The following is a 144,179-nucleotide window of genomic DNA, read 5'->3' as shown; positions in this document are numbered from 1 at the left end:
TTTGCCATTGTGTGCTTCTTATACATCTCTGAGATCACTGTATTTTTTTTTTAAGTCCGGTTTACCATTTTCCTCATTCTGAGATTGTCCCTTTGAACTGTGACTTCAGGTATGGTCACTGCCATGTCAAAGCAGGCAGAGAAACGTTTGCTTCAAAGAAACCATTTGATGTGAGCTTTGCTTCTGCAAGGTGTACTCACATCTCTGATGAAATTCCTCCCACTGGACTTTCCGGCTGTTTGTGTCTTGCCTCTGTCCCTTTGTACTCGTCTCACACCAGCTTTTAAACGGTTCTCCTCTTCCATCAGAGTGATTGGATGGCTAATTTCTGGCCTGTAATAAGACAGGTCAACAGCACACTCTCTATTAATACATAGAGCGCTTGCTATGCTTGGTTCGACTTCCTTCTAGCCTATTCTCTCTATACTAATCTTCCTTTCCAAAGCCTCCCATTTTGAACAGTAAATTCTACTGATCAAATTAGTTTTTAACAATCAGAAACTAGGTGACCTGGGAAGCAGCTAATAGATCAACTCCATCCACCTTACATACCCACTTTTCTTCTTTTAAAAGAAAAAGACATTATAAAGCGGTTTGCATGTTAATCACCCCAACAAAAAGCACACGTAACACACACCAAACTGTAATCAGGCTTGAATTTTTAGTAAAATTTATATGACAAAGGAAATGCTTCTCTCTAGAAATGAATAGGAAAATAAAGGGAGAAAACTGACAATGTACTATTAAAAAAAGATGTTTCTGAGTCCTCTCTAAAAATTGCAAATGAGCTACTTGTGTGTCTGTGGGTTAGATCTTTCTTTGAAACTATTTCAGAAGCTAACCTGGGTGGCATTTAGAAAATCACAGCATGATTAAAGATTGCTGGCATGCTTTACAAAAAGAAAAGAAGAAAAAGAGGAAGGTCGGGCCTCACTAACTTCTTGGAATTTCTGGAAGACACAACTGACCATGAAGACTGAGAGAATAGAATGAACACCCTATTCTTTGCATTTTTTTTAAAGAAATCTTTTGATACTGGTCTGTGTTAAATACTATGAAAAGTTTTAAAACAGGTAAACTCATTAGGACATGGGGAAGACGTTAAGATATGTCTAGCTATTCCCTGAAAAATGGGACCATTCGCCCATTCAAAAGGTAACGAATTACCAAAATGTATGTGAAAACCTCTAAAACAGAAACAGAAAATAGGCATTTATTGGACACCTACTGTGTTCCAGGCATGTCACACGCTTGCTCTCATTGAATCTTCACTCAGCCCTGCAAGGTAGATACGGCTGTCCTCATTTACCACATGAGGAGGCTGATTCTCCATGAGATTAAGCAGATAGCCTTAAGTCACTCCGCTGGTAAATGAGTGGGTGAACAGGGATTCAAACTCAGGTCTAGCTGGCACCAGCCTTCATGGTCTTGACACCACGCCACCTGGACTCCCGGGGAAACTAATGTTGGTGTCTCTGGCCCCCACACCCTTCAGCTCTCCTCTCCCACAGGAAAGTCCTCCGCTAGCCTCTCCTTCCAGATACCTGCTGAACAGATTCTGGAGTTCTTCATTCGCAGTAAGGTACAACATTGGAGGTATCTGGATCTCCCCCATATTTTCAGCTTTAAACGGAAGGGATTCTGTTCCAAGAGGAAGTTCCGGCAGGCAGGAGTGACTGCAGAAGAGGCTTTCCTTTTCTTGTGACCTGCTTCTGGCTCTGCAGAAGGCCTCCCCTGCTCATGTATACCTTTAAATATGAGTGTGTGCAATGCACCATGCAGAGTTCAGCAACATCTTTTGGCTAACTAGCTGACATTTTGGTGCTTAATAAAAATGGACAGAGCCTGGGGGAGTCAATTACAATGAGGGTACTGAGCTAGAACCTCGTTGGGAAGGAAGAGGAAAAACAAAAGACTGAAGTGGCTAGAGTTGAAGGAAAAGTTTAACAGGTGAGCTTCAGTAATGGTTATATTAGTTCATATCACAAGCATTGTCGTCATAGCATGGATGCCATTTAATGTTTTAACATCCATATCCCTCAGGTAGTAAATGTTAGACACCAAGTTTAGCACACACACACACACACACACATACATACACACACATACATAGATATACACACATACAACATATCTCTAAAAAGCAATCATAAGTTCAATATTTATAAGGCTTTTAAAAATTAAAGCAAATGAAAATTATTTGATACTGAAGGTTTTTTATAATCATCCCTTGAGATTATTTTTCACATCCTGGGGTATCACAAAATCAAAGTACCTTATGCTCCAGTGCTAGAAGTATTTTGGCCTTCAGAGAATAAATGCCTTGAGGATCTTACCAGAGGGACTTGCTTATAAGGGAGAGTCACTTCCTGTGGTTCTTCTGGAAGTCCATTAACAACTCCCAGCCCCCACAAGAATCCCTGTATGACATTTAACACAGCAATTTTAACTTTGGCCTTTCATGCTCATATGTTGCATTTGACCAAGGTTGTTGAGATCTTCCAAATTGAATATGTTTACGAAATCAAAACCTTACCAAGAGTTATTTTTTTATAATCCACACGGGTGATTCTCATACCCTTTGTGTCAGGAAACTTTTACACTCTTGAAAAATATGTAGTAGTCCAAAGAGATTTTAATTACATGAATCATACCTATTGATATTTACCTTGCTAGAAATGAAAAGGCAGACGTTTCAAATGTATATTTATTCATTCATTTGAAAATGACAAACCTGTTTATAAATCATAATTTTATGAAAAGTAACTATATTGTCCTAAACAAACAAACATTAGTGAACAGCCTGTCATTTAAAAAATATGTTTACATATTAAATCATTTTAATGCCTGGATTAATAGATGATAACTGGATTCTTATGTCTACGTTTGCATTCAATTTGCTATAATATGTTGCTCTGGGAGAGGCATGTGAAGAAAATCCAGACTCACACAGAGAGGTAGAGAGAAAAGGGAGGGCATTTGTGTACCCATTTCAGATAACTTTGATATTCTTTTTGGATATTATATCAATTCAACAAATAGTAGTTACCTTTGAATCAGTTGCAATGTGGAATCAGATTCTGTGTCTCCCTCTCTCTCTGCCCCTCCCCTGTTCATGCTCTGTCTCTCTCTGTCTCAAAAATAAAAAAAATAAAAACGTTAAAAAAAAGACATTCTTAAATGAAACTGGCAATTTTTTTTTTAACCTGAAAGGGAGTAGCATTTAAGAATACAATGACTGCTTGTTTCGTTTGGTGCTGCTGCCTTGATTTTTATTAAGGCATCAGCAATTTTACCACACGGCTTTTCCACTGTAAGTAGACATGTCAACATGCTAAAAAGTTTAAATAACATCTTGGTTTATTCTAAAAATAGTTTTGGCCTCGTGCGCCCTCTAAAAGGATTTCAGGCACCATCAGGGGTCTATGGACCACACTTTAAGAACCGTTGCTCTGTATAAATAATCTTGTGCTTAGGACTGAAAAAAATGGAGCATCCTAGAGCTATGAGAAACTCTGTATCTTCGCCTTCAGGCCTTTTCTCACTGGTTTATCTGTGGTATTATTTGTAAGGTGTGCATAACTATGTATGCGTTATCATGAAAGTTCCTCAAAATGAGTGGGTTTTAGTTAGTGCTTCGTCTGTTGGCTATTTTCACTCATCTGATTTTACCCCCATATTCGACAATTATGAAGGTTCTTTGAGATATCTGTCCTTCACTTACGTTCTGCAGAGCTGGACTGCTGAACTGTTCGAGAGCAGGTATTGTATCTCTTTCATTTTGGAATTCATAACACATGACGCTTTGTAAGTGTTCAGGAGAGGCTGGGTGTTCAGTGAATTAAAAGACAACAGGCTAGTTGTCTTCCTGCATAATATTGTTCACCCTTATTTTATTACTGTTCATTTAGGGTAAGTGATAGATGACGATGTGAAAATTATCTAAGAATGGAAGACGGGATAGGATCATTTCTGGATGCTGTCAGTCACTTTGTCATCTTTATTTTTCTCTTTAAAAATTCAGCGCTAGGGGCGCCTGGGTGGCGCAGTCGGTTAAGCGTCCGACTTCAGCCAGGTCACGATCTCGCGGTCTGTGAGTTCGAGCCCCGCGTCAGGCTCTGGGCTGATGGCTCGGAGCCTGGAGCCTGTTTCCGATTCTGTGTCTCCCTCTCTCTCTGCCCCTCCCCCGTTCATGCTCTGTCTCTCTCTGTCCCAAAAATAAATAAAAAACGTTGAAAAAAAAAATTTAAAAAAAATTCAGCGCTATATTCTCGTTACTAAAAAAGCATGCAGGTTTGGGGAGCCTGGGTGGCTTGGTCGGTTGAGCGTCCGACTTCGGCTCAGGTCATGATCTCACCGTCTGTGAGTTTGAGCCCCGCGTCGGGCTCTGTGCTGACAGCTCGGAGCCTGGAGCCTGTTTCAGATTCTGTGTCTCCCTCTCTCTCTGCCCCTCCCCTGTTCATGCTCTGTCTCTCTCTGTCTCAAAAATAAATAAACGTTAAAAAAAAATTAAAAAAAAAAGCATGCAGGTTATCCGAATGTGCCTATTGAGTTCCCTGCCTTTCAGCATACCAGAATTCCAGATCAGCTTTCTTTTTGAATTACTAGGAAATTGGGCATAGCTTTCCCTCATACACGTTGATAGAAGACTTTGCTATTTCCTCAGATTTTACGTGAGTCCTTAGTGCACTAACTGAACAAAGTCATGAAATCAAACAGGTTTGAATTTTCCAAGTGTGTGTTTAGAAATAGTGATTCCCCAACTATAACTGTTTCGCTTTGTTTCCGCAAAAACTAATATATCAAACCAACATGGATGAATCCTTTTACATTTACAGATTATCTCATGTACATTTGCATTGTTTTTTCACATAATGGGAGCTATTGTATATCGAGGACTTTCTATTTGCCAGTCTGTAGGCTGGAAAATCAACACACGTAATTCTGGTTGATGCTAACAAAAATTCCATGAGAGAGATATTATTATAAGTCCCAATTTATAGATGAGGAAACTGATGTTCAGTGGGATAACTAACTTGGGACTTAGGGCTAGTAAGTCAAAGAGGTGGAAATTGAGCTCAGTTTTTTAACTCCAAAGCTTGAATCTTTTCCACTAAAGCACGCTCCTGGAAATTTAATTTTGTTATTCTTATTGAAAATACTCCAAATTCTTTATCAGAAGTTTGCTTCAAAACACTGTGGTTTGGGATTTGCTGTTTTTGGAAAGCTTACGAAAAGATTAAGGGTTTTAGGATTGATATTACTTTTTAAGAGTCTCAGAGCTAAGAGAGAATATTATCAAACCCTGAAATATTTGGTTGGGATGACAATCCTGGAATATTAGTAAAAGTACTTGGTTAATGCCTTTAAATAAACTCAGCACTTCGCTAGAAACTGGGCTTTTTTTTAAAGTTCTTTGCTTTATTTCTCCCCATTTTCAAAGGCAATTTTTAATTTTTATCTTTAATATAATTTTTAAAAATACTATTTAAGCCATACTTAGCAAACTAATGGAGCATAAAAGCACAATTTATATTATAGGTATAAGGAAAATGGATTTAAGAATCATTTAAAACAAATTCCTAAATATTTTATTTATGTTCTTGAAAAATTATATTCTCCCATCTAACAATATTTCATAATAACACAAAAAGAACATTTGCCCCATGAGTGTGATCCAATGGCCATCTTGAGCTTGTGTTTTCCATTGAAATGAGGACAGTAAGTCAAGCTTTCCAGTGTTATCTGTAGGTCAGTGAGTATTAACCTCTGTCAAAGGTCTTAGTGTCAAATACATGGTTACAAAATTGAAATGTTTTTCATAAATTCTCTCTCCTTCCAAATGGACTTGACCTAAAGCTCCATAGATTTTCCCTCTTATTCATTAGCAAATACCAATCAAATAGTATTATTAAAAATTGTTCATTTAGGTGATCATTCACTAAGTAATATTTATTTTACCAAGTGTAGTTTCTAATGCCAGAAAACTCAGTGATAGGGACAAAGAAAAAAATAAAACATGGCCCTGCAACGGTTTGTTTTTATAATTTTGTCCCACAATTAAATTGCATTAACTCAGATGGTATATCTGAATCTGCTGCACAATCAAATGAAATTTTAAATGTGCCAGCACCTTGAAGACTGAAAAAAATACTATACGTTGTAAGCTGTTATTATTATTTGTGTTATTTTAGCACAAAGTGAATCATCTTATTGCCTGGCCCAGTTATTTGTAGACTGAAGATAGATGAGATGAAAGCAATATAATTAAATGTTCAATTCCCATATATAGGAATCTAAGATTTCACTTTTATGGAAACATTGAGGAATATACCTTTAATTATTCTTGGTGGGTTAGGTTCAAGACATGACTGGACTCACTCTGGAACACTGGTTCTCAAACTTGAACAGGCATCTCAATCATCTAGAAGCCTTGTAAAAACACTGATTTCTGGACCCTACTTCCAGTGGAAGTAGGACTGATTCAGTGGATCTAGGACTGGGTCCAAGAATTTGCATTTCTAGCAGCTTCTCAGGTGATGCTACTGCTGCTGGTCCGGGGACCACACTTTGATTGTCCCTGTTCTAATATAACTAACGTCATATGAGATGTTGGACTATGATATTAAATAATGAATTTGGGCAAGTGAATCTGTAGCCGTTTCATTAATCAATGTATCAATAAAGATAATCATGTTAAAGGTTGTAACTGCATCTGTGGCAGAATGAAGGTGAAAAGAAAAAAAGGGACAAAGCCTCTAATAAATGACTTCAATAACTGCGCCAGCAGCAGTGACGGAAATAGAGAATCTTTGCTTGCTGTATTTGCACATTGTCTTAAGAGTCATGACGGTAAGTGTTGGAAGTGTTATCCCTCCGCAAAGGTAACGACTTGAGAACATCAGATTTGGAAACAGAAGAAGTAAAAATACTAATGGGAGAAAAGAAATACAATCTTTTCTTCCTCAAGGTAAAAGGAACACTTTAAGTAAGCTTCGAATGTCTTTAAGACACTGCATTTCATCCATATGTAACAGGCCTAGCCTTAAGTCTGATAAAGGTTAACTTCATGGAGCATGGAGGGCACCACTAAGTGATCAATTGCTCTAACAGACAATCTAGATTCCTGCATGCTCCTCTGTCCTTGGGGCTGCTGCCCTCCCTAGAACCCCCATGGCCAGCCACCTAGCCACTGCAAACCTATCACCTTTCTGTGGACAACAGATCAGTAGATCCAGGACCGGGTCCAAGACTTTACATTTGTAACAGCTTCTCAGCTTTTTTAACAGCACACAGACCTTTCTGAAATTCTAGGAGTACCTTCCTGACTCCTGAGCCCACAGAAATGTAACAAAATGACGATTAATATTCAGATGCACTCTCACTGTCACCGGCAATAATAAAGCTTTGGAAAAGTTGGGTCATCCAAAGTGGGAGGATTTTGCCTGAAGTTAACCCATAATTGTCAAGGGATCTGTAGCAGTTATTAATCTCATTCAGCTATGAACTATAGTGAATCCCTCCCCCAGTAAAGGGTTAAACACACAGGTTTCATTCTGCCATGTAAAAGAGATCCGGTCATAGGCAGCCCAGGACCAGGGTGGTATTGTCATGAAATCATCGGGGACCCAAGCCCCTTCAAGTTCTCTGACCCACCTATCTCAGGTGTCAGCCTTGTCCTCGTGGCCCAGGATGAGCTGCTGAGGTTCCGGTTAATATGGACACACATTTAGGCAGCACACTGAAGAAAAGGAAGATAAAGGGCATGCCCCAACCCTTTAAAGGAGCCATTTTATGAGGCCTACACAAAAGCCCCTCTTATATCTAGCTGTCAGGAAGGCTGGAAAATAATAACTGTGCAACAAGGAGCTCAGGTGAAAATTAAGGTTGCATTATAAAAAAGAAAGACAAATATGGGTACTGAGTTAGCTAATAGTAATTTCTGCCATCATTTCCAAGAAAATTAAAACTTTTACTTTCCACTATAGAAAGCAGAAAGGGGTGGGGTGCTTGGGTGGCTCAGTCAGTTGGGCGTCCAGCTTGGGCTCAGGTCATGATCTCACGGTTGGTGAGTTCCAGCCCAGCTTAGGGCTCTGTGCTGACATGGAGCCTGGAGCCTTCCTCGGATTCTGTGTTTCCCCTCTCTCTGCCCCTCCCCTGGTTGCCCTCTGTCTCTTTCTCAAAAATAAACATTTAAGAAAAAATTTTTTAATAAAAATAAAGTGGAAAAGGGTGACTCTGTGTCTCACACTTTGTGGGACATAAGAACTCCTTGGAGTGCTTGTTGAAGTTCAGAACACTGGTGCCAGAAGATTCTACGTTGACAATCTCATCCAGTTATTGTGATCAGGAGGTACCCAGGACCACGCTTTGAGAAACACTGCTTTACAGCTTCATTACCATTTGTCAACCTTTCATCTGCTGCTGCCCGGAATGCTATTGATCATCCCTCGATAACAAATCCTGTTTTGTTCCTTTTTAACTCTTTAACTCTCTATAATTAGATCATACAAATGGGTTGGACACACTCCCCAGAATATTAGTTCCATCAATACAGCAAAGTTGGAAGGATAGTGACAGATGGGTTTCAGCGTTGCAGGGAGCCCCTCCTTGCAGGCACGCGGTACAAGTCTTCCCCAGGAGGAGTTAACCCAGGTTCCAGAGTGGAGCCGGGGGGCCTTGCCTTCCCGTGACTCTGATGGCCGGAAGCAGCCGCTTCAGGCACGGCAGTCAATCTAACTGTGAGTGATTAATAGCCACGCAGAATCTCTGGAGCTTTATTCCCCAGTCCCTGCTCTGCTTCCTCTTTAACACTCAGGTAAATGTCAAAAGTGAACCTAGGGATTATAGCTGACAAGGGGTAAATGCCTTCATGTTGTCCTCCAAAGGTTAAGGTTTCCCAGACTCAGTTGGAAGCCCCAATCTCCAATAACCATTAATCCACTCTACACTGGTAGGAGTGAGCATATTTATGGCTGCAGTCACTAAAGGGTGAAATAAAGATTAGTTTTTAGTTAGGAACGCAAAGCTTTTGAGATCAATACAAACTCACTGCTGAAATCAATCTAAAGTTTGGAATTTTTAAGTAAAGATTTACTGGGCTTCCTTGTACAGTTAATTTTCCAAAGGGAAAATTTGCTCAGAAATGTAACATAGTAATCAAATTGAGTAAACACTAGTCAGTTTGTAAACTGACCTTGGTTATGTGCATACCAAGTAAGTGTGTAAAGCAATAAAAATGCCCATAATGTGGATTGTAAATTTGCCAATAAACAGGTAAAACCAAAATGCACATATAGATTTACATGATAAAAATACTAGCAGCACATTTGCCTGTTTGAAAACATAAATAATCAATAGACATTAATAATGAAGTTATTCGTGCATTTCCCCATTACTGTGCATGTTAAGTGTTTCAATTATTTCTACTTAGTTTGATAGATAAATGTATGTCCATATTTTGTAAAAGCCTTCCAAAAGGATGTAGACTTTCTCTTGAAAACAAAAACTACTGTTTGGATACAAGAACAAGCAGATTGGAAATATGTAGCTTGTTAGACTCCTCTGGTGTTCGTGTTTGATGCAGGTATACAATTTATTATGCAATTTCTTGAGATTTGACAAAGTGATTGACAAACCATAGGTTTAATGATTTTATTTTTCTGTTTCATATGAAAAGATTGTAGGTATTTTAGGAAAATGGTTTAATAGATGAGTGTCCAGAAGCACTCTTTTGCCTGTTATATGTCTGTAGGTTGTGGAGACTCAGGGATATTGTGGGAGAAGTGTGATTCCATGTAGTAAATTCATTTTCTTCAGCAGAGTAAGTGCATGAAAGCTTACAGTAAGCTATAACTTCAGAAAATATTTAAGCTACCCCTGGGCCCTCATAGTGGAACCGCATATCTTCTCAGTAGGGTATGGAAGAGAGCAAATAGGAGAGTGTCTCCAATGTGAAGGGGACCCTGGAGGATGGGCACAGCCTCCAGTTAATTGCTGACTAGGATATTGTGATAACAGGTTGGTGTTTTCTGTAGATAGTAGAGGGCAAAATGACCAACTCCATTCTGAATGATCTATAGCTCAGATTCATGTGCCAGTATTTGCTGCTTGGGTGCCAGAAATGGGCTCAGAAAGTCCTTCACTTAAAACATATGCCTTCTAGGGGTGCCTGGGTGGCTCAGTCGGTTGAGCGTCCGACTTCGGCTCAGGTCATGATCTCACAGTCCGTGAGTTCGAGCCCCGCGTCGGGCTCTGTGCTGACGGCTCAGAGCCTGGAGCCTGTTTCAGATTCTGTGTCTCCCTCTCTCTCTGCCCCTCCCCTGTTCATGCTCTATCTCTCTCTGTCTCAAAAATAAATAAACGTTAAAAAAAAAATTAAAAAAAAACAAACATATGCCTTCCATTCAGTCCATGCTGTGGGGCTGAGCTGTACAAAAATTTAGATTCTGGGGACTTTGAAATATTTAGAGAGTAGAGCGAAATTTTTTTAGTTGCTTAATGTTGGCATCTGCCACCTGGTGCCCCACTCTTGGGAAATATACAAGGCCACTGAGCAAACGTGTATATATTCTTACATGGCAGAATCTACATGGGTCATAGGAAACAGGTAATATTTCTTACTACACTAAAGGTATTACATTGGTCTTAAAACAATATTTTAATAGACCATACCCTCCAAGAATGGGTAAAGCAATTCTTAAGCTTTACAAAGTGCACACACGCAGACATTATATACACTATGAGTATCTATGGACGTGTATGTAGATGTGCATCTATGGAAAAGTATAATTCATGTGTGCACACGCATATGTGTGTGTGCACACATGGATACATTCATGAATGCATATAAACATACATGCAAAATCACCCTGGGATAGAGAACTGACTACTTAAATTGTTATTTAGATGTTTTAATCAACAATGCATTATTTTCCCAAATAATTTGCTGTTTTTAAATCATTGCATTTTTATTAAGAAATTTATTTAGCACAAATACTCTATCAGATTCTGACATGTTGGCCATTAGAATAAAGCAACTGAGGATGAAAGCTACTGAATTGCCATCACATATCTGTATGAGTTCAAAAAAATCCAGATTGGGATCCCAGAAGAGTTTTTAGGTTTCTACAGATTTCAGAACCGTATTGGTAAGTGACGGTGTGCTTAGATGATCTCACAGTACCAATTCTTCTGTTGCACGAACCTCAAAGCATTTATTCTACGAAACAACATATGAATGCAAAAGTCATCTCACAAATAGCATCAAATATTTGTTGAATGAATGAATGAATACATAGTGAGACCCATCTGTATACCAGCACAACTGAAACAAACAAGTCTGGTCCTTCTATCCCCAGTGGTGATCAGTTAACTGCCTAAGCGCCTCCAGGTAGCAAGTTGGGCCTTCAGAAGCCATAGGATTCTTCCAGATCGGCAGGGAGAGGCCATAAAAACAGAAGGAAACTCCAGGAACTTCAACTGTTCATTTCACGGGAATTCCTGAAATACAAAAGATCTAAAAGGAAATGTACATTCAGCCTATATCTTTGTGCATCAGAGAAATCCATCTACCACCACGGCTATTTGCACAGACTTGGCAGAATTCTTAAAGAAGGAAACATGAGTAGATACACATTCTCTGGTGCCTAAAATGACAAATTTTTAAAAGGCAGCATTACTACAAACATTGCAAAATCCACAAAAATAACAGAACTTTAATTAACTAATACATACCTTTATAATGCTCTTTTCCATGAAATTTTGACTTCATAGTCTTCAATTGCATGATGGCAAAAATTTTGTAATAGTTGTTTAGAGGACAAAAGAGCTGTCTTTCTAGTCTTTCTTCTACCATGATTGATCACTTTTTTGCTGTTATTGATAGCATAGCACATTTCTTTCAGTTTCCCAACATATACGATATGTTTTGGGGAAAACTCTAAGTTTCCTTCATCTACAAGCTATGAGATTTCACTTTTCTTGCGCAGGGAATCATCTTAAATACCCCCATATTCTTTAAGGACTGTTTCAAGTGTACACATTCCTATCACAATAGAACTTCCAATCCTACACTTTTTTTTCCCTTGATGCTGTATGAGTCATTACAATGGAAAGCCAGAATATTCCTGGTAGTCATTTTTTTCACTGAGGCAGCTAATAATAACCTAATTCTACACGAAGGTAATTGTGAACACATAAATACACCCTACTCAATTCACACTACATTCTCTGTTCAACTTCCCTTCCATCACATCTCAAAAATGTTTATGGCTCCCCCAATACCATCTGACATGAGGGAAATTCAAAGTGAAAATAGAGAGAAATTTTAATTGGTTGCAATTAAAACATCCTTTTTAAAAAAATTTTTTGCACACTGCAAGGGCCACTCCCAGAGGCTTGGAAGGGGCCCTTGCAAGTGAGGAGGCTTCCCAGAGTATAGCCTCCTCTGATCATCGAATGCAGGCATCATTTATCTGAGGTCCCTCAGGCTTGCTTTGGAGGCCCAATCTTCCTACTTACTTCAAGAGAATTTACCTACGCTCTGCATTATGAGCTGGGATCCCATATCCAATGCCTCGATCAGCATTGCAAGGAAATAATTTAGATATTTAGAGCTTAAAAGGATATTATCAACCACATAATGCCCTTCTCTCTTCCATAGATGATTAAACTGAAATCCAAATGAATCCCATTCTACCCATAAGAAAACTGATCCTTTGAGAAATTAGGTTTCTTGGTAAACTGTGTAGCTGGGTCTTAACTCAATCTCTTTCCAAAACCAACGTCCTTGATCACTATGCAGTATCACCAACTACCTACATAGGTACGATTTCCTCCCATAATAATTTTGCATTGTTTTTCTCAGTTCAAAAATTATTTTCACATATATTTGCTTTCTTTACTGTTATACTGCTCTTAGAAATAAATGTTATGCAAATTATTATTATCCCATTTTACAAATGAGAAAATTAAAGGTTAGAGGCATCAGGATATTTATGTTGTCAATGAATGATGCAGGTGATCCTCAAATCCATTTCTTTCGATCCTAAATTCTGTGTTCTTTTCCCTTACTCCCCTTGGACTTTGAACCATTAGACCAACTATATCTACAACCATCCTGTTACGGAACTTCTAGTGCTCATCAGAATCAATAGAAGCAAAATCAGGTCTGTAGAAACAAGACCAAGCTAGAGCCGGAATGTTTTTCTTAACAGGCCTTCTTAACGTTCTTCTCAATATGCCTGTGTTAGAATTCTTCCTCTACAGTTACAGAATTCTGACACCTTTCTTATTGAAAAGTTATTGAAAAAATATTGGCCTTGGAAAAGTTCAGTTAAAAAACTTATTTGACTTCAAATGCAAATATTCATTTTCTGCATGTTACACATTTAAAGTATAACCTCATTAGATGATAAATCTGAAGACTGTTACTCAAGTGTGTAGTTTATTCCTGCACAAGAGCACTTGTTTACATTCTGCAAGAGCCCAGTGTGCTCTATGGCCTCCTCAACCCCAAAGTAGGGACATTGTTTTGCCTGTTCTTCCTTCTCTTCATGTTTTTCCCATGTAAGCCATTTCAGTTAAAATAAAGTGGGTTAATAATGGATTAGAGTGGGAGACTTCAATATGAACTTGTCGTTAGCTTAATGTAGATACAGATGGCTCCATATAGAAACATGTATAGACGTGTGTACATACTGGATACTATACATACGTATATTTCCTTGTCCTGTCAGCTGTCAGCTCTAACGGAAGCACCCCAGCAGCAGCTAGCACACCTAATGTTCGGATCTTCATTTCTAATCCTGCCTCCAAGAAAAGGAAGGAAGATACCATAGAGAAATGGTTGATTCTAGGACTGAGGCATTAAATATACAATGTGAGCATGCACTATCTTGCCGTGCCAGGAGGGAAGGAAGGATGGAAGGGAGGGAGGGAGGGAATAAAATGGAGGAAGGAAAGGAGGACAGTAATGATAGAAGTATGTCAAGGGATATAGGAGCAGTTCAAGCAACAAAATAAAGTAGTCCTGGATTATAACCCAAAGAACAAAAATAAATATCCATGGATCCAAACTGATATAGAGAAATGATTAAATAAATACATAGGGGGGAATAGATAAATCTCCTTTAAAGACATGTCCCAGATACTTTATGTAGATACTTTACCCCCAAGGAGTTGGATCCTAACTCTGCTCTCCTTAAGTGAGGCCTGTGAATAATGAATTCTTTCCGAAGAGTACAATTTAAGGGGGAAAGGCAGGGGGCGGGGAGGGGGTACCCTTACTGTGCAGAAACCTGGCAAATACTACTTCAGCCAGATGATCAAGTTTAACATCAACAATGGTAAGTCATATTGATCACATGTACCCTTGATACAATGAGATTTAAACAACACTTTCTTCACTTTTGTGCTCTCCACCTAAAAACCTATAAACCCAGTCTCATCATGAGAAAAATATCATACAAGTGCCAATTGACAGACATTTTACAAGTTATTTCAATATCCCTAAAACCTCAAGGTCATCCAAAACAAGGAAAGTCCGGGACACCTGGGTAGCTTAGTTGGTTGAGCATCTGACTTTTGATCTCAGTTCAGATCTTGATCTCAGGGTCATGAGTTTAAGACCCATGTTGGGCTCTGTGCTGGGTGTGGAATCTATTCAAACAATGACAACAACAAACAAAACAAAACAAAAACACAAGTATGAGAGACTGTAAAGCCAAAAGGAGCCTAGGGAAATATGACAACCAAATGTAATGTGATATCGTGAACGGGATCCTGGAAAAGAAATTAGGTAAAAATGAAGTAAATTGTAAAAAACTATAGACTTTAGTTAATAATAATAATGCACCAATATTGTTCGTTAAGGAGAGTCTAGGTGGCTTGGTCTGTGCTGACGGCTCAGAGCCTGGAACCTGCTTTGGATTCTGTGTCTACCTCTCTCTCTGCTTCTCCCCTGCTCACACTCTGTCTCTGTCTCTCTCTCTCTCTCTCTCTCAAAAATAAACATTAAAAAATTTTTTTAAAATCATTGTTCGGTAATTTTAACAAATGCACCATACTAATGTAAGATGTTAATAATAAGTGACACTGGGTGCCAGGTATATGAGAACTGTCTGTACTATCTTTTCCATTTTTCTGTAAATCTAAATCTATTTTAAAATAAAAATATTATTTTAAATGCACCTCTGTAGCTTAGAAAGAAACTAAATAAAATATTACATTAATAATAGTTTCAAGAGAAAATACTCTTGGCAAGTACTGACAGCTACCCATGCTGAAGAGTAGTAACTTTGGAGAACAAGAACAAATATACACACACATTTAAAATTTTACCTTCAAAATTAAATACTGCACATGTTACCTAAAATCATTATACTTGAGTTTTTCCCAAGCATCTATAGCACATGTCCATTAAATGGGCAAATAAGCATTTACATTTGAGATTCAACTGACAATTTTTACCCACTTTAGAGATGCTGTAGAATTTTGTGTCAAGAGCATATACATTTTAGGTTTGCAAAAGCAGTTACAATTGAAAGCCCTTCTTTTTTCTTTTATGTTTTAATTTTATTTTTGAAAGAGAGTGTGTGAGCAAGGCAGGGGCAGAGAGAGAGGGAAACACAGAATCTGAAGCGGGCTCCAGGCACCGTGCTGTCAGCACAGAGCCTTACGCAGGACAAGAACCCACAGACTGGAAGATCATGACCTGAGCGAAGTCGGTCGCTCAACTGACTGAGCCACTCAGGCGCCCCCGAAAGCCCTTCTTAAAGATGAGAACTCCTAAGAGCTCCATCTTAAACTTCTACAATAAGAGCATTTCTTGACACTTTTCTCTTGAAGCATTTGGTTTCCTTTGTTGTTAGAAAGCCAGTTGATATACTTTGATTGATATTGATATAAAACAAGATAAAACCGGACAAAATATTCTTGCAGATGAAATTCAAGTCCCCACCGAGAACTTAAATCAGTCCTTATCTTGACCCAAGTTACTTTAATGTTGAGTTCAATAATATATAAAGACAAAGTGAAAGTTTCCAATCTAGATTTATCATGTTGTATTAGCAGTGGCTGCATGTTACCACCAGATTTTGAGAAAACATATCCTTTAGTTGGGCAGTTGTCTTTTAAAAAATAAAATGAAGTGAAATCCCCAACAGAATTCTTTGTCACCTCAGCCAACCAAATCCCAAAACGTATCCAAACTGTCAGATGATACTTTAACAATATAACCATATCAATTAATAGAATTTGAACAATTTGAACAACTTTTCTGAAATACTATGAAACACTGTATTTTAAACAAACATATGTAAAAATAGGATTGAGTGTACTGGTGTGGGATAGCGCAGTAGAAAGCGTATGGTGAAAAAGATAAAAGCAATGGAGAAAGGCTATTCTGAAAATGGACAATTGGAGAAACTTGTACTAATATCAAAGAAGTAGGGAACGGAAATAAACAGATATTTAAACATATAAACAGGTTATCTGTAAAGGAAATTAGACCTCATTCAAGATGGTATGCCCTTGTAATGATACAATAATATTTACTGATTAAACACATAGGTATTTGGGGGGCATGGTTGTCTCAGTCGGTTGAGCACACGACTACTGATTTCAGCTCAGGTCCTGATCCCAGAGTCCTGGGATCGAGCCCCACATCATGGAGTGTCATATCCCTCGCATTGAGCCTCGCCTCTGGCTCCTGCTCCCGGCTCATGCTCACGCGCTCTCTCTCTCAAAAAAACAAAAATAAAATAAAAAATTTTTAATTTAAAAAAAGCATCGAAGTATTTGACTAACAAACTTACATCCTTCTATTTAACTATAAAAAATTTCAGTGAGCTGGTGAATATTCCAACACAGCAATACGTATTTTTATTTTTAAGAATTAGTAAGAGCACAAAAAAAATGCCACAAATAAAGAAAACTTTGAGGGTGGAGAAGGTGGTTAGGATAATTTGCAAATTTGGGTGACAACCCTTCGTGATAAAGACGCATTGTCTTGCTAACAGGGAATGATTTCCAGGCCTTCCTTTACTCATCATTCAGAATATGGCATTTCCATAGTAAAGCAAATACTTTCCCTTAAACCCAACTCCTCAAAAACTTTGATGCATATAAAATAATTTATTTGTGAGTGTCTCTGTTGATACACTCAAAATCCTTCCAATTTTTTATGTGTTTGTATCTGACTATTTGTACAAAGATGACTGAGTAAATACTCTGACTTCAAGCCTCCGACCAGTTTTCAGGGGAAGAAGAATTTTTTTTTCTTCTTGTATTGTTTAAACCTTCATCTTACTCTACAAGTCACGAAGAAAATTCCCAACTGGTCTTTGGGAAATGTTCACTCTAATCTTGTCTCAGTGCAGCTTCATACTAGTTAAATGAATAAAATCCTCTTTTTCCCCAAATATGGGGAAACTGAGACCTGGAGAATAAAAGTGATTTGTCCAGGGTCACAAGTAATGTCAAAGACAAAAGCTGTAGCCCAACAACATCCTCTCTCTGCTCAGTCGTTGGCATGAAGGCCTGTTGCCAAAAAGGCACTTTTCAGAGTCAGGTATATATTTGGCAACCTATCGTTAAACCATTATTAATAATAAATGTCCTTCATTTTTAGAATCTCAGTTACCCAAGACACATACATCAAAGACCAAATGTTTCCCAAGGTAAAAGAATGGTGGTTTTTAAAACTATAGGAAAACAAACTGAAACACAAAATATCTAAAGAACAAAGTAAAAAAAAAAAAAACAAACAAAAACATGGTTCTTTTGTTAAAGTGGCGAGTTATCTCTTCAACAGCATTATGGATTATTGCAAACCTGAGAAATATAGATTTCTTTATTCCTTCTGTCCCATATTTGTTGAGGACTAGATATAATGTGCAGAAAAGAAAAAAATAAAAGGAAAGCTAAGAAGTCGTTAGCTACATATGTGTATTTTTATGCAGCAAACATTGACATGGTGCTCACTAGGTATCTAGTACTGTTCTAAGCACGTTTACAAATATTTCCAAAATTTTAAGCATTATAAAACCCTAGGAGAGAGCACTATAATTATCCCCATTCTCAGATGCAGAGACTGGGCAGAGAAATGTTATTTATCTGAAGCCCAAAGAAGGGAAGTATTGCAAAGCTGGGATTCAAATGTCAGTGGTCTCCTTCCGGAATGCAGGCTGAGAATCATGGCTCTCTGCTACTTTTGTTTACTAGTTTAATCAGTATTTCCAAAAAAGTACCTATTCTCTTCAAATTTTTAGAGCACCCTGTTGGTGATGGTTGCCGTAAGTGAAGGATTTGAAGGAAACATTCATAAGGTTCTATCAGACTCTTATCTATGTGCTATGAACAATAAATGTTTACTTCACAATGTTATGAAGATTTTATTAATTTTTAGGCAGTAGATGAGTAAAATCAAGAAATTGAGCAACGTCACTTTAGTTAAATGCCCAGCACAGTCCCTGATTATAAAATACATCCTTGTTCTTTCTGCTGTTCCCCTGATAAATTTGAAAATTCATCTTTCATAGTCCATCAATATATTTATTGAATAACTATTATGGACAAGGTACGGAGCTATGGACCATGGGAGATTTTGTCAGATACAAGGCTTTTTCTCCTCTAGAAGCTTATAATCTAGTTGACATCCTAAAATATATTTACCTAAACAAGCAGCTAACAATGCAAAGGAGTAAATAATAAATGTCAAAAGAGTATTACAGGTAATAAGTTCTATAAGGAAGGTAGGAGCCTGTTCTTTCTGCTCCAGTAGTTCATTACACATACCCTTATTAGAGCAATTATCACCTTGTAATTATTCACATGCTGTGTCTAATTTACCTGCCTGTCTCCTCCATTGGAATGTTAGCCCCTTGAGGGCAAGGATGCAGTTTTAGTCCTCATTGTATCTTCGATGTTCAGCACATTGTCTGGTATATAATAAATGCTTAGCATATGCTTGGTGAATAAACGAATGACGTTCATAGAAGGCAGGCACTTCTTTTGTGGCTAGTGTAGCAGAATGGTTAATCTCTGGAGTCAGGTTGTACTGGTTTGGATCTTGGCCCTACCTTTAAAAAGCTGTATGGCCCTGAAAATTTTACTTGATTTCTCTGCACTTCCTTTTGCTCATTGGTAAGATTAAAATAATGATACCTTTCTTTATTAGCTAACTTTACTATGGAACAAGTCACCCCAAAAATGAATGGCTTCAAACAACAGCCATTTATTTCCTTAAGAGTTCTGCGTGTCAGTAAATTTGGGCTATATTGGTTCCCCTATCTTGGCTGGCTCATTCATACATTCTGAGTTCAGTCATCAGGTCAGCTGGGACCACATGGGATCTCATCTGCCACCAGGCTAACGTGGACTTTTCACATGGCAGCTGGCAGGACTCAAAGAGGGCAAGTTGAAGCATACAAGGCCTTTTGAGGCTCAGACTTGGAATTGACACACAGTCACTTCTGGCACATTCTATTGATCAAACAAGTCCTAAGGCCAGCTCACATTCAAGGAGTGAGGAAATAGACTTCACTCTTGATGGGGAGAACAGCAAAGCCACCTTATAATCGGGTATTTATACCAGGAAGGATGAAGAGTTGAAATCATTCTTACCATCTACCATACTCTGTCATGGGATTAGCAAAAGGATTAAGAAAATAAAACATCTAAAGGATTTCGGCTAGTGTGCACCAAACAAGTAATGAATTCAGTAAGAATTAGCTATGATCATTCTGTTCAAGGTTGCCAAGAAGAGTTTCAGTGTGGAAAGGAATGAGTTTAATCTTGTGAAATAGGTAGGATTTCTATATGTAGAGAACCAAGGCTTCCCGTAGGGATGCACGTAAACATGTGGTATGAAAGCGGGATGTATTCAGAAAGCAGCTAACGGCAGACTTCCCAGAAGAGCTAGAACAGGAGCCTAGGAACCTGGAACACTGGCCGAGGAGTTGGGCTTGACCCTGGGGCAACAGTAAACCATTGGCTTTTGACTAAATGCTAGCCAACAGCACCATTTCTTATCTTTTACTTCTACTTCAGTTATTTATTATTATTTTTTGTTGTTGTTCTTCAATAAGTTTCTTGATGCTGATGGTTTTGTGATATTTCTGGCCATATCTACTCACGATGTAAAATAGAAACTTATGATTTTTGTCTGGGTCATGCCTCTCCCTGGCTTCGGGGATCTAGGAGGTCCTTCTTTGTTCAGTTTTATGGTAAAAATGGAAAATTTTTCCCCTCATCCATTTTACAAATGGTGGCAATCAGAAAGGTCAGGCCACAGGAAGTAGTATTTACGAAGCCAAAGAAACACGGGAGACGCCAGGCTGTGATGTTTATATAACTTGGTGATAATCATACATCTTAAGCAGAAGAGTCAAGAATGAGGAAAATAAGGTTTCGGTGTGGCTGCCCCTTCATGTGAAGCAGCGAAAGACTTCTGGAACTGTTCTGAAGAGAATCTTAAGTTCATCCAGTCCAGCGAGATGGTCCTAAGCAACCAGACCCACTGATTCGCCCGGGGTCCCTGCTACCCTGAAGGCTGACCAGACTGCTCAGAGCTGGTGGCTGCTCTAGTGGACTGCTCAGTGGCACTAGCTTCAGAATCTCTCCACTGTACGTGGTTTCAATGCAGATTCACCGATGAATAATTTTGATAATTCTGCCGAAGTATGAAGACTGCTTGAATTACATGACTACATGATCATATTTAGTTGTGTTTTTTTTTTTTTTTTTGATAAGACAATTCCGGCTTCTCTTATGCCATGTGAAATCCATCCTGCTGAGTGCTCTTGACTAGTCACGTCCTTCCTGCCATTTTAAAAACAATAGTGGCAGAGAAGCAAACGGCTGATAGTGCTCAGCAGGACAGATCAAACACACAGATGCAATTGCTGTACGTTGAACAGCGAAGTAGGATAAAATTCAAATACTTACAATCGCTTAGTAGCTAGCATCTGATTGCTGCAAATTGAATCTTTCATAACAGGATTTATTGTAAATAGTGTCATATCATTTGTGAGTTCTGCAACAATTGCATTCAGAGCCAGTGCAAGATATTGGAGGTGTGAGCCTTACATGATGGATATGCTAGTTTACACACAGATTATGAAGAGATTTTTTATTATCAACATTATTTTTAATTGCTTACAAAACGGCCACAATTGTAATTTTTTCTCTGAAATTTTAAACATTCTCAAATTGTGTAACTTTAAAACCCAGGAGAAAACAGACTAGCCACTGATTTCAACAGCTGCTTTAGAATTGCAAGAACCCCAATTCTTCTTTTCCCCTTCCACTCTGGTTGTTAAATAGGCATCAAAATTATAGATAGTTAAAAATTTTGAAATGTCCCTTTCATATTGTTTGGGAGCAGCAAAGATCCTTGTAATCATAACTAGTGATCAACATATCTTATCAGTAAAAAATACATATAAATTCAAAATCAAGATATTTAGAGATCTACAAAGCACATCTTACTTCCTTTTTGATAAAATGGAAAGATGGCAATAGCTTAATGATCAATACTCTTATTGACCTTTGAATTTAGTTCCAAATACTTTAATGGAAGCTCATACAAGATAAACATCAAAAGCATACTATACAAATTATACTTTCAATGTATGAGAATTTGGTGATACTCCACATACTTGATAGCTTTAATTGCTAATGACACAGACCCCCCCCCCCCCCATCAACAAAAAGACTGTATATTACATTTACACAATCTTCTTGTTCAGGACCTAAATAGGGGAAATTAAAAAAGGAAAAATTCAAAACAAATAGTAGGGCCAGAATATTTGGATAATCTATTCTCTTTCTTTTCCCTGCTCTAAACAAAAAATCCTTTTCTATTATTTTACCTTGTATTTGAGCTTTTTGTTATGCATACGAATATCAAATGCAGCATCTCAACAAGATCTGAATAAAGTATCTTACTCTCAGACAACCTAGGACCTTGATGGAGAAGGGTCTTTGTGAGGAGTAAAATTCTTCAGTTGGATCTTTCTTCATTTATTGAAGAGCAAATATCCCACATGCACGTTAATGTTTATTATTCTAAATGGGGAATTCCCTATTTCTAAACCAAAGAATTTTCAGTTTCTACCCCCCCCCCACTTAAGCAGGTTTCTTTCCATCTCTCACAAATCAAAAGGGAAGGTGGAAAGACAGACTTTCAGTGGTGCCCTGATGTGTATTTTAATAAGTTTACTAATCAGAGCACATATGAATTAGAATGAATCATATTCATATCTTTAATGGCAAAGAAAACTCAATTTAACTCATATCCAGCTTTCTTTCATGTTCCTTTTATTCAAGGGCATGCCTCCTTCTTCTTCTTCTTCTTCTTCTTCTTCTTCTTCTTCTTCTTCTTCTTCTTCTTCTTCTTCTTCCCCCCACCCCCCTTCTTTCTTTCTTGGACACCTCCAACCCCAACCCCCATTGACAACCAAAATGCAGGGCTATAAATGTAAGGGCGCAATACATCATGAAATGAGTCTAGAGAACGTGTCCTCTACCAAAATACACATGAATCTCCGGTACAGCTGAAATTCCAGAATCATTCCGGGCTTCGTTCTGCATGCTAAGCAGGGTCAAAAATGTGAGCTTTATGTGGTCATCCTTATATACCAGATGAGGTCCAAAGTTTAAAGGTTACATTTGTGAAATTGCAGCTGGGCTTCCTAGCACTTGACTCTCTAGCTCCTGGAAATCAAACACTCCTAATTGAAAGACGTATCTGACAATATGATAATCTTTCAATTAAAAAAAAAATGTGACTTCTGAACCCTTATCTGTTGAAGAGCTGACACAGAAGTTCCGAGATGGTTGCTTAACCAGACAAAATAATAGAGAAAATATGTTTTCCAACAAGATCAGAAAGCTTGAATAGTACAGGGAAACACACGTAAAGAGAAGGGCTGTCCTGTATTCCGTCCTACTCGCTCTAATTTCCCCACCCCACGCCCCCCCCCCCAGTCTGTACACTCAGCCACTCACCTCTTAGGCGAGGGCTAGTGTCTTTCAAATCAGACACAAACCCCAAATATCAAGACACTAGAAAGTGGCATCCTGGCATACTTTGAGATCAGACGGTTTCTGCATTTCATGGGGTGGGGGTGGGGGTGGGGGAGCAGCATACCAATGTAGTGAAATCTGGAAACAACAGCATATATACAGACACAAAAAAAAGTTTGCATATTGCACAGAGCGCTTGAAGATCATAAATCTATGCATGAGAAAGATGTAGTGGAAATTTTGGGGGGGATTAGAGTTTATTTTTGTCATCTCTGTGAGACAGCTACTCATTCATCCAGATCACAGCTAAGAAAAAAGCTGGTCACAGAAATTAGCAGTTTCAGCTCAGCAGCGAAGTCGCCAGCCTGTGAAGGCAGAGAGAAATTGACTAATTAGCAATGCGCACTAAAACTTGACGGTTCTTTATAGAGAGAGAGAAGAGAGAGGGAGAGAGAGGGAGAGGGAGGAAGGGGGGGCTCGCTTTTTCCCCTTCTTTCTTCCAAAGATGTTTGAAATCGCAGTCATTTACGCTCGACAATTTTTACAATAGCCTTGAGCCATAATTTTGCGAGTCTCTCCAGCATCCATCCCCCTGTATGGTCTCTCTCTACTGGCCAAGCACGACCGTTTCTCTCCCCAACCGTGGATTTCCTATTACTCTCGTTACGACTCACTGAGCCCCAGGCCCAAGGATAATGATGTGTTGTTTCTTGGTAGCATAATTTGTCACACGTACATTTTTTCTTCTTCTTCTCTTGCAGAAAGCTCTGCTCCCTCTCTCTCTCTCCCTCTCTCTCCCTCTCTCTCCCTCTCTCTTTCTCTCTTTTCTCCCTCTCCTACATTTTCTTGCTGTTGCTAATTCATGGTGATCAAATGATGTACGACAAAATAAATTGTAAAGAGTGATTGCCTGGAGTTGGGATCCAGAAGGTGTTTTCCCCCTCCCAAGGAGAGAGCAAACCTTTAAAAAGGAAGGACAATTGATTTTTGGGGGGGAGCTTAAGTGAGCCTTGACTTTGCAGCTGGTTGAAAGCAGGTAAGTTTCTGGCCTTGTGTCTGCCTTGTGTGTATTTTGTTCTGTCTTTTGGGTTGTTGGCGGGGGAAGGGACGGGGAGGGAGTGTTTCGGGGTGGGGGTGGGGGGGTTGTGTGGCAAACGCTCATAAAGAATAAAACTCCTATGGCAAGAAATAAGCAGATGAGGGGGAAAGGCAAAGGAGGAGAGCAAGAAGGAAGGGGAAGAGGAAAATGGGGCGGGGGGGGGGAGGGTGGGGAGCGAGACAACGAAGCGGGGAGAGCGAAAGAGAGGTATGACCGGGTCCAGTTAAAGGGAGAGACTCTGGGAGATGTTTCAGGAAAGCCCGAGCTTTGGGGGGCCGTTGGGGGAGGGGGTCCTGCCGGGGGAGGGAGCTCGAGGGAGGTTAGGGTCCACCTGGAACGGGATGGTAAAGTGAGTCGAGAGGAGCCCAGTGTGGTATAAATAGGAAGCCGGCGATCCAGGACTGGCGCCAGGCAGGGCAGAGAGTGAGCCGCAGTGGAAGGGGCAGGTCCGGCGGGATCCCTCGGAGCCGGGCGGCGGCGGCGGCGGCGGCGGCGGCGGCGGCGGCGGCGGCTCTCCCGGGCGGGCGGGCGCGCGGGCGGGATGTGGGCAGAGGGTCCCTTTCTGCTCGGCCCTGGAAGGTGCAATTACAGGTTAAGGACCTGGCGGATCGATTTCGCCTCGCCTCCCCCGGCCTGCCGTCCTCCGCCTGGATGCGGGCGGCTCAGACTTTTTTTTACAGAAGTAGTTCCAGGGCCAGGAGAGTGGGGGTGCCCGAGTGGGGGGCCGCTGGGGCTTGTACGGAGGGGCTCGGAAGGAAGCTGCGGCTTCGCGCGGCGACGCGGGGTGGGATGCGGGGACCCCGCAAGGAACCTCCACCCCCTACCCCACCCCACCCCACCCCCAACGTTGGCCAGCCCCCACCCCCTCCCCCAACACCTGCCAGTTAACTTGAACTTCTCACAGTTACTGGAGTTAAAGCCTGTGTTCCTGCTGCCCTGGGAGACGCAGCCTTTCACGTGAATCCCTCCGGGCCTCCGGGCTCCGGATCTAAAGCCGCCCCAGTGGCCCCACCGGCTCCCTCCTCGCCTTCCCCGGTGCCGCCCCGCGAGGGAAGGGGAGATACACGTCTGAACTTCCGCGCTTTGAGATGCGGGGGGAGTCGGGGGGGGCGGGAGAGAGGAGGCCGGGGGTGGGGGGGCTGAAAGGATTCTCCTGCCAGGTCTGAAGGCGTCTCTGGAAAATGAGCAAAACTGAGCGGTGACGGGGAAGCCAACAGTTTGCGAAGCAGGGAAGCAGGCAGGGCCGGGGTGAGGGAAATGAGCTAGAATTGATAAGGACAGCTCCCGCCTCTGCCGAGTCCACTGAGCTGGTCCTCACCGCGCTCCGCTGCACTTTCCCGGGAGAAGAAAGGGCTTTATCTGCTACCTCACACTGTTAGCCTAGGAGTTTCTCGGGGCAGCACGGATAATCGAAGGGGTTCCCAGCTTTCGGAGGGCTGAGAATCGCCCACCCGCACGCTTATCGGGTCCCCTTCGCTCCCCCCCCCCCCCCAAACTGGACCAACTGCGAAGAGCAAAGCTGCAGGCACAAGTTGACCTGGAACCTCCGCCGACGGTCGCCTCTGCGCTCTCGGGGAACCCCCGGGTCCCCACTCCCCGGCCTCTCCCTTCCTCAGGCCCGGCATGGACACAAGCCCACGAGGTGTCTCGGCCTCCGCCGCCACTTTGCCGTCGCTGCTGCCACCGCTGTCTCTGCCAAGAGCCGAGCCGGGGTGGTTTTAGGAAAGTGAGGGACGAAGTGTGTGGGCGGTGGCGAGAGGAGTAGCAGGGAGCTGAACCCGCGCCCCGACCCCAGACAGGGCCCATTTGGTGGCGCTCACGGATTCCTTGCCTTCCGACCTTACTCCTAGGGTCTGGGTCCTGGGGCGCGCCGGGCAGGAGCCGAGCTGAGCACTGATTGTTGTTCTTCACCCTCCCCTCCCCTCCACACCCTTCCCCACCCTGACCACACCCCACCCCCTCCACTACCCTTCTCCCCTCCCTCCCATCCCCCACCCCTGTGTGCCAGGTTGGAGGAGGGTTTAAAGCCAGGTGCGCCGAGTCAGCTCGCCATGTCCAGATCCGGGGACAGGACCTCCACCTTCGACCCCAGCCACAGCGACAACCTGCTGCACGGCCTCAACCTGCTGTGGAGGAAGCAGCTGTTTTGCGACGTGACCCTGACGGCCCAGGGCCAGCAGTTCCACTGCCACAAGGCCGTGCTGGCCTCCTGCTCGCAGTACTTCCGATCGCTCTTCTCCAGCCACCCCCCTCTCGGGGGAGGGGTCGGCGGCCAGGACGGCCTGGGGGCCCCCAAGGACCAGCAGCAGCAGCAGCCGCAGCAGCAGCCGCCACAGCAGCAGCCGCCGCCGCCGCAGGAGGAGCCCGGGACTCCTTCTTCCTCCCCCGACGACAAGCTGCTGACCAGTCCCCGGGCCATCAACAACCTGGTGCTGCAGGGCTGCTCGTCCATCGGGCTGCGCCTGGTGCTCGAGTACCTCTACACGGCCAACGTGACCCTCTCCCTGGACACGGTGGAGGAGGTGCTGTCGGTCAGCAAGATCTTGCACATCCCCCAGGTCACCAAGCTCTGCGTGCAGTTCCTCAACGACCAGATCTCGGTGCAGAACTACAAGCAGGTGTGCAAGATCGCCGCGCTGCACGGCCTGGAGGAGACCAAGAAGCTGGCCAACAAGTACCTGGTGGAGGATGTGCTGCTGCTCAACTTCGAGGAGATGCGCGCCCTGCTGGACTCGCTGCCGCCCCCCGTGGAGTCGGAGCTGGCGCTCTTCCAGATGTCCGTGCTGTGGCTGGAGCACGACCGCGAGACCCGCATGCAGTACGCGCCCGACCTCATGAAGCGCCTCCGCTTCGCGCTCATCCCGGCCCCGGAGCTGGTGGAGCGGGTCCAGTCAGTGGATTTCATGCGCACCGACCCGGTCTGCCAGAAGCTGCTGCTGGACGCCATGAACTACCACCTGATGCCCTTCAGGCAGCACTGCAGGCAGAGCCTGGCCAGCAGGTAGGAGACAACAAAGAGGAGGACGGGGGGCGGGTGGGGGGTGGGGGGGAGTTGGTGAGCACGAAAGGCCGGAGGGAGGGGAGGGGGCAGAGGGGAGGGGGAGAGGGGTGGGCTGTGTGGGAGGCTCCGGCAAGCTGAAAACAAACGCAAACAAACAATTTAGACTGTGGGGAAAGTTGATTTCTGAGTCCATTAAAGGTCAGCAGGGAACTGGCCTGAGAGCATCCCTGAGCGCTAGAAAGCCTGTGTTCTCTCAACATCCCCAGAGCAAGAAATGCGGGACTTGTGGACTGAAATTGACAGGCAGGTGGGGCCACAGGCCGGGGCAGTTAGAAGTGCAGCTTTGCAACCCTCTCTAACCAATCCTCCCTCCAAATCTCAAAATGAGCTTGCTTAAGGAAAAGGATCCTGCAATGACAAGTCCCCAGCCCACTCTGCCTCTTCCCTGCCTTGGGTGAGCACGAGCGCCCTGGGGATGCTCCATGAGGAGAGCTTTCATTCTTTCTGTCAGACACTCAAGGTTTGCTGTTGTTGTTGTTGTTGTTGTTGTTGTTGTTGTTGTTGTTGTTTAGTGACTGAGGTCTGCTCCCTTTGGAAGTTAGAGCTCCCAAGGGTTTTGTCTATTAGGGTCACTATTGGAAATTCTGGCATCACCTATCCAGGCAAACTTTTCTATCTTGTGGAAAGCCCTTCCTTTTCACTTTTAAAGGAGAGCAAAGCAAGAGGTTGCAGGGTGTCAGAGTGAATCATGCCTTGTAGCTCCCATCTCTAAGGGGAAACAGCTGAAAACTGGGAAACAGCTGAAAACTGGCTGTCATCTGGCTCCAGTTAGGTCCTCGTGCCTGCTCTGAAGTCACAAAGAAGTTGGGGACTTGTTGTTGCTCTTTGCAGTGTGTCTGTGTGCTGTAAACAGGGCTTCACATCAAAGGGGAGAGAGAAATAACGCCTGCTTAAAATGTTGCTGAGTTGTCTGTTGGTTTGTTTTAACTGTAGGCATTGACAGTCGTGGTGTTTCGTTGGCTCCAATTTTAAAACCCCTTTTAGTGAGCCCTAGCAGAGGGTTTCTTTCTCTTTTTAGAAAAGAGAAGCAGTATCGTCTCAGTTTCTCATGATAAAATATCATGATTTCAGATGTCAGGCTACCCCAGCCTAATCCAGCAAAGTGTTACATGGTTTAAAAATCCATCATGGCATTTTCTCATTCCAAAGGATATCTAAAGGGGGGGGGGGGTCACTATGTGCAGTTTTATGGAATTAAATATTTATTTTTAGTCAGGATGTTTCTAAAACGTCTAGAAACGTTTTAAGAGAAGGAAGACAGTTTAGACAGCACTGGGGTTCAGGTGAGGCCCACAGGGGTATGGGAAACCTTGGACTTAGAAACCTTCTAAGTTGATTTTCTAGTATTTGTGAGAGATGAGTTAATGAAATGTGTCAAGAAATGACAGTAGGACAATAACACAAGCAAGAACCCAAACCCTTGGGTACTTGAATAGTGAGCACAGGAGTCTAAGTATGGACAAGAACATGAAATGTATTTTTATTTTGTAAGAGTTCTTCATTCGTCTAAAGATCAAAACTTAATGTGATGGGCAGATGTCACCACACCAATGGGCACTGCTGATTAATATTCTGTAATCTTAACTTTTATCACTTCTAAATGACCTACAAGTATACTTAATTTAGCATATATTATACATATTCAAAGAATTCACAGACAACACAGCTATAGTCCTGAACATGTATTTGTTCATATTTTTAAAGCATGTAAAATCCAGAGGGATAATAAGATCAAGACTTAACTTGTTTTAAGAATGATTGGAGGATAGGAGCATTACAGATCTGATCTCATAAAGAATTTCTCAAGCCCTTGATGCACTTCTAATAAGTATCTTCCAGGGTCCAGTGTTAGGACAGTTGACTGTCAAAATGCAAAATCCATTTTCCACCTTAGCCTGGCTTCAGTAACCAGCTGGGGCCTGCTGGCTCTGCCCTGGCGGGTGGCTAAGATAGCAGGCTTCCCGGCTCCGTGACGACACCTTCCAGCTTCACTGGGCCATATCATTTGAAGGATATGTAGTGGCGTCTGACCACTAAATGCTTACAAGTGTCATGGATGCTGCAAGAATCTGATACTTCTGCGGTAGGAAGAAAAACTGTATTTTTCTTTAAAAGCGGAAGACGCAGAGAAGAAAACAGTTCATGTGAGCCTATTGATGATCTCAAAGTAATACAATTTCGATTTTGTTCCATTATTGATAACTGTGGCATTTTAATTTTTCGGGATTAATTACATTATTCTAATTTTAATGCGCAGAAAGAATGTAAGACTACCCATCAGGATCTTAACTTTAATGTAGGCAAAGATGCTGTAAGTTGCGACCAATAGTATCACATTGGCCCATCTATTATAGCGTCAGCATAATATAAAAATGTTCTCTTAGACTTACATGTAGTTTAACAGAAGGATAAATGTGTTGAACAATTGCTTTTGCAAACGCATCACTCTTATTGAAAACAATTGACTAGAGATGCACAATATTTATTACTTTTTATCCACCTAAATTTGTTAAGGTCTAAATATGAAAGAAATCCTCAAATTTAGGCAAGGAGTTGAAAAATTAAAATTGACTCCTCTGTTAGAAAAAGTACAAAATATAAGGAAATAGAATGACTTCACAAAGAATTTACTTGTTTAAGAATACGTTTTCTCTATAGAAAGTAAGGCTATTAGTGTAATAACAATATTTTTACTACTTTTAAAGATTATTAAGTAATTTTGAATTTTTATTACATCTAGAAAAATAAAGCAACCCAAGCCTACAGACCTTATAAATACCCAAATTAATGTTTAATCTTTGTTTTAGTTGCTTAGTCTTTCCAAATATGCCATTTATGCTCAAATTTGTATTTTATCTTAGCAAATTAAGCATTGAGAATGATAAATTAAAAATAAGAGACTTATTATCTGATATGCAAATATATGCATAACTAATTTAAGAGAAAAGGACTTGGGTAGACAAAACTTAAGACATTTGAAGTCTTATTTCTTGTTTTCTTTTTGTTTTTTTTTTTTTTTTCAAGAAATATAAAACTTAAGAAATAAGTTCTTGAAAAAGTTTCTGGGAAAGTCATTATTGAAAGCTTCTAAAGCATGAAAATTTAATTTAATAAGTGACATAATATGCAATGTTTAAGGCATTAAAAAGTAAATATCAGAAGACATATAGTCTAAGTTTAGCTTAAGTAATCCCCAAAGTTTCTTTTTTCCTTGTATTTTTAAAAATTGAATGCATAATTTAGTAGTCGTTCAAATAAGTCAATTTGGACTGCATTCATTACCTTCCTGTTCACATTTTCATTGCATCTCACACAATGTATAAGTAAATGCTCATTGAAAGTTGAAAGAATTAAGATTATAAAATAAGAAAGCTTCAGTGTCCCACTTCACCAGTGTGTTCCTCAATCTACATTACTAACGCACATAACAAAAGCCTATTGAACCTACAGGAAAACACCTGTCATAGAAAAGCATTAGTGAAAATAACCATATTTTGTAAAACATTTAACCATCAGCTATTACAGTCCCTTTTACAGTCCTGTACTGAAGTGTGCTTTTTCAGAGATTATATTTTATAGAAGACAGAAGCCTACCTTATAAAGATTTCACTCTCTAAAAAAGTCTATTTAAAGATTTCACATAAATTAATTTGAAAATCTATTTAAACATCAGAAGGACAATTATCTATTGGCTAAAATGACTTGTAATGATTAAAAAGCCATTAGCTTTCCTAATACACAGTTTTGATTCCTGGCTTTGGTGCTTAAAAAGTGTCTCTTTAAATGTAGGACAATATTTTCGATTGGGTCTCCTCATAAGGCTTGAAAAACAACCTGAGCAAAGCAAACTAATCTTTTATCCATGTATTCTCTAAATTGTTACTTCCTTTTATATCAATTTGATGCCCTCGAATTAGAAGTTGTTAGGTAGTTAGATTTTTGTATCAGAAGTTACTCAACCATTCAGAACACAATTTGTTTATTATGTGAAACAGGACCATTGATTACAAAATTATACCACAGGTATGGGAGCCAAATAGTTATATCCTACAATCAAAAGGCAATTAGAGTAGATATTAATGTGTTGTATTGGCTTAGAGGATTTACTGACAAAAAGTGGACATGTTTAAATTTTAATTCATACTTGTATTTATTCCATATTTATGAACATGTTGAGGTTCACTCATTACCTTAGCTAATTTCTAAGTATCTCTATTTTCTTAACTTAAAAGTACAGTAAGAAAAAAAAAAAAAAAGTTCCTTTATTTACAACAGCCACTTCATACCCGAGGACGTTCTAAGCCTTTTACAAACATGAACTTATTTAATGCTCAAAACAGCCCTAAGGGATGGGTACCATAATTAACCTCATTCTATAGATGGATAAACTGAGACACAGAGAAGTTAAGCATTTTGCCCAGGCTTGCACAGCTGGTAAGTGATGGAGCCAAAGTCTGAGCCCTGGCACTATGGCACTGTTCTCATCCACAGTGTTCTGCTTCTTGCTATGAGCCTCTCCATGCAAGGATATGATCTAGTGATCATTCTTAGAGTTATACATAGACTCAAGACTTTCCTTGTGGAAAGAAACATGTGAGGGTTAAGTATTAATATATCTGACTTTTTAAAAAATTAAAGAAAGACGCTGTTCTAGTTCTGGGGTCAGAATTTTTTTTTTCTGTAAAAGACCAAACAGTAATTATTTTTGGCTTTGGAAGTCACACGATCTTTGTTGAAGCTACTCCACTCTTCCCTTGTAGCACAAAACAGCCAACGACAATATGTAAATGAATGGGCATTGCTGTGTTACATTAGAATGTCACTTGTGGGCACTGAAATTTCATATCATTTTCACATCTTAAGAAATATTCTTCTTTTTAAAATATTTTCCCCACCATTTAAAAATGTAAAAACCATTTGGCGGGCAGGGGGAGTGGAGGGGAGGCTATTTAGAAACAGGAGGCAGGCTGGATTTGCTCTGTGAGTCATAGTTAGAAACCTCTGTCTTAGGCACCTGGGATACATCAGTGACCAAAATGGACACAAAATTTTGTCCTTCTCCTAGTGGAAAGAATCCAACTGATCTTTCTTTCTCTGCTTGGAAAGAATACAAGTCTCAATAATTCTACCAATGCCAAATTAGTTTCAATTTTCCATAATAAAACTTAAGAATTTAAGTAGCAATCTTAAGAAGGTAAATAGTAATTAATTTAAAAAGTGAATGAGCTGCTCATTTTATCAAGCATATTATATATAGAACCAACTAATATAGTCATTATTCAGAAGAGGTTTAAATATCATTTATATGATAGTTAAATGATTTCCAGTAGGAAATTAGATACATTTAACACATTGTTCAGATTGACGTGCGCATATCCAGCAGGCTAATCAAGGCACATAAATGAGTACATGAACAATTATTTCTCTAAGTGCCATCCCAGATCTCCAGCTGCTTTGATCAAATGGTAAGTGGTGTCAGGACTCTTGACTTTGGAGTGAATTTACTGGATTGAGTATGTCTATAGAACCTCCCTGCCTTCTCGAAAATGACTAACCTCTGAAGAAGCACTGTTGTAGGTTTGTAGGTTTGGTTCATGTGTCTGTCTCCCTCAGTAGATCAAGCGCCTGACCTTGATCTAGAAATGAGTTCAATTGGAATTGATATTGGCCTTAAATATAATTGAAGTGAACACTTAGGATTTGGTTCAGTTAAGTGTGAATTGACAAAGCCGATGCTGAACTAAAAATGAAGGTTGTTTTGAAGATTATTAGACACACACACACACACACACACACACACACTGCTGTTTACCAACAGTGATAGTAGCTATCATTATTGAGTACCTACCATGAGTTTGACATATTACTTACATTCTTTCTAGTCCTTGTAACATTCTTTTCATCTTTTTAGCTATTAGAAAATTGAGGCTCAGAATTGAGGCTAGATAATTTTGTCTAATTATCTAGATAGGGTTGAGTTGGAAGTCGGTCATCATCATCTGAAGAATACTCCCTTGTTATGAGTGTATATTATAAATATGGCTTGGACAGAAAGCAAACTCTAATCCAAGCCTTCCATAGCTTTGTTTTATCACACCACAGAAGAGATTAAAAGTTACAACTTCCTAATGCTTCTTCAACCCACCCAAACAATGAAAAGGAGTGAGAGGAATATATTGGAAAGCCGAAATCCTTTACCGTTGGTCTACCATACCTAATTATCAGTTCTGAGATTAAAAAGCTATGTAATGGGGTTGCTGGGATTTATCACTATGAAACGAACGTACTAAAAATACAATGAGCCAATATATTTTAAATAAATCAATAAATATAAGAACTTTAAATTTAACTATGAAAAATAACTGTGAAAATGGAACAAACTAAAACAAAGCCTAGGTGCTTGAATTAGAACCAAGAGGTTTTTTCCTCTAGGTTTCTGTGCACTGAGTACTAGAGTGGTATCGCTTTGTTTCTGTGAGGACAATAGAGAGCTATTCACACTGGTGATACTTATAGGTGATGAATACAACAGGTAGAAGCCAGAATTATAAAAAAAAAAAAAAAAGCCTGTATATTCTAATAACATAAAATAAGATTACTCTAATTGGAAATTTATTCTGTTTATATTTTGTTTCAAGAAAACCATTTTAACAATTGTTATGCCATAAATGTTTATACCTTCTGTCATTCACTTAGAATTTCAGAAAATATATTCATTGTTATGTCCTTTCCATTAACTTCCAAGATAATTCATGATGCATGAATTACTAATGATGATTTCTTTAAAAAAAGAAACACTATTATGATATAGGCAGGAGAATGAGTTTAACCAGAAGAAGGACTCTCAGTTGTAACACAGATGAACCAGTGAATATGTCTGTTTCACTGTGAATATTAAAACAGTCTATCTAGTCACAAATAATATTAATGAAAATAGGGTTAGGACTATTTGCAACATCAGAATTAAGGCAGAAAGGTAGTATAGAAAGCCTACAATACTGGGGAAATGAAAGTTGTGAATATTTATGATGCAAAGAGAGAAAATAAATCCTAGGGAAGTGAAAAAGAAGAAAAAGAAGCAGCAAGGAAAATATAAGGCAATATGGGAAATCAAAGAAATTATTAAAAGGTAAAGCATCTGAAAAAGAAAGAAAAAGAGGACTAGCAGTATAGAAAGATGGGCAAGGAAATTCTAGAGCTTGGAGAGTAAGTAAGTGTTCAATATTTTTTGGACAAAGAAGTACAAATTTAGAAGCATTTAAGTCACTACATACCCAACTTATATAGTTTACAAGGTTATAGATGGTGTTCCATTGAAAAGAAAAAAGTCAGTCCTTAAAAGAAACAAAAAAAGAATGTTTCCCCAAGAAAAAAAGGTCAATCGTGGTATTTCACTCCTATGATTCAGTTCAGTTCAGTAATCATATATTTGTAATCTGAGTTAATCAAGACATTTTATTAAAAACTCTGTGTTCTTTGGGTGCATGAGTGGTTCAGTTGGTAGAGCATCCAACTCTTGATCTCAGGGTCATGAGTTCAAGCCCCACATTGGGCATGGAGCCTACTTAAAAACAAAAACCTCTGTGTTCTTGTGCTAGTTAATGCAGTAGTTTCAGAAGTGTCAGAGTTCAAAGGGGACAATCTGTTATGCCAAAGGAGGAGATGAAAATATAGCGCATTCTTTGGAAAATCATCTTAATAATTCAGTATGATTGGAACTGGCAGGAGACCTGAGAAGCAAGGGGACCTTCACAACCTTGGGCAGCTTTTCTAAACCCATGCCTATGACCAACCCACCCCGACAGTGGGAACTTGGGATCACGCGTTGCAATAAACCACCAACAAGAAGTTCTGATGTGGACTATCTCCCAAGTAGGTATTGGCATATTGCTGGCTCTGTGTAGTTTACAGTGTAAGGAAAATGAATAAAGAATTACATAAATCAGTCATACCAGTAATACATGCTATAGAGTAGCCAACTGCCATGTAGTGGGACAACATAACCAAGTGCTATAACCTCATCGGGGTGGCCACAGAAGACTTTCTCTACAAAGAAGTTTAAGATGAGCCTTGAAAGATAAGATATCCAGAGTGATGGGTCTGGAGGAAGGCAAGGTGTGCCTCCCAGGGAAAGAACGTGCTGGGAGAAGAGAACACACGTGAGCACCAGGCAGAGAAAAGTTTGGTACCTTCCAGAGACAGAAAGAAAGTGGGTGTGGCTAGGGGTTATGTGGGAAGTATTGTCCAAATCATAGAGGAAGGACCTGTCAAGGATTATCAAGTACATGGCTGAATTCCACAGTGGAAAAAATCAGCATGGTTTTTTTTTTTTTGTTGTTGTTGTTGTTAATTTGAACGGAGACAATAAGCGATAATATGGTGGAAACACTGCCTTTGAAGTCATAAACCTAAATATGTGTCCTAGGTCCACTTTAGCTGAACCCACATCAGTAAAATGGGTTAATAATTATAGTTCTACCTGCCAGGGTTTTGGTGAAGATAGGCTGAAACAATGAAGGAAAACAAACAAACAAACAAACAAACAAACAAAAACATAGATATATAGATATATAGATATATAGATATAGATATATATATGTGTGTATATATACATATGTGTATATGTGCATACATATAACACACATATGTGTGTTATACATAAACAGAAAATGCTCTTTAAAATTAACTTACTAATTTTAAAAGATACATTAAGCAAAATTTACTCGAATACATTTTTGCCTGTCAAGAAACCTCTCGAACATATCTGTGATTTCACTGGAGCACAGAATTAGTCAGAGACTCTTAAGACCAGAAGAATGAAGTAGAGGGAACCCGAAGGTGAACACAAGGGCATCAGAAGGAAGTGGGAAGATTAGACTTTCTGATTACTCTCAGTAATTTATATATAATTCTTCAAAGGGAAAATGATGGCCTTTTTAGGTATAAAAGCCTTTGGTTTCTTCCATTCATAGAGGAGAGTCCGCTTTCTTTTTAATCTCATAAAGTCAAGCTTGGAGGCTTCGTTTTCTGCTGTCCCTGAGCCCCTCACATGCATATGTCAGGTCCTGGGCTCCCAGCGCGCCTGTGAGCGGTTGGTAAATTGCACCTGCGCAGGGACTCTGAACTTCCTCAGAGCTCAGCTGGGCCACCGTATGGAGACTGGCTCACTGGAGGCTGCAGAGAAGTGAACTGAAGAATTACAGTCGGTTTCACTTCCCTGCCTTATGTGCCTTCAGGTGCCTCTGAAGACAGGCGAGGCCGGTGAAATGGAGAGGAGGAGGAAGAGAGACAGCACCAATATTAGAGAAGAAAGAGTCCTTGCAAATGTAAAAGCATTGTGGAAAAATGCGGATAGATGGATGTGTGTACGTGTCTGTGTGCGTATCCACAGCCAGAGTGCGTATTGCTGGCTGGCAGCTTTAAGTTTTTCTGTACAGAGATTTTGGACATGTGTTTTTAGCAGCGGAAGTTCTATTTTGTATGTGGGAGTGGATGCAGCTCAGTCAACAACTCACAGTCTGGCTCTGAGTGAGGAATTACTGGGTTGGGAGAATCAGTTTTTCACCAAAAGAAAATAACCGTGTTTGTAAATCCCGCTTAGAACAAAGCAGCAGACCGCTGTGTGGCCCTGATTTTCAGCACCTCTCAAGACCAACCACACCAGAACGTCCTGGGCAAATGGAAGGGATTAGAAGAGAGAATGTAATACCTGTGAGTCCAAGAGGGAAACTTTGAAGGAAAAACTTTAATGCTTTACTATGCACACTAGAACCTCAGCACTTTCTACTTCGTATGCATTAACAGGGTTCAGTGATACCGTGATGGAACCCAGCCAATATTGGTGTATTATATAGAGGCAGAAGTGTGTGCCTCGTAGCAAAGACCAATTGGGTGGATTGGTAACTATGACAACTACACCGCGACTGTCAGTGGCAATCCCTGTAATCTCCCTATTCGAAGGTTTTCCCGAGTGTTCACTCCAAAATGACATTTGTAGGTAGGGACTAGAAAGTAAAGCTAGGAAATACACATATATGAATAAGGGAGAGAGTATGGCATAAGAGGAGGTGCCAATGAAATGGCTATGTTATAATGCAAATATCTTAAACAGTTCTATGGCATAGCAATTAAGACCCAAAAGTCACACAGACGTGGGTCAGATCCTACCTGGACCACTTATAAGCTGGCTTTCTTTAGGTAATTTACTTGTTTTCAGATTGCTTACCTATAAAGTTTACACACTAATAGCCACTTCATCTGGGCAATTCTGAATGTTGGAAGAATGTAGGTACAACACTAAACATAGTGGCTGGCTATGAACACTTAATAATTGATAGATTTTATTTTCACAAGAGTAGTTCTATTTATATCTAATTTGCTCTTCTGTTTACTTGTTAGGACTCCTAATTCCATACGATATGTTCTTTCTAGAGCTGGATTCTCATGGCATGAATCCCAAGTGTTGCTCTGATAGTGATAAGGTTTCTGCTAAAATGTCCGTTTTATCCACCTTCGAGTGAACTACAGAGCTTAGGCCAGGCTTGGAGTCTGTTCTGTCCTCGTCATCCATCCATGTCAGCAATTGGAAACATTAGAAAAACCATGGTGGATTCATGTCGAATGGCTTTCTTGAGATGTAATTTACATAGCATACAATCTGTTCATTTGAAGTGTAAAACCCAGTAGTTTTGGAGTTGTGCAGCCATCACCATAATTAATTTTAGAACATTTATCACCCCCCTCCAAAAGACCCTATATCTGTTAGCAATCAGCTCCCATCTCTCTCCTGCTCCCCTCAGCCCTAGACAACCATCAATCCACTTTCTTGGCTCCGGAGATCCATAGTATTGCTTTTCTGGACACTTCCAATAAGTGGAATCACACAATATGTGGTCTTTTCGACCAGCTTCTTTCATGTAGCAAAATGTTTTCAAAGTTCATCCACATTGAAGCACGTAATAGTACTCCGTTCCTTTTTATGGCTGAATAGTATTTCATTGTATGGTTATAACACATTTTATTCACCCATCAGTTGGTGGGCATTTGAGTTGTTTCCACTTTTTGCTGTTATTAATAATGCTGCTATGGGCAATTTATCTACAAGTTTGTGTATGGACCTATGTTTCCATTTCTTGTGGATGTGTATATATATGTATACTGGGGAGTGGAAGTGCTCATATGCTATTTAGAAAACAAGGAACAAATGTTTCACCTTTTGGGGAGCTGTCAGGTTGTTTTCCAAAGCAGCCGTGCCACTTTGCATTCTCACCAACGGTGTGTAAAGCTTCCAATTTCTCCACATCCTCACCAATGCTTGTTGTCATCTTCTTGACCATAGCTGTCCTTGTGGCTGTGAAGTTCTAGCTCACTGTGGTCTGCATCTCCCTGATGGCTAACAATGTTGAGCCTCTTTTCACATGCATATTGGCCACATGTTCCTTTTGTTTTGAAAAATGTCTATTCAAACCCTTTGGCCATTTTTTAGCTGGGTTGTCTCCTTCTTATTGAGTTATGAGCCTTTGAAGCATCTTTAGTAGTGTTTCTTAGGGCTCCTGCATCACCCCAGGGCCCACCTTCTGCAGGAATTGGGTGTTGCAGCCGATGAGAATGCAAAGAAAATGCATGCTGACCTGACATACAGTGGAAAACTCTCAACATAAGCTGGTATGACACATATGTCTATTACTAAAACTCCTGGTGTTGGGTACGACAGGAGAAAATATCTGCGGTTGACTTTGTTGTTTGTTTTCTTCTTCGTGTGATGATTTTGGCTTTATATTTACTTAGGCATTGTATTTCTCAACCGATAGTTTGGACTTGGTGAAGCAAAAATGTGTTCAAAAAACTGTCTGTTACGTACTTTATTTATTTATTTAAATTTTCTTAGAGGTACATAAGACATTTTTATTCAAACTCTGTTTACACAATAGTTATTTTAGGGAAACGTGGGAAACTCTTTGGTTGCCGAGACAATGACATGAGGTGAAATTTTTTGGTTGCCAAGACAATGCTAATGCAGAAGAGCCACTGCAGAAGAAGAAGACATATGTAAAAAGAAAACAAAACTGCAAAACAAGTGCTCTCCATTGGAAGGGGAGGCAAAAGTGTCCCTTCTGGGGATCGGCAGGAACTAGTACAGCCCAGAATTTTCAGTCATGGCTGGGTTTCAGCTGAGGGCTTCACTACACACATCACCGAGGCAGTTTCTGACGTGGAAAAGCTAAATTCAGCATGAGAGTAACTTGTCCTCTTCCATCTTCCTTTGCTACAGTCTCCTGGCAGTTTTCCTCGGGGACAAAAAATACCTGGTACTCTTGACAAGAAATTACGTTTACTACTCTTAGTAGGTTAGGTATGTTACTGCACTAACTGTTGCTTTGAGCGTGTGGATACGGAAGTATGTTCAGCACATTGTTTCCTAAACTGAGTGTTTATGCTTCTGGGTGGACGGTTTCTATTTTGATTATGAATCTGTTTGAGCAATCAAATTTTTGCTTTCTGTAAAGGTTTGTGTCTCCATTACATAACAAAGAAGACTCCAGGCCATCACAGATCTGGGTGCAAAGTGGTAGGAATTTTAACGTGGATTTCTTTAGCTGGATAGTCAAGGGGACAAAGTGTTTTCAGAAAATATGATAACTTTACCGTTTTTAGTATGCACTGCCAACAGATCCCAAGAAAGCAGATAACCTCTTCAAATCAGTCACTCGTGTGTGTGTTTAGAAGGCAAGCATCTTCTTCCGTCTGTGGAGGTCTTACTCACGGAGAGAAGGTACTCATTCTAGGCAGTCACTTCAGTATCCTTAGAAGCCTAACAAACTTCAGCTGTCACTCAGACATTCTGAGAGTAAACATTTGGGAAGAGACAAAAGCAGACGAAGCAAAATGGAAATATGTCAACATCACTGTAATGCACTCCCATGAACTCAAGGCTTGTGATTTCTCCAGACTTAGGACACAGCAAACTAAACCAGCAGCAGGTAGTCTAAGTAAAACTCTATTCCAGGGAAGAAGCACCCCCTGTACAGACAGGAGCCCCTCAAGCCTTCTATCAGCCTAGTCAAACCGAGAGCCCGAGTTCCAGAAAACAACAGTCTTTTTGACCTAGAAAGAATAATTCTCAACTCTGAAAGATTTTTCTGGAAAATGTTTCACCTTTTTTATGGCAAGGAAACTATAGAGTCTCAGAGCGTAAGAAGCATTTAGAATTTCTGAAAGCACAAAGAAATTCGTGTCTATGGCTTTATAGGCACTAATTAGAGTCTGCCACAAAAGCTTATACGAATCACTTCTCTCCATTAGCCGTATCTGTTATTATCCCTACTAGCTGCCCTTCCTCTACTGGAACATTGTTATCCATTAACATTTACTGCGTATGTATGGTGCTTGGGCACCAAACAGGACTAGATAAGGAGCCTGCCTCCCCATATTCCAAATTCTCCATATAGAGTGTAGCTGGTAGGCTGCTATAAGGTATAGTTATTTTGTGGTGAAATTAGAAAGATCCTTTCTTGAGGTAGTTGTGCAAGTTTGACCATAGAAGGCCCCTTCTCAAGGCTTAGTTCCCAAAAGTGAGTGTGAGCCTCACTGGTCTCTTCTGCCCTGTGGTCCTGTTGGTTGGACAGTTGTAAGGAAGTCTGTATTAGCCTGGTTGAGCTGCCACACAGACTGGGTGGCTTAATAACAGGACTTTGTTTTCTCATAGTTCTGTAAGGCTGGAAGTCCGAGGTCAAGTTGCCGGGAGGATTGGTTTCTGGTGATGCCTCTCTTCCTGGCTTACCGACAGCAGCCTTCTCACCATGTTCTCACATGGCCTTTTCTGTGGGTGTACCGGCAGAGAGAGTGGGACAGAGATTTCTGGTGTCTCTTCCTCTTCTTATAAGGACATCAGTCCTATCGGATTAGTGCCCTATCCTTATGACCTCATTTAACCTTAATTACCTCCCAAAGACCCTGTCTTCAAGTACTGTCACATTGGGGGTTAGACCTTCAACATATAAATTTGGCAGAAACAATTCGGTTTATAACAAGAGCCAGTGATAGGATACAGGCATCTGAAAACAGGTTAGGGAAGCTAACTGAATTGTTACTTTTCAACTAAGTCTGTACGGCAAAGTTATATAGGCAATTGAGCAGTGATCCAAGTCAGCAATATATTAATAGCTCTTCCAGCAATACAAAGCCTTTATAAGAGAAAAATATCCTCTTTCCTCGACCTCAGAAAGTCTTGTGTGAGTCAGTGGTTCTCTTAAGAATCACCAATAGAGATTTTTAAATAAATATATCTTCCCTAGCCCTACCTCAGAGATTCTTCATGAACTGATCAGGAATGTGGACCCAGGAACCTACATATTTAGCAACATCCCAGGTGGTTTTGCTACTGGTGGTTTTTGGACCACACTTCGAAAATCCTAAGACTAAACAAAAAATTGCTTCTGTTTTCCAATTTGCTACATATCTATCATAGAAGAAGGGAGAAAATGCGAACAGTAATTTACTGAAAGATACGTCTGAGGGAAATGTGTTGCAAAATTCAAAGTACTCTGGTAAACTAACATGAGGAGAGGGGAAATGAGTGATAGAGAAGGTTATTGGAATTACCAGACTCTAAGGGATTTATGTCCTCATGATGAGACTGGGGTACCTACTGCACCAGAGAATTTTCAGAATAATTCAAGCCACACAGTACAGTGTTCACAATTCAGTTTTAGAGAATGTGGTCAATTTTCCCAAGATAATTTGTTTCCGCCTGGCGAAAATCTGATAACTGAAGAGGGCAGTGTCATGCATTGGCCGACTGGGAGGGTCTGTGAGCCTTCCACACAGATGCCCTTGGCAGGGGGAACGCTGGAGAGTCTCTCAGCCTCACAGAACCCTGGAGCTAGGGTTTACTTTAGCATTAGGCCCTCCAGGGTTGGTGAAGCAGCAAAGAACAGAAAGAACTGGCTCCCCACAGGGAGGGAGAGGAAAAGAGGAGGAGGATAAGAGATTCCTATTTCACCCACAGCAGCAGGGTGTCCCTAAGCTGGATCCCACAAGCCACACCTCATTGTCTCCACAGCACACACACACACACACACACACACACACACACCCCGGGCCTGCCTCAGTCCCTTGCTATGTGTCTACCCAAAAGTAAGGGCAACCGTCTTCATTTGTCTTAACCCCAGGATGGTCTCATAGAATTATGCTTCCCCTAAACTCAAATTCTGGGCCCATTTAGAAGGTATCAGCCGAAACTCCCTTTTCTTGAATTGAAGATGGACACCTATGTGTTGCCATGAATATTCCAAGAGAAGCCTGGAGTAATATATTCGGTTCCTAACTAACTTTTCTCACTGTCTTCCTGTATGGCCACTCCTGCAGTGACTCTCCAACTGGAAACAGCCCGCTTGGCGGGAGGCTGGCTGGCTTGTTCCTCAGAACAAGCTTCCTAGCTTCCCCAAGAGAAATCTCTCCCTGGAGTTAGAGTAATGGATAAAATCAGGCTCTAGATCATGAGGTAGGATCTAGCCATGGTCCCCCTCAGCATCACTGGAACGCTGATTCCTTCGGAATGCTGATTTTGTTAATCTATTTGTTTTGACCATTGCGTGCCAGACTCTCAGAGACAAGGAATTGTAGCCAGGTCTGTTATATCCTGAACGTGAATTTTCAACAGTGTCCTTGTGTCTTTCTGCACTTCTTCTTGGGCAGCAAGCAGGTACCAGTTTCCTCAGGTCAGGAAGTCACTTTATCTCCAAAAAGCGGGCCAGATGGGCTGGAGAGAGAAAGAAAGAAAGAGAAGTCTCAATAATGAGACTGGTTCTCAGGAGGCAGCAGAGTCTAAAAATTGAGCTTTATTAGGAGTTTAAGAGCAGGCATTACTTATGAGTCCATCACGAGCGTGAGTAATGCTCTATCTCCCCCTGTCACCGAGCTACACAGAGCTCGAATGGCTCCTCTGTGACAGGCTGCATAGAACCACTTCTCCCTTGAACAAGGAGAAGAGCTTTCTCCTATCACACAAACGTTGGTTGTCCCTGCCAGCTCGTTCGGTAGCAAGCATCCGTGCTAGTGAGCAGTGAGACCCGGTGTCCCACACGCAGGCACGAGGATTAGTCTAGGAGGTAATACTTGCCACTCAACTTCCTCACAGGGATGCGAGGAGGATTAATGAGATGCCATTTCCATTGCAATTTATGCTCTTCAGAAGAAAGGCACTAAGTACTAGGTATTAGAATTAGGGATTATATAGGTAATCAAGCAAAGAAGATATTCAGCTGCTTCTAGTTGCTAAAGGAAGCTTTAATCTGGGAGGTGTGGAAGGAGCAGGGCAGGGCATGCAGCGGGTGTCAAGTTGGCCAGAAGCCACGGTCCCTCGTGAAGCAAAGGACCAAGGATGGAGTGTGAAGTGCTCTGTACAGCGTAAACATGGCCCTGTTCTGGCCCTTCAGGCTTATGAGCTAAGCCCCGGGGAGGCCTGCATTTCATGGGTTCAGATGAACGCTTTTTTGTCGCATCTACCTCTACCACCATTAACCAGTCTACAGGTTGGGTTCCAGAGGAAAGAGGCAAAGGCACGAGCAAACTACCCCGTCCACACACAGGAAGACATGGTCACATTCCCAACTCACCCGGAATTCGTACGTGCCAGGGAAGAATTGGGGGAGACCCTGGCGAGCTACAGGGGCTGAGGTGAGGAGCGTGAAGGTGGTCATCTGGGATGGCGAAGTGCAAAGCCGTAGTCGGCAAAGAGGTCGATCTTCTCATGGCCAAACACGTAACTAGTGGCAGGGGTGGAATGTAACCCAATGTTTAGAGATTCAAATTTTAAAGTCCCGGTTTCTTCCATTCATTATAGCGTGTCCTCAACTATGATGACCTACCACTGGGAGGACGTGAGGCAATTTCAGACGGTACACAAAAAGCCCTTTCTAAATTTCTCGTAGCAAGTTAGGTAATACTGCGTTTCAGTTTTTTTTAACATGTATTTATTTTTGAGAGAGACACACACAGAGCATGAGCAGGAGAGGGACAGTGAGAGAGGGAGACACAGAATCTGAAGCAGGCTCCAGGCCCTGAGCTGTCAGCACAGAGCCCGACACGGGGCTCGAACCCACGAACCGTGAGGTCATGACCTGAGGCGAAGTCGGACGCTTAACCGACTGAGCCACCCAGGCGCCCCCGTTTCTAAAAATTTTTAAATGTTTATCTATTTTTGAGGTATTACTACATTTGAGCATGTATTAGAAATAAACAATTAACCCATGAAGCCCATAATTCATAAATACAATTGCTTAGAGCAGTAATTCTCAGTATTACCCGTGCAATTGAATCCCACAGAAAGCTTTAAAAAACAAATGGACAAAAACCAGTGCTGGGTCCCACCCTGGGTTGTTAAACCAGAATCTCTGAGAGGTTGCCCCCATTCTTGATACTTTGTAAAAGCTTTCCCAGGTGATTCTGGGAGCAACCAGCCCTGGGAACGTTAGGGTAGAATGGTATTAAACATTTTTTTAAGTGAGCAGTTTTATGTTTTTTGTTTTTTGTTTTTTTTTTCTTTTTTTTAGTGAGCAGTTTTAAATAAAATATTAAATAATATCAGTGTGTGAAGATAGCAAATATCATGAAGGTTCACTATTGTGCTAATAACTGAAATTTGGTAACATTTCTCTATCGGGGTAGCTCCCCTTCTATGAGACAATAATAATCTCAAAGAACAAAGAGAAAGACAGAGGTATCCACAAACACTCATGGATGTGTGGTAACGGTAAGACTGATTATTTGGACATGTGCAAGTAGGCATAAAAAACAAAAGGGTTTGGGGCAATGCAGAGTAATGGTGGCAGGTTAGATCTGGGTGTGTGTTAATAAGACTGTTCCCCAAAGTATTACTCTCTGACTCTCCCACCTTATAGTTCAGAAACATGACTTTTCCTCATCCCCTTTTGCCTTCTCATGTCCTCACCACCACACTCACTGACTGGAAGTTAAAACAGATGAGAGGGGGAAAAAAGATGACAAAGAATCTGTAATGATATGTATCTCAAAGGTGGGATTACCAGTGACTCTTTTCACCCATTCGTTCTTTAATTTATCATTTTCTCATTCACACAAGAAGTATTTATTGACCACCTATTAGATACTAAGTCCTTTTTGCTTATAAGTATAGACAGAATTTTTCTCAGCAAGCATGAATTGTCTTTATGATATGATCAAGCAAATCTTACAGTTCCTTCCATCTTAGAAAAACTGAATAATGTGTACAACTGACCAGTCCCCTGTCATCATGCAGCCAGACTCACGGTGGTAGGAAGAGGGGCAGCACCAATGTCAGAAGATGGGAGGCTAAGGCATTTTCAATTACACTTGACCCTGAGAATCACAGAAGGGTGTTGTGAGAAAACCCTAGAAACATTTCCTCTGTGAAATAGAGGAAATAAAACCTATCCCGAGGCACTGGAAAAGATGCCCAAGCCCTTTTTCCTCTATTCTTTCATCTGTTAAATGGGGATAATGATACTTTGTGTTTACCTACCTCAGAGAGGCATTATCAGGTCTATTTAAAGGCTCTTCCGATGAAAGCTGCTGTGTAATTACCAAGAACAGCTATGATAAAGAAACCTAAATACAACAGCAAATCAGCTGGAACAAATTCTCAAGGGAGTTTACTTCTCTGGAAAAATTTAAGAAAAGGGTAGCAGCTGTCCTCTGGGGACTTTTGGGGACCGTTCTAGCTGGAAGTTTAGGGAAGGCTAGCTGATTTTCAAAGTCTCCTCCTGGCCAATCACTCCGGATCTTCCTCTGCTTACTTTTCCCCATGGTCTAAGCAATTTCCAGCTGAAATTCGTCTTTCAAGTTTTTTCAGACCTTAACTCAGAAACTCTTTTATCCCTGAAAAGAATCTCAGGGAAGGCATTTACCTGTGAGAGAGAAAAGGGAAGTTACAATGTGGGGGAAATGTGCCCCCTGTAGATGATAGGTAATGGGGAATTGTTTGATAGTTTTTCAAAAGAAGACTGAAGTGGTTGATAGCTAACATCAGGCTTTGCTGAAATTAATTTGACAAATTTATTCAAATTTGAGGGGAGATTCAATGGGAGTGCAGAAAGGAGAGACACCACTGCTACATCAGCTCGGGAGAGAGCCGACCCAGCTGAATCAGGCTAACAGTGGTCTGACTGGGATGAAGACACAGGCCGAAGAAACTTTACGGCTCTAGAATCTATAGGACTTGGCAAAAGATCGACTATAGCAAGAAAATGGCAGAAGGGTCACGATTATCATAAAACTTGGTAACTTGAGGTGCGCCTGGGTGGCTCAGTTGGTTAAGCATCGCCCTTGGCTCAGGTCATGATCTCACAGTTCATGGGTTCAAGCCCTGCCAGGGGCTCTGTGCTCACAGCTCAGAGCCTGGAGCCTGCTTCAGATTCATTCTCTCTCTCTCTCTCTCTCTCTCTCTCTCTCTCTCTCTCTCCCTCAAAAATAAATAAACATCAAAAAAAAATTTTTTAACTGGTGACTTTGATAGGGCTTGGTGACATCTTTAACAAAGAGAGATGGCAGACCAAAAGGTGAGCAGGTTGAATTTGTTAATGAGATCTGGATCCACACCACTGTAGGAAGCCCAGTGGTTTTATATTTTTGTGAAACTTGCTTATGCAGTAAAGATTCTGGCTATTTATAAACAGCACAACCTATGGTTTCTGAAAGGCTTCTAAACAATATAAGAAAAAGTCAAATGCCAATGATTGATTTTCACATGAGTGATTTGTAAAGTTAATAATTATGCATAATAATAATTGTTATCATTAATCAATTGATTACCATGGGAACGACATAAATATTTTCCACATGTGAACCAAATGTCAGCTGGTGGCTTCCCAGATCTGGTAAAATTGTTGGAAACCCCACCAATCTCATGGCCGGTGGAAACCCAAAACCATCGTCACTTCTGTGAATCCCTGGGGGCTTGCCTCATTCTGGCTTTTCCTGCCTTCCAGACCCACCACTATACATCCCTGCTGTACCACCAGATGCAAAATTGTCCTTTCTCCCTGCTAGTAGAAAATACCAAGCCATCATAGGTTTAGTAAAGTCCACTGAAATTGGAAAGTAATGGGAATGAGTCATAACTTCTTCCAATCTTCTCCAGCCTCTCCCTACTGGATTATGTTGGAGGTATCAGTTTTTCTCTTCCTTCACTATGCAGAGACACTTATTTCAAGGCATCAGCAGCACAAAGTACTTTTCATTTGTTAAAGGGACTGGCTCTAGAAGGTGATTTTATTCACAACCATTTATTTTCCCATTACACTTAACCCTCACAGCACCCCCACTTTACAGATGAAGCAACTGAGGTGTAAAGAGATTGAATATACCCAAGGGTATGAACCTATGAAGTGGTAGAAAGAGAATTTAAATTCATGTGTGACTGACTCTTAAATTAAAACTAAGTTGGCCTTAAGAGGATGGGAAGATGATCATCTATCCCAGTTTACTTTGCTACTTCATAACTGCCTAGTTTTTCCATCAAATCTCTGTTTCAAAAAAAAAAAAAAAAAAAAAAAAAAAGCTATATACTCCTAAAGGCTATATATGAGGAACTCCAGAGTAAAACCCCAATGAGTTAGTATTGTGAACAAGTTACGATAATTAAAACACCTGAACAAAAGAAATACAACACTATTATTTTTAAGTAATAAAACTTGGATGGGGACATAGGCCACACTACCTTGTCAAATCTGCAAGTTACACAAAGAAATAGCTAATACTGATGATGATGGTGATGAGGAAGAAGAGGAGGATGGTAATGATAGAATTTATCTAGCACTTTATAAATGTTGTGCATATATTGTTTAATTTATTCCTGAAAAAAAAAAAAAAAACTATGCCTTACATCTGTTGTTATCACTCTTTTATAAATAAGGTTAAAAGGGGAAAACAGCCCAAGGTCACTCTTCTTGAAAGAACTGAAACCAGGGGTCTCGCCCAAGTTGTAAGGCTTATGCCCTTAACAACCAGGCTCTCTACTTCAAGAACCATGATATTTTCAATATATGTTCCCTCTAGGATGGAAGTAAGTGCCATGAGGAACAAGGAATTTATACCTCTTATTCCCATCATTAGCTCTAGTGTTTAGAATGGTACCTGGAACATAGTACAAACTCAATTAATAACTGCTAAATAATAAGGGAATTGAAACAAGGATGCGTGGGTGGCTCAGTTGGTTAAACATCTGACTTCAGCTCAGGTCACGGTTTCATAGTTAGTGAGTTCGAACCCCACGTGGGGTCCTGTGCTGACAGCTCCAGGTTTGGACTCCACTTCAAGTTTGGTGTCTCCCTCTCTCTCTGCCTTTCCCCCATTCATGTTCTGTCTCTCTCTCTCTCTCTCTCTCTCTCTCTCTGTCTCAAAAATAAATAAACATTTTTTAATTAAAAAAAATAAGTGAATTGAAACAAAATACCTAAATCAGTAGAAGATACAAAAACATTAAAAAATAATCACATGTTATGTTTAAAATATTTAACTAGAAGAAATATAGGATAGGAAAAACCTGACTTGAAAACTCTTGGTTTTATTTTATTTTAATTTTTTTTTAACGTTTATTTATTTTTGAGACAGAGAGAGACAGAGCATGAACAGGGGAGGGGCAGAGAGAGAGGGAGACACAGAATCGGAAGCAGGCTCCAGGCTCTGAGCTGTCAGCACAGAGTCCGACGCGGGGCTCGAACTCACGGACCGCGAGATCGTGACCTGAGCCAAAGTCGGCCGCTCAACCGACTGAGCCACCCAGGCACCCCGAAAACTCTTGGTTTTAAAAAAAAATTTTATATTTGTAATCCTCTGGAAGATTAACAGGAATCCACCACTGCACTGTGGCTGCTAAAAGACTACTGTAATTTTAGAAAACCTTATAGCATGTATTTTTATATACATGCATATGTATACATCATATCACATACCACATTTGTTATATTGTATTCAATTCTGATCACATATTTCAAAGGGGACAATGATGGTGCGGAGACATTTTAAGGAGGTGAGTGTGATGCTAGGGAAAACGGAAACTTTCTCAGAAAGAAAGGAGGATTTTTAACACGGAAAAGAAAAGACCTATGGCAACTATCTTGCAATATTTGAAGCCTGCCAGAACAGACACAAGTGCTTGCTCTTTTTTCTCTAAAAGACTTGGGTAGATTTTCAGCTCAGCATAAGGAGAAGAACAGATATTTAACACAACTGTCCGCCATCTTTCCACAATAAAGCAGTTTTGAAAAGCTAAGGTCCATTTTGTTATAAATTGCGTAATTGAGAGGCTCCTGGGTGGCTCAGTCGGCTGAGCATCTGCCTTCAGCTCAGGTCATGATCTCACAGGTTAATGAGTTCGAGCCCCGCATCCGGCTCTCTACTGAGGGTTCAAATCCCAGAGCCTGCTTCAGATCCTGTGTCTCCCTCTCTCTCTGCCCCTCCCCCACTCGCTGTCTGTCTCTCTCTCTCTCTCTCTCTTTCAAAAATAAACATTAAAATTTTGTAAACAATAAAATAAATCACATAATTGATAAGAATAATTACCTACCAAAAAAAAAAAAAAAAAAAAAACTACTGAAAAGATTTCTACTTTAGGTAGAGAGCAGGACCAAATCAGTGACCTCAAATCTGGCTCTACGTTAGTTAAAATCAATTGGAAGACTGTGAAACATTACTGATTTTTAAGGCCTCATCCCAATTGAATCATCATCTCTGGGAGTGGAGCCTGGAGAATCCATATCAAGAATCTAAATCTTATAATCCCCTCAGATGATTCTGGTGACTCACCAGGCTTGGGGATCACTGAACTAGATTACTTCAAAGTTGTCTTCTAACTCCCTCATTTAATGAGTCTTAGGAGATTATAGAATATTTTCTTTACCAAATAAATGAGAAAGATTTGTAGTCTGTAAAATGAATTTGGTCTAAATGGACATAGGTAGCCCTAAAATGCCAGCAGACCTCCTGGGTTGTTAAACAGGTTAAAATTCTTCTTGCAATTTAGTTCATGAAAACTTTTTTCATGTATCATGGAAAGGTAAACTTTATCTGGCCTGTTTCCCAATAATTAAAGTTCCAAATCACTGAAATATAAATAAATGACACTTTACTGTACTTACAGCACCAGTATGATGAAAAATTTGTTTACACCAGGAGGTTTTAGGTCATCCTTCAATCATTCATCCCCGTAACCAAACTACATATGCGCGCGAGCACATGCGTATACACACACACACTCACACGCACACACACACACACACAAATATGACACATGGTAAATGTTGGGCAATTACTGAGATGGAACAAAGGGGACCTTCAAATTCCATTGCCTTTTTAACCTTATATTTTTCTATGCAAGAATCTAGGAGCCCAAATCAAAGGCATCGAAATAATATTATTAATCATGACATACTAAGCTCTTTGTCTCTAATTCCATGTCTTTTAAACACATTAGTTTGATCTAGGTGGTGTCAAGTTGAAGAGTAAAAAGGAGTACATGTATTTTTAAAATATTAACAAATTTGAAGAGAACATATTAATTTTGGCTAAATTGGTTCCCTATATAAAGGGCTTCTAACAGGTATACAGGTAGCCATATGAAGGAACTCTAATCACTGCAAAAGGGCTACATTTGTAGATTTTGCTAATCTAAAATGAAACCTGTAAGGTTGGAATTATTTAGAAAAGAGTAATTGAAACCCCCTTCAGCAAGTTAATTCAGATTCTCCTAATTTTACTTCTCTGGTTCACAAGGTATCTTTTTTATCATGGTGTTTTCAAATTGAAGTTCACACACATCAAATAAATAGCATGATAATCAGAGGTTTCAATATCCAATACACATGCATTATTATCTGTCATTATTGTCATTGTCACTATTATAATTGCACATTGTAAAAAGAATGGAAGCTTTTCCACAGGAATTATTCACGTGTATTACTTTCTAGGAGTAATTGAATAGTTGACATTGCATTTAAATCAAAGTAAAATATGTGATGGTTTGTCTCATTTGTTTTATTCTTACGAAATAAGAAATGTAGAGTGATCTCTATTAGGGTCCTTTATTTGGATCCAGAAAGGTTCAGTTTTATGTACTGTCCAAATGTATATTTTCTTATAACAAGGCTCAAAAGATATCCAATGTAATTAAAGTGATAATTTTCTAAGAACACATAAGATAACAGCTGGGTAGTGAAGTCCTCTTCATTAGCTTGTATTTATATACATGAACTCAACAAGAATCTCAGAGAAAAATATTATTTTTCTTTTTTAACTATTTAATCGGGCTTGGTATGTTGAAATGAAGCCCACGTTGTGTTGCCAATATCTACAGATCAATAATCACTTCCCTTAGGGCTTACGTAGAACTTTTCACTTCATTTTGGATAATCCCAATGGCAATCCCTTCAAGAGGCAAGTCAGATACTATTCATCTAGTATGAGAAATCAGAGGCTCCAAAAAATCAAGTAATTTATACAAAGTTACTCTGTCGAATGGCAAAATTAGCCCTAGAATCCAGGTCATCTGGGTCTTAGTCAGAAGTTATGGTAAAATAAAAATTAAAAAAAAAACAAATTTGAATTGTAAAAAGATCACAGGTGTGGTAGCATATGAAGGCCTAGGTCTCAACACAGAGTATGCTTTGACTGTGGGAACTTTCTCACCTCCCTGTAAAATGGAGCTCTATCTGGGACGTAAGGCTGTTTTGACAGTCAATGGAGAAAATGGTGAGGAACCACTCCAACGTGTTTTGTTAGTCTATGTGTTGCTTCTTCTGCACTCTGTTACTTCTCACACGCTTTATCCTATTTTTGGCTTCTGTGTGATTCACCCTCACCAGGTAGAGTTTTAAACTTTGTTTAGACTTAAATAATATCGATACTGGTTTGGAGAAGTGAGTGACGACAAGCTTTAGAAACAAGATGCTCCAAGCGCAATGCCATAATAAGTGAAATAGATGATGATATGAATGTAGTGATTCGGGATTTAAAATGTGTCTTCACTCACTAAGAAGGCTGCGCATGATGAACTTCAAACACTTCGCCTTCACAGGAAACACACAGCCGCTGAGGGTAGGTGGGATTTCCTTTCCTTCCGAGGAATTCCTGGTCACATTCCCTGCGGAGGAGGCTGGCTGATTTAGAGATTCGTCTTAGTTTCTGTGGAGGCCGTCGCTGCTGCTGTGCTAGCTTTGAATTGTGTCATCGTTGGCGGGGGTGAGGGTTGTTGTCATTTGCCAGCTATTCAGTGGCTTAGGATCGGTAGTCTCAGGCCAGTTCTCGGGGGGACAGATGGCAGCAAGCGTCTCTTTAGGCAGAGAGAACAAAGACTCTAGATCCCCTCCTCGTCTGCAGAGATGGTCCATCTAAATCGCTGTTGAAAATCACCAATGTGGATTGGTCCAGGGAGGCGGGCTTTATCAATTAATGAAACAACCTTACAAATGAATGTAAGCCATTCATTTATCTCCATGTGTCATTCGTGAAACACATTTTAAAAGGAGTACCTTTATTTAAATATCATAACGTAAATTTAATTATATTGCTTTGGTCACACTACCACCTCACTGAGTCCTTTCCTCTTACATCTAACCGTAGATAGTGGTCTATCTGCCACCACCAGAGGTCTGGCAGCAGGTAGGCGTGTCACATCGTGAAAACCACAGAATGGTGCCTTCCAGTTGAACAGCAATGTCGACACGTGGTAACTGATAGCAACCTAAAAAAGAGTATCTGCTCTCATCTTGATTCCTCTTATACTCACAGGCTGGCTGATTATTTGGACCCAAAAACTACAATAATAAAATCCTCTTATAATAGTTCTGTAACCATGCATTTAAGAGATTATATAGCACATCAGTCATGTATGTTCTCATTTCAAAATAAAAGAAAGGTACTTACTGCACTGAGTTCCCATAACCCCTCTTACCAGCCACCCCGATCACTGAAATCCTCAAAGTATGGAGCTCTTTGCTATCATATTCTGTTTTTGTTTCACAACTACAGGTCTATAAGGCATATGGGTACAGTTCCAAAGTACTGTGAATTCAAAGAAGTGAGGGGTTTTCTTTGTTTGTGACAAAATTAATATTGCAAGCTGCTATCACAGTATGCATTCTTCTGTAAGTATGGCTATACTTACTATCCACGATTCCCTGATAGGAGTTTCTCCAGAAGGTATTTTTTTCTACTGAGGCATATACAATGCATTCAATGGCACCAGAGTTTCATTAAAGGAATTCTCTTGTTCCCTTCCTTCACATGGAAATGTCATTAACTGTATTAAGTTAACTCTCCGAATGTTAGGTTCTTAACCAACAAACAGTGCTTCTCCACAAGGGCGTACTTTGCCAAGCGTCCTTGAATCAGAACGACAGGCTGAATATGTAATAATAGATTCAGAGCCACCACCGCGGGTTGTGATCATATTTAAGGGGAACCCTCTCGTATTTATTGACGTTTTCCTTCAGTCATGGTTGTTCCCTTTCTGCCACCACCACCTTCAGCCTTTCAGGTAAATGAAAAGTTCAATTATATGTAAAGCGACCGTTAAATCAGCAGGCCCCTTGTGGGGGTCTGGGCCTCCCCTCCCTGCTCCAATCGCAAGTGTGCTCAATCCATTACCCTTCCTGAGGATCGCACATCCATCAGGTCGAGTGTGCCGGCCAGGGTGCATCTTATAGCTTTTACTGCATATGAGACGTTGCAGGCCTGTTCTCAGGAACTGCCAGGCAGACTGGGAATCACAGTCACGGTTAATAGCAGCGAATTGCCAGCTCTTGATGGGTGGGTAGTCACTCCTTTCAGTGGTTGCCCCCTGGGGGAGAAGGTAGAAAAACAGAGGGAGGGAATTAGAGTGACTTTGCACAGTCGAGCAGGTTCATGCCGCTGGATCAGTGGCAAGCATTGGCAGGGCTCCACTCTGGGGAGGCTCAAAACAACCTCACAGTCTCATTTTTACCAATTGGTGCTGCTGTGTCGCCAGTGGTGCCCAGGGATGGGGTGGGGGGTGGGGGGAGGCTGGGGAGGGAGGGGGCGCTGGGAAGGAGATGAAGGCAGAAGTCTCAGCTAAATTAAACAAACAAAATGTCTCCTCGATACCCGTTAACCTACCCCAGTTAGCCCCGTGCTACTAATTGTACCAAACTGGTATTGGAAGTTCCCTGGGTGATTAAAGAGTTGGCTCACAAACTCTCTGCATAACCTTAATTTTTTCAAGGTTCTTTGAGTGGAGAATGGCTTATAATAATGATTTTGACTAATACGATTTTTGACATGCAACTTTAATGCTTAACCTTAGTACAACTCCAGAGCATTTCATGTGTACTCAGCTGTAAAGAGTGATGATTTAAAGGGATAATATAAGAAAAAGGTCGTTCTAGAATGAACCTCTAACAAATTGCATAAAGGGAGCTTATTATTCCATGAGTATGGGGATATGCTGCTCTTCTGATCATTTTTCTGCTTGGTTCAAAAAAAAAAATTGTTGAGACATGAATGGGAAAAGAAACAGGAAAAAATGAAATAGAAATCTGCAAGCAAGGAACATTCTTTTGATGGTTATGATTTCGTTGCCACTAAAGAGGCTCTACAATAATGTGGTTCTCCATCTCCTCTTTTGTTTTGGGTGAAGAATTCGCTCTAACAAGAAAATGCTGTTACTGGTTGGAGGGTTGCCTCCCGGGCCGGACCGGCTCCCCAGCAATTTGGTCCAGTACTATGATGATGACAAGAAGACGTGGAAAATACTCACAAGTGAGTGCCCTTCTTTATTCATTTACCCACCTATTTATTTCCGCGCAGAGCTGTCCTGATGGATGCGAAAACGTGGTTAATCAAATTAGACATTTTATTGATTTGTTACCCTTTGGAGGTCTGTTTATGTATCCCAGGGGATTTAGAGTAAAAGACTAAATTAACATTGCAGAGGTGGCCAATTTGGTCGTGGAATAGGCCTAAATTAAACTGGCCTAAAACCACTGCACGAGTTTGTGTTTCTGTGACAGAGAGGGGGTAGTAACTGAGATGTTCCAAAAGAAATTCTTGCGTTCTTTTTTCTTTTCTTTTCTTTTTTTTTTTTTTTTTTTTTGGTTTCTTGAAAAGTGAAAGGTTGGTGAATAGCACTAAATTTTCTCATATCCTGATGGTTGTTTAGTTCATTTCTATGTAACTAACATGCATTTTGCCTTTTAAGCATTTCTGCTCGTTAATCTTTAGTCTGTGGAACTGGGTCTTAGAGAAGCACTCCCTTCTGTTGCTCCACAGTTTGGGTGGACAGATACCCAGGGCCTGTCCCAGCTGCATTAAATTGTGCTCGCAGACTTCGGCCCAAGATTCTCTTCCTCCCCTCCTTACAGGGTGATTGTGTTTTACAGCAAACCTCTTGCCTTGGGCACTGAGATTTGGAACTTATTGTTATATTGGTTATGATTCCCAATCTGACTCAGTCATGGAATCAAAAATCATCATTTCTTGAGTGCAGCAGGCTGTGTGCACCAGGCCCCTCGTGGGCACAGTGGCTGCACTGGTCAATAAAACTAAATTTTAACTGTCAAAATTGCCCAGAGCTGTATAGATAAAATAATAAATGAGTAATTTTGATCCATAAATCAAAGCCATACATTTAAAACTGCCAAAAGAAAAAGTTAGATTTTCTTACAGCGTTGTTTCTTTGAAGCAGTTATATATTTTATCAGCTTGTTTTTTTTTTTTTAAATCAGTTCCTTTCCTCTTACTAAAGCCCTTTAAAAGAATAGAAACAGGACAACAGTTTGCCCATAAGAGCAGAAGAGGAGCACAGACATGTGAGGTGGTGCTTGAAATAATACATTTCGGAGCTGGCTTATCCCAGCGCAACTACAGTAGCGTCAGCGAGCACAACGCGGAAGCTCCCTGGACGCCTATCCACCACGGTGATAGTAAAGAAGTGAGGGGATAATAGCCGCAAGCTTAAGGAGAAGGAAGAAAGAAAAAGAAGTTAGAGATGTCTTCAAATGGTTTTTATTCTCTTTTTGACAAAAGTACTGTTAACAACGAGTGACCGACCGGTATTTTTAAAGTAAAACCAAAGAATCAATTGTCTGACACTTGATCAATAGAGGAAGTCTAGGCAGCATAAGACACGGATACTAGGGGGAGGAGAGAAGAAGGAAAGACAAAGATTTTTGAAGAGCGATGACAGACGGAGATAGACAGAGGCAAAAGGATATCACAAGTAATAAGTGACACTCGTTCACAAATCCGTCTGTTTTCCCAGACACACCAGGCAAGGTCCAATTTGTTATTGGTTTGAAGCCCTTCATTAAAGGCAAAAAGATTCACTAAAGCATCATGAGTAATACCTAAGAAAAGTCTTACATTCATTTTAAACCTTGTTCGGAGACAGGGTGGTCATCCAATTTATTCTCCAAACTGGGACACTTTAGAGCATGAAATGGGGACCTACTGATGGGACAATAGGTATACATTGAAACATAAGGTCACCCTACTCAAAGCTTTCACGTTGCCTGATTTAGCTTTTTACTTAGAAGGAACTGGTAAGAAGGCATGAACTTGAATCTGTCAGACCTGATTCAAACCCATGTCTATGATCTTGAGCGAGGCATGTAAATATCCCAATTCATGGCTTCTTCATTCTTGTCAGCACCATTTGAGTATTTTTAAAATAAAGTGTTTATAAGTCATCTGACGTTGTGTGAGCTCCACAAATTGCAGGTATCATGACTAGTATTGTAACATCACTACCAACATTAGCACAAGGATTGTGTATAGTTTTGTACCCTAGAGGTATCGGTCAACTCAGGCTCTCCATGCAGAGGAGAGACAAATTGCACTGCCACAGATACAACACTCGGACCCGCTGCCCCCGAGTCAGGAGCCCGTCTTCCATGGTTTTCATATGTTGGATGTGGCAATCCACAGACCAAGAAGTAAAGATAAATGGGTATCTATCTGTTGACTCCATTCACCAGGTTTGATGTGGAAGGAAACAAAGACATTAATGTATAGACTTCTTATAATGGGAGCATACTCCAAGACCTTGAACCTTTTTTCTACAGTCAGGCACACTCCTAGTTCTGAAATAATGTCTACTCCACTTACACTCTTCATTTCACTGGAACCTGTACTTTAAAAAATAGAGTTTATTACCTGTTGGGCTGTGACCACATGGCCCCAAGTGAGGGCATATTTTTCAGGTTGGTTGGAGAGATATAGACAGCTTACCTGGATGATTTCTGCTGTTGGTCTGTATTTTTTAATTCAGGCATCTTATTTGACTAATAAATAAGTCAGGTCACTGAAAGATTTCCACACTATTTGGGCCATCTAACAATAAAGGAAGAAATGTTTCTCACTGGAATAAAAAAACCAAATATCCACATTCTCCCCAAATCCAATGAAGCATTATGGATTTCAAAGCTGCCCACTGACGTTCTTTTCACCCAGATGAACTGCTGAAGCTTCTGGCAGGGGGACCAGGACGACAATTAAGGCTAGGAGACGGTGCCTGGTTTGGGGTCTGCTTATTTATTAAATGGCTGTCTCCATACAAACAAACTAACAAGCTTAACTAGCAAACTCGAGGTTAGCCAAAGCCTCTGAATCTTAAGACTCCTTCGCCCACTTGGCTCGAGCACACATTTCTCAGCCTGTCTCCCAAATACACTCCTTTGAGAAAGATGCCATTCCACAGACAGGAGCATGACCACTGCTGTGGGAGCCATATGGCTTACATGAATTATATAACAAAGAAGAATTAAGAGGAAAGGCAGTCATCCTCTCTCTCTTTTCTCACCCTGTTATGTTACGTTTTAGAATCACAGTTGAAGGGGTGCACAAATAATAAGTTGAATGGAGGAGGGGTGAGTAAAAGTGAGAGAGTGGATCTACAGAACATAAAGAAAACAAAATCCAACCATCAGCCAGTCAGCGGTCTGGTCTACCTGAACAGCAAAGGGAACAATTATTCTCGCTGAAAAGACTGTTTTTTGGGAACATGCTGGCACAGATTGCGTTTTTATCCTCCCCTTCGGAAAAATCATTTAATATAGCATTATATAATTAATGTTGAGAATGGTGACAGACCTCCGTGGTCTCTCTTAAAAAAGTATCGAGAAATAACGGGCAAAAATGACTATAAAGTCCCTTTGTCAGTGCGAAATGTTAAGTAGTAACAGTAAACTTGGCATTGTTGTCCTCTTGATTGTTAATAATGGACGGGAGGTTGAGATGCACTTTCGTTCATTTTTATTTTACAGTTCTGCTCTTCCTGCATTTCTCACTCCTGCACGCAGTCTCCCGTTTCATTCTTAACTTATTAGAAAGCAGTACAGGAGACATGAATACTAAAATGGCCAGTGCAAAAAAACATGCCTCCTGTACTTTGCAGGCCCCAAATCCTTGGTGCAGAGATCACACAAAATAATTCCTGTGGTTACTCTGTACTTTTGATAGCACATTGCTTACAGATCAAAGTTTTTATGAAGCCCACATGTAGAAGTGGTTTGCATTCCCCCACCCCCACCCTGAGAGACAGCACTAAGGAGCCGTCTATTTTATTTGTCTTCTTCATTGGCCAAGTCCTTCACTGGTGGGGAAAGCTGTTTCCTGGGGACTGGCTTCCTTTTTCCTACATTTCGGATGAGAGAGTCTACTTATTAGGTGCCTTCTGTAAGCAACGAGAAGGAAAGGAGTTCAAAACAAAGATCCGTCCTTCCATGTGTCAAAGACGACTCCCCTTTCATAACGTTAGAATGAAAATTAGAAGAATTAAGTTAGCAAGGTTTCTTCGTTCTTTCGGCCACTGGGTTCCCTTTGTCAGAGGTAGGAAGAAATGCGTGTTCTGCCCCCTCCTTTTCAGTTGATTTGCAGCTCTGGACTCTACCTGGTAATGCAAGGCTTTGGGGCCTTGTGTTTTTTAGTCACAGGAAATAAAAGAAACCCCTGTGCCCAGGTTTCCTCGGTTGTCTCCTATGATCCCTGGAGGACACTGAACTTGATTCCATCCACACAGGGGCAGCCCTGGGCAGGGTGTCAGCGATTAATTTTAGGAACGTCACAAAGATCAGAGGCTAACTATACTTTCCATAAAGGTTGAAGGAATAGTACCAAGAAAACAAATTTTATAAAAGACATTGAACTTCAGTCCCAAAAGATAAACACAGGGTTGATCATATCCCATATCCAATAATTGCTGATTTTTCAGAAAATCGTAAACCTGTGTATTGATACTTTCATCTGGACTTCTTTCCTTAGCCCTTCTGTTTCTTGACCTCAGTTTATTTCTGTTCTTCGAGGATGTGTTGGAGGGAAAGTCAAGTTAGTCAAAAGCTAATATTCATTTCTTATGATTATTTATTTAGCAAGAAATAAAAAGTAAGTTAAATTGAGGGTTTTATACCTGTGGGTTTCCTTTATTTACATTATCTTTAGACCCAAACCCCACAAAGTATTTAATTTTATTTCATTTCATTTCATTTCTAGACAGGTAGGTAGACTCTATAGGTAGTGCATTTCTCATTGCAGAAGAACCTCAGAAAACAATTAGGTGCTTCCAGAAGGACTCTGAGCTGTCTGGGAAGAATTTAGACTTGTTTACAGACTTTGTTCCTTCATGTAACAAGCAATTATTAAATACCCACTCTGTGCTGGGTGGGAGGATAGAATGTAGATAAGATAATCTCTCAAGAACCTAAGGAGACAATTATAATAGAGTGTGCTAAGGGATAGAGAAGGAACCCTCAAGGTGCTAAAGAAGAACACAGAAGGGGCTCTTAGTCTAAAGAGGAGAGGATGGGGCACCTGGGTGGCACAATCAGTTGAGCGTCTGACTTCAACTCAGGTTATGATCTCACGGTTAGTGGGTTTGAGCCCCATGTCGGACTCTGTGCTGACAGCTCAGAGCCTGGAGCCTGCTTCAGATTCTGTGTCTCCCTCTCTCTCTGTCCCTCCCCCACTCACACTCTGTCTCTGTCTCTTAAAAATAAATAAGTGTTGGGGCGCCTGGGTGGCTCAGTTGGTTAAGTGGCCGACTTCGGCTCAGGTCATGATCTCGTGGTCCGTGAGTTCGAGCCCTGCGTTGGGCTCTGTGCTGACAGCTCAGAGCCTGGAGCCTGTTTCAGATTCTGTGTCTCCCTCTCTCTGACCCTCCCCCGTTCATGCTCTCTCTCTGTCTCAGAAATAAAAACGTTAAAAAATAAAAAATAAAAAAATAAATAAGTGTTGGGGCGCCTGGGTGGCTCAGTCGGTTAAGCGGCCGACTTCGGCTCAGGTCATGATCTCGTGGTCCGTGAGTTCGAGCCCCACGTCAGGCTCTGTGCTGACGGCTCAGAGCCTGGAGCCTGTTTCAGATGCTGTGTCTCCCTCTCTCTGACCTTCCCCCGTTCATGCTCTGTCTCTCTCTGTCTCAAAAATAAAATAAACGTTAAAAAAAAAATAAATAAATAAGTGTTTAAAAAAATAATAAAATAAATAAAGAGGAGAGAGAGGTTAGGGAAGATTTCCTCAAAATGACTTTCTGTGAAGTTGAAAAAATGGGTAAGAATTATTAAGACAAAGAAGTGGATGAGGAGGTATTTTAGTAGGAGGGTCTAGGACTAGGAATGCCAAAAGGCAAGAGAGAGTTTGTGCCTTCTAGAAACTGAAATGAATTTACGCATCTTTTGGAGAGTCTGAGGCTAGGAAAGTATATGGTGGGGCTGGAGGGTTAACCACGAACCATATTATATGGGACTATTTCAAGGAATTGTTAAGATAGGTTTAAGAAGCAAGAACTGAGGAGAAATACTCTTCTAATTTTAGTTTTCAGTGTTAGTGAAAACGTAGTGATCTAAAGACTTTATATAATAGCATGGCAGTCGTCTCTTAGCTTGGAACTTATTTCAGTTCATGGAGTGGCTGTTTCCATGACTCTGGACAAGAAGAAGGAGAGAGAATTGTGTTTGGACTTTTTAAATATGTTAGCATCTAATTTTACCTTCAATGAGCTCAATTCTAATTTGAGATACTTGGCTGCACATTGCTATATATCTTGAATTATTTGCTACTGTGTATTCATGCCCCAGTGCATTAGTGGATTTTTCATAGATTTTTTTTTAAAAAAATATGTGTGATGGTCACTCCAAAATACTGTATTTCAAGGAAGTTGGGTGCCTGGAAAAACTAGTTGACTTTATTTCTGGTTTATACCTCCCTTGAATATAGCAATTGCTTTTTCTCCAGAGAACAGCATGTGTACAAATAATTTTGATGCTTTCTTTGCACACAAGCTGTAGTATTTGCTACTGAGTCTGGTAGAAAGGAGGTATGAGTCACATGGGCTGCTTAAATTTGTTCTGTGTCATTCCTAGGCAAATTGCAGACTAAGTCTGGCAAGCCAATGAATGTGAATACTAAAAGATTAGATGATCTCCTTGCCCAGCCCTCTCATTTTACACATTAATTTCATTCATTCAACAAATGTAATTGAGATCTTCTATGCAGCAGGCATTGTTCTCAATACAGAGAAAACAGTGCTGAGTCAAAGCAAATATTATCACACCAATCCTAGATTTTGGTGGTGCGGGGGTTGGGGGGGCAGTATTAATAATAAGCCCAGATAGGGGCGCTTGGGTGGCTCAGTCAGCTGAGGGTCCAGCTTCCACTCAGGTCATGATCTCACAGTTCGTGAGTTCGAGCCCCGCGTCAGGCTCTGTGCTGACAGCTCAGAGCCTGGAGCCTGCTTCGGATTCTGTGTCTCCCTCTCACTCTGTCCCTCCCCGACTCGTGCTCTCTCTTTCTCTCTCTTCCTTTTCTCAAAAAAAAAAAAACCCAACATTATTTTTTTTTAATTTATAGAAAATAATAATAATCCCAGATAGCAATATATAATAATAAAATGTGATAGTGTTCTGAAGGAAGAGCGTAAAGGTGTAAAAGGTGTATAAAATCTGTAATAGAGACGGCTGATTTAGTTTAGCTTTTCTAGAGAATGTCACCAAAGAAGAGGCATTTGAGCTAAGAACTGAAGGATGAGACAGAGTTAGCCAGGTAAAGATGTGAAAAGAAGATTGTTCCAAGTTAGTTAATGATAAATTAATAGTAAGTACTTAGACCCCACAGAAAGAAGATGCATGGCTGAAATCAAAGAGTGAAGGGGAGAAAGATATGACATATGGCAAAAGACATTAGCAGAAACCAGACCATGGAGGCACTTCTATGGCAGGTTCACAAATTTGGCTTTTACTTTAAGTGACTGAAAGAGAGAAGGTGTCATACCCAGAGTCACACGATGATTTAGTGGCAGGATGAGGAAGAGAACACTGGCCTCTGTATTTCCATCAAACAGTGCTGCCTCATGTACCACACCAATCTGTCTCACCAACAAGTGCCATTAGTCAAGAGCCCAAGCAGATGAATGAGATTTAATCTGTGCTGACCCATTTCACCCATGAAAATCTAAATGGATCCAACGTACTTGTCGTAGTACCTCATTCAGAGACTAAAACTAGTATAGGTTAATTGAATGAATATTCTACTCCTAGAGGTTAAGAATATTATCTTGGTTTATGGACTAAACTGCAAATTATGAAAATTTGCATTTCATATTACTGGACAAGCCATAATTCAATGCAGGTTTCTTAACATTTTCACTCTTTGAAGCAGTATCAAAAATGAAAGAACAAAACACACACAAACACAGACACACACACACACACACACACACACACACACGCACACCACAGAGTGACATCTTTCAGGACAGATAGATCTGAATTGAAATATACCCCCAGACATTTGCTGACTGTGAGATCTTGGAATGCTGCTTTCACTCTGATCCTTCTCATCTGCAAAGTGAGTATAATTATACCCACCTTTTTAGAGTTATTGTGAGAATTAAGTCAAATCATAGAAATCAAGCTCTAGGCTCAGTATCTGGAAGATAGCTGTTCCTTAATAAATTTTTAGTCTATTTAGTTAGTTTTGCATATAATCAAACAGAGGAAGCCAAAAGGTTGAATCTTGTCTTTCATCAAGGGTTTGAGAAAGAAGATACACCTTTGATTCCGAATGAAATTTCTATTTCTAGCATGAAACGATGTGTGTCAATCAAGATGGACTAGATTACGCTGTGGTAAGAAACAACTCCAAGATCTCAACAAAAAATTTATTTCTCACTCATGCTATGTGTCCAACACGGGTTGGCAGAGAGCAACTGTTCATCAGTCATTAAGGATCCAGGCATATGGGGCTGCATCTTAACGTGTATTTCTGTCATCAATGCAATGGGGGAAAAATGTGCTGCAATGTCTTGCATTGGCAATTAAAAGTGACATTTAGCATTTATGCTAGGTCTCAAGACCACGCCCCATTTTAAGTGGGCAGGGAAGTGCAATCTTACCAGGGTTCAGGAAGAAGAGAATCCAAGTACCTGGTGAACAATGCAATGTGTCCACTATAATCTGTCCTACTGGACATTAAATATTCCATGTACCCTCCTTGCCATGCTGGAAACACACTCACTCCTCCCCACAAGGGGAGATCACCCTAAATCATCAAGCTCAGTGATGATCTCTGGGTGATGGACAATCATCTCAATATTAGGTTCATTTGTTCTTGATCTGGATCTGGAAACAAACTAAAAAATCAAATTATCTAGTCTCCTCCCACATCGTGCACAGTGATGGATTAGGAACAGGATCAGCACAGTCAACATCTTTATTTGGAAAGAGCATCACAATTTAGCAATCCCACCAAACAGACATTTTGAAGGGTGCCTATCCAAGTTTGTGTTCCTTGATTAGGGACCTCCCTAGTTCTGTTCCTTGTCCTTTGTCCCCCACAGCCCCTGGTTCCATCTTATGGGAGATCCCATTATCTTTTTCCATTATCTTCCTTGGACATATCTGAAGTGAACCTGAGACTATGCTCTTCCTGGAAGCCGAAGAGTTTTTAAGTATCTTTCATGTCTGTAGACATTTAGGTGACGGTGGTTATTTTAAGTCTCTAATTTTCACAGCCTCTTTTAATCCAGGCTGGTGGCTCTTTTGGCAGTTAATTCCCTAGTAAACTTAGCTATCTTCTTATGTTTACATCCACTCCATGGCCAGTGACCATGCCCACAGTTCTTTTCCGATATACTTCTTAGATTGCTTTTTCCTTCTTTTTTTTTCCAATTTTCATTTTTCCTCTCTTTTTCACACATCCATGCACACATACACACACACACACACACAAACACACACACACACACTCTAATACTCTCTCTATTTGTATATTTATCAGTCTTTAATGGGAAAGCTCCCTTTTTATTCTTTTCCCTGAGTTAAAAGAATTTACTGGGGATCTCGCCCTTCACTCAAACTTTCTTCTGAGATACTCTAATGTGGTGAAATTACTGTGAAAACCATATCTTTAACTTTTTGCTCAAGATTCACTTCATTTTGTGTATGATACACAAAACCAAAAGCTCTTACCAGATGAGATTTTTTAAAAAATTACTTCTTTCAATGCTGCACACTCCTAAATTTCTGGACTCCATTTCCTTAATCCTGCTTATAAATGGGCCAATTTGGGGGTGTCTGTGTGGTTCAGTCAGTTAAGCGTCTGCCTCATGGTCTCAGCTCAGGTCATGATCTCACGATTCCTGAGATTGAGCCCCATGTCAGGCTCTGTGCTAACAGCACAGAACCTATTTGGGATTCTTTCTCTCCCTCTCTCAAAATAAATAAACTTTAAATAAATAAATAAGCCAATTTTGTTGGTGAGATCACCTCTTTTTTTGTAGATCTTGCCAAGTGCTACCAACAGTAAACAATTGTGAACATTGTGACCATTCTGTTTTCTAGCCTTGGAAGTGGAAGATTTTTTGGGGGGGGGGGAAGGGGGAGGTGCAAGAGAGTGAGGGGCAGAGAGAGAGAGAGAGAAAGAGAGAGAGAGAGAGAAGTGGGGCTCAGCTGGGGCTTGTATTCACCCAAAGCAGGGCACGAACTCACCCAAAGTGGGGCTTATGCTCACCCGATGTGGGACCTGAACTCACAAACTGTGAGATCATGACCAGAGCCGAAGTCTGACGCTTAACGACTGAGCCACCCAGGCGCCCAGAGGTGAAAGATTATTAAATAACGAATCAGCTATCTAAATAAGACCAAACAGCCGTTTTACCAAGTGGTTTTCCATGCCATAACACGCATTTTCATCTTTCCACCCTCCAGTCTCAACTTCATTGTCATCAGCCACTGTGGGCCTTCTTGATAGCAAACCCGATGTTAGGCTAGACTAGGGAGTCATAACGACAATCCCAACATCTCACTGGCTCATTTCTCTTCAAGTCACCTGTCTCTGGTAGGTTTGCTGGAATCTCTGTTGCACTTCTTATTCCAGTTCTCAGGCTCATGATAGCTCCATGATTCAACTTGTCGCTGTTGCCATGGCAAGAGAGAAGACAATTTCGTACGGAGTCTTTAAGCTCCTGCTCTGAATTTAGCACATTTTATTGGCAAAATAAGTCACTTGGCCACACCTAACTTCAAAGTGGGTGGAAAATATAATCCTCCCAAGCTCTCAGGATTATCAAAATATTTCTTCAATATCCCTGATGATTACAAACCATGCACCCTATGTTCAGTGAATATTTGAACCACTCTTGTCACATGCAAACTATCCTCGTTCCTTCTGTGAACAGTGATGAGTTACAAGAGAGAGCTGCTTCATGCATCTTTCTATCTGTTCCTGCATCAGTGTGACTTTGCTGACAGGACTGATATTTATTCACAGAAGATTAGACACCTCTGTATTAAAGGAAATGTTTAAAAATACATTCCAGGGGTACCTGGGTGGCTCAGTCAGTTAAACGTCCAACTCTTCATTTCAGCTCAGCTTGTGATCTCATGGTTTTGAGTTCAGGCCCCACGTCAAGCTCCCACCCTGGCAGTGCAGAACCTGCTTGGGATTCTCTCTCTCTCCCTCTCTCTCTGCCCCTCCCCTGCTCTCTCTGTGTGTCTCTCAAAATAAATAAATAAACTTTTAAAAAAAGAAAGAGGGGCACCTGGGTGGCTCAGTCAGTTGAGCATCTAACTTCGGCTCAGTTGATCTCACGGTTCATGAGTTCGAGCCCCACATTGGGCTCTGTGTTGACAGCTCAGAGCCTGGATCCTACTTTGGATTTTGTGTCTCCCTCTCTCTCTGCCCCTCCCTGCTCACTCGTGCTCTCTCTCTCCCTCTCTCTTTCTCTCAAAAATAAATAAGCATTTAAAAAATTTTTTGGGAAGAAAGGTATTATAAATAAGTAAGTAAAGAAATATATAAATAAATCCCAAATATTACAATGCATTTGGGATAGAATTTTTATCATCTTTATTTTTTTTAATGTTTATTTATTTTTGACAGAGAGAGAGTACGAGTGGGAGAGGGGCAGAGAGAGAGGAAGACACAGAATCTGAACCAGGCTTCAGGCTCTGAGGTGTCAGCCTAGAGCCCAAGGTGGGGCTTCAACTCATAGACTGCGAGATCATGGCCTGAGCCAAAGTTGGACGCTTAACTAACTGAGCCACCCAGGTGCCCCTGGGGTGGAATTTTTAAAATTTTGACTCCCCTCAGGGCACCTGAGTGGCTATGTCAGTTGAGTGTCTGACTTTGGCTCAGGTCATGATTTCGCGGTTTGTGGGTTCAAGCCCCACTTCAGGCTCTTTGCTGACAGCTGGGAAACTGGAGCCTGCTTTGGATTCTGTGGCTCCCTCCCTTTCTGGCCCTCCCTCGCTCACATTCTGTCTCTCTCTCTCTCAAAAATAAACATTAAAATAATAATAATAATAATAATAATAATAAATAAAATTTTGACTCCCCTCAAATAGTTTAATTATGTCTGAGTTTATGTAATTTTAACTATTTCTACTGCTTGTTATATGTAAACTACTACACAACTATAATATAGATATGCAAACATGTATATAGATAAAAATTGCATTGATCCACAGAATTCCCATAGATCAGAATGGTTTTTATCATTTAAAGAGAACTCATTAAAAAAAAGGATTAAAATGACTTTCAAAATTACAACAAAAAATGGAAAGATAATTGGAGTGAGTGATTATTCTATGCAAATACCTCCATCAAAATAAAGCAGTAATTAAGGCAAAGTGCAAATAAGCAAACTGTTTCTTTTCAGATTCTCAAGATCACTTTGTGCTGGAGTTAGGAAGTAAATGTGTATTTCATGACTCTGTGGCCAGTTAGAAATTGGTTTTGTGTGTCATATACAAATGATCACTCTCTGACCACAGCTTTGTACTTGCTAATTATATTGCTTTTGATGGAACAAACAGTCATGCTTCCTAGAAGATACCTTAAGAGCCTGGCCACATTTAGCTGGCTTCAACAATGGTTTTGCCGAAAGGGGACTGTTGAGCAGACATGTTCTTACCTCTGTGTCTGGATGCCAAGGCAAACAATTGCTCCTTATAGTGGGTGCTAATTATTAATCCTACTGGCATACCTTGTTTCATCATTAAGTCTTAATTTCTTTCAAAAAAAATAAGATTGAACTCCAGTTATTTAGCTAGAACAATAATCATTGTGAATTTCAAAGACCAAAATCTTCCCACATTTTTATGTCGAGAACCGCAAAGCACTTTCAGAAAACCCTACTGCTAAGGCAATGATGTATCGCTTTTGCTTTCATTATATGTTTTTAATCAGAGCATGACTTCACACTAGACAAAGCGATGCTTTATGCATGGTCTCACTTGTTTTTGCTAAAATCTTTTGACATGATTAATTTTACTTTAATGCTTTTGTCTTGTTGTAATGGTAAGGATGATGGGTATAAACCAAGCAAAAATACATGCTTTTCTATTATAATGCCTCTGAGCATTAAAAATATCTTAGATGAAAAGGAAAAAAAAAATCACAGGAGACTGGTCTGACTGGAATTAAATTTCTTGCTACCTGAACACAGAATACATGAGATTTAAAAAAAATGATTCAGTCATTGTTTTTAGTTTTAGTTTTGGTATTTTTATAGCAATTTATTCATCTGTATGATTAGATCTGAAGAGGAGGAGAGAGACTGTGGCTCACAGATTTTGATCTCATTTGTCGCCTTATGGCATTTACTTCCTTCACAGTATTAAGGGACCAAAATAGTAACCAATTTGATACAAGGTGTATCTCAACCAGAGATGAAGATAAAAACAGGCCATACCTTGCCTTGGTGATGCCTGGCATTGGATATAGGATAGTTTTCGGCTACACTAATTTTCAGTCTAAATGATACCCTTTGTCCAAGTTACAGAAAAGCAGTGACATAAGTGACTTTATGAAGGAAACAATAGCTCATTCAACAAGTGAGACTTGCCTTGTGAACAGCGGCCCAAGTATCAATTTTACCATATTCACTTTTTCTTTTTTTCCTTAATAAATGATGGAGTTGTTTACCCTTATTACAAGAGTATGCTACTTTCCTTTTTTTTTTTTTTTAACATTTATTTAATTTTGAGAGACAGAGAGAGATAGAGCATGAGCCAGGGAGGGACAGAGAGAGAGAGGGAGACACAGAATCCGAAGCAGGCTGCAGGCTTTGAGCTGTCGGCGTAGAGCCTGACGTGGGGCTGGAACTCATGGACCGTGAGATCGTGACCTGAGCCTAAATTGGAGGCTTAACCGACGGAGCCACCCAGGCGCCCCTGCCACTTTCCTTTTTGCTACATAACCTGTATGCTTGTTTTACTACCTCCTAAATAATCTTAAACAACAAAAATATCATCTAGTGCTATCCAATAGAATTTAATGCAGTGATGGAAACGTTCTTTCTAACATCAAAGTCCAATACACCAGCCACTAGCCACATGTGGCTATTGAGCACTTTACACATTGGCTAAAACAGAGAAGATGAGTTTCCAATTTTATCGAATTTTAATAAATTTACATTTAAGTCACCTCCCATAGTAAGTGGCTTCTGCACCAACAGCAAGCTCTAGATGACAGCTTTGTGATACCCAGCTTTACTTTGGAGAGCTGTCTGCCACCCCAACCTTGCTGGCCCAAACCTAGTCCCCTCTGTGCAAAGAAAAAAATAGGTGACCCCGTGAAATAAGTAAATCCAAAGAACACCCAATGAACCACATGTGAGCTCTTTTCTAGGTACTAGAGTTTCACCTTTTAATTTCACATTCTCTCCAAGTCTGGTGTATTCATTTCCTGGAGCTGCCGTCACAAAATACCAAAAACTAGGTGACTTAAAACAACAAAATATGGGGGCTCCTGGGTGGCTCAGTTGGTTAAGCATCTGACTTAAGCTCAGATCATGATCTTGTGGTTCATGAGTTCGAGCCCCGTGTCGAGTTCTGTGCTGACAGCTCGGAGCCTGGAGACTGGTTCAGATGCTGTGTGTGAGTGTGTGTGTGTGTGTGTGTGTGTGTGTGTGTGCATCTGTCCCTCCCCCTGCTCTCTCTCAAAAATAAATAGACATTAAATTTTTTTTTTTAAACTGACAAAAAAGGTACTCTCTCACATTGCTGGAGGCTAGAGGTCTAAAATCAAGGTATCAGCAGAGCCACGGGTCCCTGCAAAGACTGTGGGGGAGAATGCTTCCTTGCTTCTTCCTGGCTTCTGGTGGCTCCTGGAAATCCTCAGTATTCCTTGGTTTGTAGCTTCCATCACTTTAATCTCTGTTTTGTCTTTACACAGATTCCTTCCTCGTGACACTCCTCTGTATCCAAATCTTTCTTCCCTTTCCTTCATAAAAACAGCTGTCATTGTCTCTAGGACCCACCCTAATCCAGTCTGACCCGATCTTAACTTGATTACATTCACAAAGACCCTATTTCCAAATAAGTTTATGTTCACAGGTCCTGGGGGTTAGGATTTAAAAATATCTTATCAGGAGACACAATTACCTCACAACCCCTAGCAAACGATACATGTAAGGAAAACATACAACCAGAGACACAGCTGTTAGACACTGACTGTGTGGAAGGCACACATCCTAGTCACTTCACTTGCATTTATTCATTTAATTCTTACAGCACCACTATGGTATTAGGGGCCATGATGATCCCTACTTGAGATGAAGAAATGGAGGCACAGAGACATCAAGTAATTCTCTCAAGATCACACAGATGGTAAATGGCAGAGCCAAAATGTGTACCCGTATAAAGCTCGAGAGTCTGCACTCTTCTGTTTCTCATTACTCAAGTAATAGCCAAGTGCATATCATAAAAAAAAGTTCAAGGTGAAGCAACACTGGACGGGTCACTTCAGCATTTTATGCAGAATAGAATGGAATGTTCTCTGCACAAATTGAATATATTAATATAATTGATATCATGCATATCTATTTGTCGAACTTTCCAGTATTTCCTTTGTTATTAATTAAAGAATGTTGGATTGAGTTATTCTTAGGGGAACATAATCCTAGAAATGAGGTGATCTCCCCTTCTAAGGGACTTGCAACTCCTGCCATTGCTTTGTGTGTACCTCCTCACTTGCAGAAAGATCCGTGTAAGATCTGTGTGCCGACACATGATTTGCTAACGAGGGAAAAACTGTGCATGTATGCTTCCTTGCTTGTCTGTTTTATCTTGTATTAGTGACACAGAGGGCCTCCTTCGTCTGTAGTGTATCGGTAAATCTCAGATCTTCGTTCCCTGTCCGTCCATAAATTTGTTGGAAGTATTTCATTACTGTAATCACTAAGTTTACCAAATACCAGTAGCTGCTCTTGTGTGTGCATAAATATTTCCTAGGATTAAATTACTTCTTCCACTTTAGAGCTTCCATTTAAAAAAAAAAAATGATAGAGCTTCCTTTTTTGTCTTTATTCTTGTCAAAAACCCAAGTCCTTTTTCCCACCTGAGTGATAATCAAAAGATCTATGTGCAGATGAATTAAGGAGAAGTGTAATGGTTTTGTGCTTTCAATCTTATTATTAAATTCAAGGTGGGGGGGCGCCTGGATGGCTCAGTCGGTTGGGTGTCCGACTTTGGCTGAGGTCATGGATCTCACAGCTCATGGGTTCGAGCCCCGCATCGGGATCTGTGCTGACAGCTCAGAGCCTGGAGCCTGCTTCGGATTTTGTGTCTCCCTTTCTCTCTCTACCCCTCCTCCACTCATGTTTTGTCTTTCTCGGTCTCAAAAATAAATAAACATTAAAAAAAAATTTTTTTTAATTCGCAAGGTCGGATATCTTCCATTGTGTTTGTAACAAATACATGTTAGTGGGTTTCTAGATCTAATTCAGAAAATAATCCAAGATGGTTCTCATATTTTGTGTATATATATTTCTACTGTCCAGTTCATTTGCTAACTGCAGCATTAGGTTTCATCGCCAGCTGGTCTCAGCCCTGAACTGAAAAGCTTTGGTAGACCTGAGGACAAGATGAGGCCAGAAGGGTAGCACTACCAAGCACTTTCACTGGACAGAGTAACCTTTCTTGACCTTTGAAAAACTGTGACGTTTCCCAGACTCCGTTTTCAAAAAGAAAACAGAAACGTCAAATACATATCTTTTTAAGAAGCAACTTTTGTTCTTTTTACCAAGTAAACTGTAGTCACTTACAAATATAATGGCCAATCCCTAGTCTATCATGGTTGGAGGAAAACCAAGGATAAGAGTCTAATTCTCTTTACAGCCCAGCTGGCCTCATACAGAAGGAATTCTTTTCCCAAGCCACAAGCTGTGCCCCACCGGCTTCATAGGGGCATATGTGACCGCTGGTAATGCCAGCCCACTGAAAGAGAGATGGAACAGTGCAAATCCATTAACACTACTGGAAAATAACAGGACATTTATTCTGCTGAAAGTAGGTTAGTAGCATCATCCTCATGCATGTTGCTTCCTTAAGCAGAACTGATGGAGGCAGGGAGGGCACAGAGCAGTACCTTCTGAGGTCTTCTGAGTTTCACTTGTTTGCAGTGTATAATGTGTCACTTGCCAGAATGCAAACACATGAAAATAAACACATTTCCCAGAATAAAAAATTCCTGCGGCACCTTTTCCTTTTGAGAAGAAATATTGTTAGAAGTTGTCTACCCAGGGGTCAGCCAACTTTTTCTGTAAAGGGCCAAATAGTAAATCTTCTGGGTTTTGCAGCCATGAGGTCTCTGTCACAACTACTCAGCTCTGCTGTTGTTGCATGAAAGTAGCCATAGACAATACATAAATGAATATGTGTGGCTGTGTTCTGGGAACGCTTTATTTATAAAACTAGGGGAAGAGCTAGATTTGACCCGCAGCCCTTAATTTGCCAACCTTTGCACTCTAATCTAAGGATCTATCTATTTTATTCATCATTCACACCTCTCGGTAGTAAAACAATACTTACGGTCTCATAACTAACATTTATGACACTGGCAAAACCCTTTACATGCATTAGCTCATCTAACCCTCACGACAATCCCATGGTGCAAGATCTATCACGACTCCCATTTTATAGAAGAGGAACCAAGGCGTTAAGAGATAAAATAACTTGTTCGATGCCCTAAGAAGCAAAGCCAAGATTCAAACTCAAGTAGTCTTGGTCCAGAGATCATGCTCTTAAGTCACAAGCCATACTGACTCCCAGGGAATATTTTGTGATCTTCCTCTTTAACTTTGGAGACAGACTCTGTTGTGAACATGAATGAGATACTTTCTCCTCCAGCACCAGGAGGGCAGACATTCCATCTACCTTGTTGACTCGCTCCACTCCCCTGCCTGGCTCACCAGACATAGCCAACAGACACTGGGCAAATGTTGCATCAGGGGATTAACTCTCACGCTTGCCAGGGCCACAGGCCAGTCCCCAAAGTAGCTAAACATTGACTCAGTAGCCATGGGGTCCTCCAGAAAGTCGTATACTGCTTAGGCTGACACAGTGTCGGCCTCTCAAGGACATGTCCAGCATGTATACGGTTATATTTTTTGCTTGTCTTTATTCTGTCTTTGAAATTGCAAGTATCTGTTATGAAAACCAGCCTCTTTGCAGACTATCTATGCCAAAGAAGTAAAGGAGAAAAGGATAAGGAAGAGAGTTTTGATTTTAGCAACACCAAAACGATAATGAACATTTTAATGAGCATTTATTATGTGCCCAGCACCGTGTTGAACAGATTACATACATCTTCTTATTTAGATCACATTTTAAGGCAGAGACAACTACCCTGATAAGGATTCAGGAAACAAAGGCTTTGGATGACTAAATAACTTGTTGAAAATTATAGTTAATATTCCAAGGTACTAATTTTTTACTTCAAAATCTGGATGCTTAACCACTGTATGACACTGTCTTCACTGAGATGCTCCACGGCTTGAAGCTAACATAGATGGAGAACTTGTTTGTGTAACACAGTGTGCTGCATGCCTTACATGGATTATCTCATTAAATACTCAGAGTAACGATGTGAGGTTGAGATCATTACTTTCTCCATTTATTAATGAGGGTCAGGGCGCCTGGGTAGCTCGGTTGGCTGGGCACCCAACTCCTGATTTTGGCTCAGATTTCACAGTTCATGGGTTTGAGCCCTGCATTGGGCTCCCTGCCAGTGTAAAGCCTGCTTGGAATTCTCTCTTTCTGTCGCCCTTTCTCTGCTCCTCCCCTGCTTGTTCACTCTCTCTCTCTCTCTCTCTCTGAAAATAAATAAACATTTTAAAAAATGAGGAAACCAAGGTCAAGGACTGTTTCTAAGAAAGTTCAGGGTGTAGCCAGATTATGAACCCAAGCAGCTGTCTTTTTTTTTAAGTTCATTTATTTATTTTGAGAGAGGTGGGGGGAGGGAAGGAGAGCATGAGCACACGCACACACATGAGCGGGGTAAAAACAGAGAGAGAGGAAGAGAGAAAAATCCCAATCAGGCTCCATGCTGTTTGCACAGAGCCAGGCGCAAGGCCCTATCTCACGAACCATGAGATCACGACCTGAACCGAAATCAAAAGTCAGACGTTTAACCGACTGAGCCACCCAGGTCCCCCCGAAGCAGTGGCCTCTACCTCTTAAACTCAACACTACTGCCTTCATCGCGTCGGTACTATTTTAAGGATAAAGGTAGACATGTATTAAGGGCTCTCCAGGATAATGGAACTTTACAAGTGTATCTATTGGATGCATTTTATTCTCGTAACAACCCTGGGTAATATCTCTATCCAGTCCTCACATTTGTAAAGCACTTTCCAGTCTGCCATTCATTGGGTCCCCCATAATAACCATGTGGGATAAACAGGTCAGGCATTATTATTACTGTTTGACATATGGGGAAACTAAAGTTCGGAGTGGTTAAGTGACTTGTCAAGGTCATGCAATAATTGATGACTTTGTGACTCAAACCCATGGCTTCTGACCTAATTTAGTTCAGTGTTCTTTCCATTAAGCCATGTTCTATGAAACCTTATTAGGAGTTCTTTGACCTGTAACTGACATTATTTGATCTCTTTCTAACATGGTATTTTTTTTTTCCAACTGGATTATTTAGTAAAGTATGTATCAGAAGCCTTTAACTCACTTGAGCCATTTTGAATGGAAAATAATTAACTCCTTGTTGCAAACAATGCAGACCTGAGAACTCACAAGATGCCCTACCAAAGCTGAAGCATACTTGACGAATGACACAGGGTTCCAACAGGAAGCAGATATAAGAGCTTCTTGGAGAGACATGGGCAAGGGCTAAGAGTGGAACACCCCTCTTTCCCACACCCTGGTGCCAATACGGTGGGGCACTGTTCCCACCCAGGCCTGAAAAAGGCAAGGAGAGGGAGAAGTTAGAACCAGGGACAGAGGGGCTGTGCTGAGAAGATCATCTAACAGGACCTTCATTCAAACAAGGGAAGCGGCCCACACTGACCCACAGGAAGGAAGCCAGGGGAAGAAATACCCTGACCTTCCTCTCCTCCTCCCCTTAGTCTTTTGAAACTGAATCCGGGCAGAAGCCAGAGGAGAGGGAGGCCCTAGATGTGCGTAGTACCATCAGCCCTTTGAAGAACTGGGGGTGGGGGGCGGATCTGCAGGGACAATCAGAAGAGCCCCCCCCCCCTCCCCCGCTGTTCATAAGCTGCCTTTTTTTTACCACCAAACTTGATGATAGAAAATGGCAAAATGCAGATACACTTTCAGCTCTCTGGAACTGTAATATCTACTTTGGCTTACCCAAGTTCCTTTAAACCTGAGCTGGTTTATAGTTTCTACTGGATCTAACTGGCTCACTACCAAATTAACAATCTGGAGTGGAGGCAGGTAACAAAGGGACAGCAAAACGACACCACCAAGCCTGTCCACCAGGAACAACTAACAGCTCAAGCCTGTAACCAGTATTATCCCAGGCCCGTCGCTCACAGTAAGAATAACCGTGAATGTTTGTTTGACTTCTAAAAGATGAATTACTTTTTCTTTTTCCCTATGATTCTCTTTGCAAATCGAAGACATTCTGCATGGTACAGCATTGTGCTTTTCACATCTTAAAGTTACAAAGTAAAAATTCGTGGTCTGACTCACCTTTATCAGAAAGCACTATTGGTGTTTGTCGTGAGACCTGAGACCGCTGTCTTCAACAGTGTGGATTCCTGTAAGGCTCTGTGGGTCCCTTATTTACAGAGCACAGCTCTGCTACTGTATTGCTCCTTTCCATTTCCCCAGGTTCCTTTACACTTTTCTCTCTCTCTCTTTTTTTTTTTTTTTTGTCATTGTCGTTCTATCATGTTAGACTGGAGGCTCTGTTTCTGATAAAGAAAAGGCACCATGTGTCTGAGGGACAGCGTAGGTTTGAGCTGGGGCCTCCTGATTGTCACTAAATACCGAAGGAAAAGCCATTCCTGGGAGGGTCCTATGGGAGAGTCACGCCGCCGTCTATCTTTCAAGGTCAGATGCGTAATTGCGGATTTCAATGGGTGAGTCAGGCAAGTGAGTTCACTGTGCCTGTGATCTGAAGACAGAGGCTACTGGAGAAGGCTTCCCCAAACTTGGGTGAGAATGAAGCGTTCTAACATTTTTCACCACATAAAGATTTTTAGATTGGTAACTGAGGAAGCCCAGTCATGGGAAAAAGAAGAGCTTGATTAATTAGCCATTTAAAACAAATATGTCAAGGTTGGGGGAGAGGAGGCTTTCCCCGAGTGGACCAAAAAACAGGTAAAAATGTAAATGTTATGGGACTCAAGTCTGCACAAATGCTCAGTGAATGTAGATGTCAATAACGAATCATTCTTAATGAGTATTATTAACTTCAGTAAAGATCTAGTTTGAAAGTCATTCTTTTTCTTTCTTTTATCCCTTACATAGGGATAAAAGCTTACCTTTTACCTTTTAGCTCTACCCGTTCTTGTGATGCACGGCACAGGGCATCAGGGCTGGCACAGAGCTGCTGCACCCTAGATCTCTCCAAAACTTCCCAAAGGTGGGCGCCACACCAGACTACTGAGAAATGCCCAAGTTTTCTGTGAATAGGACTTTAAATATGGACTTGGCCACTTTTGTTGTCCCCTGCCCACAAATGTTACCAAAATGTCTAGAGGCATGGAATTGAGGATGTAACTGTCAGAGTGGCTCAAAACTCACCAGCCTCAGAGCCCCAGCTCTGGCCAACGTGGGGGCAAAGAGCCCTCGCTTTAGAGAACACACTCTGTTCTCCACAACCCTACCGTTCACCTTGCCAATGTGCCATCGCCCGTCTCCCATGTTTCCATGTAGTAAAACCAATGTGAAGAAGATCATCTTAAAGTACCCGTGTTTCCAAAGGAAAGGAGAAGAACTTGAGGAATAGGAAAGGAAGGACATTTTTAAATTTTTTTTAACATTTTAAATGTATTTTTGAGAGAGACAGAGAGACAGAGACAGAGCATGAATGGGGGAAGGACAGAGAGAGAGGGAGACGCAGAATCTGAAGCCCAATGCGGGGCTCGAACTCAGGAACTGCGAGATCATGACCTGAGCTGAAGTCACACCCTTAACCGACTGAGCCGCCCAGGCGCCCCGGGAATGACAATTTTTAAATTGCTAATATGTGAGGAAGCTTGGTGGGCCTGGTATTGAAATCACGAAGAACAAGGAGGGTTTTATTTGGCCATGAGTTCTGGTCCACAGAGTATCCATTCTGCACTTCTAATATATCCTTCGCCTCAGTGAAGTTTGCATCTATCTGGCTAAGTCATCTTCTTACTCTGAAAATGTAGCTTTGGGAAGAATGCAATGTCTAGGGTACCTTCCTAGATGCCTCTTTCCTAGTTACCCTTTAAGTACTAGTGTTTGGCAAAACATCATGCCAGCCCTCTTCTCATCCTGAGCACCCTTCCTGCTCTGTGGCATCCGTACTAGATGGTGACAGACTACTAAGCTCTGTTTCCTTCCCAGACTGTATTTCCACCTGCCTCCTGAGCATCTCCACTTGGCCTTCGAACCATTGTCTTGCCTTCAGACTCATCTTTGCTGTTCTCTCTTGCAGTAAATGGCATCTTCGTCTCCCCAACCTGAAAACTGAAGTTTCATCCCTGACCTGTCCCTCTCCTCTAAGCCCTCCTTCATCCTGTGAATAAGCACTGTCATCATTATCTTCTGTTTTAACCCATCTCTTGCTCTCCACTCACGTTGTCAGTCCCTCGTATAAAATCTTTGATGAATCCCCAGAACACACACGGTGAAATCTACCTCCTCGCCACAGCTTCTAAATCCTGCCTTCCCAGATTCACTTCTGTTCTTTCTCCCATCCCACACCTTTTCCTCCAGCTTTTCCAGACTACATGCAGACCCCTGAAATGTCATCCTTCTGACACCCGGGCCGTCGCTCCTGCTCTCTCTTCTGCATCGGATGCTCTTCAGTTCTAATTCCACACATAATTTGTGCAACACTTGTTCCAGCATTTCAAGCTTTGTGCTAGGAATTTGGGATACAAATAAGACACCATATTCTGAAAGTCTCCACAATCTTCATACGAAACACAGTGAAATAGTTCTATATAATATGATAGGCCAAGATACAAGGAAGTACAGGGTGTTAAGGGAGCACACAGAGTCACAACTACTTGGCCCTGCACCTCCTTCTGACCATGTGCCAGAGTCACCCCTGATCTACCTCTGACAAATAATTGCTGTCTCCTCTGTGTTGTCACAGAACGCTGCCCACACTTACCTTAGGAAGCTTATTGTTTTGTGTTGTCGTTGTTTAGATATCTGCCTTCCTATTTTGAAAGCAAGAATATTGTGCCTTATTTATCTGATAGCCACATGTCAAGCACATGTAGTGATTACTGAAGAAATGAGTGAGTAGTGCCTGAACAACAATAGCAGCTTAAGCAACCCCGGCAGCCAATAAACTCACAGACATCAAAGCCGGTTTTACCTTCACATCTTATTTATACAGTGATCAATCTGGAGGAGCATTACATCAAATTGTTTGAGCTACGCACACATACACACACACAGACACACACACATGCATACATTTGTATATGATGTTATATACGTATATACTCATATATATAATGTTATATAGTGAGGCCCCAAAGGGCTTATAGTTGTTAATGAAGACATAAATATCTCATTTATCCAGATCTTTGAACAGGGACCTAAGGGATACAGATATCTTATTTATAGTTCAAGTTCAAAAATTGTGGGCAAGCTTTGAAAATGTGTTCTTTCCTATGGACTGTGCACTAAGTGCCTACCATAGTTGCACAAAACAGGTACTAGCTAAATATTTGTTGAAATAGTGTGTTTCCAACAAATTGTAGCACCAGGTATTATCAATTTTGATGAAACTGGCAAGTGCTATCTTTACAAAATGTTCAAGAAAGCTAAATTATAGGAATGTTTAGCTAAACTATAGCTAAACTATATCTATGTCACTGTAAAAATACACAAAGATGAAAATAGAGGGGAGCTCATTAAAGTGACTATAAAATACTGAAACTATTTTTTAGCTCTGATTAGTGTAATAAATCCAAAGATATAGTATGGAATGTGAGAATTGGCTTTCTGTGTAAAAGAAGCTCTTAGATAAAATACCTGACACCAAAAACTGATGGAAACCTATATTCCAAATTCATTCTGTTCAGTAAAATGCTACACCTGAATCTAATCTGGTTTGGTTTTTGTTTTTGTTTTTGTTTTTGTTTTTGTTTTTTTTTTTGGTGCTAGTGTCCATTGATGTTTAGTATCCGGGCTTTCTTGCTAATCATATGACCCTCAGTAAACGATTTACGTGTTCATTGTCTCAGTTCTTCCCATTTTAAATTCTAGAAAATAATCCCTGCGTTACCTCACAGAAGGTGCCTGGGAAAGTCCCTTGTAAACTGTCAAGTAACCTGCAAAGGTGATGAGTTCTTATTCTGGCCAGAGGGAGAACAACATGAACAAAGGTGTGTGACACTTCATTTTAAATTGAGGAAACCGCAAAGAGTTGGGAACTGCTGAAAGGTGGGTTGAGAACAGGTGTAAAGGGTCAAGTGGAAACCATTTAGATCTTATTCTACAGTCAGTGGGGAATCACCAAAAATCTTTGAGCAGGGAAATAACATAATTAAACCTGTATTTTAAAAGCTAATTTGGGGCGAATTGGAAAAGGAAGATTGGAGACAAGCTAATCATTTATGCATAACCCAAGCAGGACATAATAAGGGCCTGATTTACAGCAATGGCTATGGAAACAATGAAAGAATGGTAAAATTAGAACTCATTTTATAAATAGAGTTAAACATCATTTGGTAATGCTGGGCAATAGGAGATAAGAGATGGTGGGGCTTGCTCAAATTGAGCTGATGGCCTTTGGTCAAAAGAGGAAACCAAGAAGATGCAAGTTTACAGGAGAATCAGTGCGGTCTTGAACATCCATGTTGTGGTGTCTATATTTATCATATCCAGACCTGTGCCTGTACAATTATAGATGTTCAATACATTTTTGGTGAATATTATCAATGAAGAATGGGAGAATTAAAGACTGGGAGATATTCAAGGGGAGGTATCCAGAGAGGATTGGAATTGGTCTATATGACAGAGAAGAGAGTGCTAGAAATACAAATTCTGAAGTCAGCATTAAGCAAATAGCATCACTGAGATCTGAAAGGGAGAAGAGATGGAGGCAAAATAGAATTAATTACTCAACTCTAAGAAAATAGGATTATGTGCTTCCAATGCATATAGAGTAGGGCTCAATAAAGAGCTATCTGTTGAATGCATGAATGGAGGAATGAATGAATACCAAGTTTTCAGGAGTAAAGGAAGTACAGTTAGGAGTCTTGTAATAGCCCTTTGTTTGGTCTGAAGTGTTTTGTCTGAATCCCATAGACTAATTCTGTAATTCATCCTCTGGCTATATGAGGAACCATGAACTGTAATGCCTAAATTTCAGGCCACCATGAGGAATTTCTTCCCCTTGTCCTTCTCACTTCCACATGTTTTCTTTCCAGTTACTGAAATCTATCATCAAACTGCAGTTGTAACAGATTATTATTTCCTTAAGACTACAACAGTGACAGGAACTTTTCATAACAGTTTTCCATGCACTAAAAGTGGGCCAAATAGAAACAAAATATTCACTCTACTCCATTTACTATGACTAGTATATGCAACACGATGCATAAGAGGTTTTGGAGTTATTGGTCCAATACCTTGACCATCAACAGGGAAGGCCAGTTTGGAGAGAGAGGACATTTCAATCTCAATCTGAGTTGATTTTTCTCTTATAGGCCCAGCATAGACTGGCAGATGAGGACAGCGGGACAAACTATATGTAAATAATAAATTAGACCTAAAGCTTTCAGGAGTTATAATGTAAAAGGTTCATATCTATAAAAGTAATATTTAAAACAAATTAAAGTACAAACTAGATACAAAACAACATGAAAAAACAATTTCTAAATATTAATTATATGAAATAAAAGTCTAAAATTGATTGTTAAAATTCCAGCAAACTAAAAACTTCACAGTTTATAAAATGTTAACCTTATCATCCTATTCTTTCACCACACATCCCCGCCCAAGAGCAAAGCCTTTCATGGCTAATACATGATCAATTTATTTGCATTTACCACTGCCCTTTGGCTTTACCCACTCTCTGAAGAATTAAATGACCAAAGGACAGGCTGAAAGGAGGTAACAGAAGAAATAATAATACTGGAATAATATATGAACCAGACCACCGGTCACTGAATAATCATGAGTTGACCATATTCCTAAAATACAGTCATCGTTTATCATTATAATCCAAGAAATCTCGTCTCTCAGCTAATAAAAAAATTTTCCTTAAAATTACTTCTAAATGTCAGATGACTGTAATTCAAAAGATGAGAACATAAAATTAGTATCTGTTTTCAGAAGCACCATTAAGGCCTTTTAGTAATTTCACTGACTTTTTAGATTTTCCAAGTGAAGATCCACCTATAGACGTTTTTTTTCATCTCATTACTGTGTGGAGGAAATGAACTTTGAGCAGCTCTTGTCAGCTCAGGGGCCCTGATTGGTTTGAAGACTATTTTCCCCACAAAGGATGCCCCTACTGATTTGCTATAGTCATCTGTGACTATTAAGGATTCAGAAAGTTAACTGCTACTGAGATGAGGAGCTATAATTCAGAGAGGACCTAGGTTAATACGACAAGAAAGAGTAGGAGATATGTTGAAACTACTTAATGAGAAAAGGATCAAACATAGTTTAAATGCATGTGTTATTTGTAAAAATCTGAGAGAGTATTTTAAGGTGAGGGGGAGGACTTTTTTTTTTACTCTTTCTTTTTTTTAATATTTTAAGTTTTCATTTAAATTCCAGTTAGCTAACATATAGTGTAATACTGGTTTCAGGAGTAGAATTTAGGGATTCATCACTTACATACCAACACCCAGTGCTCATCGCAAGTGTCCTCCTTACTGCCCATCACCCATTTCGCCCATCTCCCTACCCACCTCCTCCCCAGCAACCCTGTTTGTTTTCTTCATGAAAATGTTTGCTTCTTTTTTTTAAGCCTGTTTATTTATTTTGAGTGAGAGCGTGAGCGGGGGAGGGGCAGAAAGAGGGGGAAAGAATCACAAGCAGGCTCCACGCTAACAGTGCAGACCTCGCAAACCTGCAAGACCATGACTTGAGTTGAGATCAAGAGTCGGGGGCTTAACCGACCGAGCCACCCAAGCGCCCCTAGAATGTTTGCTTCCTAACTGAAAGCAATTTACTATTTTTAAAAAATGGATTCAATAGGGGTGCCTAGGTGGCTCAGTCAGTTGAGCGCTCGACTTTGGCTCAGGTCATGATCTCACGGTTCATGGGTTCAAGCCCCGCGTGGGGCTCCGTGCTAACAGCTCAGAGCCTGGAGCCTGCTTTGGACTCTGTGTCTCCCCCTCTCTCTCTGCCTTCCCCCCATTCCCATTCTGCCTCTCTCTCACAAAAATAAGTAAACATTAAAAAAAATTTTTTTAATGAATTCAATAAAGAGTAAAGGAGGGGCGCCTGGGTGGCTCAGTCGGTTAAGCCCCTGACTTTTGATTTCAGCTCAAGTCATGATCTCATGGTTCTTGTGTTCGAGCCCCACATCAGGAGCTCTGTCAGCTCTACTGGCAGTGTGGAGCCTGCTTGGGATTCTTGCCCTCCTTCTCTCTCTGCCCCTCCCCCTTCTCAAAATAAATAAATAAACATATTTTTTAAAAGAGTAAAATAAATATTGAAGCTACTTAAAAAAAAATGTCATCCATAGTTAAATGCCTGTGTATTTGTTAAAAGCCCAAGAGAGAATTTTAAGGTAAGGCAAAGGACTTTATTTATTCCTTCACTTTCTCTAAAAAGTTTGCTTATTACAGCAATTTACCATTTAAAAATGTTGTATGGATTTATTCCCTAAAAAGCGAAGAAAATCAGATCATTTCCCCAACCATGTGTGCACCATATACAGAAATACGAGTTTATACTGATGCATGGATCAAAGTTTCTTGGAGACCAAAGGACAGCAGTAAATTCTAATTCATTACATCTGTGCCACATAAACATCGCAGGACTTATCTGCAGATCTTTTAATTATTGGAGAATCTGGCCTACTTTTAATATCCCCTTTTAATACTATTACCATAGAGTATCACTGCTAAGTATTTGTCCTTGTGAGTTTCTGAAAGAGGAAATAAACCACATTACCTTCAGCACTGAGGTGTATGAAGTTTAAAGATGGATTACTCTGAACGCCAGAATTTTCTCTGCATTTTCAGCTTACTGTTGTAGTTTCCCTCTTTGTTTTGTTGGCCTTACTTAGAGCCCCATATCTGAGCATAGTTCTTGGTGCGTTTTCTGGGGGGCAAGCAAAGAACAGTGTACGCCATCTAGTGGCTCCGCTCAAAATTGCAACAGTCGAAGGAAGGGGAGTTTGAGCAGGAAGCAGCAGTGAGTGCAGCCATGGCAATTGACAGGCAGTTCTTCTTCAGCATTTCCGAGAGCCTGAAGAACACCGAAGTGGTTGCCGTGAATTCCAGGGGGAAGCCCTCAACGCACATAAAAAGATTCAATCTAGGAAGTTAATTTAAATAGCCCACAGTTAAAATCCTACTTTACTCCGATATGTATCTATAATTACTCTGCTTTAATGAGAACTTTTTCTTGCCTGCTTAGTACTGGAATTAATATTACTCCTGTAATACTTTGTTACAGCATGAAGTAAGCAACTTGGATGAAAGAGGAAATAGGTTCCATTTGTGATCATATGCTAAATGAATTGTGTGTCTAAATCATCATCAACCAAAGCTGTGGTTGCCAGTCTGTGAACTCCTGGAGAGCCACGGAATCATTGCAGAGGGTCCTTGAATTCACCTCACAAGGCTTTTCTCTGTAGACTGAATCTGTGATGTCATCTACATACATTGGATTCATAATTGCAATTCAAATGTAATTAGTAAAAGAGCATTACTAAATTATCAATTGCTTATGGTGTTATACAATTTTCATCAATAAATACAGGTATATCACTCTCACCTAGGGACCTTGAAAAAATATTTATATTTATATGTAATTTACATTAAAAAGATAGATTTTTTAAAGACATATAACGGTCCTGATTTCAGCAGTCCTACTTCTAAAAATTTGTTCTAAGGAGATAATTATTCATGTTCAAAGATAGTCACTTCAGTGTTGTTTATCACAGCAATTAACTGGGCTCAAACTTCTGCTTGACAGGGATTGTTGAATAAATTTTATTTTTTTTATTTTTTTTTTAATTTAAAAAAAAAAAATTTTTTTTTCAACGTTTTTTATTTATTTTTGGGACAGAGAGAGACAGAGCATGAACGGGGGAGGGGCAGAGAGAGAGGGAGACACAGAATCGGAAACAGGCTCCAGGCTCCGAGCCATCAGCCCAGAGCCCGACGCGGGGCTCGAACTCACGGGACCGCGAGATCGTGACCTGGCTGAAGTCGGACGCTTAACCGACTGCGCCACCCAGGCGCCCCGAATAAATTTTAATTTATTTGTCCCCCCCCCAATAGCTTACCATTAGTTTACCATTTACCAATAGTTTATTAAAAACTATTAATGAAGATCTATATTTTTTGAAATGAAAATAGTTTACCATATATTCACGGTGAAAAAGAGCAGATTAGAAAAGCATATATGTCATGATCCACCTTTATCTATTTGTGAGTAGGCAAAGAAAAAGTCTAAACGGATATTTTTAATCCCAAGGGGAATAAATACTGTATTTTATCAAACATAATATGAGAGAAAGAAGCCAAAAATGCGCACTTAGTTTTTTGACCTGAGCAAGTAGAAGGACAGAGTTGACATTGACTTAGTTGGAAAGCAGAGTGTTTGGAGGGGAAAACCAGGGATTTGTTTGGGAGCGTGTGACGTTGGAGAGCCCATCTGATACCCACGTGGAGCTCTAAAGTCATGTGGCTGGAAGACCACCGAGGTAGTGAGTATGGGTAGAGGTGAGAGGAGATTTAAAGGGCATACTTTTGGGGCATGCCAACGTTTACACACTAAGATGAGAAGGAAGCAGTAAGGAGTAGGACCAAAGAATGGCAGAGAGGGTAGAAGGAGGATCCAGAGAGAATAGTCTCCCAGGAGGATACATGGGGAAGAGGCAGTGATCTACTGTGTCAGATGCTGCAGATCGATCCTGTGAGATGAGCTCTGGATGTTAACGCAACAACAGCTGTTTCAGGGGAATGATGAAGCTAAAAGCCTAACTGGAAAGTGTTTAAGTAGACATGGAAGGGGGACATTGGAAACTTTGAGTAAAGACAACTCTTTCAGGGACTGTTTATGTAAAGAGAAACAGAGAAATGGGATGGGTAGGAAGAAGAGGATACTGATCCAAGGAAAATTTTTAAGGTGGCAATTTACCAGCATGTTTCTCTGCTGCTAGGAGAGATCTGATAAACAGGAAAAGACCGATGATATGAGACATGATAATGTTGCTGGGAAAATATCCTTGAGTAGTTGAGAGAGAATGGAACTCACTACACGAATAGAGGGCTTGACTTTAGAAAGGAGCAGCGACAGCCCATCCATCCTTAATAACAAAAGGAAACAAAAGCAAAGGCAGTGTATAGGTAATTTGGTAGGTATGATGCTGGGAGCCTGTGGGAGTTCTTTTCTAAATGTTTCTATTTTCTTAGCGAAATAGAAAACAAGGTTATCAGCTAAAAGCAAGTCAAGGAGCAGATGTTAAAGAGTTGGAGAGAGAACACGATGTGCAATCATCATTTAGGACAGAGGTCAGAAAACTTTTTCTGTAAAGGGCAAGAGAGTAAATATTTTATCATCTGCAGGCCGTTAGGTAGCTATCACAACTATTCACCTCTGCCATTGCAACATGAAAGCCACCATAGACAATATATAAACTGATGGGTGTGACTGTGTTTCAATAAACTTTATTTACAATAAGAGGCTGTAGGCCAGATTTGGCACAAGGGCCATAGTTTGTGAACCCTTGACTTAAAAGAATGAGATCATGAATAGTCTAGAGAAACATGGTAGGAATTTCAGGCAACAATATCATGAATTTAAAATGAGGTCTGTTCTGGGGCACCTGGGTGGCTCAGTCAGTTAAGCATCCAACTCTTGGATTTGTGAATATGAACCCCCCACCCCTGTAGGGCTCCATGCTGACTGTGTGGAGTCTGCCTGAGATTCACTATCTCCTTCGATCTCTGCCCCTCCCCCACTCACTCCCTCTGTCTCTCATGAAATAAATAAAAACTTAAATAAAACTTTTATATATATAAACAAGTTTTATTTATATATATATATATATAAATGTTTTAAATAAAAACTTATATATATAGATATAGATATGTGTGTATATATCTATATATATATAAAATAAGGCCGGTTCTAAACCCAGAGCAAAACCAGCCACTTCCCTGTCACACATGGTGCCATCAGCCTATCGGTCCCAAATCTACAGTCCAGCCACCCTCCTGCCCAAGTCAGCGTGCACTGCCTGCCACCTACTTAACGCCAAGTCAACATGCCTTCACCTCAGATCAACAGAGACTCAAACTGAGACTCTCCCTCAGATTCCAGCCCCTGTACTTAAATGTGTGCAGAAAAGTGGGCATAATTTAAACCACAGAATGAAGCAACCCAAATGGTGACACAAATTTTGGGGAACATGTAATGGATGAAGGGAGTGTGTTGGGTTGGGAAGGGCGCCTGGGTGGCCCAGTGGGTTAGGCATCTGACTCCTGATTTCGGCTCAGGTCATGATCTCACAGTTCATGAGATCAAGCCCCAAGTCGGGCTCTGTGCTGACAGCAAGGAGCCTGCTTGGGATTCTCTCTCTCTCTCTCTCTAACTCTCTCTGTTCCTTTCTCTCTCTGCTTCACCCCTGCTCATACACTCTCTCTCTCTCTAAATAAAAAACATTAAAAAAAGTAAAAAAAAAAAAAAAAGGAGTGTGCTGGGTTGGGAACATCTTCAACAAGCACATTGAAGAACAATATATATAGCATGGTTTTGGTTACTAAAAGAAACAAACCCAAACCTGGCCTCTTATTTATGTATAAGTTTGAAAATGGATGGTGGGAGGGCTGGTCTGGATACCACCCCTGGAGAGGGAGGGTTGGGGGAAGGGGAAAGGAGGCCTCTCCTTTTACATACCCTTCCTGTATATCTTTTTTAAGTTTCTAAGATGAAGGGTGAATTAAGCAAAGAAAAAAATAAATTAATTAATAAAATGAGGACTGTTCACGTGGTGGTATAAATATCTCCAGTCACATTCAGTTGTGTGGGTGTTGACATAGGGCTGGACATAACCAAGATCTGGTTTGGCACCGCGAGTATGAACAAGAGAGTTGAGTACATAAGCCAGAAAATGACTATGGAGATGAGCAATGAAGTCTAAGCTGAGTCAGAGGGGAGGTGCAGACATGAGGGGTACGGGCTCCAAAGGACAGTGAGAAGGAGGTGGGCTTAATGGATTTAGGCCTTTCTATTAATCTTTGATGCTGAGATATTCCTTCTGAGGAAAGAGGACAATTCATTAGCTATTTTAGTGAAGAGTCAGAGCTAAATAGTGATTCAAACTTTGTTGGGTCACAATGCACAGAGCAGTCATCATTCTGTAGGGTAGATGTAATATTACTCCCTATTGTATCAACATGAGGGGAAAGATAATGCAAATCCAATTTGGAAGTAGTGTTTGAATGACAACCTTGCTTACCGTTATGCCTAGTTTCTTAATTATTAGAACTATTTCCTCTCTTCTTCTCCTGGATTGTATAAAAATTTTCTTGCCCCATCTTTCTCCACAAATAATGCTTATATCGTTAGTGGTCTTTCTTTTTTTCTTTTGATGTCTCGCTTTGCCTCTTAGCCTTTACACGTGGTTATGTTTTACTTTTTCTTGGGTAGACACTTGAAAGTGTTCCTACTCTTCATGTTTTTTCCCCTATAGAACCTTCTCTCTTTCGTTGGATTTATGAGCTTTAAGATGATGGCTGTTTTTATTTTAGCAGATATATACCCAAGTAAGGCAAGGATGTTAGCAAGATTGAAAGAGAGGATCTATTACCTGTTCACACACTTCAGGCTTTACTCCCCTCCCTAAACCTTCCGTGCTTCCCTGGTAAGAGTGGTAGATTCTTTGGTATTTGGGGAACTCTATGACCTTGTCTCTTGCTAAGTTTTCAACTTGACATCCCACTGCTGCTCAAACTTTACACTCTAGCCACACAAAACTGCCTAACGGTTCCCCAGCCACCATGCCTCTCTGCACACAGATGGCATTGACTGGAATTCCTTGAGCCCCTCTGCACCGGTTCATTTCCCATTCTTCCTGCACAGAACCAATACATGTCCACCTGCGTGGATTTTCCAGGACAACTGAAATAATTTCCCAGGACAACTAAAATAATTACTCTTCATTTGTCTTGTCTTTCCCTGAATTTTGGACCTCTGTCATATCATTAACTATAGTCTGCTTTGCACTAAATGTACATATGTGTGTAAATTTTTCCTCTGATGGGTGTGATCAGGGTCTGTGCTCATGTTCTTCTCTGTTTCACACACAGCACATAGTAGGTGTGTGATACATGTTAAGTAAAAACTAACTGAAATCTCTTACCCTCATGCACTGTGTGTTTTTAGGAAATTAGTTTAAACCACTGTAAGCACCACCGATATGACTCTTGAAAATGTGGAGACCTGGACCACTTCATCCTATCCACATATCCAGATGTGGTCTTCTGGGAACCACACATTCTGACTCCCATATGTCAAAACTACATTTTAAGTCAATTCTATATCAAATCTATGCTTTAACAAGTCCATACTTTTATTAGGTAGCTAATATCACAAGTAATGGAATTTTGCTTGTCTGGAAATGCTTTGTCTTTTGTAAAATTAAACAATGTACAAATACTTGGTAGTGGAAAGGGGACAATAAAAGAACTAACTTTTATAGCTTGTTGATAATGAGCCTGGTGCTTTACGTAAGTTATCCAACTTAATTGAATCCTTACCATAGCCCTTTGAGGTAGATATTATAATCTACATCTTACTGATGGAGAAATCAAGCCACCTAAGCTCACACGGTTAAATGATATAAAACCTAGATCTCTGTGACAATGTACCATCTTCCCTTTTAAGACGTAAATTGCACATAAGTCTCCACTACTGAACCTAGTAGCTAAAGCCACATGCTTATTGAATTACTATTTCACCTTAACCATATTGCTTTACATTCTCCATCTGAAATTTAGAAGTATTGGTTGTGAGTCACAGAAATACAGTTCAACATAACTTAAACTATTTCATCATCAACAAATATTTACCGGGTGCCTACAATGTGCCAGACATTGTTCTAGGCACTGGGGATTTGGTGATGAGTATGACAGTCATGCAGCATGCAGCTAGTATATTAGTATAAGGCCTACTTGTTAGTATAGAAATGGTTTATAAACAAACAAAAAACCTATATCGTGGTAGGCATTATCGAGTGCTATCAGGATCATTTCAGCGGGGTAAAGAAGTGGTGAACAGCAAGGGAGTCCTTTTGTAATGGGATTGTCAGGGAAGGTCTTTCTAGCAGTCACCTGAATAAAGTGACAGAGCGAGCCATGAGAATACACAAAGGAAGAACATAGAGGCAGAGAGAACAGAGTGCAAAGGCCCTCAAACAGGAACGTGTTTGTGGGGGTGGGGAGACCACATAGAAGCCAGTATGGCTGGAATACCCCTGGGAGGGGAGAGTGAGAGAAAAGACGGTTAGGAAGGTGGCCAGCAGCCAGGCCATATGGTCCTTGTAGGCCATTCTGAAAACTCGAACGTTTATTCTAAGGGTGACAAGATGTAAAGAAAAGACCGAATAGAAATGAGTGTCATCATCTGACTTGACTCAGATGGAAGGATAATTGTGAGTGTTCTGGAAAGACTAAGCCAAAAAGGAACAACAGCAAAAGCAGGGAGGCAGGAGGATACTGGAAAAGCCCAGGGGAAAGAGACCACATGGGTCCACATCACCATGAGGGCAGGGCAGCACATGGCCTTACACATGACTCAGAAACAAACTTTGACATCTTGTCAGGATACTTTCTCTGTAAGTCTCTTTTCTCCTCACTGCACAAGCTCGTTTGTTCAGAACTGCTTCTCTGTTGCCACAAGCAGCTCCAGGATCCGTGGTCAGTAAGAAAAGGTTTCCTCTTGTCAGCTCCAGTTCTAAAACCCCTCTAAAGGGACTGGCTGAGTCGTGAGACCAACATGGGACCAATCATTCACTGTGTTCATTCACCAGCTTTATGGTCCAGGGAGTTGGGTTGCTCTAAGGAGAGCTGGAAGGGCCAGCAGGATGAAAGAAGTTTGCATTTTCTGGGTTTTTTTCTTTTTTTTAAGTTTATTTATTTATCGTGAGAGAGAGCACACATGCACGTGTAAGTAGGGGAGGGATGGAGAAAGGGGGGGGGGGGAGAGAATCCCAAGCAGGCTCCAGGCTGTCAGCAAGGAGCCTGACATGGGGCTCAAACTCACAAACCATGAGATCATGATCTGAGCCCAAATCAAGAGTCAGATGCTTACCCAACCAAGCTACCCAGATGCCCCATTTCTGGATTTTTTTTTTTTAAGATATGAAAGGCACCGTGTGAGGATGTAGAAGGAAGTGATGGCTAGAGAGACATGGAAGGCAGAAGCACATCACCACCTAAGCCAAGGCTCAGGGACTTCTTCCCTCTTCAGATTTCTTTGACATAAAGCTCCTTCACCACTGCATTATTCCTTCCAAGTGGTCTCAAATATGTCTATGCAGTGTTTCAACTCGACTGTAAATTTTCTGAGGAAATTAAAAAGGGCCATAGTGTCAATTTGACAAATCCTCTAGCACCTTGACAGGACAGACTTGGCCACTAGTTGATCCTCAGGAGAGATTTACACATTGATTCCAACCAGAGGAAATATGGAACCCATGACTCTCCAGCCAAGAGGGTTCCTCAGAAGTCCAGAAGCAGTCTTGTCATAAACATATGCATCCGTAATCAGTTTATTGAAAGAACTTCACTAAAAGCAACTTGATTTTTCCCAACCACTGATTTTTCAAAACCTCTCTGTTGGGTGTCACACCCCTCCCTGGGGCTTCAACCTCAGGACATTCTTTTTTTTTTTTTTTTTTTTGAATGTTTATTTATTTTTGAGAGAAAGAGAGACAGAGCATGAACGGGGGAGGGTCAGAGAGAGAGGGAGACACAGAATCCGAAGCAGGCTCCAGGCTCCGAGCTGGCAGTACAGAGCCCGACGCGGGGCTCGAACTCACGAACCATGAGATCATGACCTGAGCTGAAGTCGGACACTCAACCGACTGAGCCACCCAGGCGCCCCAAGACATTCTTAAAGCCTCCTCAGTTATACCGGATGTTAAATCAAAACCTTATTCATTAAATACACTTGAAGATTCTGTGTCTCCTATTGTATTAGAGATTTCCAGGACCACCCTTGGGTTCAGTGATTCACTAGAAGAACTAACAGGGTCAGCATATAGTTGTACCCACAGCTGTGATTTATTACAGTGAAACATATAAAGCAAAACCAGCAAAGGAAAAAGGTGCACGTGGCAAAGTCTGGAGGAAACCAGGTGCAAGCTTCCAAGAGTCCTCTCCCAGTAGAGTCCCCCTGGACACAGCATCCAATTACAGTAATACGGTGAAATGTTGTCTACCAGTGAAGCTCATTAGAGACTCAGTGCTGGTCAGCTAGACGTCCAAAATTCCATACTCCCATAAAAAAGGCAGGTGTTAAGGATAAACCACTTTGTTTTTCAATTTGGGCACAAATAGCCACTCTTAGTTAAGGTAGTGGGAACAACTCTAAAATCTAAATTCCCTGATATCAGCCAAAGGTCAACTTTTCTAAGAAAGGCCAGGCTTTTCTATGGGTAACAGTCTCAGGCCTGCTGGGTTAGCCCTTTCCTGTACCAGCGTTGACATGAGGGTGAGAAAGGCTGACCAGCCCTGGAGGAAAATTCGGCCATCCTGAGTAACCTGGTTCTACCAGGAATAGATCTGGCAGAGGGGAAGGCACAGGGAGAAAAGCTCTTATTTGCCTAGTGTTTTTAGAACTTGGCTTTCAGGAGACAAATGCTTTAAGCTGACTTTGTTTTTGATGAGCTGTCTTTATGGGTTCTGTTATAAACCTCTTTCTGAAGACTTTCCACTATACCATGAGCTGTCCACCACACAGCTTCTATTAGGGTCACCTTGACCTGGAAATTAATATTCTTGGATCCTTGCATGGCAATTTTAGCCAAGCAAGCTTCCCAAGCACCAGCTCAGTGCACAGGCAGGTAGTAGGTACTGTTGCCCCACCAAATCCACAAATGCAGGCCCCTTCTGACCCAGCTCTCTCCCTCCACATTCCCATCCCAGATGGCTCCTACCAGCTTCTTGCCTTCAGACTTCTCCTTGTGCCTGCCAAACCCCAAGAGACAAAGAAACATCTGGCCCAAGAATCTTCCACCAGTCTTTGATTTGTGTTTGGGGTGGAGGTGGGAGGAAGGAGTATTCTGTTCTCCTGCAGATGGAAAATGTCCAAGGTTCCCACAAATTCCCACAACATTCTCTCAAGGAAAACTCCCCACTTGCTAACAGTCTTCCACGTCATTGTACATGCAGGCTAAATAGGGGTGTCCAAGTGTGCATGTGTGTGTCTGTGTGCATGTGTGTGTGTATATATACACATGTAACCAGACAGAACAAGTTTAGTCCTGCATAGATGGCCTGGAATATATCTTTAGATTAGCTTCAGCCTTAGGGTATCAGCCTAAATTCCAAGACAGGAAAAGTGCCAAATATTCATGCACATTCATAAATATATTTATAAGTAAATATCACTTAGCATCCAATGACTGTCTAGTTTTGCCAGTAAAAAATGGTGCCAAAAAAAGGTGAAAAGACAACTTCAGTATTCATAGTTTTTCCCTACCTGTCTCTCTCTTTAGATCCACACTGTTACAATTCTCCACTTTTCCCCAGAAATACAGATTTCAGAACTTTCTCAAGACAGTTCTAGGTGCCTTTCCATGGCAAATACCACCCAACTTGGGCTCATCTCCTAAGACCATGGGCTGCACTTTAATTTCTTTTGTGTGTCATAAGCTATTGACTTTGTATAATTGTCACTGCTAGGCTCAACTGCCCTAGTATTTCCCAGATTTGACACACACAACCTTGTGTGAATGTACACAGACACACACCATGAAATGGCCATGGAAGGAATGTATAGCAAATCCTTCTGAATCCTTGCAGTGAAATTTCCTTTGAAGTCAAATAAGTGCAATAGCATAATAACACAAGAGCAAATGCAGTGAAGGATGGTCTGCAAGAAACAAAAGTATTGTTGGCTGTTCTGATAATCCTACCAACTGCTTCTGGAACTAGCAGGTGACTGCAAATGTTGGGAGAGACTTAATTAGAGCAGAGACCATTACTGCCGGTTGTCTAAGGAGAGAGTGCTGCAGAGGGAATCTGAGTTGGGCCATAGGACAGCTGCCTAAAAAGACAGCACAGATAATGGTCCATCCCTTTTATTTGTTCCCACATTCCCCAAACACATTTCCTCAATTTGGAAATTGATCCAATTTTAATAATCAGTTTTTATAAAATACTCTAACAAAAATAAGAATAACGTCACTGGTGTCTAGTCCAGGTTCTGGCACATGGGAAGAGCTCAATAAATATGTCTTGAATCGATATTCCTGTTTCTGACAATGACTTTGGCTGCTGTGACAACTTGGAAAATGCATTTTTAGCCTTATGATTTAGCTTAAGCCTCTCTTTCTCCCTGAAGTTTTAGTCATTTCCTCCCTGGAACTTCTATTGCTCTTCTCCAAGAGCACCGTGTGTCCTGTTTCCCTGTTCGTATGTTCTCTTACACTGTGAGATCTGGAATACAGGAATGGCGTCCCAGAGTTTAGCACAATGACTATTAGTTCTTTAATACATGTTTTTGAATCAAATCAACGAAAAAATAGTTGATCGACAAGTGATCTTGATATCTCATGGGTTTTAATGCGAACCACTAGTGCTCACTTTCCAATATTGAGTTTATGTGATCTACACCAAAAACACTCTTCTTTGTAAATCCTCATCATACGGACCACACCCATTCCCTTCCTCCTGCCCTCAGTAATTTGGGACAAGGGGGCCATCATCTAAAAGACTTCAAACTATTTGACAATCATATTTGCTACCCTATTGTCATACTGTCCAAAGTAATTAGTTGCGGCTCCCTTGATTTTCATCAAAGGTCTTATTTTCACAGCTTGAAATAATATGTGGTGCTCTGCTACTTTAATTCATTTAAAGAGCTTACTAATTTTTAGTGAGACTTTTTAGGTGTAGAATGAAAAACGCAATTTCTCACTCCCCGCCCCCCCCCCCCTGAAAGATAAGATCAGGAAACCATTGCATTGGCTCATAGGAAGGGGTAAACATCAAGGCACACACATGTTTCATCAACCTGTCCCTGAAAACACGACACTTTATAAAGCAGAAAAAAAAAACCCACAAAACTATTGGAAGAGATTGCAACTTTTATTCCCAAAGATATTTTTATTTTCCAAAAGGAGAAAATCAAACTACATTTAATTTCTAACTAACATGCCAGGAAGTATCCAAAATTGAATAGTTGATATGGTAAAACACAGTCATAATTTAGGAACAAATTAGTGAAAATATTCTAATTGAAATAAAAATAAGGCTTTGAAAGTCAGTTTTGCTTAAATAGATAATAGAAGTCTTATTTTAAGCTGGTTGTTAGTGTGTCCCCAGAGCTCAGAACTAAAACCGTAAATCAACAAGGATTTATTGAAAACCTTTGACCTTGGCACAATTAAATCTATGATAGCTCCTAAAGAAGTATGTCACAGTTTTTGAGGAACTTACAAACCTTCTTTGTGTAAAACATAAGTATTGTTTATAGGGTGACATCTCTTCTAAAAGTCATCTAAGGCACCTCTTCCTCTCTCTCTTCCCTTTCTTCCTTCAACCCCTCTCTCCTCCACATCTTCTGGGACTCACATTTTTCACATCCACCAAAGAAGTAAATTTCACCATCTCCTTTAGTTAGCATCCATTCATTCATGCTGCTAACATTTATTGATTAACCAGCATTTCTAATTAATGTATTAGGTATAAAAGCTATGGCAATGCCTGGGTACTATGTATTGGGCATAAAGCTATAAAGATGACAGTCTGGCCTCAAGTTGCTCACAGATCCTTTAGTGGTAGCAAACAAAAGACAGGCAATTTTAATATACTGTGTCATGACTTGTCAAGTGTACAATAAAGGCATGTGTTTAGCACCATCGTTGCAAGGTACGGGAAGTAACAAAGCAATGCTCACTGTCAGGAAAACTCTTACCTGAGCTATAATTTTGAACTGTAAGACAGAAAACAGCCTCTCTTGGTTCCTGCACAACTTCCAAAACCTAATACACATGTACTTTTTTCAGGAAAAAAAAAATATATAAATAACTCACTCCAATAATTTTGTTTCCTATGGGACTATGGGATCCTGGCTCAAGGTGTGCAGAACAAGTTGGGGATGAGGGAGAAAGTGTTGGTAACCTTTGGGTTAATTCAGAGCATCGACCCACTCACCACTGAACTCAGACCATGTAGACTTCTTACGGGGCTTAATTTTCCAGATTAGTTGTCCACAGTGATCAAGTGTTCCCCAAATTCACAAACTACTGTTGGTAGTTTACAGAAATAGAACAGTCCAAATATGACATAAAAAAAAGTAATAGAGCCTTTTCTGTGGATTATTTATTCAATAGTATCTATCAAACACCTGCTTCATCCAAGATGTTTTATTATGTATCTGTCTCTGTCACCAGGGAGTCATTGGCCAAGTTGCTAAGTCTTCACAGAGGGTAGGATTAAACTAATAAGTTTTTAAATTATTTATGTTTCCCAATTACATTTATGATAAAGTTGAAGAAATTGTTTTTAAAAATTCCTATATGATCCTATGGCAAGGAAGGAATACTCATTCAATATTATTAAAGTGGGGCATCTTTCTTTTATGTTGTATTTGTTTTCAACAGCATGTAATTGCTATTTGAATTTGCTTCAAGGAATAAATATTTTACAAATATATATTCTAGCAACATCATCCTTCCAGAATATCATTTATTTTGCCAGTCTAGATAGCTCCATAGAAAAGAACACATCAAAAACACAAATCACATAATTATAAGTAACATAAATTCCGATATCATGAAATGGAAAACTCAACAGAAAAAATAATATATGAAAAACAGATTTTAAATTTATGAAAAGATGTTCAACCTCTAGTATAATGAAATATGTACATATTTACATTTTAACTTCATATCAATTGTTCACCTACCATATTGGCAAAGATACAAATGTAAAAAGGGGTACAGTGTAACAATATCCAACAAAATCTAAAATGCAGCCATAGTTTGGCCCAGAAATTTCCATGGAAGAAAATCAATCCTACAGATGAACTCCTGTGTATGCATGCTGTGTACCTACAAGGACATAGCAGGGCACCATTGGAGGAAAACCCTTCAATACATGTCCCTTCTCTCCATCCCTAGCACTGCTTCCCAATCAGGTGTCTGTCATCTCTCACCCCAATGACAGACAGGGTGCCCTACCCAGTCTCCCTCTTTCCCCTCTTTCACTCCCATATCTACAGGAGCCAGAGTAATGTTTATAAACATACACCAGATTATGTCATTCAGCTGCTTAAACCGCCCCCACCCCCCAATGCCTTTCCATCATGCTAAGAATGAAATCCACACCACTTACCTTGGCCTATGAAGACCTATCTACCCAGCCTCTGCCTGCCTCCTGACTCCATCCCATAACCTCAGAGTTCCAGACACAGAGGCTTCCGTGGGCCTCTCAGGCACATCCAGCTCATTTGTGCTTCGGGGTCTCTGCATGGACTCCTTGTTTTAGAGTGGCACCTCCCTGTCACCCTTCATACTCTATCTTAAATGCCATTCCCCAGCCACCCCGGGTGGAACAATAACCAGGCACTCCTTCTGTAACACATCATCCCATTTTCTTTCTCCTGATGTCATCTATTTTCATTTGGCCGTGTTCCTGTTCATTATGTATTTGTTTACATACTTCTTTCCCCTGTAATGTAAGCTCTATGCGAGCTTAGTTCCCTGCTGCATTATCAGCAACCAGAAAAGTGTCTGCACATAATGAGTGTTGAATAAATGCTTGGTGAATGAATTAAGAATGGAATACATTATAGGATCCCCATCAAACGGAACACTGTGCGGCCATTAAAAAAAAAAAAGAATCCAGTGGTGGACAACCCAAGTATTCTCTTCAGAGGAGGCCTGCATCCTTGCACCTGGCCTGCCCTTGGTCTCCCACCTAGACCTCATCTTGGTCTGATCTGTTAAGAGATCTACACTACTCTGTTTTCTCACATATATGTCAAAGCAATATCTATCTCTTCCAGTACAAAGTAGGTATCATTCTCAACCACAGATTTTCATGAACATCCAAAGAAGAGATACCATAAGGCTAAACCAAGTTTATAGGATTGCTAAATAAATAGTTACTGAATGCCTCTCTGATCTGGTCTTGTGTTCTGGAATCATTCCACGCCCATGCCTCAAGGCCTTTGTGTTTGTTATTCCTGCACCTTTACCCTGCATGGTTTCCTGGCTCTCCTCAGGCAGTTTGAGATGAGTCAAAAGTCTCCTCACAAAGGCCTTCCTTAACCACTATCACCATCCCCCCACCCTGTCACTCTCTCTCTTCTGACCCTGCGTTACTTGTCTTCATTGCACCTATCATTTGAAACAAAAGTGTCTGTTTATTTGTGTACTTGTTCACTACGTGCTTCCCCTGACTAGCATGTTCCTTGATGCTGTTTTCCGCTACGACCACCCCAGCAGGTAGGACATTGCCTGGCATAGAGTAGCAGCTGGACAAATATTTGATTGGCAGAGAAAGAGTAAGTGAATGCATTCTTGAGTGCAAAAAGAAGGGTACTAAACAGTATGTCCATTGTATTAAAGGAAATGACTCCTATCTATATAAACTCTCTGAAAGGAAAATCCAAGAACATAGTAATGGTGATAGTCTCTCTGGTAGGAACTGAAAACCGGAAGCACAGGCATAGGAGGAAAACTTACTGGTCCTGCATATCTTTACTTTTTATAAGATTGTATTTTTACCATGGGCATTAATTTTTTTTTACCTAAGAAGTATGTCATAGTTGACAGTTTTGCAAGTCTATATTTTTGAGGCCAACAGAAAACCAAGGCCCCCATAAATGTTACAGCAAAATGATAAGCATTCAGTAACTATTTATTTAGCAATCCTTTAAACTTGGCTTAGCCATATGCAATCTCTTCTTTGGATGTTCATGACCATCTGTGGTTGAGAATGATACCTATACTTTCTGCTGGAAGAGATATATATTGCTTTGACATATATGTGAGAAAACAGAGTAGTGTGGATCTCTTAACAGAATAAGACCTTCATAAATACAAGCCCCCTACATGTTTTGCATGTCAGGAAAAGGGCCTGTGTGCCCAAGATACTTTGAATCTGCTTACAGGGTTAAACTATGACCTCATTGTTTTTTAAAAAAATAAAAGCTCTCTGCCAGTAGACTCTACCAATCCTTAACTGGCTAACTTGTTCAGTGTTTTCCTGGCTTTATCAAACAACGATATCTTATTTTAAGAAAACCAACTATTTGAATATCTGGATTTATAAAAAGAAAATTTTGTAGGAGTATCCACTTGCTCTAATTAAGGGTTCCTTCCAATATGAAAATAATAAACTTTTAAGACATGATTCAATGCAAAAAATTATGCAGAAATTTCAGGAACACCATCATTGAACACGCAGGTACTCAGTAATTACTTGCTGGTTGGATGAACATACCTATTGAAAATCAGTAGAGTGAAATGGACAAGAACGTGGGTTGGGATCCAGTTATCCCTGTGTTTGGATTCTCTCTGTGCTGTTCATTAGCTGAGTATGACCTTCAACAAGTGACTTAACCTCTCAAGGCCTCAGTATTTTTCATAAAGTGAATGAGTAATGCCTCCCTTGGAGTTAGTTTTATTAAATCAAAGATATCAGTAAATAAAATATTGGTACATTTTATCAGGCATTATATTTTATCGTGCATTATAATATCAGATATTATTTCATTTACCTAATTTCTGCTTGCCTGAGTGGACACAAGGGAATGGCAAAAACAAACACAAGTGTTATATTTTCGGAGATACAATATAGGTAACTATACATGAATACCATGACCTATTTCATTTCTTTATCTATATCTATAGCACCTGAACCATGCCTGGCACATGGTAAATGTTTGGTAAATGGTGGTTAGTATTGTGAAAGGTAACACGAAATACTCTGAGGGTTTGACTCTCCATTTTCATATCCACGAAGACCAACTCTGTACATAACACTCCAGGACATTTTATTGCACTGGTACAGGGAAGGGTAAAAGAATCTGTGTATCTGAGATTTTTTTTTTATGGCCTTAAAATTATGGGGAAACAATTAACAGGTACATAAGTAAATTGTGACAGCTTGTAACAATTGCTAACATCTACCGTGTGGGTGATGATTAATCATTCTGCAGAGTAAATACTGTGACTTAATATCCTCTCCAAGTTAATTTTATAGTACTACCTGCTTCCTACTTTCTTAATTAAAAATACTAAATGTAAATGTTTTATTTAACTCCCCAGACTAGAATAGAGTATCACGTGTTTGGAGCGGGAAAGGGGAAAATGATACAAATTGCTTCCAATTTAGAGACTAAATGAACGTATCCCTTCAGGTGACCAAAGGTTTCTTCTTTTTCAGTTTTCTGACTTTTTTTCCTTCCTTTTCCTTCTGGCATTTTGAGTTTGTTTAATAAAGTTTAGAATTCTCACAAAGGGCCTTATAAACACGTGTTATGAGATTTTAAATTTGATTTGAAAGTGCCTCTCTCCTACTCCCTCCGAGTAAAGTGACCTTTTTAAATGGAGGGAAGTGGGTTTAGATGACAGTCATGATAAATGCGGTCATGTTCACTCAATAAAATAAGGCCCAGTGCATTTGAGGATAAATCAGTGAAATGTACAGCCCCACCTGTCTGTCTCCATCATTCATTTCCACTGTCACTTTCACAGTGGCTGATGGATCACAGTTGCTGTAAAATTAGACAGCCTTTAATCTCATTTCATCCTGATTAGCTTCTCTTTACCCTTTCCCTCTAACTCACTGACTGACACGCTAAAAACTCGCACTGGGCTGTATATGAACATGAGTACAAACTTCTCCTCCAATTCCTGCTTGTGAGGGCGAGGCTGGTGTCCACCTCTCGAGAAATCTGGAAAGGGTCATGCATGTATCCCTTGTTATTTAAAAAGTAATCAAATACGTGCAGTACCAGCGCCATTTTAAACAGATGTTTGCTCATGCTTACTGCCCTATTTATTTTGCTTTCCTTCAGGTTTAATCCGAAGTCAAATGAGGTCTTTTACAAAACTCAAACATTGATTTAATATAGATTTTTTCTAATAAATTTGGAACGTTTCACATTCAGAATAATTTCAAAGAGTTATTTGTGTGTATTTATAGCCTCGATTCACGGTAATAATTTAGAAAAGACAATAATTCAGGAATGAGAATACTAAAATACGCAGCCAAGAAATACAGCATACAAGGTTTAAAAACAAGAGTAAAAAATGAGGATGCCTTCAACAGCCTTTATATTAGGACTGCAAAGACCTTCTCTCTTATTTTGAAGGTTCCAATAGTTAGTTTAGTGCAATAGTTTCATTTGTTTGCATAAAGCATAACAATAGGGGTAATCAAATGAGAAAGAGGCTTAAGAATAAATCATGTATTATTTCCTTCACTTAATTTCTGCTTGCCTGCATGGGAGCAAATAAATGGCAAGAACAAAACACAAGTGTTGTTATATTTTCAGAGATTGTGCTTCATTATCAAGCAGGACTTCTGGTTAAACAGATGATAATGCAGTTTTTCATTTTTATAAGATTTGGGGCTTGAACTGACCAAAAATTTAAATATTGGAAGAGTGGCAGTCATAAAGTCATTGGTTATAGTCAATGCCCCTATTCCTATCCTCAGGTCCCATGTGAATAGACACATGCAGATGATAACCCATGCTGTGAGTTTACACTGCCCAGCTGACATGATGGTGAACTGGAGTGGCACCAGACTGTTCACAATATACACAATATACATCATATATGAGCAGCATAGTTTGGTATTTGCTATTCTGGAACCAACATCATAATCCAAACAATGATGTTTAGTTTAAAAAAAAAAAAAAAAGGTGTTCAAAATGTATTTGATTTTAGTTGGTCAGTGAACTCAACATATATTCTGCCCCAGTAGATTCTGAGAAACTGTATGGTATCTCTGCAGAGCTATGTGGTTAAAAGCATTTTCCAAAGAGATAACTGAGGGTTGAGGGGCAAAAGGGCATCCCCAAGGTGACTCCCTATGTCAATGACCTAATTAATAGACCACACAAATCCATAGCACATCCAATTTCTACATTGTCCCAGAAATCAGGGGTTTCCATACCAAGGCCTCTAGCATTAGAAATATAAGTTTAAAAACAATGAATACACACAGTAAAAAATAAATAACTCATAAAATAGCCCAAACACCTAAAATCCTTTAGTAAGAAGCTTAAATGATCTGATTCGCTCTTTCCGAAGCTGTGTTATAGATTTCGAAGCTGTGCCTGTCTCTTGTTAATTTTATTTACATATGTTAGCCAGCATAAGTGCATTCTGAGAAAAAGAAAAGATGATAAACACAAAATGAAATGAGAGACATATATCATCCCAAATAAGTTGGGTCTAGGATAGGCTCTGTCTCTTTCGGCATTGGCAAAAGAGCACAGAGGAAGAGCTGGCCCTGACTCATATTGATTTCCCACTGCACTGGTTTCTTAAGTGCTCTGTTGATCCGTGTCAAGCAATAAGTTCTCTGCCTGAACATGCACATCACCTCCCCATTTGTCCTCACCTAGATTTAAGGTGCCCATATGATGAGCCGAACAAGGACATCATTTTTCCTACTGGGTGTCACTGGGTCCAAACCACTGCATGTGATGTGATAACTAATTCTGCTCGAGTTTACATTTGCCATATGATATTACAATAGCAGCCACCAACACTGCACAGCACATGGGGTGACAGGGCTGTCCTATTCATACTGTGTGTGTCTCCCAAAAGAAAATGTAAATGAGAACAAACACAGAGCAACCGGGGCTTTGGTGGGTTTCTGAATAACACCCCCCTCCTGACACCAACCACATTGGGGCAGGGCGAAGGGCGAGACCAGGGGAACGGATGGATATTTGTGATGTTCCTGACAGTTTTTATCTTCGTTACAGAAGAGCTCCTAAGCAGATAGATAGAAAATGTGTGATTGTGCTGCTAATGACATTGTACAGGAAATTAAGCGTATACATTTGGAGAAGGCATTAAATCAGCAGGACCTTAATTTAAAAACTTAAAACTGTATGGAAATTCAGCTTGCTCATTGCTGTGGAATAGAAAGCTACCAAGCACCCTGAGTCTGTTTATGGAAAGATTGCCAGCAAACCAAGTTTGGGCAGAGCATCTTAACGGCTCCAAGCGCGTGCAGGGTTATTTCTTCCAAGAAGTAACCCCCAGCCCTGACCATTTGGGACTATCAGTCATTGCTTTAGAATGCGATCCCCATCATCAGGCAGGTGAGGACAACTTAAGACTCGAAAGCCGCAAGACAGGTTGTTCTTGACTAATTTGTGGAATAACATTATGTAAAATTAATCAAAAGGGGCTGGGTTTGAAATTGCTGTGAACACACGGCTGAACCACTGGAGACCGGCGGGTGTCCCGCTCTGTGGCTGCTGCTGTCTTCTTCCTTCCGACTTACTCTCACATTTGACACCCTTTGGTGGAAGCAAATAACTAGTGAGCCAAGGTCTCAAGTCCTAAGGTGGAGAATTTCATGCGTCTTTTCTTTTCTCCCCCCTCCATTCCAGTTATGCCGTACAACAGCGCCCACCACTGCGTTGTGGAGGTAGAAAACTTCTTGTTTGTGCTGGGTGGAGAGGACCAATGGAACCCCAATGGTAACTATTGAACTGCTCAATAGTAGGTGCGCAACGAGCATGTGCGTCGTGGAAGGCACTGGTGGCAGCCTGTTTTGTGATTACTGTGGGAAATGCACTTCTGTGCACAGGGACACACGAAGCAGTCGGTAAATTGGGCTGACGATTGGAGGGAGGGTCAACCGTTGAGCTGGCAGAGGACGCGCGCAGTGGAGCATTCGCTCATGGACCGTCTGGGGATTTGGCTTTGCAGTGACGCCCCGGCCCCTCTCCTTATCCGTCCCCTGAGGAACGTCACAAACATAAGCACAGACTCCCCAGAGGCAGGTAGCAAGCTGCAGCTATTAAGAATTCTCACCACCTTCTCCACCACTTTCCTCCCGTTTTATCAGTGTAATAACGCAGTTTCAGTAGATAAGCGTCATGTGCAGTCCGAACTGAAGTGAACTTCACAGCTCAAGGTCTCTTGCAGCATTTCTTACTTGAGACCCATTCTAGTTGGGGCTCCTTTCGAAGACTATCCACCATCCTCCCTGTGGATGTGGTTACTTGATAAATTCCTCGCAAAGAGAAATTGAACACGTTTAGCACCGCTCCCAAGCCAGCCCAGGGAGAACACCGTGCCTTGCCGAATACGCAAAATTATCAAGATATTTTTGGAACTCCTGCACGTGAAGGAGGGGTTGCAGTTGTAGCCTTCTGTGTAACAGAGATTATTATGACTGAGAAACCGTAAAACAGCTTGCAGGTACACATTTTTACTTTAAAACCCCAGAACATCCAAGTGAAATTACGTATACTGCATATATTTTATTGTGAATGCTCTCTTTCAGCATCTGCACCAAGGCAAATTATAGAAAATTGTTACATCTGTTCACTCTAGAAAATCTTAAAGGAAAACAACCCGGCCACCCTCCAAGAACATTTCTTTGAAGAGAGCAGGACGTTCTTTACCAAAACCTGCAGCTTTATTGGTTCCTATCCAAAGAGGACAGTTCCTGGGCTTTGTGAGACACAGGTTTAGAACAGGAGCAAAAATGATATTTAATATCTCTCCTCTAACTTACCTTTGCAATGACAGGCTTGACGTGTTCCCCGCCCCGAAAACACCACTGGCATATATACAATCCACTGTAACTCCCCATTGCTATTTCACCTGTTCTCTCTCCAACGTAATTTGAACTGAATAGAGTCTTTGTAAGTCAACAGTGCACAGCCATCAGGTTTATCTAAGCAAAGTATCTACAGAACATTCTTTTTGAAGGCCAGATTAAAATGAACACATGACAAGAGAAGGCTGCATAGTCCTCTTTCTGGTGACACTGTTCTCTTAGCCCATCTCCCTTCCCAGTTCCTGTAGGTCTCTTTTAAAATGCCAGTCTTGGGTGCCTGTGTGGCTCAGTGGGTTAAGCATCTGATTTTGGCTCAGGTCACGATCTCACGGTTCGTGAGTTCGAGTCCCACATCGAAGCCCTGCTTCAGGTGAACACGAGCCCCACTTTGGGGGAGCCCCACTTCTCTCTCTTTCTCTGCCCCTCGCACACTTGCTCCCTCTCTCTCTCTCTCTCTGTCTCTCAAAAAATAAAAATAAAGTAAAATAAAATAATGAAATGAAATGAAATGAAATGAAATGAAATGAAATTAAAAGGTACCAGTCTTGGTGCAACCATTTAGTTTTCACAAAACACTATGAACTTCCCATTCCTCTAAGACAGACTTTTTCAGCAACACAGAAAACCTGCTCCCCGGGTTATGCTCTCTCCTCCTCAAAATAACCTATGACTGCTTACTGTTCAACTTTCTATCAAACACAGCTGAGAGGTTGGGTGGGGCGATAAGGAATAGCATCATGGACATATTCCTTCCTCTAGGCTGGAGAGTCCAGGTGTTATCTCTGAACTAATTCAGAGTCCCACAAAACTGTGCCATTGGACTTCAGTGACTTGCCTCCCCCCACGCCTGAGATGAACAGGAATTCATTTTAAAGGCCTCAGTGAATATGCTGTGACAAAATACTGTAGAAAACACAGCATCGCATTTACTGCAGGGACATCTGTCACTCACCACTCGGCGTGTCCCATGTGGAGACCCATGTGACAAAATCTTGCCAGACCACAACACTGAGTCACTGTGTGCTTTTGAAAATTACCACTAATGCATTTGTATGGTTTACCGTGTCCCTCCTTTTTTGCTTTAGCCACTAGGAGACTCAGAATTGAATTTTAGTAAAACTTTCATTACTGCATTTTAATTTTATGTTTACTCTCAATATGGGCCTAGCAGCTAACTCTGTGTCTGTAAGACCCCCTTTTAGAGCTGTGGGAGTCCTACCTGCAAAGTTGAGTCATTCTGTCCCTGCCATGTGTGGCATGTGAAGTCACTTGTATAGAGCTGGGCAAATGCTGATGAACCACTGATTTGGCTCCCCTAAACAGAGAATTGGTCACATCAGGAGGCAAGCGGGCAAGTCTTCCCGTCAATCATTCAGTCATTGGCGGGGGCCTTCCCCCCACGTCAGGGAGGAGGGCAGGCAGGGACACGGCCTGTACAGCTGAGAGCGGTTCTCCAGAGAGGGAACGGCGGTGACAATGAGCAACCTGGACGACAACCGTCTGGTCAACCATAGCCAACTCTTTCTTCTTTTTCTTTTTTTTCTTTTTAAACCATTAGCAGTAGTATTTGTTGAGTACTAATTATTTCCCAGAAATTTGCTAAGCACTCACCTGCACCATTTTACCGAGTCTCACAACCATCCCAAGAGGTCTGTCCCATGATTCTTCTAGTTTTACTATGAGGAGTCTAAGCCTGAAGAGGGGAAATAACTGGCCAGCACGTACAGTTTGAACGAAGATGGGCTGATTCCAGTGTAGGTCTGTCTGACTCCAGAGCCATATTGCACGACAATTCCCCCTCACACAAACATACGGATTTTGTTTAATATTAAATAACAATCACGTTTTTGCCTTTGATATTTTGAAATAAAGTCAGTGTTGTATTGCAGTGGAAAGGGCCCTTATTCTCAAAGAATCTTCATCACTTCTGATTTAGAGAACCACGAAGGGGCTCAATCATCTCAAAAAAATGGGATTTTCATACTATAATACATTTTGCAATTAAAAAGTAAGCAGTTAATACCAAAATTTATAAAGAATATCAATCTGATGATAATATATAACATGCTTTAATTTCACTGCTACCAGGGAGGAAAAATTAAAAATCCATGAATTCAAATATTCTGGATATGTCAGTTCCAAAGATGAAATCTTAAGTTAAACTTTAGTTCTTACAAAAATGGTGCCTGAGATGCATGTCTTTGAATGAAATTCAAAATTGTTAAATTTAACACATGCTCATAAAACACGTATGTACTCATAAAATACAAATATAATTTCATTTATCTATTGTCTTGATTACAAGACAATTTGAAATCATAAAACATATTAGTTACTAGAAGTTTAAGCAGGATACATACGTTTTTAAGTTTATTTATTCTGAGAGGGGTGGGTAGGGGCAGAGAGGTGAAGAGAGAGAGAATCCCAAGCAGGCTCTACACTATCAGTGCAGAGCTCAAAATCACGAACCGTGATATCATGACTTGAGCCGAAATCAAGAGTCTGACACTTAACTGACTGAGCCACCCAGGTGCTCCCATTTTTTTTTCTACTCAGCTAGAGATATTAACTCCTATTAACTCCCTTCACATCATTAGTGATAGGAATGCATTATAATATTTTAATACATATGCATCTATCCTCTCACTGCCCCAGCTTACAGAAAACCAATTTACATTTGTCACTTACTGATGATTGGCTCCCAAAAACACTGCCTGTAGGGAACTTCCTTCCCTCCCCCCTCCTTCTTTTTCCCCCATGTCTGAAAACTGCCACCCATGCTCCATTTTACCTATCACCTAAGGGGTAGTCAACAAACCTGTCTGGTGACAGGGCATCACCACAAAAAAGAGAAGAATTGGGGGAAGAATTAGGAAAAAGTAGAAAAGATGAGAAGGAACTAAAGGAGTGAAGTAACCAAAAATTCTTAAGCTGCTGGTAGAGTCCAATAGAAGCCATAAGAAGGAACAAGTAATTTCTTTTGAGCTCACCTTCCTCACTCTACCACATTCATTTCTTCTGAGGTTCATTACCCCTCACCACATCCTTTGCCATCTCCAGAATGCCTTCCTTTTTTTTTCTGTCCCCAGTCCTCCATCCTTACCTCTCCTTCACACCAATGACTCTGCCCCTGGAAATTCTTCATCCACATCCACATCCATATCACACCAGTCCTTGCTTAGCCTTTTCTCTGAGTGAAGGCCACTACCAATACAACCAAAGCACAATTGCTAATTTCTGCCACCACTGCTCAGCATGTGAAGGCACTCTGCCCCATTGCTAAAAGGAGGCAGATGTCTTCCTCTAAGTGGAAATTCTAAACCAAACTTCAAAAAGAAACATTCTTATATAGGGGGGGTATGCTCTACATTCCTATTAACAGCATTTATCTTCAGATTCTTTTGGAACCTTGAAACCTACTAAGAATATTTTTTTCTAGAATAAAGTGATTACAAATTCTGCAAAAACTCCCTTAGAAACCAACTCTAGACATAATTCTTCCTTGAGCTGGAGCCTCTCTTTGTGGAATCCAAATTTTGGGGGTCATTCTCACTCCTGGAACTCTTAACTCTTTCTGTACACCTCCAAATCAAACTTAATTTACCATCCAATCACACTATCCAGACTCTCACAAGATCCTTAGAACTCTAATATCACGTCCACAAAATCCTCAGTATCCTTCAACTCTCCTCTTAATGATCGCTTCCATTCTTTTCTAATCAAAACCTGGCTATCTTCTGAGAATACTCTTTTCCCAGCCACCCTCTCTAATGGGGACTTCATGGCTCCACCACCTGAGCCCAGAACTTCTTATTATTGGAGGCAGGTAGCTTTTCTACTATCTCTTTATTGTCACTCCCATAACCTTAAAACCCACCACTGTAAAGAATATCTTCAGGGTTTTTTTTTTACCTTCTGCTCTCTCATGTGGCAGCTAGCCACAGTTATCCTGGAAATGACACCTCCTTCACTCTACCCTACTAGTTTTTCACTGTCCATCATCCTCTGATGTCCTTACCTCCCTCCTTACTGGGTTTATAGTCTAGTGCCCATTCCTATGATTACCTTAGCACGTACACCTGCAGTCCTTGCATCCACCTCTCCTTTCATTATACTCTCCTGGTAAAGCCCTGGCCCTGGTTAAACCCAACTCCCTTCCACCTCTTCCCTCTCCTGAGCAACTAAATGTGGATGTAGAAAACCACAGAGCCACACTGGCTGCTAATGAACCATGCTCACTACTGGCCAACTCCACTAAACTTCCCTGGTCAATATACTCTTCCACCCTCCAAGTTAACTCTCTCACACTTTCTCTCTCTTCAAATGCCTCTTTCTCCAAAACCTCTCTCTGCACTCTCAGCTGATGGCCTTGCCTCTTAATTCAAAGAAAATAGAAGCAATCAGAAGATAAAATCTTCATCTTGCTACTACCAAATCTGTTCACTTCCCACCATTGCTACCCATGTATTTTATCTTCCCTCCTATTTTTGTTTCTGCTTCAACCTAAGGCCTATTTCTCATTCCCTCTTGCCTTGTCCCTCAAGGACTTTCCAGTATTTCTGGACTTAAAAATACAATCAAACTACCAAAAAAAACTACTTTTGATGCTGCATCCTCCAGCTATAATCTACTCCTTCCTGTGGCAAAATCCTAAGAAGCATTGCCTTCCTCTTGCATCTGTTTTCTTAGATCTTAGTCAATCTTGTCAAGACTACCATCAGCCTCCATGTTGCCAAATACTATGGTCAATTGTCAGTTGTTCGCTCCTCTTTTTGAAGTACTATTTGACATGGCTTCCAAAATATCATACTTTTCGCTCCTGTCTCTGACAATTCCTTTCCTTTGCTGGTTTTTCTTCTTGTACTCCAGGGCTCTTTCTCAGGACTCTTATTTTCCATGCCCATACCCTCTGTCTAAAGGGTTTTATTTTGTTCTATGATTTTAAATAATATCTCTAGACTAATGGCTCCAAAATTTGCATCTGCAGCCTCATTGAGCTAGTGGCCTACCATATACTTCTACTTTGAGACCCTATAGGTCTCTCAAGGTTAAGTCCACAACAGAACTAATGGTTTCTCTTCCTAATCCTCAAACTCCTCTTGCCTGGTCTTCCGTACTTCAGCAAATTTCATGGCCTTCCATCTAGTTACTCAGGCTCAACATCTGGCAGCCATCCTTAATTGCTTACTTTTTCTCATACCAATATTCAGTCTATCTGAAAATTTTATCGGCACTGCCCATACAATAGATCCCAACATATCTTAATGCCTCCACCTTCATTCAAGCCTCCATCAGCTCTTGCCTTAACTTTTTTTTTTTTAATTTTTTTTAACGTTTATTTATTTTTGAGACAGAGACAGAGCATGAACGGGGCGGGTCAGAGAGAGAGGGAGACACAGAATCTGAAACAGGCTCCAGGCTCTGAGCGGTCAGCACAGAGCCTGACGTGGGGCTCGAACTCACGGACCGCGAGATCATGACCTGAGCTGAAGTTGGCCACTCAACCGACTGAGCCACCCAAGCACCCCTTGCCTTGACTTTTATAATGGCCTCCTGATAGCTCCCTTGCTTTCAGAGTGGCCCCTTTACAGTCTGTTCTTCACACAATAGCCAGAGTGATCTTTGTAAGAGATAAATTAGGCCATGTTTTTTATTTGCTCAAAACCCTCCAACGACTTCCTACTATTCTTATAACAGAAGACACAATCCTGCACCAGTCCACAAGGCACACTGTGTTCTGGTCCTTGATATGCTTCTGACTTCTGTCTAAGTCACCCCAGTATTCTTGCTGGATTTGAACTCATGGCCAACCCCTGGGACTTCCTACTCACCAAGCCCACTGTGTGAGAGGCTCATTCTGCAGAGAACATCTGTAGGCAGGTAACCATTCTATTTAAACTAGCCTGCCCCCTATCAATCCTTGCTTTATAACATTCGTCTCTACTTGAAAATATATATTTCTTTATTCATTTACAAGAACAGGGACTTTTCCTTTTTTGTTCACCAATATATTCTCAGAACCTGGAGCACATAAGACATACAATAAATGCTCAAAATATATTTATGCAATTAATAATTGTGTTGGATAGACACAAGCATGTACACACACACACACACACACACACACACACACACACTCTTATCTGTTTATTCCTGTGGTGAAGTTTAGTACCTGTATTTCAATGTTTAGTTTTACATATATGAACAAAAACATTTTCAGAGTTAACACTTCAAGTGTTATAGATGATTGTCATCTCAGGTGCTACACAGAAAATGGAATACAGTCTTTCACTTCCATTTCTTGCTTTGGTGTCAATCTATATGTAAAATAGGATTCATTTTAATACCTTAAAGGCACTGCTGTGCTTCCTAGGCACAACAGAGGGGAAAAGCTGGTTCACCAGCTCTGAGGACTCATGTTTCCCACTTCAGCACATGTACCTGCAACCATGCTTCCCCCAAATACACACACACAGAACTTATGTGATGTGAATGGACTAAAACTGATTTCCTAATGCAAACTCTCACTGAAGTGATTGCTGTTATTTCCATGGGGAGAGGGCTAGGAACCACTCCCCAAGAACCACTGCTAGGTTCTTGGATCATTTAAAAAAAAAAAAAAAGGCTCTAACCACAGATATTACACAAGTTAGTCTCTAGAACAGGGGTGCCTGGGTGGCTCAGTCAGTTAAGTGTCCAACTTCAGCTCAGGTCATGATCTCACGGTTCATGGGTTCGAGCCCCACATCAGGCTCTGTGCTGACAGCTCAGAGACGGGAGCCTGCTTCTGATTCTGTGTCTCCCTCTCTCTCTGCCCCTCCCCTGCTCATGCTGTCTCTCAAAAATAAATAAATGTAAAAAAAAAAAACTTTTTAAAAAGTCTCTGGAACTGATTATTTACAGACAATAAGTTCCTATTTTTAAAACACAAAAATACCAAAATTCAGAAAATTTCCCCCTAACTTTGTGGTAAAACTGGTTTGGTAAACATACTTGCTTTTATCATAATGGCTGATTTAGTTTTGTTCTGACTCATTCCAAAAAATGAAAGAAAGAGAAGATGGAGTGGAAAAGAAGAAAAAGGAAAAATATTTGAGGTGGCACATTTATTCTTCTACTGACCTACTGCTTCTCAGACTGGGCTAACTAGTCCCCCTACTTAATTCATGTGTGTGTTAAACCTGAAGACAGACACATCTTACAAACACTATTAGATGTGCAAAACAACAAAGGAAACTAAGTTTTAAATGTCTCACATATATTTTTACAGGAAAACACAGTACAAATTTTGTTAGTCGATATGATCCTCGATTTAATAGCTGGATACAACTTCCACCCATGCAAGAAAGGTAAGTGTTTGTTTCTTATGTCTGAAACATTTGTGGCTACTTTACAGGAAGCATAGATGCTGAATGGTTTCCTATCACAAATTATGCTAAATGGAGCCAAGGAAAGACATACGAGTCAAAATACAAAATTTGGCCTGGCCCATTTGGAATAACTCCTTTGTTAACTCAATGGGGAAAACTAATCAAGTAAATCAATTATTGGTCCTAATGTAGGAAGAGGAAAAAATGTATGATTGTCTTCCATTATTATATTACTTTGGTTTGTTGGCAAGTGGAGCTAAAATCTCACTGCCTATCCCACTTTTCTTGGTGATAATATATTTAAATCCTATAATTGGAAAAAAAAACCCACCATTCTTACAATGGTATGCATTTTGATGCAGAAATTTCAGTCTTAAATTTTCAAGTCTCACTAACTCAAATCTTGTACATTTGCCCTCTCAACTATCCTCCCATTATACATTCAAGAACAGGTCATTTGCTAGCTTTAAAAAAAAAAAAAAGAGTTTTGCAAAGTATCATCTCAGTTTTTTACATATTTGGTGCTCATCTCACCCCAGTCTCCTAGCGGCCAAGGGACGAGTGACTACTAACTATATTTATACTATAAATTTATTTATATATTATACTATATATATACTACATATACTATATATAGTATATATATATATACTATATATATATATACTATACTATATTTATATAGTATTTATTTAAATACTATATATTTATACTATATTTATACTATATTTTGCCTCTCCTGGTTGTTACCTACATAAGGCCACACTTTAATATGCATATGCAAATTCGCATGCTAAATTATGAGCCCTTGATTCTTTTCAAATAATACTTCAGCATCCTCTTGAGCAAAGTATCCGATATAATTGCAATAAGCTGCAACCTACTGCTTCTTCTCAACTGAAGTGTTTAAGAAATAACTTTCTTTCCTGTTTCCCTCATGACTCGTCACCTTAACATCTCGTTTATAAACATTCGATTAGATTGAATTACATCACTAAGATCCAATGGGGTCCTTCATAAATTCCAAGTTAAAAAGAAGTTTTCGGATAATATCATTTATTCAAAAATGTGCATTCCTGCAGCAGGACAGTATGAATCTACGGTATGAGAAAGCTCCCTATCTAACCCTCTCTTCTCTATAAAAATATTAAAACCCTCTTTCAGGAGACTAAAAGCTATACACTGGAAACGATGAGGCACAATGTAAGAACCACAGACACTTTTGGGAATGTGCAGTTCCAAGGTACCTGAAGAAATGATTCTAAGTCAGTTAATATCCAGACAAAGTTCTCAGTCCTCCTCTCGTGCATACGTGCCTGCATAAAAGCCGCCTGATGTCCTCTCCACTGCACCTTGTTTCTCTCCCTTTGGGGTTATTTCCTGGTTGCTCTTTTTGTGGCTGCATCACTCTACCCTTTAATCAAAACCATTCCAAAAAGTTTTCTTTAAGAAACATATTTTAAAAATGAATATCAATAATCTATTGGAAATGTCAGCATCTCATCACCGCGGTCCCCTTTGCTGGGGGGCTGCACACCACGATAATTAACCTTCACGCCTTCCGTTTGGGAGGCATAACTCACGTCGCGGTCAATTATCTCACTCTAGAGCCCCTAAGGATGAGAAGTATTGCTGCAAAACCTAATTAGTAATTTTTTTAAATGTGTATTGTTTACTTGATATTCTATAATGACTTCCTCTGAGGCACTATGGCCTATCATGGCAGGGTCCTACTTAGACAATTTTTAGCAGCTCATTGACCTGATAAAAAGACCTGCCATGGTCTGTCGGCGCCCGGCAGCCACCGTTGACAGGATGGACTGTTTAACGTTTCTTTCTAAGTCATTATGGTATATCATGTCAGGTCCCTAGTAAAAGAAGTTTTTTTTTAGATTTAGAACAATCAACTCGATAGACCAAATAAAGAGCTCCTTACAGAGCTGAGTGGGAAAAGGCAGATCTCACAAATGCCCAGTCAATCTTCTAGCTCCCTATCTCCTATGGGTTGGTTGACCCTGGCAACAATCCATAACCTAAAATGAAATTTTTCTGTCATTGCCAAGCCTCCATTCTAAGTAGCAAATACAGTCAGTTACCATCATGGCTTAATTGGTGAGCACACAAAGAAGAAGAAAAAAAGAAAAAATATATATATGAGACACCCTTCAGATCTGAAGTTTCTTGAAACATTTAATTGAATTAATTGTACATTGTATAGATCATGAATCAGGCTCACCAGAAGTTCCCCCACCTCCCTCCTTCCATTCTTGGTACCAAACTGCTGAGAAGTTACCAAACCGAGAATAATAGAAGCCTGTTGAAAACCACCTCTGGGATAACCCACTCTTCGAGCCGGCTGGACAGATTCTTAGGATATCTCACCTCATCAGAGCTTCTAAAGGAGTGCTATAATCAAAGCGCAGACTATCCCCCAGTTCAGCAGGGAAATGGGCACACTGCTTCTAGGCTTACTCAAACGACTCATGAAATGCATCCCTACTATCTGTGAAATGATTACAGGAAAATACACGGTTAAATGTAATGCTACTGAGTTGTTGTGGTCTCAGATGTAGGATTTGATTCTTCAGGAAAAAGAAGAGGGTAAAAATTCTAAGATCAATAGAAATGCTTTGGTAACTTTACATTTTTCTTCAATAAAAATAAACATTGTAGGTGTGATTCATCTGGAGTTCTTACCCCTAGCTAGTCTAGAAAAAAAAAAAGAAAAGAAAAGAAAAAGAGAAAGAAAAAGCAGTTTGGAAAGCACGGACAGCAAAGCTTATATTTCACAGAGTAAAACAAAAGCTAGAAGCAATACATAAAAAATGTTTCCAAATTTTAATGGTTACTACAAGCCTTAAGAAACAATGTGAGACAATATTCTGTCTGAAAAAATCTTTTGTTGTTTTTAACATGATGGTGAAAGTCAAGATTTCAAGCTAAGGTTATAGTAATTCAATCTCATGCTCTAGAATATAAACTGACCATCCAAAGGGTCAGAAAGAACTAGGAAAGACCTGTACAATATGCAGTGTTCACAATGTGTTTGTGGAAGTTGACTACCAGCAACTGGTAGTCTTTTTTAACTTCTCACAATACATTGACTATTATTGCCTCTGGCATTGGGGGAGGAGGGGTGGAGGAGGGGGAGATGAACAACTTGCAATACAAGTAGTGTAATCCCATTTAAAAATTTTCAGTAATCTTGAACTTACTTTCCAAAGAAAAACCAAAACAAAACACCCAAATAGCCTAATTATGTGTGCTCTTCATGTGGGGAGGAGGGGCAGGGAGCACTCCCAAGAGAGACCTGGTATGGTAAAATTTTAGCCTGGAGCAAATGTTCACAGTTGCTGACAGACCATTAACTATCCAGTGTTCCTATAATGTATCTCATGAATTCTCACTTTGGACATGCAAGGGAGTAAGTCATAGGCTCAGAATCTTCACTATTGGAGTTTCTACATAAAAATGCAGTTTTAGTCAGGAAGCGGAACCTACTGATTTTTTTTTTTTTCCATTTAGATCCTAACAGTGACACTGTGTGGATAAAGCTAGGAGTACACACGAAGCATCAAATTAAGAAAATCTTGGCTAGAAAGACAGCAAGTTCTGACAGGCTCACTCAGTGTCAGTAAGGAAGGAAGGAACCAGGATAGAAAAAAGTGAGAAAACTGAAATTTAGACTAGATGAAAGGAGTGCACACTACTACCAGGAGATTTTGCTCTTATTCTCCATTATCTACACTTATTTGGTGGAGGGTTTTCATACTTGTCATGACTAGCAGGCATTTTCTCTTGTAGACCAGTATCTCGCGCATAGAAGAACTGAACACCTTACGGCCCGCACAGTCCAAATTATTTAAAGATGGCCCGTTAGTAGGATTGGTAAATTAATTATTTCAGAGGCTCTAAGACTTGTTATAGAATCATCATATGGAAGAGGGATTGTGTCGATGGCGCGAAGAAATATCTGTTACTTTTGCCTATTTTTATAGAATGTCAGGCTTTTCAATGACACATTTTAACTGAGAAGGTAAAACCACTATTAAGACAACCTTGACCTATCTTATTCAATGAGAAAGCAATTGAAATCTGGTTAGAGAAATAGAAGGAAGCAATGGACATCTGCAGGCACTTAATTTTGCAACTGTTTTTAGTCTGATTTTATATTTAAATGGGTTTTACTTCTCTGTAACAGGAAATCTCAAAATTTTTAGATTAAGGATTAATCTGATTAAAAAGCTTCTTCCTAATACCTTTCTCCAAACATATTCTCCAAACAATGCATACGTGCAAGACCTATATATGCAACATTTTATTACAATTTTATTACAATTTCAGAGCTTCATGAACCGCTCAGAAGACCCAGGTTAACCAGACTCACTCTATGAAATCTGCCACACCTACTCTTTATTTTCCTTCCTCCTTTCCTCCTTCCTCTTTTTCCATCATTCCTGTTCTTCATCGTCCTTCTGAATTTTCCACAGCACATATTTCTTTCAAAAGCATCAGGAAAATACAGGAAAAAATACAAACAGAGCCAAAATTTTGCTCTAAAATTATCCATGATTTTCAGGACTATTAAAAAAAATAAAAACCATATGATCCACCAATCCCACTTCTGTTTTATATCCAAAAAAAATGAAATCAATATCTTGAAGAGGTATCTGCACTCTCATGTTCATTGCACCATTATTCACAAAAGCCAAGATATAGAAACAACCTAAGTGTCTGTCATCAGATGAATAGATAAAGAAAAGGGGGCATATCTTTACAATGGAGTATTATTTAGCCATAACAGAAGGAAATCCTGCCATTTGTGACCACATGGATGAAATTAAGGGTCGTTTTGCAAAGTGAAATAAACCAAACAGAGAAAGAGAAACACAGTTATTTATATGTAGAATCTGGAAAAAAAAAAAAAAAAGAAAAAAGTCAAACTTAAAGAAACAATGGATGGTGGTTGCTAGGGGCCAGGAGATGAGGGAAATGAGGAGAGGCTGGTCAAAAGGTATAAACTTTCAATTATAAGATGCAGAAGTTCTGTGTATCTAATATATAACATAGTGACTATAGTTCATATTGTAGTGTATACTTGAAATTTGCTAAGAGAGTAGAAAACCAAAAAAAAAAAAAAACCAAAAAAACAAAAAACAAAAACAAAAAACAAAAAAAAACAAAAAAAAACAAAAAAAATAGCTATGTGAGGTGATACATGTGTTAATTAACTTGATTGTGGGAATCCTTCCACAATGTATCTATATATCAAATTATTGCATTGTGACTTTAAATATATTACAACTTTATTTGCCAATTATGCCTCAAAAAAGCTAGAAAAAAATAAAACTGAATACATCAACATCTATAACATATACCATACCTACTGGTAATAAATCACCTACACAAACATTAAAAAATTTCACTGTCATTTAAAATATGGCTAGGCAAAGTTTATATGCAAACATCTTGATGGCTGATTTTTAATAACATTTTTACCTGGGTCATGGTAAGTGATGGTTCTGACACATGAACAAAAAGCTGGACACTATGACAGCACTTTACATATGCATTTGCAAATAACCCTGTAAAAAAAGGTACCATTAGCATCCCCTTGTTACAAATGAGCAACCTGAGGCTGAGAGGGGTTAACTAATGTGTCAAAGGTCACACATCCAATAAGTCATGTAGCCATGCAATCTGTTCCAGAGACCAAACTGTTAATCAAGACGCTGTCTCCTGCTTCCTAGAGGTTTTGGCACTTTGTAAACACAACTTGGAAAATCTCCTGATAAAAATCTTTAGGACTCTTGATCTTGCTACTGACATTGCCCAAGAGTCTTGGCCCTTATTTTTATGAAGACCATACATTTATCAAACATAAATTATATTCTCTGAGGGGCCTGGCACTTAACAATCGTACTTATTCATATCTTATCCTTATAAAGTGTATTATTCCAGTAGCATCAATGAGAAAAAAAGAAGCAAAGGGTTAAGGACTTGCTTAATATATCAACCTAGTCATCCTAACTCCAAATTTTCAGGTCCCCTTTGAACATTTATTCTCCCTCAGCTCTCATGTCTTACTAGTTACTGAGTCTTACATCGTCCTTTAAAATATCTTTTGCTCAGCTCTTCTGTGTCTTCCATAAAACTCTACTTCAGGTCCTCAATATCTCACTCTTATTTTATGGTCTACCTCAGGATTGGTCTCCCTTTCAACACAGCTTGTGTCTTTTATCTTTGAAGGCATAATGGGATAATTTAATGAATTGCCTCTCTTGAAAAGAGACTAAAAAATATCCTGTAGCTTTGTAAGAAACAACACTAAAAGCTCTATCAGTGAAATTCCTACGATTAGTTTGTATAAGAACAAAATTTCAGCACTCTATTCAGTTCACAAAAGTTTCTCTATTTGTGGTAGTACTGGGAAGAAAAAAAATGATAATTGAAGAAAAATTTTGATGATGTAGTTCTCTTATAAATTGGGAACAATGACCCTTGAAGGACCATGAAAAAAGTGAATGTCAAGATAATTTATTATTGTTACATTATCTACCTCATTTTTCACTTTGTCTTACTGAGCTGTGATATCTGTACAAGGTACCAAATATCCCAAACATTAGTGAACACTTTAACAGTGTATAAAAAAGCAAGATAAAAGAAGCTGAAACAGGGTTGGTGACTTTCTCCTCTACTGTTAGTTTAATATGAAATTGCTAACCAGAACAGGCAATGCGTACAATTACTGTAAAGGTCTCAGATTTAGAAGGGAGCTGTGTGTGTTATTTCCAAATTTCTGCAACCCTTTCTAGGGCGGGATGTACCTCCTTTTCCCTAACTGACGGAGCCCCTTTTGTGATTTATGGTGGGTTGTTGTTTTCATTGTAGAAGAGCCAGTTTCTATGCATGTCGGTTGGACAAGCATTTATACGTTATTGGTGGAAGGAACGAAACCGGCTATTTGTCCAGCGTGGAGAGCTATAACCTAGAAACGAACGAATGGCGTTATGTGTCCTCTTTGCCCCAGCCTCTGGCTGCTCACGCAGGAGCAGTGCACAATGGGAAGATATACATTTCAGGCAAGTCATTCCTCCACTTTCTGTTCCAAACTTCAGTTCCAAGGCACTTTCTTGACTTGTATGTATATGTTTAATTCACAGGGGGTGTACACAATGGAGAGTATGTCCCATGGCTATATTGCTATGACCCTGTAATGGATGTCTGGGCTCGAAAACAAGATATGAACACAAAACGCGCCATCCACACTTTGGCTGTAATGAATGATCGCTTGTATGCAATTGGAGGAAATCATTTGAAAGGTCTTTTTCTTTCTTTTTTTTTTTTTAAATCACAATATCATTTGCATCTCATGTTTCTTGCTAAGGGGGTTTCTCGTTAGATAATCATAGTTAACCAAGTAAAAAACATGTTGACCAAATAAAATCTACTGTGTGTAAATTAGCTGTACCCTTGGGCAGGCATTTATTTTGGCTCCTCTGCAGATAGGATTATTTTTAAGTTACCACACACATTAAAGAAATGAATAATGATGTCAACAGAAAGTAAAAAACGGAAGCATTAATAACTGAAAGCACAAACAATTTGTTGTAACAATGAATTCAGTAAAATAAATTATTCCCTATCTCCGAAGTTATAGCAATAAATTTTTTCCAGAAAATTGTTTTTTGTAGTGATCATAAAGAACTTCAGTCATAGCTGCACAAAGAAGCTAATACGTGATTTTTCTTAAAGAAAACATTTAGTAGAATTTCATGTCTAAATTTGGAATTATTTCTTTTAAGAGTTGAACACCAAACCTATGCTTCTCAAATTCTACTTGCTTTTTTAATAAAAAAAAAAAAAAAAAACACATGATATTTTTAGAGTTTTGTTTGGGCTCCTCTCCTCTCCATATATCGGTATAACTACCACCTTTTTTTTTTTAGTTTATTCATTTGAGAGAGAGAGAGAGAGAGAGAAAGTGAGCACGCAAGTGGGGGAGGGGCAGAGAGAGAGAGGAAGACACAAAATCTAAATCAGGCTCCAGGCTCTGAGTTGTCAGTACAGAGCCCAACGTGGGGCTCGATCTCACGAACTGTAGATCATGACCTGAGCCCACATCGGATGCTTAACCCACTGAGCCACCCAGGTGCTCCTGACTACAACTTTTTGTAGTTTACGTGCATGTGTGTAACTATCTACATGCATATCACACTGAATTTGACAGGAAAGCAGAGAGAACTGTGTTGTTAAGATCCCTGAACTGCATTGGGCCTCAGTTTTCTTACCTAAAAATGAAGAAACTGGTATAGATGATCTCTAAAATCTCCTCTAGCTCTGACCTGCCATGATCCTTGAAATTGAACCAAATGTGAAACAGGCCATCCAAGTATGGTAGATAAGGCCTTCTATGCATTTATTTTTCCATCATACAACCATCTAAAAAATGATAGATGTAGACATTCTTTTCTGGTTCTCCCAATACATATATACCCCTAACATAATAAAGACCACACAGGTGTAATTTTTATGTAAATATTTCCAAGTTCGTATTCAATCAGAAACGTCAATACCCTACCTAGTCTATGCTGCTCACCTTTGTACTCTCCCCAGTGGGAAGGGATTGATTACCTTTGCTGCTGCAACTTTTCCCTTTTTATTCTTTTTTCTTTCATTGCTTCTCTTTCATCTCAAGCCATACACCATTCCTTCTCATCAAAATATTTGTATGCAGTATTAACTTTGTAGCTTTCTACATTAAAATGTGATTTCTACTAATTTATTTTGCATAATGATGACTAAACATTCTAGGAATTTTTAAAAAATGTTTATTTAGTTTTGAGAGAGAGAGAGAGAATGCGAGTGAAGGAGGGGCAGAGAGAGAGAGGGAGACAGAGAATCCTAAGCAGGCTCCACACTGTCAGCACAGAGCTCAACATGGGGCTCCACCCCATGAACCATGAGACTATGACCTGAGCCGCAATCAAGAGTCAGATGCTCAACAAACTGAGCCACCCAGTTGCCCCACATTCTAGGAAGCTTTAATATTTGAGGTTATACTTGCACAGGGTAATGACAACCTAAATGCGAACACACACACATCAAAGTTAGGTCAGCTCAGGAAGGCATTATGGTGTAGAGAGAAGGGTATGGATCTGGGTTCCAGTTATGCACTTGTGGTTGTGTGGTCTTACTCAAGACACTTAATCCCATGTCTATAAAAGAGGGGTAATTATCTTTTCCTTATAGTTTTTGAGGCTTATCATCAACATATGTCATATGTGTAGCGGGCACCAAGAAGGCATACGTATCCTCCTATGATGCCACTAGAACTTCAGAACTGGAAATTTTCCCCAGTCCTCATTCCAATTATCCATGCTTCAGAAATTATCATCAATAATCTTACAGGAAAGGAATATACCACAGAATTCCAGTAAATCCTTCACTCTACTGTTCTCAAATCTATGTGATTTATTTTATGTAAGAAGTTAGTGGCCTGAAATAATTTGTCCGCTTCTTCAAGAATGAAAATTATTCTACTTTTTGGTCTATCTTTTTAATTACTTTGAAGAGTCCAGTAGGTTGATTTTGATTGAGTGTATGCATTGTAATTGTCAGCTAGCAAATATCCATTGCACACATGTAAAGAGAAGAAAAACATTATCAAGGATTTGGTCTGTTCAGTGACCAGGAAGCACTCCCCCTCCAGATTTTTGACTTTCTAAATTAAAGGCAGGGCCCCAGTGGAGTCTAAGAATTTAAGTTGTTCTCTGCAACCCACTTACTGCCCCAGTCACTGAAAAACTTCATCAGAGGTGAGAGAAGAAGCCCTCAGTGAAAGTTAGCCCCCTACTCAACCTTGATCCTTAGTAGATATTGGAAACTATTCACTTCATCATAGTTGCTTATAAACATAAACTGTTGAAAAAGGTAAAAGATTCTGAACACCATTTAATTAAAACAGTTTGATTGGGCACCTGGGTGGCTGAGTTGGTTAAGCATCTGACTTTGGCTCAGGTTATGATCTCACAGTGTGTGAGTTTGAGCCCCACATCAGGCTCTGTGCTGACAGCTCAGAGCCTGGAACCTGCTTCGGATTCTGTGTCCCTCTCTCTGTCCCATTCCAGCTTGCACACTCTCTCTCTCTCTCTTTCTCAAAAATAAATAAACATTAAAAAAAATTTTTTTAAACATTTTGAGAGTTAAATATTCGTTTAGGAAAAGCAATACAGTTTAGCCTGTAATAATATGAGCTCAGAAGCCTGTTTGCCTGAGTTTAAACCTCAGCCTATCTACTTACTGGTTGTGTGACTTACTCAAGTCATTATTTCTCTCTTGCTCTCAGTTTTCTCCTCTTTAAAATGAATATAATGGCATAACTATCTCATGGGGTGGTTGAGAGGAATTAAGTGAATTCATCTACAGAAAGCATTTGGAAGACAACCAGCTTATTGTAAGCACTCTATAAAATGCTTACGTTTAATTATTTTAAACCTTTTAAATAAGGTTTTAATAAACATTTTAAAATAAGATATACCCCCATATAATCAACATTTACCAATGACATTGAGTCAGACATTCTTGCTTTGAATGAATTGGACATACCCAGAGTTTGTTTTAGGTCTCTCGTAACATGTCTCCCTATTTCACTAGTAAACTTATACCTTTGTCTCTTTAAAAACACAATTATCTATTTTGTAGCCCTAGAGCTATTTTTAAAAGAACTCCTAGCCTTGGGGCACCTGAGTGGCTCAGCTGGTTTCAGCTCAGGTCATGATCTCACAGTTTGTGAGTTCAAGTCATGTGTCGGAAATCCGTGCTGACAGTGTAGAGCCTGCTTGGGATTCTCTCTCTCCCTCTCTCTCTGCCCCTCCCAGCTTGTGCTCTCTCTCTCTGTCTCAAAATAAGTAAATAAACTTGAAGAAGAAGAAGAAGAAGAAGATGAAGGAGGAGGAGGAGGAGGAGGAGGAGGAGGAGGAGGAGGAGAAGCCCTAGCCCTGAATTGGGACCCTGAGAGTTTATTCTTTTTTATTTTTTTTTATGCTTACTTATTTTAGAGAGAGAGCATGCGAGAGGAAGTGGGGGAGGGGCAGAGAAAGGGGGACAGAGGATCTGAAGCAGGCTCTGTGCTGACAGCAAAGAGCCTGATGTGGGGCTCAAATTCACCAACCGTGAGATCATGACCTGAGCCGAAGTCGGATGCTTAACCGACTGAGCCACTCAGGCAGCCACCCTGAGAGTTTATTCTTATGTGGTTCCATTTTGCTATGTCACTTAGGTTTCTCCCACCTTGACGTAATGCTTGTGGAATGCTATGACCCAAAAGGTGACCAGTGGAATATTCTCCAAACTCCCATTTTGGAAGGTCGAAGTGGCCCTGGCTGTGCAGTGCTTGATGACAGCATCTACCTTGTGGGTGGCTACAGCTGGAGTATGGTATGTGTCCACATTTCCTCATCCTCTCCTTCTGTTTGTGCTTACTTTGTGTTTCCCTCTAAATGTTACCACCTACACATAAACCTTTTTTTTTCACTTAAATTTTATTTAGTTAACATACAGTGCAATATTGGTTTCAGGAGTAGAATTCAGTGATTGATTGCGTACATACAACACCCAGTGCTCATTACAAGTGTCCTCCTTACTACCCATCACCCATCTAGCCCATCCCCCACCCACCTCCCTCAATCAACCCTCAGTTTGTTCTCTATCATTAAAAGTCTTCTGTGGTATCTTTTCCTCTCTCCTCTTTCCACCACCCCCACCCCAATATGTTCATCTGTTTTGTTTCTTAAATTCCACATAGAAGTGAATCATATAGTATTTCTTTTTCTCTGATCGACTTATTTCACTTAGCATAATACATTCTAGCTCCATCCACATCATTCCAAATGGGAAGATTTCATTCTTTTTGATAGCTGAGTAACATTCCATTGTATATACATACCACAACTTCTTTATCTATTCATCAGTCAGTGGACATTTGGGCTTTCTCCATAGTTCGGTTATTGTTGATAATGTTGCTATAAACAGTGCAGGTACTCCTTTGAATCTGTATTTTAGTATCCTTTGGGTAAACACCTAATAGTGCAGTAGCTGGATCATAGGGTAATTCTAGTTTCACTTTTTTGAGGAACTTCCATACTGTTCTCTAGAGTGGCTCTACCAGTTTCCATTCCCATGAACAGTGCAAGAGAGTTCCCCTTTCTCAGCATCCTCCAACACCTGTTGTCTATTTTAGCCATTCTGACAGGTGTAAGGTGATATCTCATCATGTTTTTTATCTTGATTTCCCTGATGGTCAGTGATGTTGAGCATCTTTTCATGTGCCTGTTAGCCATCTGGATGTCTTCTTTGGATAAGGATCTATTCGTATCTTCTGCCCATTTCTTAACTGGGTTGTCTGTTTTTTTGATGTTGCGTTTGATAAGTTCTTTATAGATTTTGGATACTGACTCTTATCAGTATGTTGTTTGCAAATATCTTCTCCCATTCCATAGTCTGCCTTTCAGTTTTGTTGTTTCCTTCACTGTGCAGAAGTTTTTATCTTGATGACGTCTCTATAGTTCATGTTTGCTTTTGTTTCCCTTGCCTTTAGCGATGTGTCTAGTAAGAAGTTGCTCTAGCCAAGGTCAAAGAGGTTGCTGCCTATGTTCTCCTGTAGGATTTTAATGGTTTCCTGTCTCACATTTAGGTCTTTCATCCATTTTGAATTTATTTTCACATATAAACCTTTTAAGAGTATCATGCTTGTATGCTAGGAGTAAGTTACTTTAAGTAATAAAATAGAATTGGTGTGGTTGCTATTGAGCTGTCTTGCTGTCTGATCAACTATATCCCCAAATGCAGTAGGTCTCTACTTCTCTCTTCTCGCCATGCTTTTGAGATTCTGGCTTTCCAACTAAAGTAAAGATACTGAAGTGGTTTTACAAATATTGCGTTGAAATTGTTTGAATAGTTTGTTGAATTGTTTGAATTGTCTGAAAAGTTTCTGACCAGTAAGGCATAAACACTTGAACCTGTTAAATATCCACAAATTCCCTTTAGGATATATAATTTTCCATGGCTTTTCACTTTCCCCCATCTTTATCAGGAAAATTTCCAAGGTTACACAAAAATTGAGAGTACAATGAACTCTTGTTAACCCAGCATCCAGCTTCAACATCCATCAAAATTTTAGCATACTTCATCTATTCACCCTCAAAAACTTTTGGCTGAAGTATTTGATCCTACATGCTTCAGTATTTATCTTTAAAAAAGTATTCGTTTATGGGGGTGCCTGGGAGGCTCAGTCGGTTGAGTGTCCGACTTCAGCTCAGGTCATGATCTCACAGTTTGTGACTTCGAGCCCCACGTTGGGCTCTGTGCTGACAGCTTGGAGCCTGGATCCTGCTTCGGGTTCTGTGTCTCCCTCTCTCTACCCCTTCCCCGCTCATGCTCTGTCTCTCTCTGTCTCTCAAAGATGAATAAATGTTAAAAAAAAATTAAAAAAATAAAAAAGTATTCGTTTATGTAAACACACTGTCATCTCACCCAACAAAATTAACTATAATTCCCTTATTCTACATTCAAAGTTTTCCTATTCACTTATAAAAATATATATATATTTCGGGGTGCCTGAGTGGCTCAGTCAGTTAAGCGTCCGACTTCAGCTCAGGTCATGATCTCGTGGTTTGTGAGTTCGAGCCCCACATCAGGCTCTGTGCTGACAGCTCGGAGCCTGGAGCCTGTTTCGGATTCTGTGTCTCCCTCTCTCTCTGGCCCTCCCATGCTCATGCTCTGTCTCTCTCTGTCTCTCAATAATAAATAAACATTTTTAAAAAATTTTTAAATATATATATATATTTTAAGTTGATATGTTCAAGTCAGAATCCAATACCCTCACTTGTATTTGGTTATTATATCTCATCCATCTCTTGCAATCTGGAAAATCACCCCACTCCACTTCTTCGTCCATGCCATTAACTTGTTGAAAAAAACAGGGTCAGTTATTAGAGAGAAAAGCTGACATTCTGGAATTAGCTAATGATTACCTTGCGATATCATTTAATACAGTCTCTGTCTCCATATTTCCTCTAAAACTGGAAGTTAGACATAAGGACTTAACACAAGTTCAGCCTGTTTCTTTTTTAAATTTATTGTGCTCCTTATTTCTTCTCTTTTGTTAAGAACACTTGAGGAGGTGGCCATGTAGTTCGAATTACATCACATTACATCACATAGACACGTATGGCCTCATGGTCTACACATTCACTTTTTAAATGATGACTGTTGATTTATAGGTGTTGGTTTCTTAATATTAATTTGGGGTATTAATAATATTAGCTTATTTCTTTTGCATCAAACGAGGTTCTTGTATAACGTTTGGGGGGAGTTTTAAAAAGGTATTAGTTATATGTAGGCAAATATACATTGAACTCCATATTCATAAGGGGTTTGTTCACTGGTGCACATTACTAGCTGCAAGAGTGGACACATTTAGAACCAGGTACCAGGAGGACACTTTCAAAAAATGATGACCAGGTTGGTTGGAATTTTGGGGTTTTGCCTATGCTAAAAGCCAAATTGCTTTGGTTTTAGAAGCGAAATGTCATACAAGCACTACCCCCAGAGGTTGACAAAGGAAACGAGATTAAAGACATTTTTTTTTTAATTTCTCATGTGGCCACTTGAAAATAAATCAATGTGCAAAGAAGTTGACAAGCCCTCTTGTCCGGCTTATTTTGAACTAGTTTTGAATCTTATCTCTTATTCCCTACAGTAGTAAAATAAAACCAGAAAAGTGAGGCAATGATTTAAAATTGACCAAATTGTTTGACCCAAATTATTTGAAAATCTAAGATGAATTTTTTTTTAACTGAAACGAGCTGGATAAATTCCAATTTTTGGTCCATTATTTTAAAGGATTTTGCTGATCATCTAGGTGTTGAAGGCGCTCGACTTTTATTATTAATCACAGACACACACACAGATTTTGCAATCTTGCAAATCTCAGATTTTCCTGTAGAAAAAACAGTTTCAAATCCACCGCTTTCATTTGGAACTTTTTAGCAAGAGCAGAGAATTGACATTTTCTTTCCAATGTAAATGTGAGAAGTAGGATTGCCATTGCACTTCTCGGAACATTCTTCCCTAAACGCCCCCCCTCTGCCATTACAGGGGGCCTACAAATCATCCACAATATGCTACTGCCCGGAAAAAGGCACCTGGACAGAACTGGAAGGGGATGTAGCAGAGCCACTGGCAGGTCCTGCCTGCGCACCGGTTATCTTGCCCGCCTGTGTACCTTACAACAAATAACGCCAGGGAACCCTGGAATGAACACTCTCACATTCTAGGAAACAATGACAGCTGACATCACTATTGTACTAGGAACAGTGCATCTAATGGCACAACTGCCGAAACCCGCCCTTGGTTTCTAATGATTTACAAGTAATGACAAAAGAAAAAGACCTGTTCTTGAACAGATACTGTGTCTGCAACTCGGATCACACCAAACTTCCTGTGGTGACAGACTCTTCCATTTCAGACTGGTTTTAACTTGTCCCAGCTTTACGAAAACTCCTCATGTGGATCTTAACGTTCAAAAGGAGAAAGATACAATACAGAAGAGTGCCCCAGACAGACCTCAGATCAGTATTGTGCATTGTAGTCTACCTGCATGTGACCTATGTTGAAGTTTTGGGGATATTGTGTTCATGAACGATCCAGAATTCGACCCACTGAAATACTTACACTGCATTACAGAAATTGCCACTCGATTCTATATTCCTAACCTGTGGCTCCTTCACAGACTCCATAGGCAACACAGTTATAGAAAATCATATAAGATTAAAGGGGAACATGTTTGTTTCTATATAACTTCATTTCATGTACCGCCTGCCCCTTACAGCACCTCACGGGATCACAGAAGAGGAAGATGTTGGCTCTCATAGCAATTGCTTTCTGCCCTGTGGGCTCTAGGCTAGCCAGTCACAATTTGTGTCCTCAATTTTATATGAAAGATTAAGACAAAACATACTATGTCACTATTCATTCCACAGAAGCTCATGTTTTGTCTTTTTTTTTTACAGTATATAAAAAAGTAGTGAACACATCTGTTATTTCCTTCAAAAGGTAGGACTGACAAAGTTTTCGTACAATATTGAAGAGATTCTGTTGGATAACACGTCTGACCCAAACTTAACCTATGATGAAACTGGGAGATTGCTTTCAGGAATTCAGGGATGAAAAGAAAGAAAAAATTTCTTTTAAGTGCCATCCCAGTTGTCTCTCTGTCCCTAAAACACACCACTTAAAAGAGCCACAAGAACGAATTATAGCTCTTAACAAATATGTCTCCCTCTTCCTCACCTTTGGCTCTAGAAATGGCTCTGGATTTGGCTCTAGGAAAGCACATGACTTACCCTGATTATTCTCCAACTCATCATATTTGTTTGTTATCACCAAAGATGCCTGAGATCAGTTAGCTGAACAATTGCTAGTTGTCTTTAGAAGCATGAGGAATGTAGGAGCAGAAGGTCAGGAGAGCATGAGATAGTTTTCAACGTGAACAATCAAAAGAGCAAAACTGGAAGGAACATGAATTTGATTTTCAAGCGCTTCAGAGCTGAAACAACAGTTAATACTAAATTGTAGCCTAAAATGTTTTTTAATCACCCAGAGGTGTTGTTGAATCCCTCCACAAAAGTGTCATTCAAAACAACAACATGGGGAAGCCACAGACTAAAAATGCCTTGGTGATAAACTTTCACCGTGGAGCATGTCGAGATAGATGGGTGTACTGGAATCCAATGCCGTTTCTACAGTAAAGTGCAATCTTTGTTGTTTTTGTATTTATTTGTATGTTCAGATCCAAAGGATCCGTTGTAAAAATATATATATAAATATATATATATATTCAGTGCAATCAACTTTCATTTCTTTTTCCTTGAAAACATATATATAGGAAAGAAAAGTTACAGTACTTGGGAAAAATCCCAGCTGACGTCACGAAGAGAACAAGGTCTGCTTCAGAACCTTTTTTGTCAACTGTCACCATTTCTTCTGAAAGTCACAGTTTATACAAGGATATTCACTTTCCTTAGACTTGTTCTTCATTTATTTTTTATTTCTAGCCAAAATAAATAAGAGCATTTATGAGAACTGTAAGTAAAGCTTTCTGTATTTCAGAAAGGCACAAACTATTAGAAGTGAATAGTGAGTAAGTAAGTCACAGAGATTGTAAATTTTGTACAGTATTAGAATGTGTAAATGAAGCTTGCTTGGAAGGGGAAAACTTTAAATAAAAACTTTATGTACTAATTCAACTGTCTCATACTCCTACTTATAAGGCATATGTATAAATCTCTACACTGAATTGTTTAAAGGTTTACAATATGTAAATACCTAAATATTTTTATTCTGCTGATACATTTTATACGTTCATTTAGCTTCCTGGAATATATAAATGTATACAGTATGGACAATGCAAAAAATTATGGAATGCTTCTGAAAAAATGTTGTGTTAAAAATTACGAGTAGAGGGGTGGCTCGGCTGGCTCGGTCAGTAAAACATGTGACTATTGATCTTGGGATTGTGAGTTCAAGCCCTATGTTGGGTGTAGAGCTGACTTAAAAAGCTTTTTTAAAAAATCATGATTAGAATCTGATTTATCCACTGCAAGAGTGGCATAAGTTATCTAAGATCTAATAACTCTTTGTGTAAATTACTAGAAGTACCATATGTATTAAACAGCACTGTCACACTTTCTAAAGAATAAGTGAATCACACGCTAATTAGAACAATTATCTAAATACATAGTATTTAGTTGTGTTTTATTTTTTAAAATCTGAGAAAGAAGTGCAGTGCAAAGAAAGGGTGTGGGAGACAGTAGGGGAAACTGAGGCATGTCACTGAAGGTAGAAGTTGGTCAACCTTCTAGGCAAAGAGGTATGAAGGGTTGGAAGCTATTTCCTGAAACCTGCAAGTTAGAAGAACCTACTTGAATTTTTCCCAGCCAAATGTACCTTTGTTGATGACTAAACTCACAATTGGGGATCATTTGATCCCTCCTAGTATTCCATGAAAGCAACAGAAATGGGGTTTCTGTGTTCGTCTACTGAATCTTCACCTCTCCATGCTTGCTGTGAGGTAGTCTCTGTTACCATCTTCTCCTGAGCCAATTGGCTAGTTGCTGTAGGGATTCTTCCAAATGGCCTGAATCCCCAAAAGCTCCAGTACTAACCAAATATCATGGGCAGTTAAACAAAAATTTGTCTTTTTCTTAATCCCATGAAACCACCTACTTAAGTCCATAACTAGACTGGCAAAAACTGGGAGAGTGAGCATAGGGACCAGGTTTTTCAGTTAAGCTGTGTTATAGACTAAAAATTAGTGCCTGTATTTGTGCTTCCCGGTTAGGGCCAAATTTATATTTTCCCAGCTGCATGACACTTACATCACTTAAAAAATTGTCATCATTATTGACATTGTAAGTATCAAGTATTTATTGAACATATCCCAAAAGGCATCACTATAAATGCCAGAGTTCTTATTAAACTTGGTTCTCTAGGTCAAAGCATTTTTTAGATGAAACAGCAAATGAGCTAAAATAAGTTTGGTAAACATCCCTTGATAGATTGAGTTCCCGTAGATGAGGTAGCAGGAAGATCATGACTGATCAAGCCTGACGTCCTAGAAGCACCTGACCTAGAGGATGTTGAAACTGTGATAGAAAATAAAATGGCAATAAGAAACAGAAAGGTCAATATAAAAAAAAAAAATCTAAATAGTATGTTTGCTTTGTGTAGCTATAGCTGTATAGGGCTGCCCTGGCTAGTACAATAAACATGGGCCAAGTAGTGGATGGGGTTTCTTGATGGAGTATTCTACATTTGTTGCGTTTTCAGGCATGGTGCAATAACAAAAGGTTCAGTTCTACAGATGCATACGAAAAATGTGCTTCAAGAATGCAACACAATGGCATAAGAATAAGACAAAAGTGTTCTGGTGCCTGGGAGGCTCCGTTGGTTAAGTGTCCAACTCTGGATTTAGGCTCAGGTCATGATCTCACAGTGGTGAGACAGAGCCCCAAACTGGGCTCTGCACTGAGCATGGAGCTTGCTTGGAATTCTCTCTCTCCCTCTCTCTCTGCCCACCCCTGCTCATGCTTTCTTTCTCCCTCAAAATAAATAAACGTTAAAAAAAAAAGTTTCTACAAATTGAAGTTTGAGTGGCTTATTTTATTCCAGGTTATTGCCCGGCATATATTGAGGACTCACTAAATGTCGATTCTTAACATTAGCAGGAGTAATATTACTTTAGTGTTTTGGCTCACTAATGATGCTAAAAACAAGATGACTGGAGGGAGTTAACATGTAGACAGTAGAACTGTCTACTCCTCAGTCTAAGAAGAATTATATAACTTCAGGTAAAGTGATCCTTGATTCTAACTTCCCCTTCTGGTTTTGTTTTGTTTTGTTTTGTTTTGCTTTTATGTATTGGGCTGACTCTTCCTCTCTGACCTTCCAAACCCCCATGTACAACAAAATGACACACAGGGTTAGGCAGGCAGGGGGTGGGGAAGATAGGGGGAGGTAAACATTTGACTGCAGGACAAAGTCGTCCTACATTTAGAGAGACGGCAGGCTTCTGGCTTCCAATCAAGTCACTCAAATTCAAGATATTTGGGAACTGATTGAATTAAATTAGGAAAAAGGAATAAAAGAAATAGGATTTAATTATTAATTCAAAATTATTATGTCAACAATATTATAACATAACAACGTAACACTTCCAGTAACGTAATGCTTATTATGAATCAGGTATTATGCTGATATTTTATACATGTTTTCTCATTTATTCTTCTGAGAAGTTCTATGAGGTAAATATTGTTCATATATTAAAGGTAAGGACACTTATACTCAGAAAGGGTAAACTATTTGATAAGGTTAGACAGCTGATAGGCAGTGGAGCTAGGATTCAAACCAAAGCTTTAAAACAGTCATCATCTGCAGTGCATGGGTGGCTTAGTCAGTTAAGCCTCCCACTCTTGGTGTCAGCTCCGGTCTTGACTCAGGGTCATGAGTTCAAGCCCCACACCGCTGGGCATGGAGCCTACTTAAAAATAATTAATTAATTGATCAATTAGAATAGAATAGTCATCCTCTAACCACCATTTTCTCCTGACAACAAAGAAACTTCTTAAGTCGACCATTTGAAGTCATGTAGACACTCCAGGTGAATGGTCTGCATTTGCCATATATGAAGAGGCTGTGCTGGAGGGGAAAGGGAACAATTGATGGTGATGCAGCATGACAAATGCCACATTATTGGTGTAAATTAACTACAGGGAAGTGCAAGAATGGGCAAAAGGAACTTGCTCTGTGACCTGGGAGGGTCATTTAGCTTCTCCAATTTCCACTTTGTCATCTGTACTTCGGGTGATACAATCTCTTCTTCAAAGCATTATCGTGAAAATCATAGATAAAGAATGTGAAAATGCTTTGCATCTGGTAAACTCCAAAGTAAAATACGCAGATCAACTATCAGGATGCAAGGACAAAGTCCAACTTTTCAACTTGCCTTGCAGGATACCTCAAAATCTGGCCTCAGACCCCCTTTAGGTCACATTTTTCTTTACTACGGTGTCCATTAAGCAGTGTGAATCCTTGCTTTTCCACAAACACAGCTATGCTTTTTCATCTTTGCCCTTTCGCTTGTGCGTTTTCTCCACAGAGAATGCCATTTCATGCTCAACACTATCTATTAAAATCATGTCCTTCAAGGTCCCGTTCAACCTCTACTGCTTTCATTAAGCCTTCATGATCACAACAGTCTTGTGTGATATTTTTCATCTGACTTACTATGGCTTTCTTACTTTATCTATTCCATACTATTTGTGAGGTTTTTACTAGATTCGGGGTTCCTTGAGGGTAGAGATAATATACAATGTGCCTTTGAAAAAACATAATGCCATAAAATACTTATTGAAGAAAGGTAATATTTCTTTAATTATCAATGTAATATAACCAAATTATGGACATTTGGGGAAATACAGGAGGAAAAAAAGATTACCTTTAGTCCACCGTACAACACAATAATTGCTATCTTTTGGGGTCTGAACTCTTACCCATGTCTTTTTCATTTGACATTTTGCATTCTATGCAACTAAATTTATATCTTGACGCCTTAAATTTTTAGCATTTCACAAGCCTGTTTCCATGTGACTAAGTGGTCTTTATGGTAATTTTTAATAAGGTCATAGTATGCTAGAGGAACATTCAAGCATTGGCAAGTTTCGATTTAGGTACTGGTGCCACAGGATCCTCAACCAGCATTCTTACGTGTTCTTTCTGGTTCCCTCTCACCAATTTCACTCTTCAGTTCAGTTCCACCCACTGCTAATATTGTTTCACTATAACAAACACTTTGAAATACATAAAAGCCCTGGCTCTCCAGAGATCTTGTTTATTCAATTCATCTCTGTTCCTTTTCTTCATGTAACATTTCTAGTGAGAAATGCTGCTGCCCGCCCCCCACCCTGCCCCCCCCCCCACCTCCAGGCTCTTCCAGAATAGTTGTGGTAACTTATACTTTCCTTGCAAATGGACTCAGGCCACCAACATCCCAATTCAGGACACATGGTATTCATATAGTTTGGCAGGAAGATCTTTGCTTGTCTCACAAGTACTTCTTAAAAGCAATTCAGACTATTAAAACCAGCTGAGATAGAGTGCCATATTAAATGTATTTGTTTATTTTCCAACATGATTGGCCATGTTAATCCAACTCACAGGAAAGAAAAAAAATGAAAGGAAAAGAAAGAACTTTAAAACCAAAGGCCCTTGGGGCTACATGTCCGTTGAGAAAATATAATTCAAGTCTCTGACTAAACCATTCATAGGCTGGTCATCATATCCTTTAAATCCTTAGAATATTTACTACCTATACATACATTCATATAGCATCCATCGTATATTTTATTACATTGATGGTGTTATATGACATACTTATGCCTTGTTTTAATTAATCTCCTTGGTGCAGAAAGGACAATGCCTGAAATATTGTGTTTCCCCACAGTGTTTTGCCCACAGTTGTGCTCAATAAATGGGAAGAGGTTGATTTTTGAGGTATTAGAATCTGTGGAGTAGTAAAGTCATTTCTGACTCCGAAATTTTATGGTCATAATCTTGAAAATGTAAGTTGTACATGATTTTCTCAAGGACAATTCTGACTGCTTTCACTATGACAAACTCCACGATGGCCTCTGTTTGTAAGTGTGGGCGAGCTAATTGCCTTTGTCATATTAACCATGTTTCCTCTATTTAATGACTGTGAAAGCCAGAATTTTAATGAAAAAACCCTTGTTCAGTTGCATTAAACCCTTACTTTTATAAAAATCTTTGCCCCGGTACACAAATAAGATAGTGCTGGTGCAATTCTGGCCTCTGTTCAGAAAACATTCACAAATATTGCTTCTTAGGGGATCTCTTCACAAATTATGAGGATGAATAGGTAATAATTCTCTTGGTATACCAGAGAGCATCTCCAGTATTATGCTGTCAGGTTTTTTCCTCATTTATTCCTTTTGGGATGGACAAAGCTCTGTGATGTGCCATATAAAGAATATATACATAACCATGATGCAAGATATATGTGCAATAAAGACACATAAATAAGGTGATGTGAGAGTTCCTGGAAGGAAGAGTTTATGTCCAACTAGGGGTATCAGGGAAGGACAGGGCAGAGGGAATATATAAAGTCAGTCCAAAGAACAGGTATAAAATAAATTGAATTTTTTTCTTCAATTAATGCTTGTGAGGTAACTCTTGAAAATATGCTAAATAACAACTAATTTAGTTTCATATGGAAAACTGCTAGATAAAATATATTATAATCCTCTCCAGAGTAGAGTACTGAATGGTGGCATAAATTATGAAGAAAATGAAAAAGTGTGAGGACAAGGACTTTTAATGTTTACATAGAATGAAGTAATCCACAGTATCCAAGACACTCACTGTGGCAACTAACAAAAAATGAATCAGTTAAGTTTTTAAAATATTTTGTGAGGCATCAGAGAACACTAAAAGCAATTAAGACTAAATGAACTAAAGTTCCAAAGAGGGGAACAGTGTTCTAAAGTGAGCTGATGATGACCAGTACATTTTTTCCCTGGGACATTTTCAAGTCCTGGACACAGGTTGATCAACCTTGGCCCAGGCAGAGAATCCGCTGTGGGAAAGAGAAACAAGCAAACTTTTAGCTGTCATACAGAACTGAAGTGACAAAATGAAAACTTTTATCACTAACGCACAACCCTAACCCTAAACGCACAACCAGTTTTCCTTGACAGGAAATGTTTGGAGTTCAGGAGAATAGGGAACTAGGTCAAAAACTTTTAGAAGACAGGAAAAAGTTTCCACAATCTCACGGTGCTTAGGAATTAAAGATTTGCCAGGTAAACAGAACTGTTTAAAATATATGACTCCTCATTCCCTTAAGACATTTGTGAATTTTAAAGGTATACAAGTCAAGAAGATTAAAAAATAAAGCCGAAAGCCACTAAAAGAAAGAACTGAATCTTCATCAGACTTCAAACTGAGGATACAAAGACCAGACTCTCAGCCAAGAGCTTAGGAGACACTGCCCTAGGAACAGGAACTAAGGGTAGACTAAGAAATCCTGAAATGGAGGGTGCCCGGTGGCTCAGTTGGTTGAGCATCCAACTTCAGTTCGGTTCGTGATCTCCTGGTTCGTGAGTTCAAATCCCACATTGGGCTCTGTGTTGACAGCTCAGAGCCTGGAGCCTGCTTCGGATTCTGTGTCTTCTTCTCTCTGCCCCAACCCCACTCACACTCTGTCTCTCTTTCTCTCTCTGTCTCTCTCTCTCTCTCTCTCAAAAATCAGTACACATTAAAAAAAAAAAAATCCTGAAATGAGCCCCAGCCAACCTCAATTCCTGAATGAATTGAGACAATCACCTCTTCACTTTGTCTGCACAAAATAGTTCAGAGGAAACTTTTCCTAATGGAAAATAAAGTTATATGGAGCCACTACAGTTCTTTTATACAAAAAAGCAATATTAAGTCAAAAATTACTAGACAGGAGAAAAAGTACAAGACCATATAATCTATAATCAATACAACAAAAAAGACAAAAAGAGAATACAAATAAATGCACTATTGATGCAGATTTTTGAGTTACCAAACTAATAACTTTGATCAATATATTAAAGAAAATGTAGGAAAATGTAGACAATATAAATGAAAGGATGGAAAATTCACCAAAATATTAGAATCTGTATTTTAAAAGAATCAAATAGCTAGTCTAAAACTGAAAAGAAAAAAAGATACGGTATCTTAAATTAACCCAATGAATGGAGTTAATTAGATAATTTTCTAATTAGCAAATTAGATATAGCAGAATACAAGATTGGTAAACTGAAAGATTAATAGAAAATATCCAAATGGGGGTGCCTGGATGGCTCAATCAGTTGAGCATCTGACTCTTGATTTCGGCTCAGGTCATGATCTCACGGTTTGTGAGTTCGAGTTCTGCATCAGACTCTGCACTGACAGTAGAGAACCTGCTTGAGATTCTCTCTCTCCCTCGCTTCCTGCCACTCCTCCACTCTCTCTCTCTCTCAAAATAAATAAATAAACTTTAAAAAAAAAGAAAATATCCAAATGAAGCACAGACAGAAGAAAGAAAAAAAGAATAGAAAAAAGTTTATATATGGGTAATATACATATGTATTGATAAATATGCAGGTAACTATAAATGAATGTTGACCACACAAAAAAATTGTGAATTTTTAGGAAATTTAGAATATATAGATAACTAAATTGTAAAATAAGAATAATTTGAAAGACAAAAAGGAATGGTAAATACAGTTCAAATGTTCTAAGTTTCTAGCAGTATTAGGGAAGAGATAAAAGTAATCATTTATAATAAGTCAAGGAGACATGTGGTCTCTCTGGGTTAACCATCAAAAGAAAAAGAAAAAATGTAAAATAACAAATGAATAGGCAAAAAAATGGTATAGTGAAAATATTTAATTCAAGAAAAAGCAAGAAAGGAAAGAAAAGTGGATATAAAACAGAAGAAATAAAAAGCAAATAGTAAGATAGGAGATAAAAAATGAAATATATCAGTAATCTCATTAAAGGTAAATGGACTAAATTTACTCTAAGTAAAAGAATATGTTTGTCATAACGCTTACAAGAGATAAAATTTAAATGTAAGAATATACCAAAAGAAAGCTGGTATAGCTGTAATACCACTAGGTATAATATAAACATAAGCAGAATTTTAAAAGTTCATCAAAATGGGTAAGCCTAGCACCTCTGGGTTAGTGATATTTGCCATATTAGATAAATGGTTTTACATAGTATTAATTAATTGTAACTAATCAGTGTTTTAAGAAACAATTTGTGTACAAAAATTATTTAACATGAAAGAAAAAAGGAAAGAAAGAGACAGGAAAAAAGATAGATGATAGATAAATAGGGAGAGAGAGAACGAGATCCTAAATATTTATTATAAGCTGTCTCAATTTATATCTGCAACTTAAATTTCTAACATGATATTTAGATCTTTAGACCATCCCCACAGCATTGGTTTTTTTTTAAAACATGGTCCCTAGTCTCCAAAGGTCTGCACTGCCTGTTCCCCAATATCTACCCACATACAAACACAGCCCTCTCAGTAATGTTTAGGAAAAAAAGGTACCATGTGCCCCCCAAAATCCCAAAACTGAGTGTAGGGGTGGAGGGCATAAAATAATGATGGAGACAGGATGACATTTCCTGAGAATAAAAAGATAGAACCTTGTTCTGTACAAAGGAAATATATAAGGAAGCATTATTCATCCCAAAACAAAAACAAAAACAAACAAACAAACAAAAGTCCTGTTTGGGGGTAAAAAGTCAAGGACTATGTCTGGTATATATCACTTCGAATATCAGTTAGACTCTCAGATTCAGGTTTGACTCTAAAATGCCAGGAGAAGCAGATCAAATGAATTGTGTGAGAAGTGAGTAGTTAATGGGAGAGGCAGATAGTGTTAATAAATTCCAAAGGGCTTGTTCCATCAAGAAAGATTCCTTTAATCCGCAGAAGTCAAACTCATAGGACCTCATAAGACACATTCTGTTAGTGTCAGTGTTCCACACCAATTACAGATTTCTGAAGGGCCATCAGAGCAAATCTATGCCCTTAATATGTAAGCCGGCACTGCTGTAACTAAGATTGCAATTGGACTGGGACAAATCTCTATGATCTTGATATATGAAAATCCAAATAGATGGTTTCCACAGAAATGAATAAAAACATTTCCAAATTACTTATTCAGAATTAATCCACTGCAGCTCTGCAAAGCAAATACATTTGATGAGGCTCAGTAAAGCAGCCAATGAAAAATAAACTAAAATCACCCAATAAGGTAGGGTTGTTCGCTGACAGAAAATCCATGCAGTTAAAATATGAATTTAGACAAAGTGTTATCTTTTAATTTCAAGTGTATAAATCCATCAAGTTAATAATTGGAGACATCTTAAAGATGACTGGATGCAGTTTTAACTAGATGAAAAGAGTCAAGACTGTAGCCACTGACCGTCCTATCCAGATCTAGATTCTGTTGTTGCCTAACTAGGTTGACTTGGGCCAGTTGAATTATTCTCTCTTAGTCTTAGTTTTATCATTTGCAAAATGGGAGTAATAACATTATTTTTACAGTGATGAAGTATTGTATTCAGGACCGGCATTAGTAAGAGATAGAGATAAATTTAGGAGTCACATAACTGGGCTCAGAGCCTCAAATCAATCCTTTTCTATTACTGCTCTGTTTCCATTTAGACATGTAAACTGAGCTAGAAACCTACGAAAGTATCCCAGGAATCTAGACTAAAGTGATTTTTCTTCAAATGTTCTGTTGATTCAAATCTACCTCCTCTCCCACCCGCCCAAAGTTTGAGTTTCAGCTATCTGGCATTAAATCAAATCTTCTATAATTCGAACCCATGGCATACGTAGGGGGATATTAAATGGATTTTCTTCTGGTGTTTCAAATGAAAATTTCAGCTAAATCCTCAAAACTGAAGACAGTGGGTATTTAGTACAAATACATGTTAGTTTAGGTTCTCTAAGTAGAAAACACCAAGACAGGCGTAGACATGAAAGAGATGTATTGGGGTAAATGCCTATTAGGGAAAAGGGGAGAGCACCAATGAAAACAGGACTTGAGACTGCAGTTCAGATCTAACTTGAGGACTTCACTGCAGTCCAGTGAAGGAGCGAGGGAAGAAAGGAGGGCTGGGCAGGAAGATTCTCGGCCACAGCAAAGGTCTAAGTTTTGAGGAAGGCCAACGGGAAGTTCTGGAGCCAAAAATTACTGTAGAAAAGTTCTCCACCTCATAGGAACAAGCCTATCTGAGCATCCCTGACACACTTGGTCATTGGCTGGAAGCAATCTGTGGGAAGTGTGGCTCTGGCATAAACTCAGTGATAGATTCAGAGCGCAGCAGCTGGGCCTGTCAGTCAAGTATGCTCCCTACAGGGGAGGATCTGAGTGGCTCATTTTTATGGCTGCTGCACCACATTTTCTATATGTGCGTGTCATATCCCCAGAGGACTTACTCAGAAGGAGGCTTACTGATCCAGTGACTATAACCTTCAAGCACTTCTGAAAGCAAGGACTATAAATTAATTAGAGGGAGATCTTCAAAGGGAATTTGTAGGCAAGAGAGTGCTGAGGCATTTCATCTCCCCTCGGACATTCATGGAAATTGGAATCATCTGATTGAGTAGAAGCTAAGATCCCTACCTCCTACCCTAAGCTATCGTGCCTGCTGTAAAACACTGCTTCCAGAGCAGAAAGCAAGAACATCCTTGGGAGAACCTAATGCATGTCACTACTGAGATAGGGACCACAGAGAGCAACGATACCTTCCCTCAACCTGGGGAAGCCTGAAGGTAGGATTCTGGTTGAAGAACCATGACATATATGTTTTAGACACACCTTCCTCACATCAGATCTCTGTTGAGAGACACCTTTAATACAGCCTCACGAGAGGCAAAGGAAATGCAATTGCACCGTTCATTGCCTTGCCTCTTATTTGTGAATTAAAGTAGATTATTTCACTCTCCTGAGCCTCAATTTCCTCATCTACAGATGAGAATAGCAATTTCTACTCCAAAAGTTTGTTGTCAAAATTAAATGAGGTGATGTATTTAATAGCCTGAGAAACCTCAACAAATAGTAACTCTATTCCCAAGTAAAGAAGTAAATTTAGCGCTCTGTAATCCTGGCCTATTGTACAGGTTAAGAAAACACAGATTTTGTCATTTAAATAGCACCTTTTGGGATGCCAGGGTGGCTCAGTCAGTTAAGCATCCAACTGTTGGTTTTGGCTCAGGTCATGATCTCATGGTTCGTGAGTTCGAGCCCTGCGTCTGGCTCTGTGCCAGCAGCACAGAGCCTACTTGGGATTCTCTCTCTCTCTCTCCCTCTCACTCTGCCCCTCCCCTGCTCGCACTCTCTCTGTCTCTCTCAAAATAAATAAATAAACTTTAAATAAATAAATAAATAAATAAATAAATAAATAAATAGCACCTTTAAAGAACGTGCTGCCCTAAAAGGAATTTATGAAGACCTGGGGACTCAGTGGTATTAAAGAGAGCTAATGAACTTTCTTAAGTACTCTTATTATTTGAGGACAATATTTTACTAAGTCCCAGTGTTCTATATTTAATGGCTGTAAATTACTTTAGAGATTGCTTGGACTTGATGTGACAGGGTGACCAAGTGTCCCAATTTCCCTGGGATCTTTACAGTTTTACCACTGCAAGTGCATAAGCAAACCAAGACACTGGGTCAGCTCCTGGAACATTGTCTAGAATATTTTAGGTGTTCAACAAAAGTTAGCCTTTGTGTTGTCTCTGTTCATTGAAATTTGTTGTTTACAGCATCATAATGCATAATAACCCAGTACTGGAAACAGCCAAAATGTCTCACAGGAGGTAATGTTAAATAAACTGTGGTACATCCATGCCATGGAATCAACAAAGAGGAATGAACTATTGGTACATGTGACAGCCTGCATAAATCTCCACTGAATTAGGCTGAGTGAAAGAAGTTGTCTCAAAAGGTTAGGTACTATGTGAATCTATTTATAGAACACTTTTTAAATGGCAAATTAGAGACTAGAGAACAGAGGAGTGGTTGTCAGGGGTTAAGGAGAAGGTGGGAGAAGGAGGAGAGAGGGCAACATAACATGAGGGATCCTTGTGGTGATGAAATATTCTGTACCTCGACTATATCATTGTCAGTATCCTGGCCGTGATATTTTACTTTCACAAGATGTTACCATTGCTGGGAAACTGGGTAAAGGATACCCAGGATACTTTACCCAGGATCTCTCTGCATTATTTCTTACAACTCCATGTAAGTCTACAATTACCTCACCATAAAACATTTCACTGACAAAAATCTGATAGCGTAAGAAAACTAGGGTGTGAAGTTTGCCTGGAGTTGATTAGATTTCTTTTCTTACCATTCGATAGAATAAAAGTGGAAAGAAAGTTTAGGATGAGTTGTTGAAAAAGTCAGTTAAAGCTTTAAAAAAAAAGGGATAACACAAAACTATCTTAAAGATTTTATCCTAACTCAAATACACACCTACATTTATTTGATAATCTGCTGTCATGACATCACAGTCTGTTCTTTGAGTATCAGGACCTGGGAGAGCTCCGTGTGGCTGCAGAGACACTCACAATGTGCTGTCTACCATCACCAGATCACTTCATTAAAGCAAAAATAAAAAGCTTAAAGAATTTGGGGCATGATGGGGCACCTGAGTGGCTCAGTCAGTTGAGCGTCTCACCTTGGCTCAGGTCATGATCTCACGCTTCATGGGTTCGAGCTCCGCGTGGGGCTCTGTGCTCACAGCTCAGAGCCTGGAGCCTGCTTCAGATTCTGGGTCTCCCTCTCTTTCCGCCCCTTCCCTGCTCATACTCTGTCTCTCTCTCTCTCTCTTTCTCAAAAATAAATAAACATTAAAAAACATTTTTTTAAAGAATTTCAGACACGATCCAAGTACTTCACTGCTAGGCTTTCAGTTTTTTGTTGTGCTTTGTTCTTTCTTCTTTTTAAAGTGTTTTCTAGTTATGCCCCACAGAGGTCTAATTCAATAGCACTTTGAAAGCAACTCTTTGGATCTCTCCAAAGAGAGACCATACTAGCAATCCCTCCACCAGGAGAGTTACTTTTAATACATGGTAGAAATCCTTCACTGCATACCTAATTCCAGTATATTTTTAACTGAGGTGAGTTTTTAGATGTGCTTATTTATATTTTTTCTAGTGCTTGCTTCGGCAGCACATATACTATATTTTTTTTCTATACAATACATGCTACTTTTCTAATGAAAATAAGTTGTTGAAAATAAGTTTGTGTTCCTATAATAAAAAATCAGTTAAACAAGTACATATTTTATAATTTTAAAAAAGTTATCAGTGTTCCCATAGTCCTCCTCAGTACCCTTCCAGCCACCACAAAAAGAGGAAATTTCTGTTTGAGGCAATGTTTTTATCCCCTTTGTTTTCCCATTGCATTCAATACAATCCTGGACCACCTTTCTCCAATTTCAGGTGGTAATTGTGCTCAGGAAATATAATCTGATTTTCACATCAGTGAAAATGATGTATAACTAGAATGGGAAACATGCTACACAGGTTTTACAAAATAAGTACACTTTTATAGTACATTCTAAATCCAAATGTAAGCTGTCTGAGAGAATTCTTGCTCTGTTATCTTGATGCATATTAAACTGATAGATAGAAAGAAACCATTAGTGAAGCAACTAATCTGCAAAGGCAAAAACATATAAGTTATTCTCATTTGGGGACTTAACCCAATAGTTGAATAATTGATGTTAATCCTACTTAATAGTAAGTGGGTTGTCCATGTTTTGAAAGTAGTGTTTATGATCACCTGGGACCTTCTGTCCTTCCTTGCCTGATTCAATTATGCCCCTACATAGAGGCCTTGTAACAAAATACTGTGTGTGTGTGTGTGTGTGTGTGTGTGTGTGTGTGTACACCCTGTGTGTGTGTGTGAACATGTGTATACCCTGAAGTAATGGAATATGTGCATGTGTATACAAAAGATTGTTGTTTGTGTGTGGGTGCATACCTGCACCTGTGGAGAAGCCTAAAGCTTTTAATTATATTCCAAACCAAGTAGACATTATAGACCACATGATGTACTGGAAAGAACACTGGAGGGGAATTTTGGAGACCATCCACAAGCCCCATCTTTGACAATCCAACTTCTATACTTGACTTTGACTTCCTGCTTAGAGCATCAATGGCTGTACTAGCAAACTACCTGAAGAAAGTGATTTCTCAGAGGACACTGAGCAGGAAAGAGAAATCAGCTGAAAGAGAAACAAGTGTACTCAGGATGAACCCAAGGGAAAGCTGAAAGGTTTAGAATTTAATTTTTCTGGTAATGGTGTAATTCTGCTCTCAAGCAAATCACTCTTTATTCCATTTTATTTTGTACATACTATCTTGAAGGAACAATTTTTAATTTCTAATTTTCTTACCATGTAATGTAGACCTTTGTGTACAGCAGTAAGATATGCTTACATAAACTAGTCTGTTGCTAAATTATTTTGCTGGGGTACGTTTTATCATTCCCATTTTTAAAATATATCTCTTTGTTCAGATCCCCCAACAAGCTGCTATGTCAAAGGGTGGGAAAGGGTGCTCAGAAAGCATGCTTCTTTCTGCCAAAGAGAAGTTTAAAACTTCTCATCCTATTTCCCCCAAGAAACTAAGAGGTAGGAAGAGCATGAAAGTGAATGTCAGGCAGAGCTGCATTGGGAAGAAAAAGGAAGGGGAAAGAGCAGGACAGAAATAAGAAGGAGGACTAATGCAGAAAAGAGACAGAACCTGGAAGAAGAAAGTGTAAACAGAATCAGGACGAAGACCATTCTTTTGGTCATCATGACTACGAGATAAAACCAATTTCTTCACCATTTGGGTAATCTCAACATTAACTTCCATGGTTTTGTGCAGAGCATAGCATTGTGCTTACTCATTGACAAGTGCAAGAAAGAAAAAGAGAGGGAGGGAGGGAGGGAGAAGGAAGGAAGGAAGGAAGGAAGGAAGGAAGGAAGGAAGGAAGGAAATAAGGAAGGAAATAAGGAAGGAAATAAGGAAGGAAGGGAAGAAAGAAAGAAAGAAAGAAAGAAACAAAGAAACAAAGAAAGAAACAAAGAAAGAAAAGAAAGAAAGAAAGAAAGGAGGGAGGGAGGGAGGGAGGAAAGAAAGACTTGTTGAATGACCCATCTTTTCTGTGTTTGATGGGAGGGGAGCTCTTCTACAGGAAAAATCTTAACAGTCTCCTACCTTCCTTCTCTGGGTCTCCAAATAAAAACACCCCAGAAAAGACTCTGATCCTCTTACTCTTTGTAAATTACATAATAAACAGAATCTCATTGGAAATT

At 40.0% G+C, this 144,179-nt stretch overlaps 1 protein-coding gene across 1 annotated transcript; it reads left to right on the top strand.

Moving 5' to 3' along the window:
* The first annotated feature begins 26,169 nt into the window (after positions 1–26,169).
* On the top strand, positions 26,170–128,493 carry KLHL14 (kelch like family member 14). The gene is made up of 8 exons (XM_042910138.1): positions 26,170–27,131; positions 54,841–54,962; positions 103,133–103,222; positions 111,584–111,662; positions 118,575–118,765; positions 118,847–119,005; positions 122,965–123,122; positions 126,843–128,493. Exons 1-8 carry the CDS (start codon positions 26,182–26,184, stop codon positions 126,981–126,983), a joined length of 1,890 nt encoding a protein of 629 aa, XP_042766072.1. The 5' UTR covers positions 26,170–26,181; the 3' UTR covers positions 126,984–128,493.
* The last annotated feature ends 15,686 nt before the right edge of the window (positions 128,494–144,179 follow it).

Source organism: Panthera leo, chromosome D3 (genome assembly GCF_018350215.1).
Source record: "Panthera leo isolate Ple1 chromosome D3, P.leo_Ple1_pat1.1, whole genome shotgun sequence".
NCBI classification, from domain to species: domain Eukaryota; kingdom Metazoa; phylum Chordata; class Mammalia; order Carnivora; family Felidae; genus Panthera; species Panthera leo.
Note: the sequence above shows the minus strand (reverse complement) of the source record. Positions and strands in the feature narration are given on the sequence as shown.

Bases quoted from the DNA above. Each gene is read 5' to 3' on its own strand.
- KLHL14 (XM_042910138.1), top strand. From the start codon at position 26,182: ATGTCCAGATCCGGGGACAGGACCTCCACCTTCGACCCCAGCCACAGC. The intron at 103,223-111,583 runs GTAACTATTGAA...ATATTTTTACAG, and splicing joins GGACCAATGGAACCCCAATG to GAAAACACAGTACAAATTTT. The intron at 123,123-126,842 runs GTATGTGTCCAC...CTGCCATTACAG, and splicing joins GTGGCTACAGCTGGAGTATG to GGGGCCTACAAATCATCCAC.